Below are 144,179 nucleotides of genomic sequence, written 5' to 3' on the forward strand. Positions count from 1 at the left end.
ACAATGAATTATCGTAAGCTTGATCATTGGTGACTCCATCTGAAGCTACTATTACAGATGTGATTTGTTTTTTGGAGCAAGACCACAGAGTGCCAAGAACCAAGAATGTTATTCATGTAACAGGTTCTACTTTCTTTATTCTAAAAGGCAGTGCATCAAAAGACATTTGCTTTCACCTGGCAAGTTTAGTAGTACATCTTTACCATGTTTTGGGGGCTATGTTTGGTCTCTGACACTGCAATGTAAGTTATTCTGCCAAGAACTTGAACGCCTATCGTTTTGAGAGGTGACAGCATGCTGGCAGCCCTCACAGCCGTCACTCGCTCTCCGCGCCTCCTCAGCCTCAGCGCCCACTCTGGCTGCGCTTGAGGAGCCCTTCAGCCCACCACTGCACTGTGGGAGCCCCTCCCTCGGCTGCCGAGGCCGGAGCAGGCTACCTCAGCTTGCCGGGAGGTTTGGAGGGAGAGGCGCGGGGTTGGGAACCGGGGGCTGCGCGCGGTGTTTGAGGGCCAGCGTGAGTGTGGGCGTGGGCTTGGCGGGTCCCACACTCGGAGTCGGCCCAGGGCAGTGAGGGGCTTAGCACCCGGGCCAGCAGCTGCAGATGGTGCACCGAGTCCCCCAGCAGTGCCGGCCCACCGGCACTGCGCTCGATTTCTCACCAGGCCTCCCAGGGGCTTAGGAGTGCGGGTGCACAGCGCAGGACTGGCAGGCAGCTCCATCTGCGGCTCCAGTGCAGAATCCACTGGGTGAAGCCAGCTGGGATCCTGAGTCTAGTGGGGACTTGGAGAACCTTTATGTCTAGCTAAGGGATTGTAAATACACCAATCAGCACTCTGTGTCTAGCTCGGGGTTTATGAATGCACCAATCAGCACTCTGTATCTAGCTCAAGGTTTGTGAATGCACCAGTCAGTGCTCTGTGTCTAGCTAATCTAGTGGGGACTTGGAGAACTTTTGTGTCTAGCTCAGGGATTGTAAACGCACCAGTCAGCACCCTGTCAAAATGGGCCAATCAGCTCTCTGTAAAACAGACCAATCAGCTCTCTGTAACACAGACCAATCAGCTCTCTGTAACATGGACCAATCAGCAGGATGTGGATGGGGCCCGATAAGGGAATAAAAGCAGGCTGCCCGAAGCAGCAGTGGCAACCCGTTTGGGTCTCCTTCCACACTGTGGAAGGTTTGTTCTTCGCGATAAATCTTGCTGCTGCTCACTCTTTGGGTCTGCCCTGCATTTATGACGTGTAACACTCACTGGGAAGGTCTGCAGCTTTACTTCTGAAGCCAGCAAGACCAGAAACCCACTGGGAGGATTGAGCAACTTTGGATGGGAGGAACGAACAACTGCAGATGTGCCGCCGTCAGAGCTGTAGCACCGCGAACGTCTGCGGCTTCGCTCCTGAAGCCAGCGAGATCACGAACCGACCAGAAGGCAAAATCTCTGAACACGTCCGAACATTAGAAGGAACAGACTCCGGACACGCCTTTTTTTTTTTTTTTTTTTGAGACAGTGTCTTTCTCTGTCGCCCAGGCTGAAGTGTAGTGCAATGTCGGCTCACTGCAAGCTCTGCCTCTCGGGTTCATGCCATTCTCCTGCCTCAGCCTCCAGAGCAGCTGGGACTACAGGCGCCCGCTGCCACGCCCGGCTGAATTTTTTTGTGTTTTTAGTGGAGACGGGGTCTCACGGTGTTAGCCAGGATGGTCTCGATCTCCTGATGTGCCCGCCTGGGCCTCCCAAAGTGCGGGGATTACAGGCGTGAAACACCGTGCCCAGCCACTCTTTAAGAACTGTAGCAGTCACCGCGAGGGTCCGCGGACGTCATTGAGACTGAGAACCCGCCAATTCCGGACACAATTTCATAGTACATCAGTATGGTCCAATACAGGTAGGTGGTGTCCTGATTATAACACTGTACAAGCAGGAAATTGATGGTGTCCCACATGCCTTGTGCAAAGGTCAACCTTAAATAAATTTTAGGAGTCTGTCTTAGTGAAATTTCTATGAATCAAATGGAATGTGGTATATGACGTAACTATATCTTTAAAATTGAAGAAAAGAACAAGTGAAGAAACGTTATATTTGTTAGGTCTTTTAGGTTCTGGAGGCAACGTATACCAGCTATAGGATTCTTTAGTATACAGTTTACCAAGTAATGTGTAAGGGCTGTAAGGCTGACAGATTTGACTTGATCCCAGAAACAGCAGTCCAGGTAGTTCTGGTTGCAACAAATGGAACTCTGCCTTTTGCTCCTTGTGATAAGAGTAGCCTCTGGCGCTTATAGAGTTTGTGGCAGATAGACTTAATCTTTCAAGTAATATGTCCTGAGTACTCAGCCCTTTTAATGACTGAACACCTATTCGTGTGGGAAAAAAAAGTGAATATATCACCTAAATGGCCATTATGAATTGGGTTTTACCTGATTTTTTTCCAGTCACATAGTTGGGTATACCTACCAGAATCCATCATAAGGAGCAGTAACTTGCCATCTTTGAAATATAAAACGTTATTGAATGAGAATTCCTCCTCCCTACTTATTATGTTTATGTCACACCGTCCACAAACTTACCAAATGCTTTATTTTCTGACACACTGTTCCACAAAATTCTATTTCTGATCAGGAATATAATTTTATTGCAAGAGACTAGGGCAATTACTTAACACTCATGAGACATTAGTTTTATTGGATATGTTATTGCTCATATATGTAATAAACAAACTACATAAAACAAATAATACACCAACATAGGCATGGAACCAGCCAGGAGAAAATATGTCACGAAACACTGTCCTGGGTGACACTGTTCATCTAGTCTCACATAGGAGATAACAGTGCTGTTTCTCTTATTCAATAAACAAAAGACTTGGCTTAGTAGTGGTATCTTGTACTATTATGTCTCAAGACACCAGATTAATGCTACATTATTTGGGCAATTTTTTTTTTTTTTTTTTTTTTTTTGAGGTGGAGTGTAGTTCTGTTGCCCAGGCTGGAGTGCAGTGACGCGATCTCAGCTCACTGCAAGCTCTGCCTCATGGGTTCACGCCATTCTCCTGCCTCAGGCTCCTGAGTAGCTGGGACTACAGGCACCCACCATCACGCCCGGCCAATTTTTTGTGTGTTTTTTTTTTAGTAGAGACAGGGTTTCACCATGTTAGCCAGGATGGTCTCGATTTCCTGACCTCGTGATACGCCCGCCTCTGCCTCCCAAAGTGCTGGGATTATAGACATGAGCCACCGCGCCTGGCAATGTGTTTATTTTCACTAGAGATTTGCAGTTTCATGATATATATATTTTTCAACTTTTATTTTAGATACAGGGAGTACATGTGCAGGTTTGTTACATGCATACATTGTACCAAGGTACTGAGCATAGTACCCAATAGGTGGTTTTTCGACCTGCACCATCCTCCGTTCCTCCACCCTCTAGTAGTTCACAGTGCCTATGGTTCCCATGTTTATACTCAGGTGTGCTCAATTTTTAGCTCCCACTTATAAGTGAGAACATACTGTATTTGGATTTCTGTTCCTGCATTAATCCATTAGGATTATGGCCTCCAGATCCAGCCATGTTGCTGCAAAGAATATAATTTTATTCTTTTTTATGGCTGTGTAGCATTTCATGGTGTATATGTACCACGTTTTCTTTATCCAAGCCACAATTGATGGGCACCCAAGTTGATTCCATGTTGCAGATAGCATGGCAGTGAATATGAGTGCATGTGTCTTTTTGGCATAATCTATTTTCTATTTTCCTTTGGGTATATACCCAGCAAATTATATCCATGACCATATCAAAGTGAATTAATATGGAAAGTAGAATAAAATTAAGGTTTAGATTTAGAGACTCCTAGTTTATCAATTTACGTTATGTCTTATTTTAAAGAAAGTTTTCTAACTCATCTAATCCTAGGTTTTCTTAACTTCCCAAAAGTGAAATTAAAACAAACTTCATAACCTGCCTTCAAAATATACTACAATGCTATAATCACAATAACATAGTACTAGCATGGAAACAGATGTATTGACCAATGGAACAGAATAAAGATCCCAGAAATAAATCCACATATTTCCCATCAATGGATTTCAAATACAGATGCCAAGGACACACAATAAGGAAAGAACAGTCCCTTTATTAAACAGTGTTGCGAAAATTGGATATCCGCATGTAGAAGAACAAAATTAAAATCTTATCTTGTGCCACATAGAGAAGTCAACTCAAAATAGATTAAAGACTTAAACATGAGTCTTCAAACTTTAAGACTACTAAAAGAAAACATAGGAAAAAAGCTTCATAACATTGGTCTGGGCAATGATGTTTTAAATATGAATTCAAACACACAGTCAGCAACAGCAAAGATAGACAAATGGAAATACTTCAAACTAAAATGCTTCTGTAAAGAAAAAAAGAAAACCCAACATTCAAAAAGGAGAGAGATAATCAAAGGAATAGGAAAAAATATTTGCAAACCACACATCTTATAAGAGATCAATATCCAAAAAATACATAAATAACTCAAATAGTACCTAAAAAAGAAATAACTGATTTAAAATTGGGCAAAGGATCACAATAGACAATTCTCAAAGGAGGTCATTCACAGTATTTTTTAAAAAAGCTCAACATCACTAATCATCAAGAAAATGCAAATTAAAATTACAATGAAATATCACCTCACAGCTGTTAGAAAGGCTGTTATCAAAAGATGAAAAACAACAAGTACTGGTGAGAATATGAAGAAAAGGGAATGCTTTCACAGTGTTGATAAGAACGTAAATTAGTATAGCCATTATGGAAAAAAGTATGGAGTTTCCTCAAAAAGTTAAAAATAGAATGACTCTATGATCCAGCAATCCCACTACTGGGTATACATCCAAAGGAAATGAAATCAGGATGGTGAAGATAAATGTGCACTCCCATGTTTATTGCAGCATTTTCACTATTTACAGCAGGCAAGCTGTGAAAATGTTTATCAATGGATGAGTGATTTTTTAAACGTAGTGTATATACACAATGGAATTTTACTGTCTTAAAAAAGAATGTAATCTTGTCATTTACAACAACGTAAATGAACCTGGAGAACATTATGTTAAGTGAAACCAGTCAAGCACAGTAAGACAAACACTGTATGATCTTACTTATATGTGGAGACCAAAACAGTTGAACTCATAAAAACGGAAAGTAAAATAGTGGTTATCAGAGGCTGGGGTAGGGCTGGGGAAATTGTTGGTCAAAGGATACAAAATTTCAACTGGACAGGAAAAACAAGGTAAAGAGATCTATTGTACAACATGGTGGTTGTAGTTAATAACAAGGTAAAGTATAATTGAAAACCACTAAAAGATTACATTTTCAGTGTTCTTACCACAAAAAAATGATAGATATGTAAGGTAATGCACATGTTAATTCCATTTATCCATTCCACAGTGAAAACATATTTCAAAGTATCATGTTGTACATGGCAAATACATACAACTTTTCCTTGCCAATTTAAAAAATAAACTAAATAAAAATTAAAACAAAGTATATATATATATATGTATATATGCATAGACATATAATGTTTGCTAACATTGCTTGGAACACAGCAGACATTTTAAAATTGGTACCTAATGTTATGTAACATTTCCTGCATTTTACTTAGGGCAACACCTTGAAACACACTCATTAAATGTTGGGCTGCAAGAAAACTATGCCTTCTGAAATACTTCCTGCTTAATGTTAAAAAACTGCACTCTAATAATTTTAGAACATGTCTATAATTGAGAGTAAAAACACAAAAATGCAGAAAACGACTATTTGAATAGTATATAAAATTTGTTGACCTTCTATCTTGTGCCAAGTACATTTAATATGTTTTTAAATTAATCTTTCCACTACTCAGTGAGATGTCACTGCCTCTTCATATCAAAATCTCAAAACTGTAGAAGAACCCTTATTTTAACAGAAGTGTCTTCTCATCTTAGTCACCAGAATTCCTGAGTCACATTTTGATTGAAAAAACTCATGTAAAATAGATGCCCTCATCCCATCTGAAAGCATGAACAAACTTCCTGCCCTACCTCCGTTTACTGTCATCCTCCAAAGGTTATCTTCTTTCAGTACAGTTTGAAACAAAGTGTTGTTCTCTTTTTCTGGATCATTACAAGTCCTAGGTTTTTGCTTTTCTTTTAGTTTGTTTTTCAACTATATGATCCCAGCACCACCATACACACCTGTTTTTGTTTGTTGTTTCCTGAAAGTAACTGCATAGAATTCCCAGGCTGTCAATTTTCTTTGCCAGCCCCCATAGTGCCATAATACCACTAAAATAGGGATTTGGGGGAAAATATGTTTTACTGAAGATTTAAGGTACTGGAAAATGTATTATAACTAGAGTTATGATGCTAACTCCAGCTTTTATGAAAACCCCCAAATTTCAGCAGTTTTACATAACAAGTCACAGTTGTCTACACAGTTTTGAGGTGGTGAGTCTTCCGAGTGGCTCTCTACCTATAAGTAATTCTGCAAGCCAGGCTCGATTTACATGGCTGCTTTTTCTTTCCCTGTTGCCCACCACTTCCCATCATCATATACCACATCATTCAGGGAATCCTCTGAATTCATTGCCCCAAAAGCAAAGCAAACATAGAAAATGATATGAAACATGTTACAGCCAAGGTAAGAATAAGTGTATTTCACTTCCATCCACCCGGGAAATGTTTAGCTATAAATTTTGAAATGACTTATTTTAAAATGGTTTGCAAACTTTATATGTATACATGCACATACACATCACACACATTCTGGAATCAGTGACCTATCCCATATTAATTCTAAGGAAGGCTGGAAAAAGTAGTTTTCATGTGTGCCCAGGAAGGAAAAAGTAAGATTGTTAAACATCTAGCTAGTTTGTGTTACTGAGAGTAATCATGGACAATACATGAAACGAGAACATTGAATATTACATAACACTCTTCTATGTGTTATGTCTCTCTAGGCAATATGGAGCTTCACTAGCTAAGTTCTGCATGAGCCCTGGTCCCCCATCAGGTTTCCAGCACCTGGGTTTTTTTATTTCTCTTCACACTTTCTTCAACACTAGTAGCCACTTCCAAAACTTATGTAACTACATTTTGCAAAGTAATTTAACTCTTATTTTTTCTTAAACTTCTCCCATCTATACACTGTTTACAACCATGCCTTGGTAAATTAAAAAGAAACATTGTTTTTCTTAGGCAAAGGAAATATTCTAAGAGGAAATTTTCTGTCCTGCAAAGCCAACCAGCTCAACATGTAGATAGCTTTAAAATAGAGAAGTTTTCTCCTTGTCATAGAATCTTTCAAAAGCTCTATACCTTTTTTTTCATAAAGCCAAAGCTGTTTGCAGCACCAAGAGGTGGCCTACCAAATGAGAGATATTGATGGAAAGAAACACTCATCATAGTTGTTGTGCCTGTTATTCAGAGGTGCTGTGTGAATTACATGAGATAATATATGCAAGTGCTATGACACAAAACAGGTGCTCAATAGATCTTTTTTCCTCTTCTTTTATCCCTTTCCTTCTCCTCTAACTTAGAACCTTTCCTCTTGGTTCTGACTGTCCCAACATGAACTTGACATTTTCAACCCAGCATTTATTATCTTCCCTGGGACATAAGGCCTGGAGATACGGGTCTGAAGTTCTGAAAACACTGAAAATAGTGGGGAAAAAATAGAATATTGTTTTCCCAAATCAGCTTTATTTTAAGGAAAGGTTACTATTTAAAAAAAAAATCTATTCTGTATTATTACTCTCTAAACACAATTATTTCTTTGACTTATTTTAGTGGTGTTGTTTCTAGAGTGGTAACAGGCACTAGAAATATACTCCCAATGTGGCTCATTAGGTAATGAAATTACTTCCTTAGATTATATATAATATACAATGCTTCAGACAGGTGAGCAGCCTAATTGCTTTTCATATCTGCTCTATACTGGTCCAGAAACAAAGGGCTGAATCTGTAATTTAATATTTTTCTTCTATTAATTATATTTTTAAAATAACTACTCCAAATACAGAACTCAGTTTTCTTTTCTCCAGTGTGGCCCCAGAAATTTATATACTAGTAACTGGAAACAATCACAAACACCTTCTTTCTTATCTATCCCACAATTGTTTAATAAATGTTTGTGAGAAGATAAAATACTGCTAAATTACACTAAACAGAACATTGGTACAGACATGAGAAAGGCTGATATATAAGTTTACAAAACTTTGCTTATAACTAGTTTTGATAGCAATTCTCCCAAATCTCTCTGAAGGGTAGATCAAGTTGTACATATTAGTTCTAGGATGTCTCCATGTGATACACAATCTTGCTCTTTCCTTAGGTTCACAAAATCCCTACCTTTTCATTGAGAGACAATCTCTCACTCGACTCAAAGACTAAACAAGCACATGTTAAGCTTGCCTGCCCAACATCAAATTTCTAGAGACAAAAAAAATTCAAAAATACATGATTGCCCTAGAAAAAAAGAAAGAGAAAAGTCTGAGTCTCATAAACTGTGCAGAATTCTTCAAACATAGAAAACAGACAAAATTCGTTTGAAGAAGGAATCTATATCTAAGATATATGCCAAAGTGTATTTCTGTCATTACGGGCTCATGGAGAAAAACAACTGAAAAGGAGGGAAGGGAGGCAGTGTTATTATCCTAAAAGGTTATTTCTTTGATTAACCTGAAGAGGCAGCCAGGAAATGTTTCCTCTGTATGCTGCTAAGTTGTATCAGGCAATAGCCACTGAGGCATATGCCTACAGGCAAAAGCACAAAGTTCAAGAATTTGGTGTAGAGAAACAGGGCAATGCCCCAGACAGTGGACGATACTCAGGTAGAATGTGATGCCCATAAGCAGAAGATTTGCTTCTAAAGCACTGTGCCCACTGCCTTCCCTGCCTTTCTACTGCTCCTCTAGTAAAGAGCAAACAAAAGTTGCAGAACCTCCGGCCAAGTCTTTAATCACAAGTAGGCTGGGCAAAGGATCCTAAAGGCAACCTAACAGATATCTCATGTAGGAAAATAAGTACATTTGATAGCCAACACTGCAGAACAACTTGACCAAAAGGACTAACACGAAGAATCAAAATTAATAGAGCAAGCAGAAAAGATGATAATTTTTCTAATTACAGCTCTTAGGTAAATTAATGCCATTACGTAATGTTCTAGTTATAGAGGAAAAACCCCAGATTAGGATTTGAAAAAGTCAGTAGGTACAATCAATTGTATGGCAAATTTAAAAAAATACTCAATTAATTAAAATGGGAAAAAGCCAAAAATAATTTAGGGCATGTCAAGTGCATATACACACATATGTAATTTAATATAAAATGGTTAGCAAGAATAAAAGTTAAGCACCTTTTTATCACAGCATATTAAAACAGGTGCCATTCTCTTGGGGGCAAAAAGTTTCTCAAATTTAACCTGTTTTAGTCTTTTCAAATTACAGATGGATGTCTAAGGCCAAGAGAGAGGCAGTGTTTAGAGTAAGAGCCCTCTGCAGACCATCATAAGGATGCACCAAAAGGGAGCCCTCACATTAAGATTCAGATCACCTCTCTGCAAAACACAACTTTCCCTTCACTCTTTTGTCTACTTTTGTATTGACCAAAGCCTATTCCAGTGGGAGCCTAAGATCCCTTCTTTATCCTGGTAAGACCCTTTTCCAACTCAGCACTCATACTTCCTTTAACGCTGACTTATGTCCTTTTGAACCAATGCCATCATGCCCTTCTTCCTTGTTCATAGCAGTCCAATAAAAAGTCCCAAATCCCAGATCACCCCTCATTTCCAAACCCCTAATTCTACTTTTTTGTACAACTCTCCTCTCATCTAAAAATTCTTCACTATATCAATCTAAATTGCCAATATGCTCCTCTTTTCTCCTCCATCTTTTCTTTTTCTTCCTGAATTAACTTCTTGAATTTCTTTGTCTGCCTCTGATGGTACTGCTTCTCCTGAAGCCATTTCAAGATAGGACTTTTCCAAAGTCCTCATCATACTGGATTTGGAGGTACAGTGACTGTTGTTCATTATGGCACTTAGAATATTGCCCTTCTCTTTTCCTTCTGCTTTGACATTCAAATAATCAGATTACACCTCCCATCACAGTTCCTTGAATTGCAGTCATTTACCAATTAAGTTACTTCCCCTTATTCCTTGAAGATTTTAGCCCCAGGATAATAATTTTTAGCACATATTTTCTTTAGTAGCTCAACACTATTTCTGTCATTTTTCATAATGTCAATATCTACACTCATGTTCCTGTCAACATGTTGGCATCTTGGGGTTCTAACTTTCTCTCTTTCAATTATCTTTTCCTCCATTCTATCTTATCCATTCCTTTCTGTGATCCTACTTTGATTTTATCATTACCACAACTTTATTCCCTTTCTAATTAGAAAATGCCTAGCTCTCCTACTGCCATTTCCTATGTTTCTAGCTATTTTCTACAAATACCCCAATTTGAACAATCTCTCAACCCACTTCCATTAATCTGACTAAATTATGCTTGGTCCCTCACTCTCCATGTCTTCTTTTCCTGTCTTACCCAACTTAAATCAGATGGTAAACCGTTTTTGTTTCTTTCATATACCCTTCAGTCCACTGGCCCTTGTCTTTTTGTCATAGTCTTTTAGCAAAACAACAATCTTGGTTAAAGCTATCTTTCTTCCTGCTCTATGATGAATGTGGCTAGAGGAAAACTCACTCCTAGTGATTCATCTCGTTTTAAATGTAGTAGCTTCTTAGTTCTCGCAACAGTTTCAATCTATTAGCCAAGTCCATTTTCGTTTGGACTCTTAGCTAGACTCCTACCATCTTAGACAATTCTTTTATTCTTTCTCTTCGCTCTTCAAATTTCTAATGTCTTCTCTCTTAAGTTCATTCTCAGCCAGTGATTGTATTGAATAGTGCATCATGCTCCTCTGAGACACCTTCTGTTTCTTTTTGTTTGTTTGTTTGTTTGCTTGTTGCTTGGCCCTTGGTTTCAGCGTGCTTTCACTTCAGGTGGCCAGCACCTAGGGCTTTTGTTCAGAGAGCTGTCTCCGATTAATGGAGAGTTTTGCATCAGACGTACTAGGGATTTGTCATTAGGGAAAACAAAGAACCACTGATGCATGTTGTTGTTCAGCTAACTTTCCTTTAGTCAGGGTTACTCTTCAGCATAATTTATACTCCCAAGTTCCCTTACGAAATCAAGTCTCTGGCTGGGCACGGTGGCTCACGCCTATAATCCCAGCACTTTGGGAGGCCGAGGCAGGAGGATCACGAGGTCAGGAGATCCAGACCATCCTGGCTAACACGGTGAAACCCCGTCTCTACTAAAAATACAAAAAATTAGCTGGGTGTGGTGATGGGCGCCTGTAGTGCCAGCTACTCCAGAGGCTGAGGCAGGAAAATGGCGTGAACTCGGGAGGCGGAGCTTGCAGTGAGCCGAGATCATGCCACTGCACTCCAGCCTGGGCAACAGAGCAAGTCTCAAAATTAAATAATAATAATAATAATAATGAATTTTATCTTAACCTATTTTCCTTTTCAGCTACAATCCCATTTTTCTTATTCTTTGTGCTATGAATGTCCTTGAAAGTATTGTCTCTACTTGCCACTTTCAATTCCTCTTCTCATGAACCATTCCAGTCAGGTTTTTCTTTTTTTTTTACATCACTACCAAGAAAATGCTCTTACTAAAGTTACCAAAGACCTAAAGTAATAGATTCTAAATCCAATGACTATTTCTCAGTCCTTATCTTACTTGACCTATGAGCATCCTTTGATTCAAGTGATCACTCTCCTCCCTTAAACAAATTTCTCCACTGAGCTTCCAGGGCACCTCACTCACCTGTTTTCCATTAACCTTACAGTTGGTACTTGCTGTCCATCTCTCCAGCTTCTATATTTTAAGTTTATTTTGGCCATGCTCTTTGAATCTCATCTTAAATACATATACTCACGCCTTGGATAATTTCAACTTATCTTCTGGTTTTAAAATCCATTTACATCCTGATGAATTCTAAATTTAAGTTTCTATTATACTTCTTTTTACTTCAAACCCATTTATTCAAGTCTTTACTTATTACATGTACTTAGATGTATATAATTATCCAAAATGTAACATATCCAACACTGAGCCTCTAATATTCCTTTTTAATTTTTTCTTTTCCCACGATAGTTCATATCTCAGCCAATGGCAACTTTACCTTTCCAGTCATGTAGGCAAAAATATTTGAATCATTTTTGACTCACCTTTCTTTTGCCTCTCAAAACCATCAGGAAATTCTCTAGCTTCTCTTCAAAATTCAGAATTAGACCACCTTTCACTTTACAACAAGCTAACAATCTTTCTCATGTGGGTTCTTGAAATAACTGTCTCTATTGTCTTTCTTCTGCCTTGTTTTCCATTTCCTCTCAAAATTGCAGCCACTGTGATCATATTAAAATATAAGCCAGCTCATGTTATATCTTTGCTCAAAACCATCCAATGTCTTCCCACATCACTCAAAGGAAAATCAGAATATATATATATAGTGGCCTTAAAGTACCTACAAGATCTGGCCTCTTCCATTACTTCTGAGATCTCATCTTGTACTGCCTCCGTCAAGTACTTTTCTTAACCATAGGGAACATCTTTCAGTTTATCAAACAAGTCAGACACTAAATCCTTCCCTCCCCTCCCCTCCCCTCCCCTCCCCTCCCTTCCCCTCCCTCCCTCCCTCCCTTCTTGTTTCTTGCATCTCCTCTTATCCTAAATCAGATTAGTTCTTTATAAAAGAACTTTGTCATCTAGGACTTCACTGGCTTCCTTGCCTAAAATTTCATTTCTCCTTCCTACATTGTTTTTATTTCTTAGCACATATCAGTATCTAAAATTCCACATATTTTGCTTTTCTGTCTTGTTTATTATCTATCTATTTCATAGATTTTAAGGATGATGAAGTCAGAGATATCTGTCAGTTGTTTCCACTTATGTATTCCCAGTACCTGGCACAAGATCAGAGCATAATAAATACTAGTTGAATGACTAAACACATGTTAGAAATCATTAACTCTGAGAAGTGGAACACTACAAACTAACATATCAAAACAAAGAAACTTCATTTATATCTTACTGGTGATTTTTTTTCTGAAAAGTAAAAGATGCTCAAGTCACACAAATTATAAGAGCTGAAGTTTGGGCAATTCACCTAATATTCTCTATTAAATTTTTAATATCATAAGCTATTTAGATTCTAGTATTCCCTTATAACAATCTATTTCTTTGTGATATACGATTATTTATTTTTTCCAAAATTATGAGTATTTGCTCCATGTCAAAATGCACTTCATTGTGATTATCTCTGTTATGGCGATTGTAATCATTGATCTTTCATGTTACTGTGGTGATTGTTTTGGGGAGCCAACAACTGTATCCATGTAAGATATCAAACTTAACCAATAAATGTGTGTATATTCTCAGTGTACCACCAAAGAGCCATTTCCCTATCTGTCTCCCTCTCCTGGGGCCTCTCTATTCTAGACACAGTATTGGAATTAGGCCAATTAATAACCCTTCAATGGCCTATAGGCATTCAAATGAAAGGAAGAGTCACATATCTCTCACTTTAAATCAAAAGCTAGAAATGATTAAGCTCAGTAAGGAAGGCATGTAGAAAGCTAAGAGAGGCCAAAGCGTAGCCCTTGTGTGCCAAACAGCCACGTTGTGAATATGAGGAAAAAGTTCTTGAAGGAAATTAAATGTGCTATTCCAGTGAATACATGCATGATAAGAAAGTGGAACAGCCTTATTGCTGATTGGAGAGAGTTTTAGTGGTCTGGCTAGAAGATCAAACCAGCCACAATATTCCCTTAATAATTGGGAATAATCCTTTCAAAAAACCAGCTCCTGGATTCATTAATTTTTTGAAGGGGTTTTTTTTTTGTCTCTATTTCCTTCAGTTATGCTCTGATTTTAGTTATTTCTTGCCTTCTGCTAGCTTTTGAATGTGTTTGCTCTTGCTTTTCTAGTTCTTTTAATTGTGATGTTAGGGTGTCAATTCTGGATCTTTCCTGCTTTCTCTTGTGGGCATTTAGTGCTATAAATTTCCCTCTGCACACTGCTTTGAATGTGTCCCAGAGATTCTGGTATGTTGTGTCTTTGTTCTCATTGGTTTCAAAGAACATCTTTATTTCTGCCTTCATTTCGTTATGTACCCAGTAGTCATTCAGGAGCAGGTTGTTCAGTTTCCATGTAGTTGAGCAGTTTTGAGTGAGTTTCTTAATCCTGAGTTCTAGTATGATTGCATTGTGGTCTGAGAGAAAGTTTGTTATAATTTCCGTTCTTTCACATTTGCTGAGGACAGCTTTACTTCCAACTATGTGGTCAATTTTGGAATAGGTGTGGTGTGGTGCTGAAAAAAATGTATATTCTGTTGATTTGGGGTGGAGAGTTCTGTAGATTGATAGACCGCTAGCAAGAATAATAAAGAAAAAAAGAGAGAAGAATCAAACAAATGCAATAAAAAATGATAAAGCAGATATCATCACTGATCCCACAGAAATACAAACTACCATCAGAGAATACTACAAACACCTCTACGCAAATAAACTAGAAAATCTAGAAGAAATGGATAAATTCCTTGACACATACATTCTACCAAGACTAAACCAGGAAGAAGCTGAATCTCTGAATAGACCAATAACAGGATCTGAAATTGTGGCAATAATCAACAGCTTATCAACCAAAAAGAGTCCAGGACCGGATGGATTCACAGCCAAATTCTACCAGAGGTACAAGGAGGAACTGGTACCATTCTGTCTGAAACTATTCCAATCAATAGAAAAAAAGGGAGTCCTCCCTAACTCATTTTATGAGGCCAGCATCATCCTGATACCAAAGCCTGGCAGAGACACAACCAAAAAAGAGAATTTTAGACCAATATCCTTGATGAACATTGATGCAAAAATCCTCAATAAAATACTGGCAAACTGAATCCAGCAGCACATCAAAAAGCTTATCCACCATGATCAAGTGGGCTTCATCCCTGGGATGCAAGGCTGGTTCAATATATGCAAATCAATAAATGTAATCCAGCATATAAACAGAACCAAAGACAAAAACCACATGATTATCTCAGTAGATGCAGAAAAGGCCTTTGACTAAATTCAACAACCCTTCATGCTAAAAACTCTCAATAAATTAGGTATTGATGGGATGTATCTCAAAATAATAAGAGCTATCTATGACAAACCCACAGCCAATATCATACTGAATGGGCAAAAACTGGAAGCATTCCCTTTGAAAACTGGCACAAGACAGGGATGACCTTTCTCACCACTCCTATTCAACATAATGTTGGAAGTTCCGGCCAGGGCAATTAGGCAGGAGAAGGAAATAAAGGGTATTCAATTAGGAAAAGAGGAAGTCAAATTGTCCCTGTTTGCAGATGACATGATTGTGTATCTAGAAAACCCCACTGTCTCAGCCCAAAATCTCCTTAAGCTGATAAACAACTTCAGCAAAGTCTCAGGATACAAAATCAATGTACAAAATTCACAAGCATTCTTATACACCAATAACAGACAAACAGAGAGCCAAATCATGAGTGAACTCCCATTCACAATTGCTTCAAAGAGAATAAAATACTTAGGAATCCAACTTACAAGGGATGTGAAGGACCTCTTCAAGGAGAACTACAAACCACTGCTCAAATGAAATAAAAGAGGATACAAACAAATGGAAGAACATTCCATGTTCATGGGTAGGAAGAATCAATATCATGAAAACGGCCATACTGCCCAAGGTAATTTATAGATTCAATGCCATCCCCATCAAGCTACTAATGACTTTCTTCACAGAATTGGAAAAAAAACTACTTTAAAGTTCATATGGAACCAAAAAAGAGCCCGCATGGCCAAGTCAATCCTAAGCCAAAAGAACAAAGCTGGAGGCATCACGCTACCTGACTTCAAACTATACTACAAGGCTACAGTAACCAAAACAGCATGGTACTGGTACCAAAACAGAGCTATAGATCAATGGAACAGAACAGAGTCCTCAGAAATAATGCCGCATATCTACAACTGTCTGATCTTTGATAAACCTGAGAAAAACAAGCAATGGGGAAAGGATTCCCTATTTAATAATTGGTGCTGGGAAAAGTGGCTAGCCATATGTAGACAGCTGAAACTGGATCCCTTCCTTACACCTTATACAAAAATTAATTCAAGATGGATTAAAGACTTAAACGTTAGACCTAAAACCATAAAAACCCTAGAAGAATACCTAGGCATTACCATTCAGGACATAGGCATGGGCAAGGACTTCATGTCTAAAACACCAAAAGCAATGGCAACAAAAGCCAAAATTGACAAATGGGATCTAATTAAACTAAAGAGCTTCTGCACAGCAAAAAAAACTACCATCAGAGTGAACAGGCACCTACAAAATGGGAGAAAATTTTCACAACCTACTCATCTGACAAAGGGCTAATATCCAGAATCTACAATGAACTCAAACAAATTTACAAGAAAAAAACAAACAATCCCATCAAAAAGTGGGCAAAGGATATGAACAGACACTTCTCAAAAGAAGACATTTATGCAGCCAAAAGACACATGAAAAAATGCTCATCATCACTGGCCATCAGAGAAATGGAAGTGAAAACCACAATGAGATACCATCTCACACCAGTTACAATGGCAATCATTTAAAAGTCAGGAAACAACAGGTGCTGGAGAGGATGTGGAGAAATAGGAACACTTTTACACTGTTGGTGGGACTGTAAAGTAGTTCAACCATTGTGGAAGTCAGTGTGGCAATTCCTCAGGGATCTAGAACTAGAAATACCATTTGACCCAGCCATCCCATTACTGAGTATATACCCAAAGGACTATAAATCATGCTGCTATAAAGACACATGCACATGTATGTTTATCGCGGCACTATTCACAATAGCAAAGACTTGGAACCAACCCAAATGTCCAACAATGATAGACTGGATTAAGAAAATGTGGCACATATACACCATGGAATACTATGCAGCCATAAAAATGATGAGTTCATGTCCTTTGTAGGGACATGGATGAAATTGGAAATCATCATTCTCAGTAAACTATCGCAAGGACAAAAAACCAAACACCGCATGTTCTCACTCATAGATGGGAATTGAACAATGAGAACACATGGACACAGGAAGGGGAACATCACACTCTGGGGACTGTTGTGGGGTGGGGGGAGGGGGGAGGGATAGCATTAGGAGATATACCTAATGCTAAATGACAAGTTAATGGGTGCAGCACACCAGCATGGCACATGTATACATATGTAACTAACCTGCACATTGTGCACATGTACCCTAAAACTTAAAGTATAATAATAAAAAAAACAGTATGCAATTTCACAATGGAAAAATTTTCTATTCAATACTTACCCATTCAAAGGAAGAGGGGATGTAGAGGGAAGGAAAGAGTAAAGAAATACTGTGTGGAGAAAAGTAGGAAAGTATATTAAAATGAAGCAAATCAGGGGTGCATAAAAAGAGAATGGTGTAAGTAGAAACAGCCTGTAAACTGGGGAAAGCAGATATTTATGCCTAAATCTGCTTTCCATAGAATATGTGCTCCTGGAGGAATGGCAGCATGTCACCTTCTGCTTTGATTTTATGTAGCCTCTGCTCTGCTGTGTTTAGTGTGGTCACTGAAAAATTATATTAACTCACCAACTAAGTAACCCAGCAGCATAAGTAGAGGTCTTCTTGCTGCAATGCTTTAAGGTATGAATTAAAATGTAAACTGGTAAATTATCAATAAAGCTGACATAAAACTTTTTGTTCCCAAAGATAGAAAGCAAAAAGAGCATGGCCTTGGGGTAATACACTATGCCTAAAGGCTAACTAAGTCTCCAGCCACATATTATATTAGAGTGTTATTACATTTTGTCTATTAGGGGCATAGTACCCTTGAGATTTTACAGGGTTTTGAACATAAATCCTTTGGAAGCTCTAATTTTAGTTGATGCAGAAGTATATACCATGGCTCTAATGCTCATGAATGGGACAATATACCAAATCATTTCTTGAGATGCCTAATGTGAGTGTCAAATTACCAGCCTCCGCCAAGCAAAAGGGAATGCTAATTAAAGGGGTAGGACATGTTCCAGTTGTTCTAATCAAAGAGAGCTTAATCCTTCCACAAGCTGGCTGGCTTTGTTGGAGGAAATTCTGAACAACCTTGTTACTTTTGATAACTGTAAGCCACTGACTCATGGCCCCTTGACAGCTAGCTGAGCATGTAATAACATTTCTCTGTATTTTGGGACTGGCTTAGCTGGCTTTATAATAGATTATTGTGGATGTTAAAGTGAAATGTTAGTCTTTCTTTAAAGCTCTGTATTCCCCAGTAATTAAGGTTATAAAAAGGGCACAGAGCACAATACTGTTTCAAGGTCGCCAAAAACAGATATAACAGCCTTCCGTTTGTGTAAATAAGGTATTAACCATAGGTTTATTCTGCAATTGTGTCATGAAAAATAGGTTTTTCAAGAGCAGTTTGATAGAAAAGCATTTTGAGGTGTATTAAAAATGCGGTCTTTTTCCTTTTAGTTCAAAAAAATTAATGGCTAAGAGGAAAAATCAAGTGACATTACAGAAAAGCAGTAAAATCGATTAAAAAAAGAAGAAGTTGAATGTTATCAGGTAAGAGAAAAACCAGACACAAGTGCACAACTTCATCCAAAAGCATTTGAGGTCATTGGGTATAATAAGAATCTTGGAGAAATCACAACCTTTGGCATGAAAATGTCTACAGAGACCACACAAACAAGGATTTCACTTTTACTTTCAAGGTGGTGACAGTTATTGGCTGTTTGTGTTTCCGATTCATTGTAAATGGAAAAAAGCCAAAGAAAAAGTTCACCGAAGAGAGCCATTTAACTACTTGTTTCAGATAAAGAAATTAATATAATTTCATTCAACTCTAGTTTTGATATTCACTCACCATTTGAATGAGATCCTCATATTAGTCATTACAATAGGGAGAAATGTTTCATCCTGTGTTTCATAAGAAATACTCCTTTGTGATGTTCATTTGCTATATAACTTAAAATTTAAAAAAAGAAGAAAGCTCTTCTATTTAAGTATTGCAAAGGTAAAACAACTTCCTATAGAGCAGAAGAGTCACACTAATGGTGTAGACTTCTATTCAGAATGATCCTAGCGTTGGGAAAGAATAATTTACAGTGTCAGGAAGGCAATCATATTTTCATTCTACCAGATAAGATCAGGGCAGGTACTCCCCAAGGAGCGAGGCTCTTTGCTTCATTTTTGAACTGATGAAAGAGAAGATGTGCAATGCTTTATAGTGCAGACAAAAATGTCATACCAGTAATTGCTATGCAGGTGCTTAAGTACATGCCAAGTAAAACCATAAATTATATTTCTCATGCATTAGGCATTAATTGTGTCGGTAGTTAAAAGAACAATTACCACATAATATGTACCTTTTTAAAAGATGGAAATAATCAAGAAAATCATTCAGATAACCTTTTGTAAAGAATTAAGACTTCTTTTCCTTTCAAGGTATTTTACATCTCTTGTCCTATCTATCTTCTAAGCAGAAATCTTCATTTTAGTAAAATTCCTTTTATCAGGATGCCATATAGAATATACTGAAGGTGTCTAAAATTTGTCAAATACAACTATAATTAATAATGTAATGAATTTATTTAAAGTTACATGATAGAAAAAAATGAAGCTTGCATAATGTTCAGGAAGTCAAAGCCATCCTAGAATTCACCAGCCCCTTCTCTCTAACCACATAAGTTTACTCAGTTTGAACTTTGTAATAAGACAGATAAATGTCTCACACCCCAAAACCCAGTAACCTTATTTGGCCTGCTCCTTCTGTCTGCACTTTTCTTGACATAAATTCCACCTCACATTGGCTTCTGGTGAGCCCATTAACCCAATCTTGGCCAATCAGAGCTCTGCTCTGGTATTGTTCAAACAAAAGTTGGAGAAAATAAGTGTCATTTTCCTATACAGCCTTAAGGCAATAAAGATACAAGCACTGCACTGACCTTGGCTGTGGATCAAGTATCAGTGAGTGATTAACACATAGAGGGAAACTAAGGAAAGAGCAAGAGAAGGAAATATGCTATTCAAGTTTCTGAGTCCAGTTATCCTAAGGCTATCTGTACGATTGACCTTTCTGAGATTCAGTTAAGTAAGCTTATTTCCAACCCGCTCTGGTCTGTGATGCTTCAGGTTTCTGTTTACGTATAAACAAAGGAATTGTGGAACATACATCTGCATTCCCACTTGACTTTGTTATTTGTTAGCCTATTATGTATTAATTGCTTAAGATGTATACTGCTTGCATTTGAGTATAACTCAACCAGTTCCTAAGTAAACAACCTTGGTCTCTGGTCTAAGTCTCTCTGTGATTTAAATCTCTTACACATAATTACGTACTAACCATACTTTCCTCATGTGAACATTATGAAGATTAAATTAGTTAAAATATGTAAAGGAGTTAGACAAGTGCCTGGCACAAGATAATAAAAACCATTAAAACAATAATATTAGGTTTTATTAAGATTATAGAGCTGGCCACTTAAATTGATCATTACCTTTAATCATAACAAAAATGTGTATCAGGTTGCTATTATTCTTCCCATTTTACAGATAAACAGAATAAAGAAGTGGCAGCCTCAGCATTGAATCTCAAGTTTGTTTGAATCTGATTTTTATGTTTTTCCTTTGTATCAGGATACCTTTGGCAATATTAATATGAAACTTATCCCATAACATTATAGTCTATAATATAAGATTCTGCCTTCTCTTCTAGATCATAAATTCTGTAATGGTGGTAACTATACTGAGTTCACTTTGCTAACAGTGCTCAGCAGTGTACATGTTCTCCCTCTCCAACTCTTCCCCTTCCTCCCTTTACCATGTGAAATACACATGTTCAAGGGCTGTGTGATCTGTCTGAAATTATTTGGTATGACGCTCTTGGCTACCCATATTTTCCCCACTTCCACAGAATATTGTCATCCAAGGAAGAGCCTTATTTGCTTCCTTTGTCTGTGGCCTGATAATTGCTTTCTACTTATATCTGGTAGGTTCTCTTTCCTGCTGATAACCTTGTATCTGTTCTCACTGTTCTGGGTTTTGGAGGGAGTTTCCAAAATAACTCAGCTTTCTATCTATGGTCCTACTCTCTCCAATAGTCATTGCTTATGACATGTTCCCACAATCACATTGCCTTTTATTCTAAATTCCCAGCATAGGCCTGGTATGGAGCTCTACTCTAGATCTGCTAACCTTGATTATTAATGATTAGTAATTTCCACTTTTGATCCAAATTCTTTCTTGCTAGCACCAAGATAAATGTTCCTACTCCAAAGAGCAGCATCTCTCTCCAGCACATAGCACTTACACATTTCCAGAAGGCCATGCTATCACCACAAGGCCATGCTATCACCACAAAGCCATGAAGTTATAGTATGTACATATAAAGCCAGAAGTGATGAGAGCAAAGGTGGCTAGGTAATATAATGTCACCATGAGTCTCAACGGCCGTGGTAAAGCCTAGCAAGTTGCCAGTGACAAGTTAGGCCAGCTGAGGTCAGTGAAGTTCATGGCTCAGTAAAGAATGGTTTATATTGTAGGAGATTCTTTCTTACTTTTAGTTATATAAAGAAATGTCTTCATTACCAGATCAAACTTCCTTGTATTTGTAATATATTTTTAGTTAGCATGAGTGCCATATCCAAACATCTGTTATCTATTACCCTGAAAATACTAAATTTATTTTAATAATTTCATAAGATTTATTTGTTTAAATGTATTACTTATATTTAAACAACTAAAGTATCTCTGTGTAGTCAATAACAGGTTATATAAAAATGTCCTGAGACTGTTAAAAATGACCTAATTCATATTAACTTATTAACTTTGGCAATCTTTGTTTAATAATTAAACTAATAGACTTTTTCAGTGTAACACAGTAGCTATCATTACAAATATTTCTGAATACTGCAAAAGTGGTAGGTTAGAGAGCTATGCAAATGGAAATTATGTGCCCCTTTTCTCAATACATAATAGAGTGAAGATATAAATAAAACCTAGATTAGTTAGCTTTCTATGGGGATTACCCAATAAACAGTGAGACATATGGATTACTACTTACAGGCCACCAGTGGGGAGTGTAAATTGGTGTAGCCACATTGGAACACTATTTGGTGTTACTATTACACTTCTATATCCTGTGACCCACCAATTACACTTCTAGCTATACCCAACAAAGAAGAAATGAACAATTTTGCCAAAGACAGGTAAAATAATATTAGTAGCACTGTAATAGTCACAAACTAGGGGAAAAAACTCAACGGTTTATTAGAGTAAATTTTTCTTTTAAATGTGGTATAGTATACTAGAAAATATTATAAAGTAATGAATGCACAAATGAATACAACATGTAAAAACGGGAATGAGTGCCTTAGTTCATTTGAGCTGCTGTACCAAAATACCATAGCTTATAAACAACATAAATTTATTTCTCACAGTTCTGGAGCCTGGGAAGTCCAAGGTCAAGTTGCCAAGAGATTTGATATGTAATGAACGTCCACATTCCAGTTTTTGCTGTGGCTTCACATAGTGGAAGGAGTGAGCAAGCTCCCTTGGGTCTGCTTTTTAAGAACACTAATTCTGTCCATAAGTGAAACTCTCATAACCTAATCACTTTTCAAAGGCCCCACCTCCTAATACCATCATTGTGGAGTTAGGATTTCAACATATAAACTTTGGGGAACACAAACTATCAGATTATAGCAAAGAGCTTCACTTACATAGTATTGCAGAAAACAAATCAGACTCAAAATCATATACCATATTTTAAACAACATAGACTGGATTTGTCTGAAGTGTATACAAATAGAAGCCAAGATAATGATTATGCTTTGGTGGGGTATAGCAATTGGAAGTTATTACAAAGGGGTCTTCCTGGATACTGATAATGGTTACTTGGGTATATTTACCTTCTGAAAATGCATTGAGCTCTGCAAGGATAATATGTGCACCTTTCAGATTGTATGTTATCCTGCAACAGTTTACCGAAACCAGAAAAAGGAGTCGTACAGTAGAGTATTAAAAATGGCAACTTCTGCAAGTGTTCAGAGAAGGGATCACCCAATTCTAGAGCAGCTTAAAAATGGCTTATAAGAGACATAAAGATTAACTGGAATCTTGAAAGTATAGGTGTAATCCAGCATTACTCATCTTGTTATGAGTACCTGTTACGATAAAGTTCAACTGAAAATAAGAGACAGAAAATGAACAAATGAATCAGTGTAGCTGAAACAAGATGAAATGCATTTCTCTCTCACTGAAAAACAAATTTGGAGATATGTTCAGGTGAGGTACGGCAGATCCAAAGCATTCATCAGAAACCCAGCCTCCTATCTTTCCACTGCATCATGATACCATATGTACAGCTATATATTTGAGATCTTTATGGTTCAATATGACTGCTGAAGATGCAGATATCAGAGCCAAGGTGTTGACTGGTAGAAGCAAACAACATAAAAGGACAAACAATGGATTTTGGAGTTGAATCCATTCCCCTGAAACTATTATCTGATAGTTGCCACACTACATTTCGACCGCATTTCTGTCTCATTTGTCACATGATCACGCTTATCCTATAAAGAAGTTGAAAAATGCGGTCTTCCATTCTGAGAGGTAAAGTGCCGAGTTAAAATGAAAGTCTATTATTAAGACAGGAAAAAGGATTTTATTATAGGTAGATAAAGTTTTCTGTCACAGTGAAGAACAATAAACTGGTTATTCCTAAGGGACTACTTTTGTGAAACACTGGCTTGAAAGGATAGGACTGATTTTGAAGCAGAATACAAGTGATTTCTCTGTAACCACAGAGGATAGTAAAATGTGGCATATGTCTTTGTACAACACATGTTTAAGTGGCCATATTTTCAAGTTTTATTTTATTTATTTTTATTTATTTATCCTTGTCCAGAAAAGAATGGCAAAATATAGAACAAAAGACATTTCCTTGCATAGTTGCAAAGCTAAACATGAAAGTAGCTTTTGCAAATTTTTTGAAATACATCAGAATCCAAAGTTGCCTCTATGTAAGCAGGGACACCTATTAGTGATAGGTTTCTTTGATTTTAGAAATTCTTGCTATAACTTTCCAGCAAAGATACTGATTATGGCAATTTCCCCCATATTCTTTCCCTAAAATTAAATGTGCTTAGAGATCATAACTATAAATGATTCTGAGATAACACTTACACTAACAAACTCAAGAGGTATTTCAAAGGACTCTTTTGAATTTTTTCAACAAAAGGGTTTCAACTTAGAGGAATAACCTCTGAGATGATTAAAGGCTGTCTCCTACTAGATTTTACATTCCTTGAAGGCAAGAACAATTCATTTTTAAGTGTCTCCCGAATCTAGTACAGTGTCCAGTAATTAATAGATTTTCGAAGTTGATGATGGGATAAATGAGTTGGATTGTGGCAGTGAAAACTAGCTGTACACACACACAAAAAAATGTGTCCTATTCCTTGTATAATGTGAAACTAATGATGGAACATTGCTGTTCAGGACTTTTTGAATCCAGGTGCGGTTAGGTGACCACTTGTCACCAATTGAATGGAGCAGGAATAATGAGTAAGTCTCTGGGCTAGAGCATTTAAAAAGCAAGCTTATTGTGCTCTCTCCTTCTGCAAGTTGAAAATAGATATTCTGAGATCCTGCAGATGGTAAAACCATAATACGAAGCTGATCTAGATTGTATCACCAAATGGCATAAAGCTACTTCCAAATTTGAACAGCCGTATTAGACTTTTGGCTGAGCAAGAAATAACATTCTGTTGGATTAAGCCATTGGTATTTGGTGGTCCATTTGTTTAAAAGGCAACATAAATACAACAGAGACAAAGATGACTTCCTAGAAATAAAATATACAGCTTCATTTTTTGTTGAGTTACTGTGAATCTGAATTGAGAGAGGTGAATGAATGCTAGTCTAATTGTACTGAAAGCTTTTATATGTACCGGCACCTGTACTTGTATAAGTCATTTGGGATTTTTTTCTTAATATAGATAGGCATATATGTAAATATCATTATTCTGTTATTTTCAGCAATAACAATGAAAGAAATTAAGGCTCCATTATTAGACACGAATTATTTCCCCTATTTTGAGGTCTCAAAAATGTGAATGTCTCTTTTTTTTTTTTAATACAGTGTGTTATTCCCTGAAAGAATACTTCTTCTAACTCAGAGTTTCTTGACCTCAGATTTATTGACCTTTTGGCCTGAATAGTTCTCTGTTGTAGGAAACTATATTCATTTTGTAGGATGGTAAGCAGCATTCCTGACTTCCACTCTGTAGATGCCCATAATATCTTGTGACCACCAAAAATGTTTTCAGACATGAGATATTGACAAATACTCTCTGAGAGTTTCAGAATGCCTCCTGGTTGAGAATCACTGTGAGGTGAACCTTCAGATGCCATTCAGTTACTTTTACTAAATCCTAAAATGTAGATATAGATCACCAGAAAAAAAAAAAAAGAAAAATCAGCAGGTTTTCTCTACAGCATGTCTCAGTTATTCAAGTGGAGTAACCTCATGCTAAAACATGTTTGATGCTTTGTAATTTAAAAACTATAAAATAGAAAGTCAGTAATAGTGAGTCAATTTATTCTAATTTTGGGGTTGCTGATAAAATATCTGTAAGTTGTATCAATGTGTGGTACACAGTATGCTTTCAAAAAACCTGTTGAAAAATGTCTAACCCTCTCCTGAGTTAATAATTCCACCAAATGACATGTTTGCTATTTATTCATTTATTCAAGAAATACTAAGTTACTAACGACAGGATCTATGCTGACTGCTGGAGTCACAAGAAGAGGAAAGTTAATAATTATGATGGTGTCTTGAAGCAATTTCCAGAAAGACTCGATTGCTCCATCAAGGCCCAACAAGGCATATTGTGCAACCTATAGCCACAAATATAAGTTTTTAAAGATAAAGGTTTACAACCGAATTGGCTTAAAAGTCTACATAAAAATTATTCAGTAAGAAAAAAGCTTTGATTTATGTGTATTATAGTTTTGATGTGTCATTCAGTATGTAAACATGAGTAATAAATGAAATTTCTCAAATACACACATTTGCAAGATGATCGTATAGTTATCACAATGTACATAATAGGGACATAAGTTATAATATTTTTATAGAAGTAAATATTTTATATTTATTTCTGAAATAAGATTTGTATTTTAAGAATATTTTATCAATACATTTATGAATGCTTTGCGTATTCTTTTTATTCTTTAAGCTAAAATGATTACTAATAGATTACATGTTCTAATATTTCAAAACAGTAAAATCAAAAAGAAGACTTAGATGAATATAAACATGCTTGAAATTTTTTGTCTCCTAAGATCTTATGAAAGCTTTTGAAAGCTTGATCTTAATCCTTTACTTTGCTTCATTTTAAACTAGACTACAAAGCCAAATTCCAAGTCAGAGTTTAATCATCATTACTCAATGCCTTTTCTGATGAGAACTTGTATTTCTTTTACATCAACGCATTTGCTAACACATATTACTCCGTACATTGTGTTTAACACTAACTAAAGAGTTTATTTTCTGTTTGTGAATGTAGTCATTGGATATTCTGACTGGTCTAGGCTGTTAATATCTCTACAATCTCTAGAGAGGTGGAACTGGCCAAGGAGTTCATTCAAATTGTTCCTCTCCACCTTTAGTGTTCTTCATAAGACATAGTTTCAAGATAGTCAGTCACAATAAAGGAGAAGCATCAAATTAGCACACTGAAAGCCTGCCTAGGTTGCAGCTTAGGACGCATTCTACGTGTGCTACAGCAGTGCTTGGCATTAGTAGGCTCCAATTCACATTTGCTAAGTGAAGAAGGAATAACTGAATACAAAATGGTACACTAATTCAATCTTTCTATCTGGATTCAGTCAATGTGGAGTCTGTGGACTCTATTAGTAACTTGCCTAGCTGTGCATGTTTTAATATAGATAAACAATTTGATAGCTTCCTAACCTGCCTTGCTATTGAATGATGACTGGAGAACGTAGGACTGCCACTGCTTTTGGAAATACTGCTAGTGGCAAAAAATAAGTATACAAGTTAGAGACGTAGTTCTTAATTGTTAGTAGAAACAGAGCTTTCCCTTCAGAGCAACATATTTCAAAACAGATTTTGAAACATTTACCTGAAACATGAGCAAATAGATTTCTCAACCTCTGGGGCATTTTCAGTCTTTATATTTTTAGCCAGTTGTCTATCATTTAGAATAATAACACCAGTTTCAACCATCCTACAACTACAATATTTATTCTGGGACTTTTAGAGTTGCAAACATTCCTTTAGCTGCTGGGAGTTTTATTGATAGATAACCTCTGGTGTTTCAGGACTTGGAAGCTTAATATCCCTGCACTTGAGAGCTTGGTACAACTCTGCCTCCTCCTACTACGAATAAAATCATCAATTAGCTGATTATCCTAACACCTTAGCTAATACCCTTATCTGAAAACAACTTCTGCTAACACTGGCATGATACAAGGGACAGTACCTTGCTCATGGCTTCTCCCTGCCAAGTTCTGATCCTTCAGTTCTTCTGCTTCCAGACCAAGCAAAAATGATGGGGGGAAGAAAAGATGCAAGATCTTCTTACTCTATGGTTTATGTAAGCCTGATCTAACTTTACGGTATTTCCCTTCTAATCAGGATCAGATTATAGCATTAAGAATGTGCAAAATATCCACAGGCTTTCAAAAGGCAGCTTCTTCTTTCCTCCTTTTGCTAAGGGGTGTGGGAAGGGAAATTTCAGTAAGTTCATCTCTTCCTTAGAGAAGATAGTTTCAATGTTAATTTGATTATTTTTCTATTTCAGTGTGATTCTGCTCCAAAAATCTTTTCAAGTCTGTTTCTGAAACACACATATGTATGTATATATCTATGTACAGTCAAATATTGAACAGTTAATAGTAAAGATTTCTCCGCTTTTCTTCAGGCACCTTCTAACCCACAACTTCTGTTTCTTAGAAGTGCCTAAGGCATTGGAATGACATCAAACAGCCAGTAACTTGGCATTTACTATATTAATACTAATCTAGGGGAAATAAGAAACTATTAGAGTATATATTCAGAACCTTCAAGCTTTCACTTGATCATAGCAAAATGTTAACATGTAAACACTTTAAAGAAACAATGTATTTTTTTCTTGGGTAATTTAGCATTCATTTTGAAGGAAAAATTAGTATCCTTAATATATTTGCAATAGCTAAAGTTCAGGTCAACTTTATCTAGCATGTGAAGGTCAGTTATTTGATAAATAGTGACCACTTCATCCTTGGGAAACCCTGCTTTTGATAAATAATCTCCAGGTAATAATTGTTACTTCTACTGCTTTATAAAGACTGCTTGAGTGTGGGGTCAAACTAACCTTTCATTAAATCAAAGCAGTGAACCAGATGCTTAGAATAAGGATGATAATTAATCCATAGCCTTGTAGAGAACAAAGGCTCATTTGAAGAAGGAATTTATATGCTAGAATCATTTCTTTTGTTCTTGTTTTGTTTAGTATCTCTTGGTAATTGAATTCATAAGAGATTTGAGAAACATATTAGATAACATGTATTATGTGACAGCATATCAGCATTTCAGAAAACCCTCGTGTATGTACCTAGAGGATCGATTTACCTTTTATCCAATTTTATATTATGATTAAGTGTCAAAATCAAAATGTTATCAAATGATAAACAACAAATTCTACCTTGGTTTCATGGATTTGGTTTCTACAAATTGTATTAGTCTGTTTTCATGTTGCTAATAAAGACACACCCAAGACTAGGTAATTTATAAAGAAAAAGAAGTGTAATGGACTCATGATTCCACATGGCTGGGGAGGCCTCAAAATCATGGAGGAGGGTGAAAGACACATCTTACATCACAGCAGGCAAGAGAGAGAATGAGAAGCAAGTGAAACAAGTCTCCCTTTATAATACCATCAGATCTCCTGAGACTTATTCACTACCCAGAGAGCAATATGAGGAAACTGCCCTCATGATTCAATTAGCTCCCACAGGTCCCTCCCACAACATGTGGGAATAATGGGAGCTATAATTCAAGATGAGATTCGGGTAGGGACACAGCCAGACCGCATCGTTTCATCCCTAGCCCCTCCCAAATCTCATGTCCTCACATTTCAAAACCATGCATGACTTCCCAACATTCCCCCAAAGTCTTAACTCATTTCAGCATTAACTCAAATGTCCACAGTCCAATGTTTCATCTGAAACAAGGCAAGTCCCTCCCCGCTGTGAGCCTGTAAAATCAAAAGCAAGTTAATTACTTCCTGGATACAAGGGGGGTACGGGTATTGAGTAAATACAACCATTCCAAATGGGGGCAATCGGCCAAAACAAGGGGGCTACAGGCCCCATACAAGTCTGAAATCCAGTGGGGCAGCCCAATCTTAAGGCTCAAAAATGCTTTCCTTTCACTCCATGGGTCACATCCAGGCCTCACTGATGCAAGAGGTGGGTTCCCATGGTCTTGGGCAGCACCACTCCTTTGACTTTGCAGGATACAGTCTCCTTCCTGGCTGCTTTCACTGGCTGGCATTGAGTGTCTGCAGCTCTTCCAGGTGCATGGTGCAAGCTGTTAGTGGATCTACCATTCTGGGGTCTGGAGGACAGTGGGCCTCTTCTCACAGCTCCACTAGGCAGTACCTCAGTAGGGACTCTGTGTGCAGGCTCTGACCCCTCATTTCACTTCTGCACCGTCCTAGCAGGGGTTCTCCATGAGGGCCCCGCCCCTGCAGCAAATGTTTGCCTGGGCGTCCAGGCACGTCCATACAGCCTCTGAAATCTAGCAGGAGGTTTCCAAACCCCAGTTCTTGACTTCTGTGCACTCACAGGCTTAACACCCTGTGGAAGTTACAAAGGCTTGGGGCTTGCACCCTCTGAAGCCATGGCCCGAGCTCTACATCGGCCCCTTTCAGCCATGGCTGGAGTAGCTGGGACACAGGGCACCAAGTCCCTAGGCTGCACACAATATGGGGACCCTGGGCCCAGCATACGAAACCATTTTTTCCTCCTAGGTCTTCAGGCCAGGGATGGAAGGGGCTGACATGAAAATCTCTGACATACCCTGGAGACATTTTCCCCATTGCCTTGGGGATTAATATTCAGCTCCTAATTACTTATGCAAATGTCTGCAGTCGGCTTGAATTTTTCCTCAGAAAATGGGATTTTCTTTTTGATAGCATTTTTAGGCTGCAAATTTTCTGAATGTTTATGCTCTGCTTACCTTATAAAACTGAATGCCTTTAACAGCACCCAAGTCACCTTTTAAATGCTTTGCTGCTTAGAAATATATTCCACCAGATACTCTAAATTATCTCTCTCAAGTTCAAAGTTCCACAAATCTCTGTGGCAGCAGCAAAATGTCTCCAGTCTATTTGCTAAAACATAGCAAGAGTCACCTTTTCTCTAGTTCCCAATAAGTTCCTCATCTCCATCTGAGACCACCTCAGCCTGGACTTTATTTGTCCATATCACTATTGGCATTTTGGGCAAAGCCATTCAACAAGTCTCTAGGAAGTTCCAAACTTTCCCACATGTTCCTGTTTTCTTCTGAGCCCTCCATACTCTTGCAACTCCTGCCTATCACCCAGCTTCAAAGTTGCTTCCACATTTTTGGGTATTATTACAGCAGCACCCCAGTCTCAGTAACAATTTACTGTATTAGTCTGTTTTCATGCTGCTAATAAAGACATACCTGAGACTGGGTAATTTATAAAGAAAAAGATGTCTAATGGACTCACATGGCTGGGGACTCAGTTCACGGAGTTTAGTGGACACAGTTTAATGGACTCACATGGCTGGGGAGGCCTCACAATCATGATGGAGGCTGAAAGGCATGTCTCACATTGCAGCAGGGAAGAGCAAGAATGAGAACCAACCAAAAGGGGTTTCCCCATATAAAACCATCTGATCTCGTGAGGTTTACTCACTACCACACAAGCAGTATGGGGGAAACTGCCCCCGTGATTCAGTTACCTCCCACTGGATTCCTCCTACAACTTGGGAATTATGGGAGCTGCAATTCAAGATGAGATCTTGGTGGGGACATAGCCTAACTGTATCACAAATCATCATGAATGGGTTTCTTTCTAGAAATATATTGAAGAAAATAGATTCTAGCAAGTTTGGGTAAATCTGACTAGGCCAAAATGTAAAATTCCATTCCTTCTTGTGTTTATGTTAACAAAACTAGGTTCTAATACTCATCAAATTTTTTGTACAATTTTTTTGTATCAAAAAAGAAAATAAATTTTTGTGATACAGTCTAAATTTTTACAAAGATTTTTATAGTCCTACTTATTTTTTATACTAACTGTGCAAGGGAAGAAAATTAAGCAGAGCATATCTAAACAATCTAAGAAACACACTTCCCCGTATATACCTCAAAATAAAGAAACTCATCTCAAATCATAACTTAAAAATAAGCATTAGAAACTGAAGCAGACTGGCATTGCACACAGCAAGTCTTAACAGAAAAAATAATTTTAATTCGTCCATTCAATAAATATTTGCCACTTGCTTTCCATATGACAGCCACTGTCCTATTTAATATAAATGAGCAGTAAATATTCTATGGTGACAATTTTAAAAAATCAATAAAAATTCCACAAAAAAGTATTTAAAACTTTTACAGAATGGGCAGCCCACATTTGAAATTGAAAAATAATTAGAAAGAAAAGTAGAAGGAAGACAGATAATTGTATAGAAAATGTTTGGCAATTTGAAATACTGCCAGTGGATCAAGTAAAAAGAATTTTATTTTTTTCTATTGGTAATAAGATGGAGAAATATTTATTGAAATAAATTTTATTGTGATGATGAGACAATTATCAAGGTGCTGTGGTTCAAGTGAGGAATATGAGCAAGTAAAGAAAGTAACAGTGTTGAAAACTCTTAAAATACCTTGAAGAGAAGAATGCTGTGGTGGAGGATAGAGGATAGAGAGCCAACAGATTGAGGATCTTTAATGAGATAACTTGGTAACTTAATGCCTATACACTAATGAACAGACCTTAGCAAGGAGGGCAGCAATAAAAGGAGAGAGGAGAAAAAGTGGCATAAAATTGGTAAGTGATATTGCTTCCATTGGAAAAGGAGAGTTAAAGAACAGGGCAGGGCAGACACAAGTAAGTTTATTTATTTGGTGGCAGAAGTTGGGATTCATCTTGTTAAATGACCCCTATTTCAAGGTAAATATGCATTAATTCAACAATTTCTACACTATTGTTGATATTTCTGAATGTTGGAGAAAAGTGGAGAGGGGAATTTAAGGAGAGTTTAAGGCAATTTATAGAGACTTGTGCAAAATATTTAAATAGTTTGTATAAGAAACGGGAGCAAGAAATGAAGACGGAATTTGGAAAAGGTTGCAAGGTTCCGGGTGAAGAAGAATGTCATAAATTAGTATTGGCAAAAATCTACATAATTCTGCAGGTATCTCTAAGTAGCCAGGGGTATGTGTAGAAAAGTTAGGCTTTTGTTGTTGTTGTTGTTGTTGTTGTTATTGTTGTTTTCTTCAAGCAGTGTGGCTAAAGAGCAATAGAAAAAAAGAGAACTGGAAAAAAATAGAATCAGAAAATGATTGAAATGATACACCAAGTTTCAGAGACATGATGAATGAAGAGATTATGGAAAGGGGTACAAAGAACGAAAATGGAGGGTTCAAGGAACAGGAGGACTATCTGCAGTTGAAGAAAATGTATATTGATAATAATTAAGATGAATAAACTGGTTGACAACTGGGGAGAAGAATGCTTCAGTGCAAGTTTTAATTGTTTAAGAGTTGCCAGGTGATGATAGTATCTAGTGTAGGAAAACAGAGAGAAGATAAAAGTCACTAAAGGTGAAAAAAATTATGAACTGAAACCCAATCTAAAAAGAATTTAGATGGTTTCTCAGTATGAGAACTACTCTAAATATAATGGATAACCAGAGAAGTATCAGAACCCATCTGAGAGTAATGACAACCAAGAAAACTACTTTTAGTAAAGAAAATGATGGAATAACACTTCAAAGTGGATAAAAAGAAAAGAGAAAGAAGATATTTTATAGTGGAAAGTGCACAGCATTTAGAACCTGACAGTCCTTCATTCATGTCCCAACTCTACCATTTACTAGATCTGTGGCATTGTCTATCTGAACCTTGGCTTTATCAATAGTAAAATATAGATTCTCTTAATATATATTTATCATGCTATTTCTTTATGCCAGAGAATGGATTAAATAATTATAACCTGTTCTTTGGATGAAATAAATGTATTATAAAACCAGATGTGTAAATATATGAATATTATCTCATAGAAATTCTGTTTCCACAATAATAAAAAATTAAGTATATGTTTCAGTACTTTCATGTGAAGATACCTTAAGGTTATTAAAATACATCAGAATAATTTCATCTTTGTCTAATGTATATCAAATTTTGTTGAGCTTTTTTGAAAATCGCATCATTACTTCCTCTTTGGATGGTAACATGCCCTAAGATTTCTCTTAGTTGCTTTGTTTGCAAGGGCCTTATATGGCTATAGCATGTCTGCCTCCTTGTTATCAAATATAATATAGTATAGTGAGTTCTATTTTATGATTAAAAAATAAATTTTCATTAATAATATACATTCAGTTAATATAAATTTTATCCTAATATAAAATTTATATATATGTTTATATATATAGTTATATATATAGTATATATATACATAGTTTAAAAATTATATAGGAAATTCTTTGCAGAGATTGCTATTTCAGAATAGGTGGGTCTGAGATGAGTGAAAACTACCTTTTTAGGATCTTTGAATTTTAAATTAATTTATCAATTATGTGAGAAGATATGCTGATGCTTAATACTTAGTGAAATTAAACATAATTAAACGGTTTCATCACCTGTTTTCCAAACAATTATTATTGTCATGAAGATGTCTGTAATATCACTAAAGCCTACTGCATGCCGCTGGTACCTTGTGATGAAAAATTGACAAAAATGTTTAGATTTATTTTAGCTGAATATATTGCCTCCTAAAAATAGAAAGAAAAAGAAACAAATTATGTTAAAAAATACTTCTAAGAAAAAACTGTTTCTAACTAAAGCAATTTTTATTAAACCCAATCTATCCATGCTTTTCCAGGTTAATTGGAATTATAAGGATTCCCTTTCAACACTGTAAAAAATCTCTTAATTGTAATTGGTCCTGTGACCTCTTGTCTAGGCTGCCATGGTGTGACAGCTGACCACTTCTGGCTCTAACTAGGCATCAGAGGAACTTTTGGTTGTTTGGTTGGTGATGGCTGAAAATCAGTCTTCACTTCCTTTATTATAGGTAGGCTGAGGAAATTGTATTTGCTTCTTTTTTTCTTGTTGTAATCAATTACTGATTCCTAAGCACATTTTTCCACACTTGTTTAAACATCTATTTTCCTAAATGTGAAGACCACACAGCTATTGTGAGAACAGATTATCACACTTTTAGTATGTTCTCAATTATTCTCACATTTACTTTCTGTATCACCCACTTTAGGGTTTACTAAGAGTTACACAATTCAGAGTGTGGATTAGCATTTCACTTAAAGAGCACTGGCAGTTTAACACTTAGATTCATAATGCTCTTCCATCTCACCAAGAGCCTGTTTTTAAACCTAACATCAATCTACAAACATAACAAGCAGGATTATACAGAAACACACATGCAGAACATTTTCATCATAACAGATGAGTGGCTCTCAGAGCAGACAAGAACCATAGGGTATTCACTGCCATGACTCACTCGTCTCTTCAAAATGCTGTATGCTTTATACATGCAATTTTAAAATCTCACTGCTTCTTAGCACAAGTTAAGATAGAGACTGTTGCTCCCCCTGAATGTATCATGTTCATTTCTACTCTAAGCCCTTGTTTTATGTTTTCTCTCCATATTGTTGGGCCTACATTTTCCTTCACACCTCCTTTATCTATCTTACCTATTTTGAAGGTACTAGTTGAGGTACCACTTCCGCAATGCTTGTTTGATCCTGCCAACCCAGAGTTCACATTATTTCTTAAGTAGTTCTTTCACCAACCGGATTTTTTTTTTTTTTTTTTTTTTTTTTTTGGAGCAGGTACTGTTATCTTACAAGAGGAAAAGAAACGCTGGCTTTGAACTCAGTACTGGTCAAATAATATGTCCTCAGTTTTGAGAAGGGTGTGGATATTACCATTTCTTATTGTCAACACAACAAGCAAGGATGAGATGCATCCACTCAAGCTTTTACTTCTATTTGCCTTCATTTTAGTGCTATCCTGGGGAGTTGCAGTTCTAAGTCTCAGAATGCTAGTTGTTGGGTCTTGCCTTTAGTAGGAAGTTTCTGCACTTAAGGATGATAACTGCTCTGTGAGTAGGCTCATTTTAATTTTCCGTGGCAAAGAATGAGAATTTTTTTTTTCTCTAGACAAACTGGGGCCATATACAACTTTTTTTTTTTTTTTCTGACTATAGATGCAGAGACTTTTGTGTGCCACGATATAAACAATCCCTGGACTGTGACTGGTCCCATAAGTCTTGATCTGTCAGTTCACATCCCTTATCTAGCTTCTTGCTTAGGTAAACTGAAGTCCTCTTTGAAGGAAGCAAGGTAGAATGTGAAGGAAGGAATAAACAGCTCCACTCAATTTTCAGGCCTAAGATCATAACCCGCATCAAAAACTAGAGAAACTCAATGTTAAATGAATGACATTAGATTATCTTACAGTTATTACCAAATGAGTAATTTCCTTCCATATGGTTCTTCATGCACAGGTACCTCCTCAGGAAACTCTGAAAAAGAAGAAGTAGAAATAGTATGAGACAAGAAACAGTCATATTCCAAAGGTAATAACATTCTCACTTTATCACATGTCAAGTTGAAATATGAAAATGAAAAAGTTTAAAAATGTGATTTATTTAGATTTAAAACATTATTCAAGCCACAAAGACAACCATTATGATACAGACCAAACTGTACTTAAATATATTTAAAAAGCTTGATTTAAAAATTTTACCCATGATTTTTCTGCTTTGATTGCCTTTGTTTACCTGATTTTTCCTTCTTTTCCTATTCAATATCAAAATATTAGATGCACATGATAAAAAAATCAAATTGCAAAAGTTTATAATGAAAAAGAATTTCTTATTTTTACCTAGTCTAGTATCCTGGTAAGACATATTAATTATCTAGATTTTTTTTTTATTTTAGAGGTTTATAAGGTCATAGTACTTAAAATATTACTATATCAATAATTCTAGATCTAACTATTGGTGTTCTGTAATGAAAACAATATTCAACTTCTAATACCATTCAATAGTCCTCATTCAACTCACATTTTGATGGGCATCATTAAACTATGATACGATTTATTAATGGCTTTTGCAACAAGACATAAATTCTTAAAACGTGTTTTATTTTTCCATGAAATGTATATACCTCTTTTCTTAAAGAGCCCTGCAGTATGCTAAGATTACTTGTCACTGTCTTAGTCAACAAATATTCATTTAGTATCTGCCATATACCAGACTCTGTTTTAGGTAAAGAGGGTTCAGCAGAGAACAAAACAGAAAAACAGACCAATAAAAATGTCTCTGTCCTCAGGAGGCTTACAATCTGATATATCAGAATTATATATTATAATTACATATACATATACAATTAAAATAATAAAAAAATAAAAGAGAGAGAGAGAAATGCGAACCAAAACCACAATGAGGTAACACCTCACACCAGTTAGAATAGCTATTATTAAAAAGTCAGAAAGTAGCAGATGTTGGTGGGGTTGCAGAGAAAAGGGAAAGCTTATACCCTGCTGATGGGAATGTAAATTAGTGCAGCCACTCTAGAAAGCAGTTTGGAGATTTTTCAAAGAACTTAAAAGAGAGCCACCATTTGACTCAGCAATCTCATTATTCGATATATACACAAAGGAATATAAATTGTTCTACCGTAAGGACACAGGCACATGTATGTTTATTGCAGCACTCTTCACAAAAGCAAAGACATGGAATCTACCTAGGTGCCCACCAATAATGGACTAGATAAAGAAAATGTGGTACATATGCACCATGGAATACCATGCAGCTATAAAAAAATGAGATCATAGCCTTTGCAGCAACCTGGATGGAGCTGGAGGTCATAATCCAAAGTGAATTAATGAAGCAAAGGAAAATTAAATACCATGTGTTCTTACTTATAATTGGGAGCTAAACATTGAGTACACATGAACACAAAAAAGGAAACAATAGACACTGGGGCTTGAATTTGAGGGTGGAGGGTTGGAGGAGGGTGAGGATTAAAAAACAACCTATTGGGTGTTATGCTGATTATCTGGGTAACAAAATTATCAGTACACCAAATCCTCAAACCCTCTTGACATGTAATTTACCCCGTAACAAACATGTACATGTACCCCCTGAACCTAAAAGTTGGAAAGAAAACAAATTGCTATATGAAAGTTTCCTTCATATGAATCTGTTTATTCAGCTGTTTTTGTAGCAGTATCAAATTATTTTATTTGAATATGGATTAAAGAATAATGTGCCTTAACTATACTTTAAATTTATCCACCTCACTGTCATATTCTACATAAAACAGAAAATTTTCCCCCATTCACAGGTGCCCTTAAACCACCTTTCCCAGGATGGACTTACTTTGTTCAGGATTATTGCTCAGATATCATATTTCTGAGTTAGAAGGAGTGTTTTCTGAATCCTTGTATATTTAGAGTCACGTTTTCCTGAACTCCCATATGTTTTCTCTCTATATATCCTCAAGTAACTTCAGAAATAACATATGGAGTATAAGTTATTTGAGTACTTGATTGTTAAAGTTATCTTCATGTTGCTCTTATAATTAATTGACATTTTAATATAGATATTGAAACTCAAATCATCATTTTATCATAACTTACAAGGCTTTGCTTCATTATTTGTAAAATATTTTGTGTTAATAATGAGAAGCTGATTCCAGTCTGACTCTTTTCCGTTGCTGGTGACATTTTTTTGTTCAAGATTTTTAAATTCCCTTTTCAACCAGGGTATTATAAAAGTTCTTGAGGATATGTCTTTGTGTGGGCTTAAAACTTTCTTGGCTCAACATTTGGTGAGGCTTTTCAATCTGTCTAGTTAGGTCTCTGTTTTCAGTTTTAGAAGACACTGTTTTAATTTTCCCTTTTGATCCATTTTGTCTGACCTTTCTTTCTGAAAATCCTTTTGGCGAGAATTGAACCTGCTGGATTGACTTTTTTTTCCCCCATGTTCAGTTTTCTTTCACATTTTTTGTTTGTTTTACTGAGCTCTCCCTGATAACTTAAATTTTATCTTCTGATATTTATTTATAATTTTTATTTATTTGTGATAGCTGATGGCTCTTTTCTCTGCTAGTTTTTTTTTCATATCTTTTAAACATTTTAATTAGCATAATACCTTCTTTCTCTAAGAATGACAATTAGAATAGATTTTTTGTAAATATTCTCTCCATAATTTCCATTGATCCCAAGGCCCACTGCTTTGTTTATTTTGATCTCCCTTTTTAATAAGTGTTAATTTTTTTGTATAAGTCCTTCATTGCAAATTTACATTTCATAAATGAAGAAATAGGACAAGTGAATAGTTTGATGTAAGGGGTATGAGCTCCCTGCTGAGTTAGTGGATCTGTTTCCATGTTACCTTTCCTCTGAAAAAGAAGGCTGAGAGGGGAATCTGGGGATTTAGGTGGAGCTTATGGGCTGAAACCTTCAACTTTAGGGAGCATGAGCACAGGCATTAGGCTGTGAAGGCAGGACTGTCTGAAGGTAAGCACTTCTGTGCCTACCTGGGTCAACACCTGACCTTGGAACCTTTATTGTCCAAAATCAGGGCACTCATTTTCTTTAGAGAAATCTTTCTTCATTCTTAACTCAGAAGAAAACCAGGCTGTCAGTCATTTTTTGAGTGTGAGGATCATCACATTTTCAGAGGGAAGTACTGAAAGGAGATGAATAAAGGCTAGGGGTGTCTATGGACAGAAATTCCTGTTCCTCACCATTCTCAGTCTAGTCCTGGGTACCTATCCAACCCCAGCTCTGAGGTCAGGTCTTCCTAGAGCACCCATCTTCACTGCAGACCCCTCATGCACTTACCCTAGGCTGCAGCTTCTGCTTCTCTGTCATAGGCATTGATACCTTGAATAGGGGTAAAGTCCAGTTCTGAGATCTATTAAAATCACCTCAAGCATTCATGATCTTTTCTACTCCTTGTTTATGCTAATAGCTTTTTTCCTTTTTATAAATGTATAATGTCACATCAATGGCAGCTTAGTAAGAAGAATGTATTATACAAGTATATATGCTAAGTCTGCTATCTTGAACTGGAAACTTTGACCGTTTTGCTATTTCTAGAATCTTTGGAGTGGTGAAAATAATTGTTAAACTTCACATTATTCTCTTACCTTTTATAATTGAGCAACTTGGTATACATATATATGTATGTAACACTATACTATATACAAAAGTTATGTATATATACATGCAGACTTATATATATAACTAATCCATGCCATTATAGTTATTTATATATGTAACATGCCCAAAAGATACCAGATACTAATTCATTAAATTTACATATGTATAATTGGAACATAGAGGTGGCATTACATTTATTTCACCATTCACACTTTAACTGAAATAGTCTCATACCTTTTTGTGTTAATCATGTTTGTTTTTTATGGTAATCTAGTATTATGTTAGAGATCCTATGTTAAATTCCTGTAAACAATTTTAAATTAGCTCGTGCTAATTTAATGAGCTAGCTGTTCATTAAACTTTTGACTTGGTTATAGTGGTAGTGTTATTCTATAAGGGAAACAAAGAAGTGGTACATATTGACAAAAAGCAATCATTGTTTACAGATACTGTTTGAAAAGCATAATTCAGAAATGACTGATTATTTTTCTTTTCTATTTTCCTAATTCATTTAGGGGAAAAAATATATATTTTCCTATTTATCTTTCTATAAAAAACTATTTTGTATAAATTTTAGCCCATATAACAAAACTTAATTGAAAGATCATTATAATTATCAGGCCAGGCACTGTGGATCACACCTGTAATCCCAGCACTTTGGGAGGCTGAAGCGGGCAGATTACCTGAAGTCAGGAGTTGGAGATCAGCCTGGCCAACATGGTGAAACCCTGTCTCTACTAAAAATACAAAAATTAGCTGGGCTTGATGGCGGGTACCTGCAATCCTAATTCCAGCTACTCGGGAGGCTGCGGCAAAAGAAGAATTGCTTGAAACCGGGAGGCAGAAGTTGCAGTGTCCCGAGATCGCATCACTGCACACCAGCCTGGGCCACAGAGCATATATATAGTTATTTTATGTGCAAATTTTCAAATAAAGACATTTATACTATGATACCGTATATAAGTTCCAGAAAAGCCTCTTGTTTTATAGAATTGTGCCTAAAAAATTACAGAATTAGGAAAAATTTGTTTAGAAGGCAGACAGATCTAAATATATGCAAACATTAAAGAGTATTATCAAAAAATACAAGTTAATAAAATACTAACAAGTTTTAAACTTTGAATTTAACTTCAATTAAATAATTGCGAATGTAAATAAAATCCTTAAAAAACTATAAAGAAGTCATATCCAGAATAGATAAATATCTCCTACAAGTTAAAAATTAAAGGCAAGCAACTCAAGAAAAATAGATAAAATACTTGAACAAATATTTCATGAAAGGGGATACTAAAATGTACAATACACATATGAAATTATACCCAATTTTATTTGATTAACAAAGGTAAATTGAAACCAAAATGAAATACAACTGATGTGGTTACCATAGCCTTGTAGTATCATTTGAAGTCAGGTAGTATGATGCCTCCAGCTTTGATCTTTCTGCTTAGGATTGTCTTAGCTATGTGGGCTCTTGTTTGGTTCCATATGAACTTTAAGGTACTTTTTTCTAATTCTGTGAAGAATGTCAGTGGTAGTTTGATGGGAATAGCATTGAATCTAAAAGTTACTTTGGGCAGTATGGCCATTTTCATGACATTGATTCTTCCTATCCATGAGGATGGAATGTTTTTCCATTTGTTTGTGTCCTCTTACTTTCTTGAACAGTGGTTTGTAGTTCTCCTTGAAGAGGTCCTTCACATCCCTTGTTAGCTGTATTCTTAGGTATTTTACTCTCTTTGTAGCAATTGTGAATGGGAGTTTACTCATGATTTGGCTCTCTGTTTGCCTATTGTTGGTGTAAAAGAATGCTTGTGATTTTTGCGCATTGATTTTGTATCCTGAGACTTTTCTAAAGTTGCTTATCAGTTTAAGGAGTTTGGGGGCTGAAATAATGGGGTTTTCTAAATATAAAATCATGTAGTCTGCAAACGGAGACAATTTGACTTCCTCTCTTTCTATCTGAATACACTTTATTTCTTTCTCTTGCCTGATTACCTTGGCCAGAACTTCCAATACTATGTTGAATAGGTGTGGTGAGAGAGGACATCCTTGTCGTGTACCAGTTTTCAAAGGGAATGCTTCCAACTTTTGCCCATTCAATATAATGTTGGCTGTGGGTTTGTCATAAATGGCTGTTATTACTTTGAAATATGTTCCATCAATACCTAGATTATTGAGAGTTTTTAACATGAAGAGATGTTGAATTTTATAAAAGGCCTTTTCTGCATCTATTGAGATAATCATCACATCCCTTGTTAGCTGTATTTCTAGCTATTTTATTCTCTTTGTAGCAATTTTGAATGGGAGTTCATTCATAATTTGACTCTCTGGTTGTCTATTGTTGGTGTAAAGGAATACTTGTGATTTTTGCACATTGATTTTGTATGCTGGGGCTTTGCTGAAGTTTCTTATCAGCTTTCGGAGTTTTTGGACTGAGACAATGGGGTTTTCTAAATATAGGATCACACCGGTTCTGTTTGCCATTTTCTACTACAATTGAGCATATATGCATTTAATGACCATGCAATTCCATTCCTAGTTATGTTTTCAAGATAAACAATAACTAGTGCTCAAGTAGGAAGTCTTGACAGCACCATTTGTCGTACATAGTTCATCTGAACTTTACCTGGTAATTGCGGTGACCATCTTTGTTAGCTAATTGACTTTATCCATGGGAGGAACAAACTTCTTATGTCTTTATGATAGATAGTTTTGCAACTTAGAGCGAGGTGCCCAGCTCACCAAAGTTAGGCTCCCACCCTTCCACAGAAACAGGGAGATAGGGTTGCTATCTCCCTTGATCTTTACATTTCAAAGGGATGGCTCCCAGATCCTTGAGAAAGAAATTCCTGGGTAATAAAGCTGACAAAAGGCCTACCTACTTTTCAAAAGAATATATAGATATTACAAAAGGAGGAGAAAATAGTTACAGGTTTTCTAAAGAAAATGTTCTAAGGGAAAAAAATGTGGGGATAAGTCTCTTCCCTTATTTTCAATAGGAAAAATTAAACCTCTCATTTTAAAATTTTAATTGTCTTTATAACATTTACATAGAAATTCTGTTTGTATGTTAAACCTTAATACAAAGCTTTATAAATGATAAAAATACAATGAGTGTTAAAAAACTTTGAGTCTGCTAAATTATAAAGTTTGAGGGCCAAATGATGGCTGAGAGCAACTCGCAATAAGCACTTCTAAAACACAGCACTTCAATGAATTAAGTAGCTAAAAATAAGGTTTACAAATATGTTCTCACATTTCATAGGTTGCCTTCTATGTTGTTGATTGTTTCCTTTGTCTTGTAGAAGGTTTTTAATTTTATGTAGTTCTACTTCTTTATCTTTGGTTTTGTTGCCTGTGCTTTTGATGTCATATCCAAAAAAATCATTGCCAAGAACAATTTCAAGGAGTTTTTGCTATTCTTTATTTTAAGAGTTTAATGGTTTAAGATATTACATTTAAACTTTGAATCTATTATGAGTTAATTTTTTTAAGATACTGTAAGACAAGGGCTTAATTTCATTCTTTTGCATGTGGATATCTAGTTTTTCCAGCACTATTTGTTGAATAGACATTCCTTTCCCGATTGTGTATCCCCCAACACCCTTGTCAAAGATTAGTTGACCTTATACGAGTGGGTTTATTTCTGGACTCTCTATTCTGTTTCATTGATCTATGTTTCTGTTTTTATGACACTACTATACTGTTTTGACTACATTTGCTTTCTAATATAATTTGAAATCCAACAGTGTGATGCCTCCAGCTTTATTTTTCCAAAATTTCTTTTACTATTTAGTTACTTTGTTGTTGTGGTTCCATAATGTTTAGTATATTTTTCTATTTCTATGAAAAATGTCGTTAGAATTTTCATATGGATTGCATTGAATCAATAGATTATGCAGTATGGGAATCTTAACAATACTAATTCTTTCAATTCATGTACATGGGATATCTTTCCATATATTTGTGCCTTCTTCATCAGTTTTCAATGTACAGATCTTTTACCTCCTTGGTTAAATTCATTAAGTATTATATTCTTTTTCATGGTATTGTAAATAGGATTGTTTTCTTAATTTCTTTTTCAGATAGTTTGCTGTTAGTGTATGGAAACACAACTGATTTTTGTATGTTAATTTTGTATTATGAAACTTTACCAATTTTTTTTATTACTTCTAACCGTTTTTTGAGTGGGATCTTTAGGGTTTCTACACATACAGTCATGTCTTCATCAAACAGAGGCAACTTAAATTCTCCTTTTCATTTTTTATACTTGCCTACTTGCTCTGGCTAGGTCTTCTAGTACCATACTGAATAGAAATGATGAGAGTTGGCACCCTTGACTTATTTCTGATGTCAGAAGAAAAATTTTCAGTCTTTCACTATTGATTATGATGTTAGCGGTGGGCTTGATAGCGGTGAACTTTATTAGTGAAGCGGCTGCTTGTCTGGAGAATATACCCTGGGGTTCCTCCTTGCACGCCAGGAAAATTTAGGACACAGACACACACAAGGAGTTTAGGAGCAGAGGTTTAATAGGCAGAAGAGAAGAGGAAGAGAAACAGCTCTCTCCATAGAGAAAGGGGTCTACAAGTGGAAAAGGATTGACTGGCAGCAAATGTGCCAGATTTTATCGTCCGGTTTGAGCAGGCGGCATCTGATTTAGGTAAGGCTCACAGATTGGTATGACTTTTACATAGTGCAAGGGGAAGGCTGGTCGCTCCATCCTAATCTTATTATGCAAATGCGCTTTCCAGGTGATGGAAGCCATCTTGTCTGCTCCTTACTGCACACATGGCTGACAAAGAGAAGGGAAGATGGAGCCTCCATCTTCAACATGATTGGCGCAGCTGCTGGTATCTATGTCTGCAGCTCAATTTTGTAGGCTGCTGTTCGTTAGAAAGGAAGATAATTTGGGGCTGCTTTTCATTAAAATGAAAAGCCTTAACGAAGACTCCCATACCCTTACTATTGGCCTAATTGATTTCTTCTTAACTTCTATATCATTAGTTCGTTGTACCTTCCTTCTATACCTAATCTATGGAGATTTTTAATATCCAAAGTATATATGAAATGTACACAACTTTATAACAAGTAAGCACATAACCTAATTTAAAAATAGACAAATCCTGAATAGGAATTTTTCCAAAGAAGACACACACATGCCCAACAGTCATAAAAAATAGTGCTAATCATCACTAATAATCAGAACAATGCAAATCAAAAACACAATGAGATATTACCTCACAGCTGTTAGGATGGCTATTATTAATAAGACAAGTGAATACAAGTGTTGGCGAGGATGTAAAGAAAAGGGAACCCTTGTACAATGCTGATGGGGATGTAAATTGTTTCAGATATTATGGAAATCAGAATAGAGGCTCCTCAAATAATTAAAAATAGAACTACCATATTATTTATCACTCCTACTTTTGGGTATGGAGTCAAAGGAAATAAAATCAATACCTCAAGGAGATATCTGCATTCTCATGTTTATTGCAGCATTATTCATAATAGTCAAGATATACAAATAATCTAAGTGTCCACTGATGGATGAATGGATAAAGAAAAAATGGTACATATATATGAAGGAATATTATTTAACCATAATAAAAGAAGTAAATCTTGTCATTTGCCACAACATAGATGAACCCGGAGGATGTTAGGCTCCATGAAATAAGCAAGACACCGAAGGAGAAATAACCGCATGATCTCACTTGAAATGTGAGGAATCTTGAAAAGTCAACTCATAAAAGCTGAGGGGAGAAGAATGGTTGTTAGGGCTCAGGAGGGAGGGGAAAGGGGATATATTGGTCAAAGAATAGGAATTTTCAGTTGTAAGATAAACAAGTTCTGGGGATCTGATGTATAGCATGGGTGGTGATGGTTGTGTTCATTAATCTAATTGTGATAATCATTACACAATGTTTACCTATATCAAATATTTATATTGTACATCACGAATATATTCAATTTTTATTTGTTAATTAAATATTTCAAAATAATAAAAAAGAAGTACTGAAGGTGACTGGAGAATCACCTTAGTACAAAAGAAGAAGCTTGGCTGAATGGAGTTCAGTATTCCTCCAATCTTTTTTTTTTTTTTGAGATAGAGTCTTGCTTTGTCGCTCTGGCTGGAGTGCAGTGGCACAATCTCAGCTCACTACAACCTCTGCCTCCCAGGTTTAAGCGATCCTTCTGCCTCAGCCTCCCGAGTAGCTGGGACTACAGGAGAGTGCCACCACGTCTGGCTAATTTGTGTATTTTTAGTAGAGATGGGGTTTCTTCATATTGGCCAGGCTGGTCTCGAACTCCTTACCTTGTGATCTGCCTGCCTCGGCTTCCCAAAGTGCTGGGATTACAGGCGTGAGCCACAGCACTCAGCCCTCCAATCTTGCTATGCTCAACTATGCTAGTGTTCTTTACATTGAGCTGCTAGTATTTGCTTGACCAAAACCAACCAACCAAATACACAAACAAATACATAAAACCATCATTAACTTTGTGACAAAAATTATATGGGAATCACAACCAAAAATAGTACTGTTTTATACCCAGAGCATTCCCCTATTTACCAGTCTCGTGAGAGTTAGTTTGTGTCACAGATTTCATGTTGAAGCAGAAGAGGTTGTATTGTTCACAGTGACAAATTCACCATGAAGCTAATGAATTATTTTCAGGGACCATGGCTTGAGGAGACACTTTCCAAGGCCATGCTAGGAACTTCAGCTATGTAATTTCAGGAAACACAAGTTTTCATAAAAGTACAAAATTAAGATGTTCTTCTTTTTTTTATCTAAAGAGATTCCACAAATTGTATACTCTTGAGGCAACTCACAAACTAGATCCATTGTCAGATTGCCCCATTACTTTATTTTATTCAATAAGTAAAGGAACAGCCCAAGTTATATGGAAAATGAGAGGTGAATAAGGAAGCATAGTTTTTTCCTGTTTTAATCTCTTTATTAAAATAAAGCCTTAATCAAAAGACAGTGTAATTTTCATAAAACACTGACTAAAATGTTAGCCGTAAGTGTTTTCTCAAGGTTTATTCCAGAGTGCATGAAAGTCAAGAAAAAAAGAAAAGAAATGGTTTAAAGTGCTGATTAGAAATGAGAAGCCCTGTAAATGAAAATGGAAGGTTTAATGATTTTTGCCTTAGTTGTTAAACCCCTTATAATGCATATCATTAGAAAACGATTTAAATATCTGGTGAAGACTCACAAGGGGGCAAATTCCAAAGGTGGTTTTGGACCCTTATTAAAAATGCAGTGAAATCATAACTCCACATTACAATAGCAATTAACTATGGTTAAAGGTGCCCTGAAGAGATGCAATTACTTTTAAATTAATTCTGCAATTTAAGATATGTATTTACTGTATTTATTTATCAGCTAATTGATAAGTTGCCAGTCGAATGAATATGAAAGTCACCAGTATGTAACATAGTGAACATTTTTTATTTATTTGAGGATATTTTATTGCTGGCTCTTGCAAATAATACTTATGATGACCATCTTCCTCATTACATGAAAATGTAATAGTCTTAGAAACTAGATGAGAATAAGGTGGTTACTAGAGGGCATGTTCATTTATTATTTACATTTATAATAGTTCATCAGAGCAATAATAATTCTCGTTGAAACAAAATAATTATTTTCACATTTTTTAAATAAATTGACTATAGTTATTTTATAATATTCTGGAAAGGCAGGAAATAGAAATTTATAGCAAATACTAAACACAGTTATATTTCTAAGTGGCTTTTCCCCAAACTCTATTAACAGATTAGAAACATTTCATGATTGTTTAATGGAGGGTGGATTTCTATTAATCAAATCCTATTTTATACCAATTCCCATCATTAAAAGAGAAACCTATTTTGTCGAAAGGAAGAAATGCCGCTGGAAAGTTTAAATGACAAAATTAAGGGTAGAAAAATTTAAATATGTATTAGAGACAAAATGATAATTATACAGACATTTAAAAATCTTAATAATAAAACCATTTACAAAATGATTCTCAGGGGAAGTGTATGCTACAAGATTTGAACTATTTACAGCAGGATTATTTATTTTCACTGATTTGAAAATTGTAGAGCATGTAATCCTTAACACTTTATCAACTTGGTTAAGTTTTCCACTAGCCTCAAATTGTCTTATTACTTATTACTCTGTACCTTGAGTGATAATATTGCTCTTTTTTTCCTTCTCCTCTGTCACTTGACCTTACTGACCTTTTTTGAAACATCTTCACCTAGTAATATCTATAAATTCTGTCACAGTATTATCGAAGAGACACTCTTAAAGTAGAATACAAAAACATTTCAATTATTTGACAATGGAGAAAAAGTTGATGGTTCATGTTTAGCTGAATCCCATAAAAGAACAGTGTGGTCTGTAAGAGATGACAGTAATAAGTCTCAAAAGGCTTGAAAAAAACCTATAAAAAAACTATAATTTTTCAATTTAAAGGAATAATTACTTAAGATGAACATCTAATTTAATTCTCAAATTGTTTAAATATATAATTTTTAAGTAAATTTTAAGTTATGTTGGCAGATAAAATCAAAGGAGTTATGAGTTACAAATCTCAGTCTCTATCACTTTCAAACATTCTAAGACCTGCAATACATTATTTTAGAAATTACTTTAACATATATTTCTAAGGGGACACAACAGAGGGAGGGGGTTTAGGGCATAAAACAGGATTATTTAGTGAAAGTCTACTTAATAAATGGTGAGAACCACCAAGAAAACCAATGTCAATTCTAACACTGGGATATAAATGAAAGGATATTACAAACAAAATCTGAACAGGTTATTTGTGGAACTAAAATGTTGTTAGATTGATATGAAAGTTTACAGGGCCAAGAGGAGTCAAGACCCATTATAGAAGAACAAGGTGAGAAGAATTGTTTTATCAGATTTCAAGATATAGTACACAACTATTTCGTTAAAATCCTGTAATACTGGCTATATAAAGAAGTAAATCAATGATACAGAATGAGGAGAAATTAGAAACAGGTTTACAGGCATGAACGCTAGATTCACAATAAAGTTATCTTTACAGCACAAAGGGAAATGAATGGACTAATAAAAGAGAATAACTTCATGACATCTGTGTAGTGAGAGAAGTTCTAAAATGACAAAAAGGAGAAAACATAAAGAAAACGATTGATAATTATGAATGCATCAAATCTAAGAACTTCTGCTCATGAAAAAAAGCATTAAAAAATGTAATGGTAGCAATAAGGCGGCTGAAATGTCACTCACAACAACTGGCAAGGGGCTCATATCCAAACTACATACAGTATCCCTAAAAAGAAATCATTGACAAACACACAACCAATAGTTTAAAAAACAATTCAACTCCTTTCACTCAATATTATTCTTCAATATTCATGTCGTTGCTTGCAATTGGTGTTTTTTTAAAATTTTGATTATTTGAATAAATAATAACATAATTATTCATTCTATGGGTGATAGGTATTTGAATAGTTTTTCCATTTGGGGTAATCCAAAACAATTCTATGAGTATGCTTGAATCATATATTTTGGTCTATATAAGCACATGTTTCTGGAAGGTATATAGCTAGAAAGGAATTGCCAGGTCATAGTGTACAGAGATATTTTACCTGACCAACACTGAAGATAAATCATTCTGACACTTGTTAAAATAGTAAGACTATTCAAGATGATTGCCACTTGCTACTCTTACCTGATATATTTTTTCCTAAGGGCAGACAAAGAACTTAGACATCAAGGCAATGAGAGGGGGAGCTTGGTCAGATATCAAGGATGATCAGATATCAAAGTTGGTCAGATAGCAACAGTGGCAGGATTCTCGCTAAACTGATTTGCAAGACTCTTGGTAAAGGTAGGCCAAGGTTGAGGCGTGGTCAAAGAGAACTAGTAGGAGCCTGACCAAATTTTGGTCAAGGACTGTGTAAACAGATAATGTCAACTTTTCCAAACGTGAATATGTATCAATTAACACTATTCTATAGCAGTGTGTGGAAACTTATTTTGCTCAACAAACTTGCCAACAGTCAAGCTTGTCAGTATTGTGCTTGTGGGTATCTAATGTTATTTTACTGTGATTCTCTTTTACTTTTTTGTTTTCTTTTTGTTGATGAATAATGAGAGAGGATACATTTTCATGTTTATGGGCCTTTTGGATTTCCGTTTTTAGAATATGTGGATTTGAGTTGTTTTCTAACCTATTAGTTGTATGTTTGTCAATGATTTATTTTTAAGGATTCTGTATGTAGTTTCGATATGAGCCCCTTGTCAGTTGTTGTGAATGACATTTCAGCTACCCTGCTGCTAACTTGAGCATCTGTGAATTTTGGTATCTGAGGGGGTACTTCCCCACAGATATGGAGGGGCAACTCTATTACTCATTAAATTTACTAACTCTGGAAAAATATTTTACTAATTTGTCTTAGATGTTTATTTTCTACAGTGAATCTCATAGTGTATTTTTTACATCATCATGCAAACTAATTGCTACAACGCAAACATAAGCTATGAAATTGAGTTATTTTATCTGTGTTATATTTGAAATTTCGCCATTGAATGCTTTATTTTAGTGGTAGTTTAGGTTGTTATATTCATCATGTAAAAAAATGTTTAATGTTTTAAAATGTTTATCTCATTTCTCAAAAAAAAAACTTTGAATGGACAAATTGATATTTTTACTCTTATTACCCTACATCCTCCAAAACTGGTATGGGTTTGAGTGTCCTTTGAAGTTGGCCTTTAGTACTATCTTTTATAGTTTGTCCCAGAAGGTGGAGGAATATCTTGAAAATGGGGAACATGCAGATTTTTTAAAAAATTACATGAAGTTCAACACAACAGTTAAAATAATTCTAAAGCAACATGGTTTTTTAAAAAATGTATTATTGGAAGGATGAACAATACATAATCAAATATAGACTACTGATATTTTACTTGCTTTTAATATAGATAATATAAATAATTTCACAAAAATTTAAAACAACCTATAAGAATAATCCTAGTTTAAATGTTTCAAAAATTCACCCAGTACACACCAAATTAATGCTTTTATTAATTTATTATTAGAATAGAACTAATGTATTTAGTAACATTTATATTCAGATTCCAAACATCCGGTAAATCATTCAAATTCCAGGTGTATATCTCACATCTATCACTAGATTCTTAGTGTCATACTGTCAAATTCCGAAAGGCAGTCCTTGAATTAAATACTCCAGTTCAAACTTTAACATAGGAATGAAAGTTGATCTAACTTGACAGTTCTCTAGAAATAATCATTCTGACATGTCAAAGATGGTACATGCCTGGATCTCTACATTATTCAAAAATGATGGAATCTAGGGAAAGGAAAAGAAATGACAGAAAGTCCTACACCCAAGAATTAAATACTTTAAAAGGGGAAAATGGTATAATTTATATGGAGTTAGGTTGGGCATGGGGGATGAGACTATAACAGTATATTTCATTATATCTTTTCAACCTTGTTCTCAACTTTTTCCCACATTCATTGAACTTTCAAACTTGGAAGACTATTGAAAAAGATGGATAAGGCAAACTTTTGGCATTTAACAACAGTAGTCAATGATATTTTTCGAGGTGAAGTTTTGGTATATAATAAATAACAAGTGTACAAAAATACTAGAAAAAGTTAATCATCTTGTATCTAACATTTGAAATCAATTGCTCCCTTTTCATAATCTTACCTTTGTAATTTGGCTCAAGATCTTTTCAGCAGCTGCTCATAGTGCTCTAGTTGACTATCTGTCTTGTTTATTTATGTCAGTGATTAAAACTACTGAATATTTCCCCCATTTCTACCCATTCTATAACAGCAATGACTAAATTCAATTTGATAATACAAAATAGTAGCCTAAAGGTTTTTATTCATCCAAAATATAATTAATGATTTTTTATACTATGTCATCCAAATGAAGACCTAATCTCTGCAAGAATCATTTCTAGAGTTGATGTGGTAGTTCGGATACCTTTGCCTAACACAGCCTTAGATCTCCACAGTGAGGCCACCACAGTGGCACTACAGTCAGCCTATGAATAACAAACTAGCTGAGCTGAGTCAGCTGGGTCATCTATTGCTCCCTGCTCACAGAGGAAAGCTGGAAGTGATAGATAGCTCCATTAACTCTGTCTGACTAATGCACACTTGGGGAACACCAAATTGGGAACTTTTTTTTTTAATCATTCTGAGACAAACTGCAGGGATGCAATTTGTTTATTCTCCACTCAATAAGGAAAATTGTTGGGAAAATGAATAATAGCTGTAGAAAGCAGTGAAAATAATATTTTACATCATAAAATAATATTTGTCTTTTAATTAACACATTTCAGTCCAGACTGTCAAAATATTTTTTCAGCATTATTTACAAATATCTGAGAAAACTTTGACATTCAGCCTATCAATACAAACATTAAACATTTTTAGCTTAAACAGAATAGCAATTCTCATGAAATGAATATGTACATAGCTGGCATATTATAAGTCCCATTATACAATGGGGCAATATTTATGAGATTATTTTGTAGACCAGGACTTAAGTACAATTTTACTATAGAGTCACAATTGTGTTTTTTTAATATGCTTTATGAAACATTCAAAGGAATTATTTCTTTTTAAATTCAACAAGAGAAAATAAAATGTGAGGGCTAGGTAAACTAATTCCTTAAGTTCTTTACAACAATTTTTTTTAGGAATTGTTAGTTAATAAATAGGCTCAGGAGAAAAGCACAGGCAATGATGCTTCCCTACCCTTGGCCAGTATGAAAAAGAGTTTTTTACAAGAGCCTGATAGAAGAAATTGATAAGCTTCTAATGCTGTGATTCCTTCTTTTTTTCACATTAGCAGCCCTATGTAAATTGTATGAAGCACTTCAGAAGTTAACAATGGTAATGGAGAAGAAAACAAAGTACAAGGCAATTGTAGAAATGGAGGGAAAATGGAGTCATTTCAAATTCACTGTTTTTCTGTTAGATATCATTGTAACTAGAATAAACAATTCGTTTTTTTAAATGTTTAAAATAGCTGTATCTTCAGGAGGAGTTCAATATTTTCTTTGTAGATTTGAGTACCTGTTAAGGTAGTCAGAATTCAAAGATTAATACTTTCATCATCTATGACCTTAAGGGAGGAAGAAAAAATATGTAAATTAAAAATTGCAAAATAACATGTGTCCATTCAACCTCTATTATTGAATACCCACCATAGCTCAAGTACTATGATTGGCCCTTTCACATAATGAAGATAAAAGGTAGATACAAGCCTTCATGGAATTTAGGTATAAATTAAATGATCACACGGAAACATATAACATGTCAAAAATGATAAGAAACCATGAAGAAAAGAGACATACTGCTAAGGAAGATTTAGTAATCTGGGTCAAAAAAGGCTTTCCTGAGAACAAAACAATTGAGTTGATATGCTTGAGGTGAGTGAGAACTTATTGAATGAAAAATGTAAGAAGCATGCTCCAGGCAAAAGAAACACCATGTAGTAGGAGGAGACATGGCACATGTGATGAACAGAGGCCAGTGTGACTGGAGCTCTGAGGAACTGGGGGAGAGTAGTCCAAGCAAGGCCAGAGAGATCAGAATAAAACAGCTCAAACAAGGCAGAGCTGTTTTACAAATAGTAACCTTTACAAATAGTAACACTATTGTAACCAATACAATAGTGGTACTTTACAAAGTAAAGTACCACTTTACAAATAGTAACCTTTCTTTTGGATCATAAAAAGCAGGAAAATTTTAAGCAGGGGCTAACATGTTTAGATTAGGAGGTTCTTAGAACTATCATTGTGTCTGAAGTGTAGAGATAAGATTAAAGGACAGGCAAGACTGATGAGGAGTCTGGAAATAGTTTATGAAAAAATGATGGTATTAAATAGATTAAAACGGCTGGGCGCAGTGGCTCACACCTGTAATCCCAGCACTTTGGGAGGCCGAGGCAGGCGGATCCCGAGGTCAGGAGATTGAGACCATCCTGGCCTATATGGTGAAACCCTGTCTCTACCAAAAATACAAAAATTAGCCGGGCATGGTAGCGCGAACTTGTAATCCCAGCTACTTCGGAGGCTGCGGCAGGAGAATCGCTTGAAACTGGAGGCGGAGGTTGCAGTGAGCCGACATCGCGCCACTGCACTCCAGCCTGGGCAACAGAGGAAGACTGTGTCTCACACAAAAAAAAAAAAAAAAAAAAAAAAAGATTAAAACGCAGGATGACAGGATGTCAGTGAGAGGAAGGGAAGTGAATGAAATCAAGAGATATTTGTTATGTAAAAACAACATGATTTGGTGATAGATTAGAATAGGAAGGCACTGAGAGAGGGAGAAATCAGTTAACATTCACATTTCTGACTTGTGAAGCTGGATGGACAATGGTCCTGTTCACTGAGATACAAATAACTGGAATAAATAACTGGAACAAATAACTTGTCACTTCCCAAACAGGGGAAGTGACAACGAAAAGGGAGATTGTTAGGTCCTTTCTGGACTTGTAGAATTTGTGGTACCTTTGAAGCATACAAGTGGAAAAATGTCAGAGACGTTCAAACCCAGAGGGACTCCATTGTGATGAGGGCTAGGAAAATGAGGCTGAGGCTTGCTGGGCTGCATTCCCAGAAAATGAGGCATTCCTATCCTCTAGATGTTCACGGTTAAGGGAACAAATTAATAATGTTTACTAAAACAGACCCAGACTTGGGAGTGTCCAGATATCCCAACATCTGGAGAACAAAGGCATTCCTAATTTTGCTTTAAAGATAATAATATCAATTCTTGCTAAATACAGTAATTAAGAAAATTAATCCTTTATTACAAACCCTTGTAGCAGAGCACATCTCCCCAAGATCTATTTTTATCATATATATATATATATGTATACACGCAAGCATTGTACCTAGGGTGGATGTGTTCCTCCTCTTATTTTCAGGAATGCCCTACTCTGTCTATGGAGTATCTGTCCTTTGACTACTTTACTTTCTTAATAAACTTGCTTTTACTTTCTTAATAAACTTGCTTTTACTTTGCACTGCGAACTCTGCCTGAATTCTCTCTTGCAGGAGATCCAAGAACCCTCTCTTGGGGTCTGGATCGGGATCTTTTTCTGGTAACAGAAATGTCAAGAAGGTGATTGGACGTGTTATCTTATAGATTAAGTATAAAGCAACTTGATAAATAGCACAGAGAGCATGGAAGAAATTACAAGTGGAAGAATACAGATTGAGAAGACATTCTAGGAAGAAACTTTTGGTATTACCAGTATTTAAAGACTGCATACAGAAGTACAAACCTCAAAATGAGGATATCAATCAAAAATTCGTTTCCAAAAAATGACATTAACAGAATAGGAGGGTGTGGACTCATAGTTGTAGAATCTCGTCGCTCCATGCAGGATCTTTCTATAAAGTAGAGTAATGTTAAAGAATAATGCTCATTAGTGGCCAAATAATATAAGCGCAAAGTATATACATTGGGTATATGATTGTGTTGACTAGCACAAATTTGTCTGTAATATAGCATATTGAAATGATGATCAGAATCTTCAAGTCAGAGGCAAATTTGAATTCCCAAAGTGGAAAAATAATGAAGCAATAGTATAGAGTTCATGAGAGGGATGAGGGAATGAATTTGAGATGCAGGTACAGATTGATGTTATAAAAGTCAAAGGACAGGGCTTCAGTTTTACAAAAGGCAGGGAAAAGAGGATGGAGATGGTTGTAGATAGGTTGTTTTAATTGTTAGCAGGAAATTTAGAGCACTCTTATCTGACATCTAATTCCTCTGAAATACTTGTCAGATCAGCTTCTGGGAAGCTGAGTGTGACTTAGAGAAGCCATTGATTTCCCAAGATGTTCCAATCCTTCCAATAGATACATGAGCATGAGGCTGATGTCCGTACTGACATTTGCTAGAGAGTTGCTGCAATTTTTAATGTTTTATCCACTCTTATCTACGATAGGAGTTTTTGGATATTCATGTTTTGTGGGGAACTGGGAGATTCATAGGTTTAAATTAGATAAATAATATGTTACACTGCAGAGCACGAAAGAGTATGTTTGGAAGATAAATGTAATAAATACAGTACTGAAAAGAGTTTGAGCAAAGGGCTGTGGAAGCATAGTACAGGGGACAGTTAACATGGCTAAAAATTAGTGAAAGCTTCATGGAAACAATTTGTCAACTGGGTCTAGAAGGATGAAAAGTGATGATCTCATGGTGTTAAGGAAAGGGGTCCTGATCCAGACCCCAAGAGAGGGTTCTTGGGTCTCATGCAAGAAAGAATTCAGGGTGAGTTCATAAAGTGAAAGCAACTTTATTAAGAAAGAAGAATAAAAGAATGGCTACTCCATTAGAGCAGCCCCAAGGGCTGCTGCTTGCCCATTTTTATGGTTATTTCTTGATGATATGCTAAACAAGGGGTGAATTATTCATGCCTCCCCTTTTTCGATCATATAAGATAACTTCCTGATGTTGCCATGGCATTTGTAAACTGTCATGGTGCTGATGGGAGTGTATCAGTGAGGATGACCGGGGTCACTCTCGTGGCCATCTTGGTTTTGCTGGGTTTTGATGGGCTTTTTTACAGCAACCTATTTTATCAGCAAGGTCTTTATGACCTGTATCTTGTGCTGACCTCCTATCTCATCTTGTGACTAAGAATGCCTTAACATCTGGGAATGCAGCCCAGTAGGTTTCAGGCTCAATTTACCTAGCTCCTAGTCAAGATGGAGTTACTATGCTTCAAACGCCTCTGGCAATGGGGAATGGAGAATGACATTCTCAGCAAAAGAAGCACCATTAAAAGAAGAAGGCACAAAAGTACATTTAAGAATTAAGTGTAGCTGGATTCAGCGATGGGTCATGATCATCCTGTCCTGCTTTCATCTAAGGCATGCAGCCAGTCTGTGGCTCTGATTAGATGCCCTGACAGTAGACACTCTTCTCCTCACGATGAAATACCGGCATATTTAGCTTAGAGAATCAGTGAGAGAAATGTAGTTACCATACTTTTCTTTCTGGTTGGATAAACTTTACTCTCATTCCAAAAGAGAAATCGTCAGTTATTCTTATAGAAAAGTTAATAAGCTAAAGATGTTTTTTCATGGTTGTTCATAAAAATCAACACAGAACAATAATAAGATAGATGTATTATTTCACATCACTTTTTGTTATTCTCACTTGTGGTATTAGGCATATCATAAGTGATGACTTCTGAAGAGTTAAAAAATTTAATCTATTTTGGCACTGTAGTTAATGACATTAGAAAATTGATATTGATTACCAAAGTGAATACTACTAATAATAAGCTAATATTCTCATATTTAATTGTCAGTGAAAGGATTAATGGGCACAGTCTAATTCACTCTTTTGCTACTAAGCTTAATGTTATTATGTCAATTTTTATTACTATGCTTATTTGTCTTAGAACTTTTAGTATGACAACAATGTGTTTATTGGTATCTTCTACAGCATATAGTTTGTGCTGATTTGAATAAATGATTTCAAATAACATAATTCAATGCTCTCATTATTCATAGCATAAGTGTTTTGTTGTATTCTATATTTACAGATATGTATCATGTTGACAATGTGTGTTCAAACATTGAATTGCATAATGATACGAAATCTGACATGGCATTAGCACTCTAACAAATTTTTGCTTCAAGACTAATAAAGAAATAAGGTTCACTATATTAACAGCTATAATATCATTTAAATTACCCAAACTATATAACGCCTAGCTATTTCAGAGATTATTTTTACCATCTTAATTTTCAAAGGAACTTGATTCTGTTACTCTTTTGTTTGTTTAAAATATTAATGTTATTTATATTTTTAAATATATAAATTCTTAAATATTTAAATTTTTATATGGTGCATATTATTACCTAAACTGTTAAAAATATTACTACCATAATGTAGTAGTAATGTAGTAGTAATCTGTAAGTGCCTATTACTACTAAGCTGTTACAAAAATATATTTTTAACATGGTTTTTGTCTCTCTTTATTCAATATTCAGTGTTCAGTAACTAAAGGACAGCTTGTCTCAAAATAGATACTTCGGGAACATTTATGGTTAAACGTGTAATTTGTTAATGATTTTTATTTATCTTAAGACAGATTTCATAATATTTGTTTTTTTATGTTCTTTCTCCCAGCACTACACTTTAGACAAGTTGTTTTCCATATATTTTCATTAGGGCCAAAAAAAAAGAAGAAAACCAACCCTTAATTTTTGAACAATATGAAAATATTGTCATTATATAGTTTATCTGGAGCATTTGTCTATACATATGGGGCTCCATAGTTAAAATTGGATTAAGTCATAAGAACATTTACTGTTTGCTTAATTTCCAAAGTTGGTGGCTAAGTTATTTATTCTGTAACTTAAAGAAACCATTGATTTCCCAAGATGTTCCCATCCTTCCAATAGATACGTGAGCATGTGGGTGATGTCCTTATTGACATTTGCTAAAGAGTTGCTGCAACTTTAGCATTTTATCCACTCTTACCTCTCTAAGCAAGAGTAGCAGTTGCAAACTAATTTTTTAAAGACTTTTTCCTTTGTGTACTTTTGCTGTTTTATCAGAAAATAAAAAATTTCCAAGGTGCCTAGGAAGTCTTCCTCACCCTCACATCCCATTGGCTAGACTCGAGTCACATAGTGCGATTGTAATTTTGTGTCAACCTGACTAAATCAGTATTTGGCTACAATCTACGGAGAGCCTGAATAGAACAAAAAGCAGAAGAAGAAAGAATTTGCTTCTTTTTTTTTTCACCCAGCTGCATAAGCTGGGACCATCACCTTCTGCCCTCAGATTGGAACTTATAATAATAAGTTCCTCAGATTGGAACTTAAAATAATAAGCTTTCCTGCTTCTCAAGATCTCTGACTTAGACTGAATCATTTCAGTGGCTTTCATGAGTCTTCAGCTTGCAGATGGTGAATCATGAGACTTCTAGGCTTGTGTAATCAGTTAATTTATCTCCCTCTCTTTCTCTCTTCCCCCTCTCCATTTCCTCTTTCTTTCAACTCTTATCAGGTTAGAGAACCAATTCCAGAAACCCCAGAACCTATTCAGAGAATTCAAATTTAAAATTCTGTTTCTGTGTAATGGCCCCCTCATCCCATCCCAAGGCAATTGCAATACAAGACAATTCCGATTTTCCTCATGACATGCCCCTACCACCACTCTTTGCTTCTAGACCTATTATTAGACATAAAGTCCCAGCAGGCCCTTAAAGGTGAAGTACAAAGTATGACCCATGTAGAGGTATGCTATGCACCAAATAAATTTTTTGAGTTTTATAATTTATTACTGACAAATGTGGGGAGCATGTGTGTAAATGGATACTAAGGGTGTGGGAAAATGGTAGAAGGAAAATAAAGTTAGGTAAGGCTTAACTTATTGATATGCATTCAATGAGCAGAGATTTTTCATTTAATATTGCATATCTAAAAGTTAGAAATGACTCTCACAATCTACTTCTTTGGTTGGCCAAATATAGATCAGAAGGTAGCCCACAGTGAGAAAATTGGAAATTCTGGAAATGCTTTGGTTCAATATAGAGAAAGGGATTCAAAGGCTTAGAGAAATTCAAATGTTAGAGTGCTTTGTCATTTAACTCATGTTCACACACACCTGGTGAGCCCTAGCACATTTGAAGAGTTCTGTGGTCACTGTAGATTTCTGTAGGTCTAATCTCACAATGGGATCTGCAGTCACTGAATTAGAAAACCTAAATGCAATGGGAATAATTTAATCATAGGTGGGAGGGGCCAAATGGTGGCATTCAACTTCCAAAAACAAGATGGGTGTGGCTACTATAATAGCACAGTCAAAGCAGCTTCAGAATAATCTGACTCATGCAGACCTATGTTATTGCTAAATTGATCATGGTGCTCCTACAAGTGAAATAGCCTACTAGAGCCTACTACATTTCACTTGATCTGTATAAGCAGAAAACTTTTAGGTCAAGTGAATAAAAATCTAGCCTGAATCTAAAAAACTGAGTAATGGTCCCTCAATCAATTTCCAGACATGAGCCGATGTTTAGAGGAATTTTCAGACCTCAACTCCTTGAATAAGGGGAAAGTTGGGTTCTCCTGAAGAAGGACCCTGATACATGACAGAAAATTTATACTGATATTCTTTCTCTCAGATTTTCTCATAGGAGCCTGTGGCTTTTTATGAGGGTAACTTTGCACTGGGGAGAAGAAAATAATCAGAACTTTTAGGGATTATTGAACATCAGCTCCAAACTTACACTAGTTTCTGCAGATCCAAAACATCATTGTGACCAACTAGTGAGCATATGGGCTTATGGAGTTCAAGTAATCAATTCAGTTTTAGCTGAGGTTCATCTTACAGCAGGCCCAGTGTATTTATGGGTCCATTCTGTAGTTATTTTCTCATTTCTGGGATGCATAATTGGAATAGATATATTCAGCAGCTGGAAAAATTCCCACATTGCCTCCTGGACCTGTGCAGTAAGGGCTATTATGGTGGAAAAGGCCAAAAGGAAGCCACTAGAACTACCTCTAACTAGGAAAATAGTAAATCAAAGAAATATCATTCCTGGAAAGATGCTGAGTTTAATGCCACCATCAAGGACTTGAAGGATGCAGGAGTGACGATTCCTACATCTCCATCCAAACTAGCGTATTTGGCCTGTGCAAAAGACAGATGGAATTTGAAGAATGATGGTGGATTATCATAAGCTTAATCAGGTGGTGATTCCAATTGCAGCTGCTGTACCAGATGTGGTTTCTTTTCTGGAGCAAATTAACACATCCTTTCATTCCTGGTATTCAGCTATTGACCTGGAACATGTTTTTTTCTTCATTCCTTTTCATAAGGCCCACCAAAAGCAGTTTGCTTTTAACTAGAAAGAAATTCATCTCTGCTGTCCTACCTCACAGGTATATCAACCCTTAAGCCCTATGCCATAATGTAGTTCATAGGGATCTTAGTCACCTTTTACTTCCACATTATACCACAGTGGTCCATAGCATTAATAACACTATGTTGATCAGTCCTAGTGAGCAAAAAGTAGCAACTATTCTACGCTTATTAGTAAGATATTTGAATACCAGAGGGTGGGAATTAAATCTGACTAGAATTCAGGCACCTTCTGTCTCAGTGAGATTTCCAAGGTTCCAGTGCTGTGGGGTGAGATGATATATCCCTTTCAAAGTGAATGATAGACAGTTACATCTGGCTCCTCTTGCAACCAAAAAGAGGAAAAAGTGCAATGGCTAGTTGTCCTCTTTGGAATTTGGAGGCAACATACTCCTCATTTAGGTGTGTCATTACATCCAATTTACTGAGTCTTCCCCAAAGTTGCTAGTTTTGAGCTGGGACCCAGAAGAAGAGAAGGCTCTGCAATGAGGCCAGTCTGCTGTGAAAGCCACTGTGTCACTTAAGCCATAAGATCCAACAAATCCAATGGTGGTTGAAGTGTCAGTGGCAGATATGGATGCTGTTTGGAGCCTTTGACAAGCTTTTATTGGTGAATCACAACAGCGGCTCTTAGTATTTTGTAGCAAAATCCTGATAAAGGATAACTAATTTTCTTGAGAAACAACTCTTGACCTGCTACTGGGATTTAGTGGAAACAACACTTAACCATGGGCTACTGAGTGAGTTACCATACAACCTGAGCTGCCCATCATGAGCTGGATCTTATCTGATCCATCAAGCCATAAAGTTGGGCATGCACAGCAGAACTCTGTTGTCAAATGGAAGTGGTATATATGTTGGGCCTGAGATAGCACTAAAGGCACATGTAATTTGTGTTAAATGTAAAAGGAAATCCTCCCCTGTGGGCAGAACTTTGGGCAGTGCACCTGGTTGTTCACTTTGCCTGGAAGAAGAAATGGACAGACATGTGATTGTAAACCACTTCATGGGCTATGGCCAGTGGTTTGGATAGATATTCAGGGAATTGGAAGGTACATAATTGGAAAATTAGTACCAAGGAAAAGTGAAGAAGAAACATGTGGATAGCCCTTTCTGAATGGGCAAAAAATGTGAAGATGCATGTGTCCCATGTCAAGTTCCCACCAACAGATGATCTCAACGAAGAGGATTTTAATAATTAAGTGATAATTAAGGATGAGCCATTTTGTGGGCACCAGTCAGCCCTTTTCCCTAGCAACCCTTGTCATTACCCAATGAGCACAAGAACAAATCAGCCATGGTGCCAGTGATGAAAGTTATAAGTGGGCTTAGCGACATGGACTTCCACTCACTAAGGCTGACCTGGTTACAGCCACACCAAGTGCCTAATCTGCCAGCAGCAGGGACCAACTCTGAGTCTCTTGCGTGGAACTGTTCACTTGACAGATCAACCAGCTACCTGGTGGCACGTTGGTTACACTAAACCACTTCCATCATGGACGGGGCAGTATTTTGTTCTTACTGGAATCGACACTTTGAATATGGATTTGCCTTTCCTGCACACAATGCTTCTGCCAAAACCACCATCCGTGGGTTTAAAGAATACGTTTTTTTGTGTCATTGCGTTCCACACAATATTGTCATAAAGGAACTCATTTTACAGCAAAAAAAGGAAGAGTGACAGTGGGTAGAATGTTCAGTTAATAATTCTTTTTATTTCACAAAAATATATCATTATTATCCTGTCCAAGGCCTCTCTTTTAATTAATTAATTAATTCATTCATTCATTCGTTCATTCATTCCATGCTCTTTTCATTTCACTTTCCCATTCTCCTTGTCAAATCATTGGCTGTCATTCCAATGTGTCTGATATTTATCTTTTATTTGTATGTATTCTAGTAAAATACACTCTGAGTAAATTTTTTTTAAAGTTTATTCAATGACAAAAGTGTTTTTTTAAAACAACATTATATTTTATAGAATTTGTTCATATTTTATCTTTACATATAGTGAGATGTTTCCGTTGTTTTTTTATTTTTTATTTTTTGCTCAATAACAGTATAATGCATCCAGCACATTTTGATTATTCTTTGCTACAGTGACATGTAGATAGCCTCCAACTCACTTCTATATTAAACTATACTGCAATGAACATATTTTAAAATGTCCTTATGGATCTGTCTAAAAATTTCTCTAGATTATTTATAACCAGAAGCAGAAATCTATGACTGTTAGGTAATGGGGTATTTCAGTTATCAGACAGTTTGGTTTAGATGTATTATTAGAAATGTACCTTAATTTCTGTTCAAATCTTGCCCAAAACTTGGCAATCTGATGGATATAAAGAAATTTATTATTGTATTTTAATTTTCATTTTCTAGTTAATAATGATTTTGAGCATATTCTCACAATATTTTTCTTAGTCTTTTGTGTTTCCCCTTCTGTGATGACTTTTGCCAATTTTCTTAATATTTCTGTCTCTTTTGCTATCACAATTGTAGCAGGATTTTTGAGTACATTCTAGATATTGCTATGTTGTCAGTTTTCAAAATTACAAGTATCTTTATCATCTCTCTCTTATCTTTATTCATGGTGTTGTTTCTAGATATCAACTTTATTGAAATATAAATTGGATACAATACACCCATTTTAAGTATAGAGTTTGATAAGTTTTGAAAATATACTCACCTTTTATAAATGTGCTCGAATTATAACAAGAATCAAGACTCCATTAAATACTTTTTAACAAATTCTGAATTTTAATGTAATACAGTCTAATACTTTGCCCCACTTTTGTGTTTGGAAATATTAAAAAAATTCTTACATTTTGGTCAACCATAAATATCTTCTTAAATTAACTTCTGTTAATAATTTCACCTCTCACATTTCAGGTTATTTTTATAAGCAGATTAAAAGTTTTTTTTATTTTGTGGCTCACAATAAAAATAAAATTTTTGATGTGATTTATGTTTGCAAAAGCATAATAATTACTGAAAAGGTGGTCCCAAAATAAGAAAAAAACAAACAAATGAAAGTAAAACTCTTCCCTAAACCCTAGCTCCAACATTGTTTTTTAAAAATCTTCTTTTGTTTTAATGAATACTTAGTAATTATTCATATTTGTGGGATACAGTATGATGTTTTTATATATATATACATTCTATATTAACCAAATCAAGTTTTAATCAACCTTAAGCTTACCTTTTATATGGTGTTAGGTTGTAGTCCGTTTTTCATTTTTTGTGCATACACAAGCCAGGTTTTCTCATCATCAACAAAAGTCTATTTTTCATTTGATTGTGTTTCTTCCTATATATGTAGATTTCTGCATATATGTGGTTCAGATTTTAAGCTCTTCAGATTCTGTTCAATTCATCTGTATGCCAATATTTGCACAACTTGTAATTATATTTTTATTTACCTGGCTTTGTAATATGTCTTAATATTTGGTAAATAAAATTATTTTTCAAAATATATTTAGCTGTTAATTATAGAATGAGTTATTGACTTCCTAAAAAATGTACGGACAATTTTGATTGGAATTGATTAAATTTTATGTATTATATTAGAAAGAATTGTCAGCTTTATATTATAAGTCGGACTATTTGAAAGCTAGGGATATCTACTTATTCAAAACTTCTGTTATGCTTAAATTTTAAAATTATTTTTCTCTTTGTTCTAGTATATACTTCAATTCCTAGAAATATCAGTGGCTGTTGTTTGTTTTATTTTAATTTACTTTATTTCTGTTTTTGCGATTGCACATTATGTCATTTAAAAATTATATTTTCTATTTAGTTATTGATTGTGTAGAAGCATTTTATTGATTTTTAAAATTGATTTTGGATTCAAAAACTTCACTCAGTCTTTTTATATGGTTTGATACTTTTTCTGTCGGCTGGGTTGATTTTTTCATGTAGGTGAACCTGATGTTTGCAAATAATAACAATTTTATCTTTTTTTAAGTTATCCTTATTTGTTTCCTTTATTTTATAAGACTAGTCACACTTTCAGCGATGTGAGTTAAAATCAATCACTACAATGTTTGATTACTCTATTTTTCCCTGCCATTTCATAAGTTGTTGTTTTATTTGTTGTGAGACTATTTCGTACCTATATGTGCGTGGTGGCCCCTCCTTGTTTTATATGACATTCTTTCCTCTGGTCCATTCTTCTGAATACTATTTTATCATTTTTTCATCTCAACTTTTACTTTGTTAGTTTCTGACTAAGATAGTTTTCTATTCAGCCTTTTCATCCCTTTTTTAACAACTTTTCTTTATATTTTATTTCTTTTTGACTGGATTTCATTTTATACTTTATTTTCTCTCATCATAAAAATGCTCTAGTACAATTCTTTTTCAAGTTTTGTTAACCATTTTATGACCTGTATCTCAGACAGTGCTTACATAACACATGTTGATAATAAATGTTTTTAATGCCTAATGAACTAAATAAATGCTGAAATAAAATATTTTATTTAACATTTATGTGCATTCAAAAATAATAATTATACCCTACCAGGCCTAGGTACTGCATAATCCCTTTTCTGCTCACCGCAAATAACCATATACTCACATATCAGTGAACAGAACCATTTACAGAAACATCACATGGTCTGTTTTAAGGTAAGCTATAGGTAGGAAGAAGATGAAATCAGGGTCACGCCTTTGGGGGTATACTATTAAATAGGGACAACTATTTATTTCAGAATTATGGAATGGTGTGGTAAAATAAGGGTAAATTAAAATTAATTTTTATAGTTAAATCACAGGGTACCCATGGATATATTTCAAAATGCTGTTTCCTGGGTCTCTTATTAATTAACTTTGTTCAGTTGTCCTCTCTCTGAGTGTGTGTCTCTCTCTCCCAGAATTATTTTATGCTTTTCTGAAGTCCTATGTTTCTACAAGCCAAAACCAATCTAATAATTATTTTTCAGATATCAAGAAGTAAGGAACTGCTTAGTTGGACTATCCACAGACGTAAAATTAGAGTGTTTTTCATGTTTCTGTCGAAATATTAATTTTAGAAGATATATGAGTGCAAATAAATGTTTACTTTTTCAATTCTTTCCTTCTGAGACATCTGATTCTCCATAGGAAACTTTCCTTTGCCTTTTAAAATGCCTAATATTCTCCAATATTATGCAAAAAAGTTTAATCTCTTACAACCACTATTTCCTTGCCATAATTTGTGTTTATTTCCCATTTCCCAATAATCCCTTTCTTTATTAGTATTTCTGCCACTAGCTATTCCTACTGCCTCCCACAAAGCATCCAACTCTCTACCTTGCAGTTCTTGTCATTACTACTTGCGATTTCTACCAGATCTGAGGCCTCAGTTATTTTTTTATTCAATAAGTTTGTTCACTCCTTCATCCAACATTTACTACACACTGACCATGTTTGAATTTCTGAGCATGTGATATGTAATGCATTTTTCTTACTAAATGCTATACTTTTTAAATATATGAACTTCCCAGTTTACCCTTTTTTCGTGTTTGTACTCTTGTAATATAATTGTCTAATGCTACACTTGCTTTTACTGGAGACCTTATCTATTTTTAATTTTGATTTACCTAAAAGGAAGAAACCCTTAATTGATCTATGAATTTTAATTCCCTTTATGGCATTTTTAAAATATCAGCAAAATATGCACAGCTTGCTTTGTCCTCAGCAACACATACATATGCCATTATTATTTAAGTTTATTTTATTTTCCACTTAACAGGTGAAAAATAATTTTTATAACAATTTGTCAAGTGTGAGAATTAGCTTCTGATAACAAAGTGAGTTTAGGTCAAAGCTGGATAATGCTTTCATTCTTAAAGTATAAAATTTGATCCATGAAAAACTAAGTTTACTTTTAATTGGAATATTTCCAAGATAGAATATTTTACATGATAGCATTAAACATACATTGCCATTTTACACACTGTTACAAGTGATTACATAAAATATGTAAGTTACACAAGATTTGTTTGAGTTTAAAGCTTAACAGGATTAAACCAATAGCTCGTACACTTTGCAACTGTTCAACATCAGCCAATAATGTTCATAAATACAATACATACAAACAGATGCATACACACATACCTTTATGGGTTTAAAATAGCATTTTTAAAACACATTCAGTGCTTTGCTGTCTGTTAGGCTTACATTTAAATCTAACGGTATCATAAAATAAATAATTTGGTCTTTTACATGAATAACACACTCTACTAATCAGAACTTCAAATTCAAAAAGAGTACTGCACATGATTCAGGATTTCACTTTAAATTACTTTGTAATGAAACTTTTTGGGAAAATATTTCCAACAATTAAAATTCAGTAAATCTTTCATTTTTTGATTTATTTTGTTGTGGGATAGAGACATGCGATGGAGAGGGAAGGGATAGCAGCGAACAAGATAATAATAAGGAGTCAATCGACACAACTCTCTGTATCGCAGTAGAATCTTATTATAATGCCCTTATCAGAGGTAGAAATATCATTTTTACAATTTTTTTGTATTTTATAATTACACAGTGAACTTTAGTAGTATAAGACATAATTCTTTGTAATTTTACAGAATTGCAAGATAAAGAGTACAGCAATTTATACAGATAAAATGATAAATGACTCGTGTCATTAATCTGAAGTAAATATATTCATATTTCTTTTTTTCCCTGAATAATCACTCTTGCCATTACTTGTCTTATTAGTAGGAAGTATGGTATTTTCCTCTTCATGGTTGTCCCTACCCTATTGTTAAAACAAACAAACAAGAAAACTTGATTGGGTTATTAAATCTAAAAAGCCCATTCTGCTTTCACACACCAGAAAGAGGGACATTTGTTGTATGACAAATCCATTTTCACTGTTTTATTTTCCTATTGCATAGGATTGCTGATAAAGCAGCATATCCTTATGAATCCTTTGTGTACTATGGGTATGGCACAGACAGCCCATTCTCCAGAGCAGAACTATTGGAAAACTTTCTTAGTCTAAAAAATCGACTTCTCTGTTTCTTACTTACATGCTCAATCACTTTTCCCTAAAGCTCAAATACCATCCAGATGGCAGTGGCTAGGATACTTTCACTCAAGTTTCAGGATTAAACATTTTGCTGTAAATAGTTCTTTGCAAAAATTACTTTAAGTATTTTTAAAACTAAGTCACCAACCGAGACTTGTTCTCTCTTCAATAAAATTTTATTTCACTGGACTTCTGTTTTGCTGTCACTAAATCTTCTGTAGGGTCACTATAGACCCAAATATTTCTCTAACTTTGAATCTGAAGAAGTTTGGTGATTCTATCCTGTGTTTGCCATAAGATCCTGAGCTCTATATGGAAAAAAAATCACCATTTTGCAAAATTTTTCGTTCTGAAGGGACAGCAGCATATGTGAGGATATTAAATGCCTCAAAAACCTGCCAGGATTTTACTTGCATATATAAAAGAATCATTTTATTACTATTACATAGTCTTAAGAAAAGTTATAACTAATGTTAAGAAGGAGGAGAAAAAGACAAGAATAATGACAATAATAACAATAGTCTTGGTTCACCAGCTACTATATTTTAATAACTTAGGTAAAATACAATACAGGTAGAATATATGCAGGATTTTCATAAACACAGATGAAATTAGACTGCAATGGTTTCCATAATACAACTTGATCTATTAGCTAACAAAAACTCTTATCTGAAACATCTGAGAAGGTCGGGGAGCCAGAAGGAAAATGCACAGTGGACACATCATGACAATTGCCATAGCATTCTTGAACCTTCTCTAGTTGGTCTTGAAGTCAACAGTTTTGCCATTCATAGATCCTTTAAACCTATTTTACGGATCTTGAAGCACACAGAACATGGCATGTGAAATCTGTATGAGAAAATTAAATAAGAAAAATTTTGAAAATCTCTGGGTAGATGCTTTATTCTAATTTCAGGGCTATAAAATTCAGTTGTGCAGTTTGTGTCCTGCCCAAATATGCTAGGTAGAACCCATGTAGGGGCTTCAAGCCAGCCCATGCTCCGTCTTTCAAGGCTCTACATAAGTTTGCATTTAGCCTGGAAGTACAAATGTCCTTGACTAATTTGTCTTCCCATAGAGGGAACCATTTCTTCCAAGTAGTATACCTGGGGAAAAGAGTTTTTTGTTTGTTTGTTTGTTTTGTTTTTTAATAATTTGTGCAAGAGCACTTATGCTAATACATATCTGCTGGATGTCTTTTGTGATGATAATAATAATCTCATTAATTTTTGCTAATTATTTACTTATGACTTTAAAAATGTACCCTTCTTTCAAATAATCTAAGCAATAATGTTTGAAGTGTGAAATATTTTCCATATGTCACTTAGTAAATGAGAATGAAAAAATGCAAATACATCAAATAAAGTGCTATTTAGAATCTTAGCCATATCAATGCAAGGTCAAATTGAAATGGATAACTCAGGTACCCGTCCAGTTAACTTAGAGACTTCTTGTATTAAATTACTCATTGACAGAGAAAAAAGTAAACCATTACTGAGAGTTTATTCATTCCTCCATCCTCCGGCTTCTACTTGCCTGTTTGGACAATACTTATACTTCTTCCATTTGGGCAACACATTCACTCTTGCTGCCAAAAAGACAGAATATCTGAAATCTGTTTTTAAGCAGTGTCAGTTTTTCAAAGTAATAGGCTCAACAAGAAGAAAAGAAACATCTGCTATCTGCAGGCTTCTTTTTTTTTCTTTCCTCCCAGCATCAATCTAGCAAGTCTTTGGCAAGCAGCTTCTTGCACTCTAAGTCACAGAAATGTCAAAGGAGAGTGGAAATGAGAGCGGATACCTCTGTTGAAATGTCACATTGAAAGTAAATAAAATCAGTTGAAAAAAGGCCATCTGAAAACAAGGAAACTTAGCGGTCAGGAGATGAATTTCATTGTGCTCACACAGTTGAAGTAGCCACATACAGGAAATACACTTTTTTTCCTAAATTATGCTTTCTAGTTTTTGATTGTTTGAAATAATAAAGGATAATAGAAATAAATATAATTTTAAAATTCAAATTTCTTGAAAGTAATTAAGATTACTTTCTACTGAGTATAAATCAGCATTTTAAGTGAAAATATTTATTATATGGAAAAACCATCAAGTACGTCTATTTGTAAAATTGCCTTCATAAATAAAATTATAGATATCAGAGGATTTCACCTTGCAATAAGGTGTGAAACCTCTAAATGCAGAATATCTGGGTTTAATTTTTAGCTCCTGCACTTAGTTGTGTGATAGCGGACAAGTTACTTATCAATCCAGTGGCCAACTGGCTGATTTGTAAATATTGATAACAATAGCACCTAACTACATTTTTGTTAGTATTAAAAACATGCAATGCACTTAGAATTGTGTGTAGCATACAATAGATATTCAGTATGCTTGCTTATTATCATTATTAATCAAAGTATTCCTAATGATTTAACACTATCCCTTCTGTCATAAACCTACACATAAAGAAACAATTTTTTCTTTCAATTTTCAGTTACTATGTTGACCAAAAATGTTGACTCGTAAGGAAACAATGGTATTGAATTCATGCGTTCCTTAGAGAGTTATCAGTAAGCCAGCTGAAAATAGAGAAGACCTAGAAGAATCTTCTAATAGAGAAAATTGGTGGTTAAGACTATTTTTCAATCCTCCCAAAATTAATAGCAAAATTACGATCATTACAATTGAAAAATAAATAATCAGACAATTATCAGATATGGTTGCTTTGTTGAACTAATGCTATTTATCTAGCATATCTAGATATAGCTTTATCTATATAAAGCTCTTCCACATCTCCAAAGGGAACCCATGTTTACTTAGTTCTTTTTCAGACTTGTCTACAGTTATTGTCCCTGTCTAACTCCTTTAATTTCCCATACATAATAATGCAAATTTTTGCATATCTAGGTGAAAGTCAAGAAATAGAATCACCTCAGATGATTTTGTTTGGAGGATTAGAGGCTAATTTACACGGTACTTTTATTAAAAAGTGCACTCTGTTTTTGTTTTTTATTTACTTATCAACATGTTGTATTTTACATCTTCTGTGTCCCTGGTTCTTTTGTCATAATTGTGAAAGATGGTGTTGGTATATGTTATATAAAGATGGGGATGTGAAGTTTTTCCTTTCCTTAGTTATGACTCTGGTCTCCTCCATCTTCAATATTCACGTGGATGCAAATGGATCCAATACTTGGTTAGCCAATACTCATTTTTCAGTAAAATGATCTTTTTCCCCTAATACTTAAGTTTTTCCTTATACCTAATTTCCTTGAAGTAAGTTTTTTGTATTTTGTTCAAATAAAATTTCTAGGGAAGTTGATTAGGGTGGCGTTCCTGAACATGCTGGATGTCAGCCTAGAGACAATGCTATATTCAAATTTTCAGATCTAATAATCCATGTTTTTTATGGATAAAAATGTCTTCCAGAATTAATTTCCTGCCAGATAAATTTTGTTGAAATATCTTAAAGTGCATTATAGTTAGCCAGATAAGTCAAAATAGAGGTATCCATATGCTTTACACACTGGGGTATTTACCCCAATATCTCTCTGGCACTTGGTAGAAGGTAACATGGTAACTAGCTTCTGCCAGTTTCTGTTGAGCTTTGGAACCAGAAAATTTCAGCTAGGCATCATGTGTACTTACAACCATTCTCCATGCAGCATGGCAAGAGAGAACTATCACAGGGATATTTCTTAAATGGTAAAACAATTTTGAGACTATCCAATATCAACATTTTAAAATATATCCTCAGGTTATATTTCTGAGCCACCATGTTTGGTAATTTATCTTAAACAACTGTTGGCATTTTCCAAATAGCATTAGAACAACAAACATTAAGACAAATTGCCATTAGTCACATTATAATTTTCAATTCTGAAAGGTTTTTTAATCAAAATGTTTTAGTCTATTTCTCTTTGTCTCTTGCTCTTATCTATGTACACAGTTTATTTCCTTTGCATAAAGGACTGGCCGGTAATAAAAGAATGCCCCAACAAGGCAACTTCTGTTATTGCTTTGATTGAGTGCTCCAGAGAACTTCCATTTGCTGAGTATATAATATCAGATTTGGGAAGCCATTTGCCGTAAGAGCACTTTCTTTATTGTGTGAGAATTTTGTTTTTATACTTTCATAAGTCTTTAAACATTTAGTTAATGTATATAGATGTTTATAAATTAAATTTTTGTAGTTCATGTAATATCCATAATAAGAGGACTTTGGGAGACTTAAAGTCTGATTTTCAGTGTGATTATTTTTACCTCCAATATACTTTATACAGAATGAAATACTGTTACAAATGATGGATCCAGAAAATCTTATCTGGCAACTTGCTGTTATTTTCAGTAAGCCTGATGATGAAGAAGAAAGGAAAGAAGAAAAGGTAAAACTCAAGATGTGCTATAGAGAAATGTCTTTAGATAAGCAACTCTGGCTAGATTACTTTTTATTAATATTCTGCTTTTTCTGTTTGACACTGAGACCATTTAACTCATTCATTCTATGTTCTTCCTCTTTGATCTATTAATACAAATTTATGTCCTGAAGCATAATTAAAATTAAAATAGTAATTGAAATTAGTTTTTACCATGGTATCTGACATACAATCATAATGTTCTTCTAATAACATTTCATATGAAAACACTGTTATATTCTAGACATACACAAAAACCAAAACTTAAGCAGCTTTAAAAACTTCTTATGATAAAATATTTAAATACACAAATATATAATCTAATAAATAATGATTTATCTATTTCCAGTTTGAACAATAAACTCATATTCAATTTTGTTGTGACTATCCTTTACCCATTATACTCCAAGAGGTTATCTTCGAAGAGATAATGACTGAAAAATTTCAAGAACTGATAAAAGACACCAACCTACATATTCAAGAAGGATAAGTATCCAAAGAATGGTAAATCAAAATAAATCCCCATCCAGAAACAACTTTAAAAAAACACACACACAATAAATGAAAACTTCAAGATGAGATGCTACAAATACATATTTATCAGTACTTTAAAAAATTACATTCAAATGCTGCATAGCTGCAAAATTTATAGAAATTACATAGTTACATTGATTATCATCTAAGAATTTAACAATACCTACAAAAATGGTAGAACAGAGATTTAGTTGAATGCATAGAGAATCTGTCTAAGAAAATTAACAAGGTGTATAGGTCCTATAGAACACTGAATCTAATACAAAATACATACTGTTTTGAAATATATATAGAATATTCACTTACTGTAAAATATACCTCAACAAATTTCAAGGGCTCAGAAGGACATTACAATCTGTATTACAGAGAGTATAAATAGATTACTAAAAATAAAATGGTGACCAGGAAAGTATAAGCTACAAAATTAAGAAAAAAGATTCCAAATATTTTTGAGTCAAAGTCACAGTGCTACTAGAAATTGGAAAATATTTATAAACTTAATTAAAAATATTTCAAAACTTATCAGTTAAGGTTATATTACTTAAAGAGAAATAGGCCAAATCAAGGGTCAGTAAACTGGCTTGTTGCTCAAAGCCAGCCTATTGATGTTTTTGCACAGCTATTGGGATAAGAATTCTTTGAACACTTGTTAAGGGTTTAAAAGTAGGGTTTAAAAAATGTAAAGATATTCGACAGAGTCCATATATGTCCTCCATAAGTTAAGATATTCACTATCAGCCAATTTACAAAAAAAAAGTTTACTTATTTCTATATACATGCTTATATTAGAAAAGAAAAATAATGAACTGAAGAGAGCATATTTCCTAGGAAATTAATAAAGGACCAGTAAAACTAACCTAAAAGAAATTAGAGGAAAACAGTCAAGATAAGAATAGAGAGTAATAAAATAGAAATCAAACATATGGTTACTATCAACAAAGCCAAAGCTGTTTCTTTGAAAGTCTAATAAAACTGACAAGCTTCTGGTGAGACTGATCGAGAAAAAAGGAGAGTAGGCACACATAAACAATGTTAGGAATGAAATAGGAGATATAACTACAGATTCTCCAGACCTCGAAATGTTATTAAGAAGCTACAATGAGCAAAAGGGATATGAACAGATGCCTCAGAATGTTAAAAGTTAATAATATTATGAAAAAATTATGCCAGCATCTAAAAACACTCATGATACTGAATGCAAAAATTCTAAATAAAATACAAGCAAATAAAATTGAGCAACGTATTTGAAAAATAATACATCATAACCTAGTTGACTTTATTCCAAAAAGCAGATTGCTTGTGATGTTTGTGATAGTGACAGGAGGCTCAGAAATTCTAGGCAGACAGGGGTGGGTCCCTGACAAAATCCCACCTTCAAGCCGTAAAGCCTGAAACCCGTGGCCCAAAGTGAGAACCTCTATCCCTGTTTTCCTGCTCCAATGTTGCCTTTTCCTAAACTACCAATGGCCTGCTCTGCCCCACATCCTATGCCTATAAAAACCCCAGACTCAGCTGGTAGACATGACTATGGCTGGACGTTGGCAAGAAGTGGCTCGACTTTAGAGAGCTTAACAGTGTAACTTTGTAGAAAAATCCTGATGGAGACGACTGGACTTCAGGGGAAGGTTACCTACCTGCCTCATCTGTTTTTCAGCTCCCTTTCCCACTGAAAGCCACTTTTATCAGCAATAAAATCCCCCTCATTTACCATCCTTCAATTTGTTTGTGCAATCTCATTTTTCCTAGATGTCAGACAAGAGCTTGGGAGCCACAGTGGGGAAACAAAAGGCTGTCACACTGGCCCTTTGCCCTCGCTAGTGGAGGGCAGCCACCTTACGCTAAAAGGCAAAGGGCCCACTGAGCTATTCACACTTAAGCCGTTTGCAGATGGCAGAGCTAAAAGAGCCCTGTAACAGGCCCTCTTGGGCTTCAGGAATGAGAGGCACCCCCGCCTGGATGCTGCCAGTGGTCCTGCGTGGAGCTTGTTCCTGCCGGTGCCGATGCAGCAGGCCTGTTCCAGCCTTGTGTACTCCACTTTCCACCTCATTCGTGCTCTCCCTCCCGCAAGGAGTTGAGAGCAGTGGGCTGAGTAAACGAGGTACCACTGTTGCGAGTCCCGCGAAGGGGTCAGGGAAATACCCTGCTTCAGTTGGATAAACAGAAAGTCACAGAATGGAATTTACCACAGCAAATAAAAGAAGAAATACATTATTGTATCAGTGCATGACTAAATATCTAGCAGAATTCCATTTATTTTTATTGTTTTTAAAAGTATTTTTATCAAACTAAAATTAGAAGGGAAATTTCTTATCCTGAAAAAAAATCAGATGAAAGTTATATATAAAAAAAAAAGTGAAACTGTATTGGATATCATATATTGATGTTAATCTTATTTAACATCAAAAAACCCAAAGAAGCCTACCATTAGTACTCATAACTTCTATTCAACACGGTTCTGGCATGCCTCACCAGTGAAATAAGAGAAAAAGGAAATAAAAACACCTTCAGATTCTTCTATAGAAAAGAAAGGGGTAAGCATTAGAAATAAATAAAAGTCATTATTCACAAATAATATGGCAATGCACATGGAAAAGCCAAAGGATTTTTATATATAATTGTTAGAATTAGAAATAAAAAATAATATTAATAACATGTCCCTATTTGGGTAAGAAAAATCGATACTAAAATGAAATATAGCATATTAGAGCAAGAAATGTTAGCTTTGATAACAAACCACTATACAAAGCTCACTGGCTACAGAATGAATAGGACCTAGAATTTGCTTGTTATTGTAGTAAAAAATAATTTAATTGTACATTAAAATAAGTAAAAGAGTATAATTGCATTGTTTGTAACACACAGGATGAATGCTTGAGGTGAGGGATACTCCATTTACCCTGATGTGATTATTATGCATTGCATATCTGTATCAAAATATCTCACATTAACACATAAATATATACATCTACTACATACCCACAAAATATAAAAAGTAAAAAGAAATCTCACTGGCTAAACAAACAATAATAATTTATTTTCAGTCAGGACAATAGTTCAGTCAGGTGTTCCATGAGTAGTCTTGTAAGTTATATTAATGGATCCTGCCTCTTTTTGCATCATGCAGCATCATCTTCAAGGACTTCCTCAGAATTCTCCGCTCAACTTTTATATCCATTTAGCCAAAGAATATAGAGAAAACCCAGAGATTGCTGTAATTGTTTAAGAATAAGCATGGAAGTGACATATATGACATTAAGGGGGCCTTGAAATTTTAATATTCCTATGTTCCCACAAAAATGAAAAGGTTTCCTGATTATCTATCTGGTTATCCTACAATAATTGTTTGTATGTGTGTGTGAAAGGTGTCAATAATTTTTTTCTTTTTTCCGTATATAGAACTCACCAGCCACCTTCTTAAGGAAACAAATAAACAAACAAAAACAAAAAGTTTCAAATCCTACTGAAAGCAATGCATTCATTTCAGGGGCCAGGCTTTCCAGTTGATGTGGTTTCTTGTCTTTCAAGTATAGTCATGGTTCTTTGTGGAACAGAAATCTGTAAAATAAAAGTAAATTGTCCCCATTCCCTCTGCCCCGCCCCCATACTTCCAAAATAGTGATGAAATAGGTACCAGGTAATGACAGTAATTTTTCCCCTTCTGTGGAAGGGCGAATAATAAATCCTCAAGGTTGCCTATGTCCAGTTGGGCACAGTGGCTCATGCCTGCAATCCCAGCATTTTGGGGGGCCCGGGGGGGCAGATCATCTGAGGTCAGGAGTTCAAGACCAGCATGGCCAACATAGTGAAACTTCGTCTCTACTAAAAATACAAAAAATTAGCTAGGCATGATGGCGGGGGCCTGTAATCCCAGCTACTTGGGAAGCTGAGGCAGGAAGATCACTTGAACCCAGGAGGTGGAGGTTGCAGTGAGCCAAGATGGTGCCACTATACTCCAGCCTGTATGACAGAGTGAGACTCCATCTCAAAAATAAAAAAAGAAAAAAAAAGTTGCCTATGTCCTAATTTCTAGAATACATAGTACAAAAAACCTTTAAATTATGAATGAACTAATGATATTGAGAAAGGAGGACTCCATATAATCACAAGAATTCTTGTAAAAGGGACACAGAAGGTTCAGAAAAAGAGGGAAGATTATGTGAGAATGGAAGTCTAGAAAGAAAGGAAGATACTATGCTTCTGGTTTCGAAGATGGAAGAAGGTGCCACAAGCCAAGGAATGTAGGCAACACTTAGAAGTTGCAAAATGCAAGGAAAACAAATTCTCTCTAGTCTTTGGAAGGAAGGAATGTGGCCCTGTGGAACCACTTTAGACTTCCAACTTCCAGAACTGTACGATAATAAATTTGTGTTCTTTTGTAATTTCTTACAGTGGCTATAAGAAACTAATACAGATTTCTGGTAACTGGAATGGGGGGCTACTTAACAAATAATTAAAAATGCAGAAGTGGCTTTCATATTGGGTACTGCATAGAGGCTAGAAGCATTTGTTTTTCTTTCTTTTCTTTTTCTTTTTTTTCTTTTTTTGAGATGGAGTCTCGCTTTGTTGCCCAGGCTGGAGTGCAGTAGCGTGATCTTGGCTCACTGAAAACTCCGCCTCCCAGGTTCACGCCATTCTCCTGCCTCAGCTTCCTGAGTAGCTGGGACTCCAGGCACCCGCCACCATGCCCGGCTAATTTTTGTATTTTTAGTAGAGACGGGGTTCCACCACATTGGCCAGGATGGTCTCGATCTCTTGACCTCATGATCCGCCCACCTCAGCCTCCCAAAGTGCTGGGATTACAGGCGTGAGCCACCACGCCTGGCCAGAGGTTAGAAGCATTTTAAATGGTATACCTTGAACAGACTGTTATTAGAAAATGAATATTAAATACTCTGCTGGAGATAGCTGAGAAGGAAGTGAGGAACACAGTAGAGGAAAGCAAGATTGTTTTTTAGAAAACCTAAATAATCAGAACCAGAATTTTGGTAGTTAATATGAAATCCTCCTGTTGAGGGTGAGTACAAAGAGAATTATGTGGAGAAAACCTGTTAGAGAAAACCTAAATCATCAATAAAAGTGGTGCTGGTGAAGCCTCAGAAGCAATGGAAAAACATGTTGCTGGGAACTGGAGGAAAAAGGATCCTCATTGTATTGTGGCCAGTCTTTGCTGAATTATGTCCTGCATTTATGTGGAAAACAAAACTTGCAAGCAATGAACTTGGATACAGAGCTTAGATCTTCTACAAATTTTAAAGATGTGTTCTGATTTCTCCTTGCTGTTTACAATTAAATGAAAGAAAGAGAGAAAAAAGAATTGATAAATTGAGGGAAGAATGACTAAAAGAAAACTGGAACTTGATAATTAGGGGAATTTTCAACCTATCCAGATTGAAGAAAATTTAAAATAAGAATATTCACTGTTTGAAAAGCATGCTTTAGAGAGATAACCAAGTATGTTACTGGACAATCTTTTTCTAGTGCTTCAGAAGGAATAAAAGGTCATAGCATTGAGTCACAAAGAAGGGTCTTTGAAGTGATTAGGCACATGATTCACTGATCTCATCAGTCACCTCGGCAGAAACCAAGAAAGAGAAGAAATTATCTTGAAAAGTCCTTTGGAAGAGCCCTCCTGTCTAATGGAGTGAGTCTCTGTGACTTACACAGGAGACCCATGAGATTCTTTGGAATGTTACAAGCATAAACAGGGCAGTTTGGACTGAAAAGGACAGAGGGAGAGCACACTGGAAGAAGGCTGTTGGAACCTGAAAATTCAATAGTCATGTAACTGGCTAATAAAACTATTAAGTCACAAACTGGTGCTAGCTATGTTCATGAAAAAGGAAGAATGTCTCAGAGAAGGGAGTCTTGGGCTAGCATTGTGAAAAAAAAATATATAGAATATACTATTCATAGAAGCACACAAAGATAGCAAAATCTATAAATAAAATCAGGTGAATGATTAACAAAATTTAGGGTAGTTACTAATTGTAAGGAACAGGAAAAAGGCCTTGGTGGTGGTACCTGAATATGCATTTTGTTATTGTTCTTTAGCCTTTCCAAACATATTTTGTACTCACTCACACACCCTTGCACATAATTGGGAAAGCAAAAGGAATGAATGAATATATATATATATATACGAATTTATTAATGTAAAAAGAGATATAGTGTTACCTTAAAGAAAACAAACTGGGAAAATGCTTAGTCAACCTAAAAGGGAAAGAAAAAAAGAAAAAGAAAACTGGGACGGGAAAAAGCAAAAATACCACAAATGTAAATAAAATGGGGTTAAAAAAGTAAACATGTAAAGAGGATTAAAAAGATAGAATAATCAGGAATATTTTGTTTATCTTTGTCTCAATAAATTGATAACCTGCATTATATTAATGATTTTTCTGTAAAACTACAAATAAACAAAGTCGACCTTGGAAATATGAACATGTCATTTACTGCATAAGGGACTGGAAATATTTTCAAAGAATTACTCCCAGTCATTCTACAAATAAGACAACAATGAGAATTTTTCAGGTGAATTCTATAAAGATTTAAGTAATAGAAAATTATTGACACTATTCTAGAGCACAGATTGGAAAAGGAAACCTCTTAATTTTATTTTACAAAAGTATATTCTCTATGATAGTGCTCATGCATGCATAAATGCACACATATTCACAACCTATTGACCAAATTCCTTTATGAATATCAATCCAAAATAATTCAAATAAAATATTAAAAATTTAGAATCTTGGAACATTTTGAAGACTAATACACCATGACTAAGGAAGAGTATCTAGAAAGGTTCAATATTATGAACTCTATTAACACAATTCACCATATAAGTAGGTCAATTGTCATAGAATCTACACAGATTTAGAAACAGTACTTAATTTTGCCCAATATTATGCTGAACACCCTTCAAGTGTTTTCACAAATTTTTTTCAAATAAATAGTTCCCTAACATAATTTTAAAACCAAAGCACACCATATTTAATGATAAAACAGTTCTATTAAATCAGGAATGAGAAAAGTAAAAGAAAATATAATTGGGAACTATAAGGCAACATTGATATTTGAAGACTGTGTACACTTAAAACCCGAGAGAATAACTAAAAGCTATAAAAAATCTACTCAGTAATAGGACTAATTACAGAATTACTATTAGATTATGTATGTATATAAAGAAAAACACACACACAAAAAAGAGATAACAACCAATATATTCTTGCAATTGAATATGTTGGGAGAGGCTTACCTAGAAATTGTAGTAATTATAAATCTTAAAAATTTCATTTCTAGAAATGAAACCTACAGATAACTCACAGAAATATGCTAGGCACAATTAGAAGACTATTTCTTGCAGCACTATTTTGAAGAGCAAACAATGGGAATCAATTTTTATTGATAAAAGACTTAGGAAGATCATTACAGTCCCAATCATATATGAGAATAGTATTCAACTGATTAAAAACTCTATCAAAATATACTGGTTTAGAATAATCTTAAAATAAATTCTTAACTTAAAAAAGCAAATAGTATGTGTAATATGCACTATTTATGCAGAACAAAATCTCTGTTTCCATGAGTCTAGAACATTTCTTGAACTATACATACATATAAAAACTGTTAATTGTGCTCCTTTGGAATGAAGATTAATGTCGTATGGCAATGGGATAAGACTTAGAGTTATATGTATATTGTTTTGAATTGTTTAAGTTTCATCATGTTTGTCACTTTTCAACTCAAAAGTCATACTCATATATAGGGATAGAAGAATAGATGATGGATGGATGATTAGATAGATATATAGATAGATAGAACAAAATAAGTATAAGCTTTTTAGAAGACTACCTATGGAAACATCTCATTTAACAACCATCTTATTTGTCTCCTATTTTTTTCTATTTATTTTCTGGAAGAAACTAATTAGTTTTTTGTTTCTTATTTATCCAGACTTTCCTACTTACTACCTCCATGTACACATCACTCCTAGTAAATTATCGATAGTTCCTTGTACACTCAGCTTTCTCTTTCTTAAGTAGTCACCTAATTTGTTTCCAAGGGTACATTTAGACTAATGTTAAACTTTATTTTATCTTACAGAACTCTGATTATCTGCACTGTAATCACAGAACAAAATTTTATTTGGCCTATACATTACAATCTCATGATCATTCCATCTATAACCATTGTTTACATAAAGTCCTAATTATTAGCCAATATATGAAGATTAGTAAGAATTTGAATGGTAAATTGACTTGGTCATTTAACAAATATTTATTGGCAACTTACCATATATGCATGGCATTCTGCTGAGATAAGGAAATAAAAGAATGAGAAAAATTCCTACTCTCTAGGCTCATATTGAAGGAGGTAAATAAACACATACACAAACAATCTTAATGCAATGCATGCTACAAAGACATGCACAGAGTATTAAGGGGCTCGCAAAAGAAAAGCCTAACTGCATAAAAAGTAGTCATGGAAGCTTTTCAGAGACGTAACAGGCTGCAAGTGCACTAAAGAATCCTTTTGAATTTGCCTAATGTACAGAGAGAATAAACTAGCTAAACAATTAAGTGTTAGTGAATGACAAGTTCAGCAAATAGCATTTAGCCCAGCATGCCTGAAAGAAGAGCATATGGCATGGGTGGAAAAGTGATAAATCTTTAAGGTGAAGGGCCTTGTTAGATGTACTTTAGTGTTCATTGTGCTACAAGCAGGGAAAACTGTAAGTGAAATAAAAGTTTGGAGGACGGGGGAAGAGTCATGACATAATCATATTATTGTTTTGAAAATATTCTGGCAGCAACATGGAAAACAATATAAAAAATGGACTGAAGCAAGGACAAGTCTGGAGTTGGGAGATACATTTTCCTGATATTGAGACAATTCTTTATAAAGGCTGGAAGGTAGAGTTACATATAAGAAGATGAAAGGTTGTAATACATAAGAATGTGGAGGCTTTGGGCCCGGCGCAGTGGCTCATGCCTGCAATCCCAGCACTTTGGGAGGTGAAGCAGGCGGGTCACTTGAGGCCAGGAGTTTGAGTTACCAATACGGCAAAACCCTGTCTCTATTAAAAAAAAAATTTAAAAAAATTAGCTGAGTGTGGTGGCCCACGTTTGTAGTCCCAGCGACTCAGGAGGCTGAGGCAGGAGAATATCTCCTGAACACGGGAGGCGGAGGTTGCAGTCAGCTGAGATCGCACCACTGCCCTCCAGCCTGAACGACAGAGTGAGGCTGTGGCTCAGAAAAAAAAAAAAAAAAAAAAAAGTAGAGGCTTTTAAGATCAACTAGTTCTGCCATTTAATCAATTTTAAATTATCCATACGCTGTCTCCAACAAGTGTTTATACAGCCTGTGTGAAAAGACCAGGAAAGCCAGAGGATTAACTCAGTACTTGCCTTGGTAACCTATTACGTTTTTTATATTTTGGACAATTCTCAATGTTACTAAATGTCATTGTAGCCAAAGTAAGCATATTCATCTATTGCACCTTTTTAAAAAAATTTTTAATGATTAACAGCCCTATTTTTCCCTTTCCAACCTCAACCCTCAAAACCACCCAGAGAGTGTGTTTTTATCCTCCTTGGACATCAGTTTCAACTTGCAAGGCTTTGGAATCAGTTTTCGCTTGTACAGTATATATGAATAATTAAGCTACACAGAGCAGACATATTGATTAGGGTGGACCTGAATGTTATAATGAATTCTGACTTACTTGATTGAGTAGAATTTTGTGCTTTCTTATGAACTGTGTTAAATAAAATTAATGATTGAGTATAAGCCTCCTTTATATAACTCAAGACTTGTATTACATAAACACTTTTAAAACAAAAGAATAATATCATGTAGTTGAGAAAATCCAGGTAATAAAGACTAAAATAAACTAAGGCCAATCAAAAAACAACAACAACATAATTTTAAGTTTAGAAATATGTGTCCAACATAAAGTGTAAATCCAACTATATAAACTCAAATGCAGTACTTTGAGTTTCAAACCACATGGTTTTAATCATAATGCCATATTTACTGAGTCGATAGAAGGTAAGAATCAGTATTAACAGAATTCCATAACTTATTAATTTCTTATTAATTTTAAATTTTAAATTTTAAACTTGTTTTTCCATTATAGTCACATAAATAACATTGTGAAAAGCACCATTTGAGATATAAAAATATATTTGTATAATAACTTCTATTGACAAGAGGATAATAAAAACCATGTTTTGAAAAAATGAATACTTGTCTCTGGAACCAAAACATAAGTTGGTAACTTTGTAATGCTGCAGGTGTTAAATGTATATATGCAGTATGTGTATATGCATAGAGATATACGCACACATATGTACCCACATATATGCATAGTGATTAGCATTGTGTTAAATATGTGATCTTCAATGTACTAAACGTAGAATCAGTTTTGCAGTACATTATCAACTCCTAGCTTTCAAGGCATCATCTATCCCCAGTAATTTTGCCTATTCTACTGATATGATTCCCCAGAGTAATTTTTCACCATATATATGCATTTCATTATTGATATCCACTTGTATTGATACCTGTAAATAATTCTTCAGAATAAATTTTTCTAATTTAATCCCTATACTCCTCCCATGGGACAGGAGTCTTACAAATACAGAAATTAAAGTTTCCAAGAGTTTAAAGTGTCCAACATAAAATGTAAATACAACTACATAAACTAAAATCCAGTACTTTGAGTTTCAAACCCAGGGTTTTAATCATAATGCCATATTTACTGAGTCGATAGGAGGTAAGAACAGTATTAACAGAATTCCATAACTATTTTATTTGTTATGCTTTTGTTTTCCAGGCATGGTCTCATTTTCATTGGGCTTGGGGAAGTAGAACCCATAGCCATCAATCTCAATGCCACTTTCCCAGTACTCTTGGAAATGTTACTTTTTTTTTTTTTTTTTTTTTTTTTTTTGAGATGGAGTCTCCCTCTGTCGCCCAGGCTGGAGTGCAGTGGCGCGATCTCAGCTCACTGCAAGCTCCACCTCCCAAGTTCATGCCATTCTCCTGCCTCAGCCTCCCGAGTAGCTGGGACTACAGGTGCCTGCCACCAAGCCCGGCTAATTTTTTTGTGTTTTTAGTAGAGACGGGGTTTCACCGTGTTAGCCAGGATGGTCTCGATCTCCTGACCTCATGATCCACCCGCCTCGGCCTCCCGAAGTGCTGGGATTACAGGCGTGAGCCACCGCGCCTGGCCAGAAATGTTACTTTTAATTATAATGATAATATCAAATTTCATTGGCAATAGCTGTAAAGATTACCACATTAAATCTGTTTCTGATAAACCGGTTTACTGGTAACATAAAAATATTACCCAATATATCATTGATTATTATCAATATATATAAATTTCCATTATCAAAATGTATTTCATGGAAAATCTTTTATTTAGGGTAGATTTTAATTCTGGAAAAAAGTAATTATGTAACAAGGGCATGTATTACTATTCATTTAGTTATGAAAAAACGCCAAATTTAGTTTTACTTGAGAAAATACATTTGTCTATAAAACTCTGCATATTTTTGTTCTTTTTAAAACCTCATTGTCTTATTTATAGCCATGATATCTTTTACAAGTGGATTTTAAGTCATGTAGAATAGATCTCTGTGTAAAAGTATGTAGAATAGATTATGATCTATGTAAATAATATGTATATGAACATTTAAAAAGTAAGAAAATCTGGATCTGAGAAACTGAGATATGTAAATTTTAAAATAATGTTCAAAATGTAATTTTATATTTCTATACAATTTTAAAATATTCATATAAGCTTTTAATAATAGGTATCATATGGTCTTGAAAAATATGTCTTGTAGTAGTATACACAGTGAACAAGAAACTATGCTATTCAGGAAAACTAAAATTGTTTTAGAATGTCATTTAAGGACAAAGTTTAATACAAAGTAACTTCATTCTTATGGGTATAATTAAAAGCCTATCAAAAAAAGACCAAAAAAACAGTAGCTGAGAAATAAAAAGTGGTTAAAACCACGTAAACGGCAAATTTCTATATAACTTGCTTGGCATCCAATTTTTGTTAAATATTTAATGTTTCTAGAATGAATGCCTGCTTTTACATCTGTCTTCTTGCTTTTCTCTATAGGAAAAGTGAAGCAGATGGGGACAGTGAGACAATATAAAGATAATTCTTCTTCCTGAATGTGAATTCACTAAATAGTTAGAATTTTTGCAGCAGCAGTCATACACCATAGACAGAATGATAGTCCTATAATCTCACTATACATACAGAACAGCTGTTTTATATATTGCATACTTTATTCCTTTTTTTATACATACATTACACACTGAAAACATACAAGACAATGTGCGTATATGTCTGTGTATATATGTATGTATATTCATATGTATTTGTATATATTTCTGTTTCCAGATTTTTCAATTAATATTTTGCCACAAGTACTTTCCACAATGTTTTATTATATCAATATTCATAACGAATTGAACTATAAATTGTTAAACACTCATTTTTTTCATTTTTTTTTTGCTTTTTAAATGTAAGATAAATAGTAATCTTTGTATCATACCTAAAGACATTGTTAATGTAAATAGCTAATATTTGATTAATTGAGGCCGTGAAAGTAATCAACATTTTAAGAGTCTTGACTCTTTTGGAAATTTGGCATGTGTATATATATATATATGTGTGTGTGTGTGTGTATGTATATCTATGTGTGTATATATATGTGTGTGTGTGTGTGTGTATATATATATATATAAAGAACAGTAGGAAAACCAATGAATCTCAGAAACAAGTGCAGTTTTGAAGATTTTATTTTGGATTGTAAGACTAATTGGTTGGTTGAAAATACATAGCATTCATACAGATCACTTTAATATTTGTTAGTACATGAGTAAATGAACAAAGCATTAAAAGCTCAAAGACACAATGGATCCCAAAATTGAACACAAGCAATTATTGAAGTAAACAATGCATGCTAGATGGGGGTTTCTATTTCTATGATAGAATCCAATTTCCTTGGATATAACTTACTGCTGATTTTAAGACTCTTCAGGTGATATTAGAAGATAAAATATAACCCATTTAAAATAAAATGTTAGCTTGGGTATTCAAACAGCATTGTAAAACTACATAGCAATAAAGAAAGGTGATGGTTTCATCACATTTGCAATAATAAATTTATTTGGGCACAATTATAAGACATTGGGAAAATCCCTGTCCTTGTTCATTCTGCATATCCAAGTAAAAACACAAATCTGGCTTACTTGAATATCTGTAATTTATATAGATATTAATTCTAAAAATATTAACAACTGTCCAACAGGCTAAGATACTCCACATTTTCATAAAAAATTCGTATGCCATTATACTACTATTTCAAAATCACTAAAAATGTACATTTTTTTACAGACACTTTAAAGTAAAAAAATTGTTCTAGAAATAAAGACTTCTACTTAAGAAGTGGGGCTCTTATTCTAAAGTTCCCGTGTAAGCTCACTCCCTGGCAACCTACTAAGCACCAAATTCCTATTAATAATTTACTCAGACTCCTAAAATATTATATTCTTTAATTACAAATTAATGTCTGATAGAACTCAGTCCTTCGTCCACTTGTGCCGCTATTTGTAACAGTATTTCAGAACATAAACTTTCCTGGGAAATCTGCATCATAAAATTTTGGATCTTCAAAATTCATAGTAGACTTCTCAGGTAAGGGCAAGACTAAGGCATGTCACATACACACACACACACACACACACACACACACACACACACACATCCCCTTACACTTAGAAGGAAAAAAAATTCTAAACATACTATATAAGGAACTTCACAATAACATCAGGCGATGCCTTGATTTAACTGATCAAATAACGTTTGTCCTCAATATATAAGTACATTAAAAATGAAAATTTTGTAGTTATAAGTTATTATTCTCTCTAAAATTCTGGCCAGTTTTTCTTATATTTCTCACCAAGAGAGAAAAACTTGGCAGCTACTTGTAGTTGGCTGTGGTTTGCTAACCAAAAACCTTTGCTGATGCATACTTGCATTTAATTGTAATTATGCATAAGGCACCTCCACATAACCAAGCAAAGGGAGGAAGATGTTAGGAAGATATTACTACCTGTGGCTTCCTGACTCAGGGATCAGTTAAGAACATGCTTTATTTTGGTGTGGAGAAGATTCAACTCATCCTTCATCCTAAAAATGACCCATATTATCAAAGGATGCAAAGAGGTCTATCCATATGGGGGTATAAATTATGCTTAGCATTTTAGGGGCCATATGAACACTATGCTAGTGTTTTCTTAAGAAATCTTTTATGGGATTCGAATTACCCAAGCTTCAAATCCACTGATTTACTTTTCAACATGGGTGAATTCTTTCCAGAAATGTCAAATTGCATCATTATAAATCCAACAAATATTATTAATTTCCCATTATGTCGGGGCACTTTATGTGAACAAAAAGATTAATAAACAATCACCCCTTCCCTAAAGGAGCTCAGTGTAGAAGTGGATGATAGAAACTACACCATAATTACTAAAACAGTAGTGTTTTGTATCTGTTAACTATTTCAACAGATAAGAAACAAACCTGGCCACTTAATGGCTATGATCAAGAAAGCATTTATTTTGATCCAGAATTAATTACTTGATCTATTTTTGATAAAAATTCACAGAACACAGTAACATTTTGGTGTTTCCTACCCCATCCAATACCTTTCCTTTAGAAATGTCTCCATATAAATGGTACGCTAGGAAATATACTTTATTCTCTAGTCGTACTCTGAAGTACGACTTCAGAGTACGACTTCATTCATGGTTCCTATGACTACTCTAGGGTTCAAGTTCTCTTATCTGAAAATGAGAATGCAAATCATTTCACAGATAAAAAGTGTGGCATCAATGCTACTTTTAAAAATCTCATGATTCATTAAAACACTTCATACTCACTGTACCCCAAACCTCTATTAGGTGCTTAAGTGCCTCCAAAGCTTTATCAGCTAGTACTCACATACCACTTACAGGAAACATTTGCACTGTGAAGGGTACATGTTCATGTAGTAAATGCCAAATGTACAAAGCTTTAAATAATTACAACGTGCACACTTAAAACAGATCCCCATTCTCAGGCTGAGTTAAGTACTGCCAATTTTGAATGTGCACTTAACATCTGTACACATATTTTATCTGCAAAACTGACACAATTTCTAAATCACTTTTCACTGAGAGGTAACTAAAATAGAAAATACATAATAAAAAAGAAAGCAATGGCATGTAGCATATGTAATAACTATTAATTTAAATATAGGAGATAATACTATATGTCATGAATATTAATGGTTGTATATCTGATTGATTGTTTCAGTTAATATGTTGAGTTCGTTAACGAAGGAAGTAAAAACAGCAGTACAGAACCTCTGCTGGAAGTCAATACAAAACTTAAGCTGAGGTCATATCCAGTACCTAAGAAAAGAATGATTAAACTTCATCAACACTTTAAAATGCCATCTCAAGACCAGTTTGAACTTTTCATGAATTAATGCATGCATACTACTAATTCCCCTCTAGAGCTCTTCCAGATCTGATGATTTTACTTTTAAGCTAAAATAGGAGAACTAAAATAGGAGAACTACTTAAATGATGAATCAATATGTTTCTATAGTCATAAAAGTAGTTTCAGTGCTCTTTCCAAGTATCGGCATCTATTAAGAAAGTATAGTACATTGAAATTGTTTTTTTCTCTTTGTATATAAAGAAGAGATTCAGTGAATCTTATCCTTTTGCCATTATATGAAAGACAGTTCACATATAATTAATGTGGACCCAACAAACTACTTATGTCTGAAGAATATTGTTCATATGGGAAAAAAGAGATTTGGAATAGTTATACAAGTAACTGAGAAACCAATATGCAGTTTTTTAGGAAAAAATCTTGAAGTCAATATGCAAAGCTTTTTTTAAAAAAATCTTGATTTCATTAATTTTTGAGACTGAATTTTCCAATGCACATGTATGTACTATGAAGATGATATTTTAGCATATGGGCTATATAATACTTTCATACCAATCATTCTGGTCCACAATAAAATACTTTATTTCTACAAGATCCAAACTATCTATTTGGGTGCACAATTGGGTTTATGTGACACAAATCATTGCAATGATCATCTACATTTTCTATACTCTCACTATCATTTTATATAAATAACAAAAATATAATTTTATAACATTCAAGACTGAATTAAGAAATTATTTGCAAAATATAAAATTTTGAGAAAAAAGAAAAACTGAACAATTGCTACATAGTACTTAAATATGTGTTATCCTCCTTTTCAGTTTAAATTCCCTTAAAGAAACAATGCTATATAGTCAGCCATGTAGGTCTTTAGGTGTCTAGCTGATTTAGAGGTTTTAATAGTCAAGTAAGTTAACATTACAGAGCAAGTGCCTATGACAGAAGGGAAAAGTTCTGTAAGATGTTAGATAATCTCACAACATAAAACTTTAGTTTTTAAAAATCATTATTGGTATTGCATATGATTCTTCTAATGCAAATGATCATGGAGTTGTTTTTACTCATTTGGTATCATTTATGCTTTGTTCTTCAGGTGTATTATGGAAACAACACAAGTATTTAGGTTTCCACTCTGTGCTAGGAACTTTCAACCTTTTTCTCCATCTACACTGTTTTCAGGAATTACAATTACATACTTCCATCTGTAACATTCTTCATTTACATAACTTATTCTCAACAAGAGTGAATGTGGGTTGCTGTATGATTTAATATCTTCCACACCTATTTCTCTGGCCTCTCCTGTTTAAAAATAAAACTCAATTAATGTTTGTTGAAGCTCACAGGTTTTAAATCTTTGTGCTATAAATTATGTTCCTATGACCAATATGGTGCATCACACCAGAGCATGTTAAAAGTGTAGAATATAGGACCTTACTCAAATCTGCTTAATCATTTGGGTTAAGTGGTATTACCTGGTCCCATCAACTATGACTGGTATTTCAGAGTTCTATCGGGCAATGTATGCCAGAGTGTTCCCAAGGAAATATCTTTGGCTATCTAGTTCACAGGATTTATGCATGTGGTGACCATATTCAAAATTTTGTGGAACCCTCTCGAATGCAACAAATGACTACAATATGTGAGAGAATACCATTAATGGCATGAAAGAATGGTTTACATTTGTACCAATGCTGAGAAGAGTAAGCTAATTCTATCAGGGCCAGTAGATTCTGTTGGGAATATTGTGAAAACGTTGACAAAAAAGGCATTGAACAAATCACCTTGCCATAGATGAATATTTTCCAAAAGCAGTAATTGCTTAATTATGCTAGTAAAAATATGTATTAAAAAAAGATTTGTGAAAGTCTCAGCTGCTTGAAATATTTGATTTTTTGTCCTTAGTTGATTATTAAATTCAACAAATATGATTGTGCCAAAATTAATCAGTTTGAGAAGCACAGTAAAAAAGTGCCAAATATTAGATGAATTCCTCATCTCTTTATATTTAATGTTCACTCTTCTCTTAGAGTAAAATAAGTCCTAGATTCTTATTAATTAAATGAGTATTGATTAATTATACAACATTGTTCTCTGAAGTCAGTATATAAGGAGAGATGATTGTGTTTATTGTGCTGACAACAAAAAGGGAGACAACACAGTGTATTTCACACGCCAAGAGTCTTCATGCAGGAATCAAAATTACCTCTCCAACTCCCTTATCTTTTCTCATCACTTCTCCATATGGCACTTATCATTGTTTAGTACACCAGACTCTTTCGTGTCTTCTTGCTTTTGCCCAAACTGAATCCTTAGCCAAGAACATCCTCCTCTTCCCTTTTTCATTCACATCTCCCAGCTTGAGATTCTCATCATCATTTTTTAAGACATGAATCACATAAAAGTTTATCTATGTCTCTTTTCTCAAGAATCAAGGTCAATGTATTCTGTGTTGCTATATAGAGAAGTTGGTATATATTGGTATTATAGCATTGATCTTATTATATTGTAATGCAATGTTATGTGCTTGCTTCTCACACTAGCCCAGGCATTTTTCCAGGATAGAGACAGTAGACCATTCATTCTGGAGCTCCACTTGCACTCAGCTAAATCCACAGCATGCTCACAACAATGCTTTTTGAATGAAGGAATAAATTTTTCATTGATTGGACGTTAAGATAAATTCATACATGTAAAGTCATCCTTTTTTTATTGATGCACCACAGCATCAACAAAAACACGCATTTATTGAGGGCTTATCTAGTGTTAGGCACTGGACTAATGGCTTTACATTCATTATTTATCTCGTTAATGCTCACAACAATTCTCTGAGGTAGGTACGATTATTACCCCCATTTTAAGATAAGGAAACTGAACAGGAGAGATCACACATTTGCAAATGGGAGTGTCAAGATAAAATCTCAGATCATCTGACTCAAGCGCTTGCCCTCTGAACACACAAAAAAACAGCCTCTTACATGATTGATACGAGGGCTAATAAAATGTTTTAGCTAGTGGCATAAGTAACAAAATATCTAAAAATAATCTCCTATTAACTGCAAAAATAAATGACTCCCCATTTGAAAGTTTTCACTGCTTTCATCCCTCCCACCCTGCACTATATTTATTAATGCATTATGCTTGCTTGATATAAAGAGAATCCATTATTTGCTATGGTATTATTCTATTTATATATAACTAGCTCACCACAATATAGTCCTAATTTATCAACCGTCCTACACTTAAATTTTTTTATGATGAATGTATTTTACTTTGCTTTTAAAATCATTTCCATTTGTTTTGTAAGATCATGGAATATAAAATTGGTTGAATTTTTAAACTTATTCCTTGAATAAAAGCAGTGGCTATTGTTTATATTTTAAAATAATGCTTTGATTATCATCCTAATCCTTCATTTAAAATTTACAAAGACAGCACTGATTTTTTGCAAACACCCAATAAAGATACCGCATCCTAAAATTAACTTTCGTTTTTGTGAATGCATATGAAATTCAGTTATATCAATATTATGCCTTTGGTGTTTCTAAATTAATAAGAGAAAGGTAAATTGAGATAAAATTTAAAATTCAATCATCCATAGAAATCACAACAGTGTTAACCTATGGGGCATAGAGATTGACCTTAATGAAAAATGAGGAAACTTTTTAGGGTGAAGAACAGGCTTTACACTTTGATTTGTTTGTTGATCATCCAAAAACATATGTTTCATTCTCATTTGTCCTTCATTAGATTGTATTTTATTTCCCTATCTCCTTGAACTGGATTTTTTTGTACAATATGTTTTTAACATTAGATTATTACTAACTCTATGTCATGTAGTCTGAATTGGTTTATATTATTAGAGCCAAATTTGAATGTATCTTAATTAATTAAGTTTCTTAAAAGAGTATAAAAGAATACTAAATACAAAACTTCCATCCATATTACAAAAGGTATAAGCTAGGGCTTTTATGTGAGCAATAATAAATTATTTTCTTGGGATGTTAAAATTATTTCCCTATTTCAAGATTACGTAAAGAGACAACAATATTTTTGTTGCTTCAGATAAGACTCAAAGTTGCCATGATATGAATATAACCATTTATAATACTAACATCTTTGCAAGACAGTATGACCTGGACTATTCAAGTTTGAAAAAGAAGTGAAAAACCTTATGCTCTCCTCCTCCCTAGTGTGGGAAATCTGACTTCTCCCTTCAGGTATTACAGAATGCATTTATTGATTCGTTGGCACTTTCATGGACATAAGCAGACAACCACAGTATGCCAGATGCTGCACTAAGTCCTGCAGCCATCCAGACAAATCCCACATTACCCAGTCCACAAGGAATTCAACAACTAGTGGGAAAATAATAACAATAATAATAATTCTACAACAACTTCTACAAAAATTAAAAAGTAAAAAACTAAGACCATTTTACTTACTGGGGATTTTTCAAACATTGGCCCTTTAAATAATACGAAGCCACATTTACAATATTATTTTTGTCTAAATTTATAAGAACAATATTCCTACTCAATAGAAACACTATTCCTATTCAATGAAGGTATAGTTTTGTGAGGAGATAGCTACAAGCAACTGAATTTGTTATAATTTGATTAATTCTGTAATGCTGTATATGCCTTTTGACTTTTATACTTAAAGACTAATTTTAATGCAACATTTACTGTAAAATAAAATTACCACCCAAACTGTATTTCAACTACCTTTAACGTGCATTGACTTTTTGACACGCTGTTTTCCAAATATTTGAAAACATTTCACAGAAAGACTTCAGTTTTACCTTGTTTTTTGAATAATCAATTCTCTCCTATTACATATGACTTGAACATATTTATTTAAAAGTATACTGAGGAAAGTAGAATATTAACCTGTAGTTCAGAATGTGACATGTCTGTTCTCATGCTAATACCATGTCTGGTTATTTTTGAGTGTTTTCAGACTGTTGAAATGGAATCTGTTCATTCTGGCTTGAATTCTGGTACATTCAGTAGATGCCAAGCAGCAGTGTACTAGTCGGAATGCATGCAGGTGGCTCTATCAAATAATATTTTTCTAAAATTTTCAGTGAACAGAAATAGAAGAGAAATATATTTCCTCTTGAATTTGCTTATCTTGAATATCAGATGATAGTCTTATAATTTATCCAAACAGTTACATAATTGCTAGACATTTTGTTTTGTTTTGATATAATTTGATTTGGGGACTATACCTTGTTCTTCTGTTTCTTTTAATTGCCTTTAAGATTTATTTATTAGCTTAGTCTGATACATTTCTGGACCAAATATTGTTTATTAGTTTGGAAAAGATCTAAATTCAGTGTTGTTTTAAATCAAATAGCTCAGGTTTCTCAAATTCCAAATAAATGAAACTCTGAAGGAGGTATGGAAATGCATGAAGGAAATTGATAACATTCTGTAGGGGATTCTCTAATGCACTGCTCCTTTGGGACCAAAGGACACATTCCTCCTGCTGGTGGAAATGTTGCTGGCAGATGGCTGAGCTGGCAGTCTTCTTCAAATTCTCTTGCTTGACTAACATCATGCTCCTCAAAGTCAGGCTACTTCCCAGGACAGCCTACATTCAATAACTAATTCTTGTGCTCATATAGCCATCTACCCTCCTTGTTGTCACTTAATACAACTCTAAGGGTTCATCCCAGCTTCAGAGCTATGTGCAGGACATCTGAGGTCTTCACTGTGACAGAATTACTGCTTAACTTCACCCTCGGTCCAATTCTGCTTCTGCCTTTCCATTCTTCCAGTGTTAATCTCTAGAGTGCATACTAAAATTTCTCTTTTTCAGAGCTTGCTTACAGGGAAACACTATCTGAGACAAGCTCTTTCCAGCAAACTCTAAGAGAGGATCAATTGGCTTTAATGTTACCTAGAAAAACCTAAGTTAGTCTGTGACCTAACGTATTAATGAAGAAACAAGCTCCATTCTCTGCCAATAATGTAATATAATCTAAAGTCCGCTTAAGCACGTGAAGAAAGTTGGTTTTTCTCATTCCTTAGATATTCTAATTAATCAAACAATGCAAGAGGGATTTACTTAGAAGGCTATGCAAAAAATGGCAATATAGGAAAAAAAAGTGACAACTGTTCAAGAGAACCATAATATTTTAGAGCAGATTAGTAGGATTAGAGTGCCTACAGTAAAATCACTGCACATGCACACAATGATCTTTTTTTACCTTGGGCAAAGCTACCAAGTAGTCAATGCTTTTTTTTTTTTTTCTCTCTCCTCCTCTTTAAAAATATGGTTTTTTTTTTCTTATGTGTCTCTTCCATGGTTAGTTAATAAAAAGGAGAAGGAAAGTTAGAGATGAAGTAGAATTCAAAAACACAAAACACACAAATTTGAAGAGGATGGTAGTTTTAAGTTATATTATTCAGTTCCTTTATGTTAAAAATGAAAGGTTTCATATCTTGAATAGCTAAGTTTTAGAAATGGTACGAGAGCTGGGCGCAGTGGCTCAAACCTGTAATCCCAGCACTTTGGGAGTCCGCAGTGGGCAGATCACTTGAGACCAAGAGTTTGAGACCAGCCTGGACAACAAGGCGAAACCCTGTCTCTACAGAAAATATAAAAATTAGCCCAGTGTGGGTGTGGTGGCACATGCCTGTAATCCCTGCTATTCGGGAAACTAAGGCATGAGGATGGTTTGAACCCGGGAGGCAGAGGTTGCAGTGAGCCGAGATATTACCACTGCACTTCAGCCTGGATGACAGAGCTAGATTCTATCTCATTAAAAAAAAAAAAAAAAAAAAAGAGAGAGAGAGAGAGAAAGACATGGTACTAGAACTAGAAGTTGGTATTAAAAAAAAACAACAAAAAACTGTGTTACTTTATTGCCAAAGTTTTGGACACTAAACTTGCATATTTTTACAAACTGCCCTCAATTTTTTTTTTTTTTTTTTAGGCAGAATCTGTGTTGCGCAGACTGGAGTACAGTGGCTTGATCTTGGCTCACTTCAACCTCTGCCTTCTGGGTTCAAACAATTCTAGTGCCTCAGCCTCCCAAGTAGCTAGGATTACAGGCATGCCCCACCACACCCGGCTATGCCCCCAATTATAAGATCCTGCAGTATGGGGGGGTAGATACCCATATGAAAATATTTTTGTGGCAGTTTGAAACGTTCTATAAGGAAGTAGGTATAAATGTGCCTTTTATAGTAGTAGGTAAAACCTATAATAAAAAAAATCGTACATGAGTGTACCTGCTATATTTCATTAACATGCTATCACTTTTAATTATTTCCAAGTTTGGGTTTTAGTTTTGACTATGGGGAACATATACTGACAATTAAACTTCTTGAATCACATAACTAATAATAGAACACTCCACCATAGAAAAATATATGCACTATTACTTTATTACACATTTTAGGTGTCAGTTTTATTAATGAAAACAAATATTATTAATAATTTAGAAATGTTACTAATAAAGAATCATTTTATAATTGCAACAAGGCATAGCACACCATGAGGTAAAGTTGATTAATATCTTTCCATGCAGATGGGAGGCAACAAAGAAGTGCATTAATCAAAACTACAGCATTGCTTGTCATGTTCTATTGCTTAAGTATTCCACAGATCGCTCTACCCATTAAATTCTCAATAAATCTAAATAACGTGTTGTATTAAATTAATTCACTTCTTAGGGAACCAGTTCTATAGACATTAATTGTATATGTGTGGACTGAAAATGTATTTGCCTCAGAGTTGTTTGACCATTTACAACTCAGGCCATATTTATATTGCCTGCTGTTGGCCTGTTACAAATCACGCAATACACACTATTTAGAATATAGCCATACTCTATGAGAATAGATTGCACAAATCATTTAAGCCTCAGAATGGAAGACACAGTTCTCATCTTACCAGTGACTATTTTTGTGCATTTGGAATGCATCAACTAGGCTAGGCTGAACTACATAGCCTAGTATTCCTTTCTCTGTCTGTTTCCAATTAGAATGGGCTACAAGAGATTCTTGTGTGATATTTAGAAGGTGGAAGTGAGGCAACAGCCATGTCATAGCTCCAACACATTTATGGGTTGGCTCATCTCCTTGGTGAGGGTTAGCACGTGGCTTGCAAATGCTCAATCTGCCCATGTCTGCTTTCATCTTCTCATTTTCCAGGGCCAGTTCTGTGTTTAGCTCCATGACAAGGGCACCAACTTCTTCCACAGGGCACCCAGGTCAGTAAGCTTAGAGGCAATGAGAACTGCCTACTTCTGCTCATGTGTTCCAGCTTGTCCTTGCTCTATCTCAGTTTATATTCTTCTTTCTTCCAACTGACTGTTTTAAACTCCAGCATCAGATGGGGAGACAACAACCTTACAGAGACTGCCTAAGCAGATCAGACAAGTGCTTAATGTCAAATCCCTATAACAATCCCTGTTTCTCTTTCTTTCTCTCTCTCTCACTCTCTCTCTCTCTCTCTCTATATATATATATATATGGAGCTTCACTGATAAAAGCTATCCTAAAGTTAAGCAAAAGGGTTTAGACTAGGGAAAGAAGGCAAAAATACAAAACAAAAACAAAAGAAAAAGCTAAAACTTTTACTGGTTTCTTCATCCTGAAGCTAATCAAAGAAATGTCCCACATCTACAGATAATCCTGAGGGATAGTCATTATCATGTATAACTGAATAGATATTTACTTTTCTAAAGCAGAAAGTTTCAAACATTATTTTATTGCAAATCTGTATCAGTAAATTTACGGATAGACTATAGTATATGCTTATTTATTTTATGCATTATTCACATGCAATCATATCTATCTCTATATTAACATTTTACAGATGTTTTTAAATTTTTAGATACAAGTAACTAGATACTAAAAGACCAGAATTTTCTCTGTATGCCAGATTTCATCTTGTGCACCCAATACTACTTGTATGCCAATTATTTAGGATGGGGCAACTTTTAATTTTACAGACTAGTTCATAAACTGGTATGCCTGTTCTTCACTAAATCCCAGTAGATTTCTCACCTACTCATTGAAACAATCAAAAGCATCCTTGATGTCTATCTTTCCCCTAGGTTAGCAGTACTGCACCTAGATGAGATGCTAACACTGACATAGAGATCCACATAAGAACAGCTAAGGTGTGGCAATCTGATCACATTTGCTTGTAATTATATTCCCAGCTATAGGTATACTCAGTTGGTGGGGTTGTTCCCATTGATAAAATGTATGTTCTCCTTCATTTACAGAGTCCTCGATGAACTAGACATTTCATGGTATAACGGCACTAACATAATGCACAAATTCAAAACGAGTTGAAAAAAGAATTGGGTGCAGGGAACACACAATGTTAATTGTAAAAATTGTAAAATATAGTAAGAGTCTCAGTAAAACGAGGAAAACTTTTATTTTCCAACTCATTGTTATAGCATTATGCGGAACAAACTTCATTTCCCGTGTTGCAAGTAAGTTAATTCTTTTCATCAATTAACCCTTGCTTGAGGGTACCCTGGTGAAGCAAAACTGCAAATGACTTTTGTAGCAACCCACATTCAAATCCAAAAGCATGATATGGTCAAATTTTGTGTTAAAAATACACACAAAATTTACAACTATGTTTATAAATTTTATATAGTTATGTTTACAAAATTAACCAGTGTTTTATTGTATAACAAGAACAAAATCTAAATAACAATTACAATTGCCTTCCAAAGCACAGGAACAACATATATAATTATTTTGCATAAATAATCAATTTAAAAACCCACTGAACTCTGCATTTTCAGGCTCAAAAGATAATTATAATTTATAAAGTAGTTCCTTATTATGCAATTCATTTAACTGTTCTTGTAAATATTTCTGTTGCAAATGAAATTTTATTGGTTTATGGAGGAGAAAAAAAATAATGGCAAAGTTTTCTAAACTTTTGGCTTAAAGTCATTTCCAAGACATATTTCCACTGTCAGGGTTTATCACCAATTTTCATAATTGATGTTTCATCTATAATACCACAGCTTTTTTCATACAATATAGATAATTAGCTAGCCCTCACTTCCAGCTGATTATTTCTGTCCTCGGAGGAACCTCATGGTATAATAGACAAAATGTCAAGAGTAATTAGGAATAATGATGGTGGCAACTATGCTATCAAATGACATGCATCCAGGACTGATTATTTTATGCCTTGCCTTTGAAGAAGCTATTTAATGCTTTAAAAATACCTATGCTTTAATTTTTCATGATGCAAAAATAGCAAGATTCTGAAAAATAAAAACAATGCCTCTATATTTATATATATCATGCTCACTAAGCCTGGGTTAACTTATTCATTTTCATATTTAATGAGGTAAAATCAATCCAGCCACAAATACCCTGCAGACTTAGCAGATTACAATATTCTTGCATAAGAATAATTTTGATGTCTTCCATGTGATCTTTTAAAAGCTAATGTTACTATTTATCACACTGTATAAAGTCAATAAAAATAATGGTTTTCTTTAGCTTTGTCTGGGATTTGATACATTTGTCTTTATGATACTAATATATGTGTTTTACTTTTTAGGTAACCTAACTTTTCCAGGACATTTCCCAATAGTGGTTCCACAAGGTGATTTAGCTGAGGAGAGAAAAGCAATGTGTACTTTCATGTTATTTTCAGTCTAATTCACCTAGTGTTATTTCCGCCAAATTATATAGAAACCATTTATGTTAATACTGTCATACACTGTGGATCATGAAGAAATTACCATTTACATTTAAGACTGATAATTATCAAAATATAAATGCATTTCATAATATCATGTGTATCAAATCTCATAGTATCTAGCATAATACTTTTATTTGCACTTCCCTACAGTTTTGAAAGTGTTAATATTGTTACATTACTATTACAGTAACCTCTTTGGTCCACTTAATGTCTAAGGAAATGCAAGAATTTTGTCTAATATTATAAGTAAAAACCATGTGCTTCAGAGGATAAATGATTTATCTAAGGTCATACAGTTAGTACATATAAATACTATTAAAAATGAAAGCCAGTCTTTTTAGAATTTCTATTATATTAATCCAAATCCTACTCCAACTCCTCTAATATCATATTATTTGTAGAAGAAAGTCAGATTGATAAACTTTTCAAATATTCTCATTAGTTCAAATTGTAAAAGATAGCTCCTGAAATATAACTATTTAATTTCACAAAATAAACACCTAAATTTTACATAATATAATGAAACATGAAATTGACAATCCCAGTTTTAGAAGAATCCGGTTATACAGTACAAAGACAATAGAAGCTTAGAGAAAGCCTGTTTAATTCTTTTGTACAACCTTCACTCCCAAAGTCCTGTGCATATCACCTTACCTGTCAATCAAAGTCAAGTAGTGTTGAATTTATGAAGTCAATATCCACTTTCGCATCCGGAAAGAGTAGAAATGCAACAGCACATAATGTATCAGAAGGTTGTCTTTTACTGGTCTCTTAGATTCCTGAAAGATTTGTCATGAAAAAGAAAAGGACACAAGAAATTTTAATGAAAGGGGCTGCTGCTCTGTGATGCTTACTCCTGGGACCATACTGTCTAGAAAACAATAAGGAGAGCTGCTTCTATAAATGTGTAACATCTCTGAAGATAAAGTAATTCACTGCCACCATCTAAATCCATGCTAATCATATAAAAAGGGAGTAAGGCTGAGAGGAAGAGAATCTAATGCCTCATTTAATGAGAAACCTTATTCTTCTCAATCAGTCCATTTCACGCACACTATAAGAGGGAGGCTGGTACTGGATTAAGCCTGATGCCACAAAACAGGTTGACAAGATTACTGAGATCCTGAGGACTCAGAAACATGCACAGGAGTAGGAGACTAATACAGATCCCTTTCTTCTCTGTTGCCTGGAAAAGAAATTCACATTACCATAAATGCCACATGTACCCAAGTTGCTTATGCTTAGGATCTAGTTAGAAGGAAGTTTTGAGACTGAAACCTTTACCTATCTTTAGTATGAGTGCTTTTTTCATTTTGATGACTCAAAAAAGAATACATTTGAAAGTTACTGTAATGATACTATAGATGTCACAGTTACCTTCGGCAGATTTTGCTAATGGTTAATAGTTCTAAAATAGAAAAAACTCATATTAATAAATTAGAAGAACTCAAGGTACATGTTTTTCAGATCTTTATAACATTTTAAGATAATTTTTATATATTTTAAATAATTATTTTACTGATTAATATTTCTGATTTTATGTTAGCTTGATGCTATATAGTTGGAAAGTTAATAATTTACAGACTGCTTTGTAGTCTAATGGCTGTACTTGACTTTTGCTACTGCTTGACGGCTAGCAACTTGGATGTTTCTGACTTAAATTAAGAGAAAAGAAAGAGTCAGGTACCTACTCTTGTTCGGTTACTTTTCTGAGGGGTTCTTTTAACGGAATTCCATGAAGCCGTAATGCCGTTTAACAAGAATATTGATTGTGAAATAGAGCCTTGTTCCATTATCTTCTTAGAGGAAGCCCAGATAGAGGTGTTTTAAAAAGTTGAGTAGCATTACTTCTTTGCTCAATATAAGCGTACTGTTAACTCTCTGGAGTACATGAAAGGAAAGTTTTCAGAGGGATTTGCTACCTAAGCAAATGTTTTCATTTCCACCCTCCACCCACAATTTAAAATAAATGAAGAAATGCCACGGCATCTAATATCCTCTGACTGTGAATGTATATATTTTAATTTAGAGAAACTCTCTAAACCTCTAGATTTTACTTACTAGTTTGGTAACAACTATGAACAATGAACACTATTGCCTGCTATCTCGAGACCTAGGAATTGACAGGTAGTGGTTCTAGAGGTAGCCAGCAATGTCAATTATCTGGCCCCAGTGTCCAGTGAAACTAGCAGACTAAAGCTCAGCAAGTTGTGCCATTGCATTCTGAGTGTGCTTAGCAAAACTCAGAGCATCTACTTATCCAGTGGATATTATCTTTTGTTATTCGTCATCGTTGCAGTTGGTTATTCCCAAATTCCAAACATATTATTAGAATTCAGCAACCCTACCATTTTATATTATAATGAAGCATATAGTAAAAGCTATTTATTTTAATAGTCTGTCAACAGAAAATTTCATTGAACAATTCGAATAATGTGAAGTTCCTAGAAAACATTGGTGTATGGGGAAAACGACTTCTGATATCCAAGCAAATATAAACTAGAACTAATTCAAATGTTTTGAATTCATGACCTGAGGGTTTCTATATTGCAGACTATATTAGAACTTAACCACATATAAACAGAAAAAAATGTGGCAGTGAGGTGATTTCTGATAGCAGGTAGATCAGAGACCTGAATTTACGCTACTTACTCACTACTAAATACTAACTACATTTCTTAGGTTGCTGAAAAGCTTGAAAGACCCAGGTAATTTCTAATTAGTCAAAGAACTCATTGTCAGTATTTTTGCTGACTCCTAGTAGGAATTATAGAAGTGAAAGTGATGGTCCTTTTATCCTGGCTTGATGACTTATCCACTGATAATATACAAGCCAATAAAAAAAATTCATAAAGAGAATGCTTTTTGAATTTTCACCCTGAGAACTACATTGCAACAATTATAAAAATGATTCAAGGCAATTTGTGACAATTTTTATGTTACTAAGAGAACACTTTGATGAGAAATTTGTTAAGCACATTCAAATATGTTTTATTAATTCCTCCCAATTTTTGAACATTTTAATATTTTGTTTTTCTAATTGGTTCCTTTCAGACATAATTTAATATTAGTTCACTGTTTCCCATTTTAAAGACTTTTCATCAGCTTCAAAATGCCATGTCCTGAGATGACTCCTATATGTCATGGGCTTCCAGTTTCAGAAAAAAAAAAAACAAAAAACAAAAAACGCTTTATATCTTGGATCTTCCTGGAGTTTTCTTAGGTCATTTTACAAACCAAATTCTTCTTTTTTGCAAGAGTATCTCAAGAGAATCTTTCTAAAGCCTGTCTTTTGTGTCACTAATACTCTATCAAATTAGTTTTTTGTTCTTCATACAGTTTCTGAATTACGTGATTTTTAAATATGTATCTACCTATCATCAATTAAAATTATTTCATCTTGCAAAATTATGATAATGTCAGAATTCTAAACAGCTGCTTCATTTCTTAACTTTCCCTTATTGATTCATTCTACAGAGTATCCATACTTACACTGGAATGTGCTTTAGGATCTTTCATACTTGGTAGAGATTAAACAGGGGATGGAGCAGACTTGGTCATGAGAAAAATGTCATTGAGAAAACCATGAGCAGTGTGTATGTCAGAATAAGTGGAGTAAAGAGACTGGAGAAAATAATCACCTTAAGTCATTGATTTTTCCCAGAATCATATCCAATCCCATGACTTTCTAGGGAGTCAAATTATTCAGAAGGTTGTAAATTACATAGACCTCATTGTTCCGACAATTCACATAATGAGAACATAATTTTGAAATAACACGTTTAACAGATAATTCAAAATACCTTGTTGTATTTTCCTATTGCCATATAAACAAAAATGGAATTACTAAATTGATGTTTCCTGAAATTACACAAGCTTTCTTCCCCATGATTATAAGGGGTCCTATGCTTTCACTGGATCTAGGAGGCCACTTAGCACGGATTACACTCCTAAGAAAAGAGCAAAACAATATGTGCTAAAGTTATGTTTTTGTAAGCAGAGTAGTTACAGGTAATTACACAATTCAAGCAGAGTAGATTCAAAGTTATACAGTTGGTAGAATAGCATAATGCTGTAGCAGAGTGTTGCCAAGAATCTGGAATTTTATTTCTAGCATTAGTTCTTATTCTAACTACGTGTGTGAACTAGTGACATTGAACTAGTCACATTGCCACTTGTTCTAAGTTTTCTCGTCCATAAAATGAGGCACACAGCCTCAATTTTGTCAATTTTTTTCTTCTTCTAATATCTATGTTTACCTCAGTTTTTACTTCATTTTGCTTAGGATGGTAGCCTTCAAATTTCTGACCTTTTAATCATATTTGAAAGTGTTTACAGATTGACAAAATGTTAAGCGTTTCACCACATCTACTTTTCTTTGAAATATACTTTAAACAATTTCTAAGTATATGTATATAAAAATGTTAGAAAATAATTTAAATGCCCATTTAAATTCATTCATTTAAAGGCAGTATTCCCCTGATAAAATACAGGTTAGTGACTAAACATGAACTGTCTTTTAAGTGAATGAAAGGAGAAAGCAGTTTTTAAACAAGGGTAATCTATACATTTTGTGTTTCTGTTGTGAGAAGTAAATGCTTATCCTAATCCATTTAAGCAAACAGTATTAATGATTAATGAAATTCTTGATCCTGTAACTAGACCTACAAATTCTTGAATAATTAATAAGGTACTCAACACTGTACAGAATATGCATCTGCTATGAAATTTGGTATGTGTGTGTAAGTTATTAATATTGAAAATCTTATACAAAAACAGGAGGGAAAGACTGGGGTCAAAGCAGTATCTATTAAAATATACAAGTTTTTTTTATTTCTTGTTTTTACAAAAAAGGTAATTATGATCAAATAGAAAGACAATGACAAATATTTTCTCTATTATGACTTCTCTATGACAAAGGTGAATATCTATTGAGGAAACACTAAATTGTAGGTATTGTTGTGGATTTTAAGAATACTATGAAGTCAAAGAAATATAAGATGAAATAAATATCATAATTGCTCACATTACTTAGTGTCTGTGAAATTGAAAGAAAATTATTTCAATGTGCCATTTTTTTCTAGGCATTACTTATATGTTCAGTGGAGGCATATACACTTTTTGAGAAACAAAATAGGAAAATAAGTTTTTCCAAAAGTCATTACCATGCCATTTTAAATGCATAAAAGTTAATTCCTTTCTTAAAATTTTATCTGACATTCTGATTTTTCAGGTATAACTTTTAAAAAAAAATTTATGGTAGCCAAGGAGTCATAGAGACTTAGACTTGAAAGGAATTTTTAAAAGCACTTAGCTCAATTTCTTTATTTTAAAAAATAGAGAAATATTTTAAAAAAAAATTTTTTGTATCTATTTAGGGTGTCGTAGTGCAGGTTTCTTACATGTATGTATTGTATAGTGGTGAAGTTTGGGCCTTTAGTGTAACCATCACCCGGGTAGTGAACATTGTACCCAATAGGTAGTTTTTAAAACTTTCACCCCCTCTAGCCCTCCCACTTTTCATGGTCTCCAGTGTCAATTATTCCACTCTGGATGTCCATGTGTACCCATTGGTCAGCTCTCACTTATAAGAGGGAACATGGGGTATTCGACTTTCAGTTACTGAGTTATTTCACTGAGGATCACATTTTTAAAATAAAGAAAATCAAGTTCAGATGGGTTAAAATACTTAATAATTCCCTCTAAGTCTGTGGCATTCCATGCCAGATGTCTTAGGTGAAGGCTTAGTTTTAAAGTTATTCATATGTTGGAGCAGCTCCCTAGTCTAAGATAGTTTCCAGGACAGTCTAGAAATTGCCATTGTTTGTCACCTTGGAAATGTATCATAGTCCTTCTATGGTGGAAAAGTGGATGGCACGTAAATATTTAGGATACCATTGATATCAACTATAAACTATTTTCATATCATTATCAATATAAAAATGAGTAAAATATTAGTAATAGTGACATGAACTACTTTTAAACTAACAATAAAATCATCTGCCATTTTGATAATATTGTCAGTATAGTTCAGCTGGCTTATATGTATTTAAAATTACACTTTCATAAGACTTTACCTGCTTAAGCTAACAATATGAAGCACTAGCACACACATTTATGCTTTATATATAGTTATACATAAATCTGTACAGTCACGATACTGTAAATGTTTCACTACTCTGGGAATCAGAGACCCTTGAAGTAACATTGCAGGACATTAATAGTGTCCTAATTTCTAAATAAGGAAACTTTTGACAGCTCAAATGTTTCACGCTTGTCAATGAAAATAGAATTCTGAGGATCTTATGATTTCATTTTAAAATATTTTTGAACATGAATTATGGGTCAGTTGGGAATATACTGTTAAATAAGGAAAGCACAGTCTCTATCCTCTAAACATGAAAAGAATAAAGTAAATGATTACAATATAATATTTCTTAATAAGGACTCTAGTATGTCATAATAGAAAATGATTCAAGTACAAATTAAATTACTTTATATGGAATTGTGATTTTAAATACATTTTGTGAGGTTTTCTGTGTTTTTTTTTTTGTTTTGTTTTGTTTTTGTGTGTGAGATAGGGTACCGCTCTGTCACCTAGGCTGGAGTGCGGTGTCGCGATCTCTCCTCAGTGCAGCCTCCGCCTCCTGATTCAAGTGATTCTCCTGCCTCAGCCTCCCGAGTAGCTGGGATTACAGGCACACACCACCACACGCAGCTAATGTTTTTGTATTTCTAGTAGAGACGGGGTTTCGCCATGTTGACCTGGCTTGTCTCGAACTCCAGACGTCAGACAGTCCGCCTGCCTCGACCTCCCAAAGTGTTGAGATTACAGGCATGAGCCATTGCGCCTGGCCCATTTTTAATGTACAGTTTCATGAGTTTTGACAAATATAAACATCCATGGGACCACCATCCCAAGCACTGTATTTCTATCACCCAAACAGTTTTCTCATGTACTTCCCAATCTTCCCCAAAAACTTCTACCAGGCAACCACGGTTCTGATTTAAATCACAATCAACATATTTTGTCTGTTATAAAACTTTATATTATAGAATCATACTTATATCCTTTAGTTGTAATACCAAAACCCAGGAGTTTAAATTTTTGAATTAAAACACATAAGAGTACAGGTAAAAATATCAAGCTGGGTCTTACATTGACGGATTCTATGATAAACAATACTAGTAAATTGGTCACTGGGTCTTGGAATAGTATTCATTACTCTACACCAACTTTTTTTTTTCTCTTGTATGCTGCATTTTTATACTGTATTTTAAGACTGCATTTATGAATTTTACATACATAATATTCTCAGAGTTAAGATCATTCACTTTAATGCGTCACCTTCTAATCAGAAATGTTTTTTTTAAATAACTGTTCTGTTTCTATCTTAAGAATTTTATAGATTTTGTAAATAACTAGGTTTCTCTTCTCATGTTCACTGATTAATGTCAAAATTCTGGCCCAGTCACGACAAACATATAGGATTTATGGTATCTGTTTTAATGATAGCCTCATTTCTAGCTTCATTGTATATCTTTAACTTTTTAATTTTCTTTAGTTATTTTTTTAAAGTTATCCAGTTCTATATCACATATGTCAATATGAGCGAAATTCAATAAACTAATTAAATCATTTAAGGTAAAGATTTAAATAATTTTTCAAATTCGTGTAAACTTCTAATCATTTAATAATTAGTTTAGAGGAGTACCCACAATTATCTTTGCCTCAAAATTTATTTTTTAATGTCTTTTAATATATGTATCTTGGCTTAGAACAATCTCCTTTAGAACACTGAGCTGACAGATGAGTATTGGAAATAAAGTGGATTTGAAGGATGCTGGATACATATGACCCTTTGTTGTTAGTGTTTATGTGCATTGTACTGCTAGAATCAAAGTCCAAATTCTACCAGCTGTTACAGCAACTCAGTCTTAGCCCATTACTTTAATTAATCTAACCTTATTCTCAATGCTTCCATCTTCCTGTAAATAGAAAGTCAAAGGAGAAGATACAGAACCAGTGAACTTTCTGAGATTAATTACGAGGAAAAACTATCCTAAACATTTCTTACATAATAAAACTCTTTGATCTATAACAATACCATGTGCATCCTCAAACAAACATTTGAAATGAAAACTTGAAGCCATTAAAAATCTACTCATAATAGAAATTATTACTAAGCTTAGCCAGCTGTCTTTTCATTCATAATAAATCGATAATTTACATCACACACATATGGCTTTTTAGTTATACAAATATTGAAATATTAAAGTTGCAACTTCTCTGTTGAGAATAGAGATACTGGTAAGTTTTTCACCATAAGGAAAAAACAAATGCCAATATTCAAAATATAAATATTTTATACATGTCGCTTAATCACCTTAAAGACAAGAGGAAAGTGGCTGCGACAGTTGCATTAAGTACCACTTCAGAATGAACATTTTGCTTCATAATGTGAATACAAATGCACATGTTTAAATGAAACACGTAAAAGACCAGAAAAACTAAGTTGACAATGTGCATTATTGCATTTGTGAGGATTATGCTTTTGGCCTTAATTTTTAAATTTCTAAACACAGAAATTTAAAACACCTGAATTAAATTAGACTTGTGTTTAAAGATAAAAACAAGACTATTTTATATTTCCCGAAGATTGTTTTTGACCCTTTAAGTAGGAAATGATTTTCTAAGCCTAAGTAAAATAAATCAAAGAAGTACTCTCTTATGCAAGTTTTTTAACTTCAGAGTTATGACTTCTAAACTGCCATGCCCACCAAGGGCAGCTTCCAGGGAATTAAAATAAGGATAGGCTTGTGGCATGGCAAATATTTGACAAGGATGTCTTTCCATGCCTAGTCAACTCTATGAAATACTGGAAGGCGTCTCGCAGGCTTTCTGGACATTTTATTCCACTTGGTAGCTAAACTCAAAATTTTAATGTCAGATAGATATTGAAATCTGATTGTGCTATCAGTTTTACTAGCTCACTTAAGGCAAATCACTTCTTTTTGCTCTAATTTATTATGTTGGAAATGGGAATCTCTATATTGATACTTATGAAATTGTGTTCTGTAGAGCTCTTAAATAAAAATCACCTGAATATTGTTAAAAATGCAGATTCCCAAGTTCCACCACATTAGCTGTAGAATCCAAAGAGATTCTTTTTCATAAACTTTCCATGCAATATATATGCAACAAACATTGAGAGCGACTAAACTGGGCTGATAATGTCAGATGTTAGAACAAGAGAAATAGAGTCTAATAAGAATACTAGACCGCTTATTCCTTACAGGAATAAAGAGGTGAATTCTCCCTTCTGGAACCTCACATTGTCATGCGCAGGAGATAAAAGAGAGCTCAGGAGCTCCAGTGCTTCTGGAGGGACTTCTGTCTTTTTAGTCTCTATTCCCATCTCAAGGATCACCAGAAAAAAAAAAAAAAAAAAAGATTTGTGTATGCAGAAACAAGAATCCCATCTCTCTCACTCCCCAAAGGCACAGCCTCACCTACATGCCTGTCAATACTAACCTCATATGGTCTCTACTCTTGTTATATCAGTCAAAAGAGTTCCAGAACTTCCAGATCATATCACACCCCTAGGACTCTTTAATTCCATCAGTTCTATGATTAACGAGGCATCACCTCTACTCATTCTCACTATCTAATTTATTTTTCTTTAGAATAGTTATCAGTATCTGAAAAACAATATGTATTTTACTTCTTTATTTTTATCCTTATTTCCTCCATCAGAATTTATGCTCCAAGACAGGAGGAATAGTTTGTCAATAAGTACTTTATAAGTAAATAAACTAATTAAATGTTCATATGTAACATTACCACTTATTTATCTATTCAGTTACAATAAATGTATGACAAATTCTATAACCCATTTGACTGTGAAGGTAACTTCTGTTCCTCAAGAATGGAGGGAGTACATTTTAGCTTTATAGAAGAAGAGGGAATTAATGTTTTTGTATTCCCCTCACATTGGAATGCCCTACTTCACCACCTCACATGCTCATTTTGTCAATCTGATAATTTCTCAGCCTTCAATTACCTCCTTTTCTGTGAAGTGGCCATGGTCTTTTTAGACCTCTTTGATAAAATTTTCTCAGCCATTCTTAATAAAAATCTTATAATTAAAATTATAAATAAGAATAACTCAATATAATGATCTAACAATAGTGTTAATGTTTTATCATTATTTTAAAATCAGAAGCCTGTCACTGAAGTCCATTTATTGTTTTTTAAAACCCTCACATTTGTCCTTACCTTACTTCTTTTTTTTTTTCTTTTTAGTATTTTTTTGAGATGAGGTCTTACTCTGTCACTCAGGCTGGAGTGCAGTGGCATGATCTCGGTTCGCTGCAACCTCTGCCTCCTGCATTCAAGCTACTGTCATGTCTTAGCCTCCCAAGTAGCTAGGATTACATGCTCCTAAACACCACGCCCAGCTATATCTTTACATCTTCATTCCAACAATCAGTACCATTTCATTACCTTGTTATAGCTAGACAGCAATGTTGTAAATAATTTTTAATTTGTGACCCATCAAGTAAGTCCATCTTCAGTCCTGGTTTATTTATTGTCAGAATGTTCTTTCAGAAATAAATATCTAATTATATCACAAGGCTTCTTAAAATTCTTCTATGTTTTCATATCACCCATTGGATAAAATCCTTAATTATTTCCATTGACATAGAAGATCTCCATTACCTTGCCTTTAAATATTACTGCAAATGATTGCTGACATCTTTCCTAACCTTACCTTCTCCTTCACAAGACAAAACTATATGTACATTCCCAAATATATCATAGAGAAGTTTTTTGTTTCTTTTTTTGTTTTTATGCCTTGACACATGTTCTTCCCTCATTTTGAGAAGCTCTTCCACCCACTTAAGGACTTGGCAAAGGACTACTCAACTCTAACTCAATTAGATTTTCTGTATGAAAATGTCTCTGATTTTCTAATTTTATTGTTCATTATCTCCTTGCGTCCCCACTATACACTTTGCATGATCTTATCACTGGTATTCTTTACACTGTTTTGAAATTATTTCTTTGTGTAAGGCAAGTCATTTATGATTTATCTACTTTTAACTTGAAAAGAAAAGCTGGAACAGTCTTAGTTCCCATGATGTGACTCCCCACAGCCCAAACCACTGAAAGTTGGATCAAAGATTAGCACTAAATAGATGATTGCCTGATCAATAGACTGGCAAAAAATAAAATAAAATAAAATAAAATAAAAACAGATAAACTTGGTGATTATATTTTATCTTTCAGAAATTTGAATTGGAAAATGTGGAGAGAATAAGGCAGTTTTAGCAGAGAACAAAGCTGCAAAGACCCAGGGAAGGAAACCCTGATGTAGTTTATGACAAGAAAGGAAGAGACAGGTTCATAAACAATCATGGCATGCCAAATCTGTAAGGAAGCAAAATTTATGAGTAGACAGGATCTATATGACAAATAAAATATCTAGACACAGCATAAAGACAAAGTAAAATTATAGCAAAAGGGGAAAACGACAGAAATTTGGAAAGAACATGAGTCACACTATAGTAGAGCATGTAATCATTAATGATTCGGTCCAACCTCCTACAGCTATGGCTTTCAGTACTGTTTTCGATTGTTAAAGAACTTAGGTTTCTGAATTTTCCTTTTGGTCTCTTCTAAAATGGTTTCTATCTGCTTATTACCTTATTGTGCAATTTCTTTCCTTAGGTGCACAGTTACTCTTAAAATAAATTCTTCATTACTAGAAGTAACTTGAGTGATTCTGATCCTTTTAACCACAAAAGCCTAACTAGAAAATCTTTTTCCACCATAGTGTGAATTTCACACAGGCTAGGAAACTCACATCTTTTCTCACCATATCTCTGATACATAGTAAGTACTTTTATTTCCTCCATTTCTTGATGCTATTATCATGTTCCAGTCTGTCCTAAAAATCATACTGCTTACTCTATAAGTTCTCAATTCGATGCAATCGGCAGAATTATATTTTAAAATCTCTCACAGTAATTACCATGATGGAGTGGGGATAGGGTAGCTGGCTGAGCTAAATTCTATCTGGAAAGGTTCAGAAGAGCAAACTGCTCAATCCACATAATGAACTAAGTATTCAGGGTGCATTTTATCTACAGCAGTCACAATGGGGAACACCAGAGACAGTATAAGCAGCTGGTCATTGGGCCCAGAGAGCAATAAAAACCTAGAACACCTGTTGTGTTTATGAAATGACACAATCCTTACCATGCCCTTTGCAAAACCTTCCCATTATTCCAAAGTGCCCCCTTCAAGCCCTTAGCTGGTCCTATTCTGGATTACAATTTGTTCAAAGGACAATCATTTTTGGATCCAAAGCCATAACCAACTCTATACAATTCAATATTCCTCATCACTTCTCAGATCTGGATGCTTCTCATTTTTGACTGTCACAGTACAAAAAGTCTCATTTGATGAGAGTGCCTATTTATCAACCAAAGATCTTCTCTCAGTACTTTAAGTGGTTCTCTATACCCCTCTCCACCCTAGAGTAAAGCTACATTTAGTAAGATTTTTATACTTTATGAGTTATAAAGGTATCTTTAAAGTACCTTTGCTTGAGATCCTGATAGAGCTGGGGGAGAGAGAAATACAAAATTAATTTCCTGGCAGAGTGTGCTAAAGCTGTAATGAAGAATGGAATCAATGGATGATGACTGCATTAAAGACAAGTGGCCTGAGACCATGGTCTTATAACATTTTTAAACACGTAAAAAGAATGTGTGAAATAGGACTATTAACAATGATAAAACCAAATTATTTGGTGATCGCAGCAGAAACAATGAAGGCACTTTAATATTCTCAGGTGTAGGACCCACCGTCATTAAGCTGAGCACTCAAGTAGTCTGGCTTCACTTTTCCTTCTTTTATATCAGGAAGAAGGCCCCTACGTACTCTTGCTAGGTACGCATTTAACATATCAAGAAAATCTTCATGCATTTGGTCCTACATCCACCTATACCATTTTTTCTGGAGTAATAATTTTAGATGTTTTAAAATGTTTATTTAGAATAGTTACTAGTAATACATTTTAAATGTATAGCATTTTATTAAAGAGTGAAAAAGATATATAATAAACATAGTTCTGAATTCGAAATGTCTTAATTACTAGCTCTTCTCATTCTAAGATTTTTTTTTTTTTTTTTTTTTTTTTTTTGAGATCAAGTCTCGCTTTGTTGCCCAGGCTGGAGTGCAGTGGCGCGATCTCGGCTCACTGCAAGCTCTGCCTCCCGGGTTCATGCCATTCTCCTACCTCAGCCTCCTGAGTAGCTGGGACTACAGGCTCCCCCACTATGCCTGGATAATTTTTTGTATTTTTAGTAGAGACGGGGTTTCACCGTGTTAGCCAGGATGGTCTCGATCTCCTGACCTCATGATCCACCCGCCTCAGCCTCCCCAAGTGCTGGGATTACAGGTGTGAGCCACCGCGCCTGGCCCTAGAGAAGAAGCTTTCTATTTAGAATAACTTGAAGGTCCTGGATAGAGTATATTCTTTGTATAGTATTTCTCTAATTCTAGGTAAAGAAAGAATAACCCAGTGTTATTTCTAATTTATAAGGAAATTTGGTCACTGCTTTACCTTCAAAGCCTAGCAAATTGCATGTAACATATTAGGTATTTAAAAAAAACACACAAAATATTTGTTTAGTGAATGAGTGAATAATCATAAAACACGTTTGAAGCTAAAGAGAAATTAAAAGTCTAGAATCTAGATACCCTTCCCTGTGTTACGGATTATGAAACTGTGTCCTAGAATGTATTCTTCTCAAAATCATCAGCCTAATGAATAATAGTAGGATTAAAACCAGAAGCAAAGTTGTCAAGGACAGTATTAATTTCATGATACCAGGTGCTCTCACTGTTTCTAACCAAATTTCTCTAGTAACTACTATTTGATTAGATAACAAAACTACCTTTTTTGCAGGTCAAATGCAGTCAAATATTAGCAATTTCATTTGGTCTAACATAAGTATCTATATAGACAGATACCTAGGTAGATAGATCTAAATATGTAGATAATATATAGCGATATGCTAGATTATATATATATTAAATATCTAATATATATCTAATATATCTAGCATATCTATATATCTAATATAGAGAGATATACTAGATATCTTATATATATAGTATATATAGATATTTATATATACTAGATATCATATCTAATATATATAGTATATCTATGTATTAAATATCTAATATATGTACCTATATAGGTAGATAGACCTATTACATAGATATAGTAGATATCTAACATATACATAGCTGTAATAGATATCCATATATATCTAACATATCTATTTATTGCATACATACCTAATATATATCAAATAAATATATAGTTATATATTAGATATCTACTATTTCTACAAAAATAGGTCTATCCACCTACACATATATATTAGATATCTAATATATATATATTATCTACATATATTTATGTATGTGCAGATATACATGTGTACATAAATTTGCCTCTATGTAGCTATGTATATCTATACATGTATATGCACACACACATATATCTTAGAAGTATTTTTTCCATACGAATTATGAAATTTAGAGAACAAAGGGAAAACATATTCCTTTCTTTGCACTTTCTTTTCGATTTATTCTAATTCATTAAAAATGTATTAACTGAGTGTTAGGTCATATGAGAAAGACTAAGTTGTATGCTTTATATTTAGCATCTGCCTGTAAGAATTTTCTTCTCCTTTAAGTGACACCATTGTTACTTCTCTCCAAATCCTTCTTCTTTCTTAAGAAATTAGATCTTTCCTTGAAAATTTTATCCTATTATAGTACTTACATATCAAATTTGTTCTTTAAAAATATAAATTTAAAATGTTAATCTGTACTATTTTCATATAAAGTAGTTTTTAAAACACTTTACCATTCCTAAGGGAAAGATCTTAGTTTAGTAGACAAAAACATTAACAAATTAATTTTATTTATTAGCTAGTATTTTTAGGCATTCTGTCACTATAAAGATGGCAAATTGAAATATCTATGTATTGCAAAGTTTCTCATTTGCTAGGAGAAATGGAGAAGGAGGGCCTTAAAATTAATATGAAATCTCCCTAATTTTTATGCTACTTAAAACTACTTGGAAAATCTACCTTGCACCCTGTCTCCTCACAGTTTGGGATGGGTCGGTCTTATTATGCTTAAGGAGAACTTTCACACATGACTGTGACATGCATTTCAAAAGCCCCAAAATATATAGTTTTTGGGAAACATAAACTTTATTAGGAAACTTAATAGAGGGATTAGAAAATATTGACAAAAAAGGAAGTTGTTGAAAATTTCCAAAGAATCTTCAAGATAAATGAGCACATGTATGAATTATGTAAATAAGGTGAGGTCTAGAATAAAGAAAAATGTATGATTTGCAGTATATTTTTTTCTTTAAACTTTAATCTATGACTTTGAGAAGAATGGAAAAGTTGAATCAAGTGTATATGCAAGCCTTCCTGAACAAAGAGACTCCAAATGCCATAATATTAAGTAACAGCAGAAATGGCATAGCTGTTATACAAACATAGTTTTTGTCTTATTATCTAAGCTTGCATATGTCAATGCTAGAAGCTAAAAAATTCCAGATTAGTAACCTATAATGTGGAATATATTCACTTGTAAGTGGTAATTCCTTCAGGGCAACAACCTGCATTATTTGTAGGTTAATTTTCTATAATCACCATATTACCTCATAGAAGTGTTACAAAGTATGACTAATTAATGATTATAAAGCATTTTAAAAATTCATTGTGTTATATTAATGCTAAGTAACAATGATAACAACAATGCCAAATGTGTAGTACACCAATGGCCCCTTACAAATAAAAAATCATATTAAATAAACATTTAATTTCTCATTGCTGGAAACATTATTTGTTGTAAATTAGCACAGTTTTATATTTATAGTTTAGAGATCTAAAAAAAGACAATATTCAACTAATGATTGTATTTCAATCGCAGAAATCAGGTACTAGAAAATATCTCTCAAATTAGAGGATAAGAAAAGGTTTAAACACCTAAATGTGATTTTTTTTATATTCAAAGCTCAAAATATTTCCAATAGAAGAAAATTACACACTTGATTACATACATCTACTTGTACAACCATGCATTTGCTTAATTCAAATGATATCTACATTAGTGATAATATCAGAATCAAATTTGCTACATTTTCAGTGTTCTGAGACCCCCCTAAAATTGTCTATAATTACTATCTAACATGTTATAAGACCTGATTATGAAATCATGTCATCTGTTAATTATTAAATTATGGTCAAGCACATGGATTACATTTATATTCTCTGAATAATAAGCAGAACATATATAGTAATTTTTCAAAACTTTCATTATCACTGGCAGAAAAATATACTCCCTATTATGCCAGGACATGGGAAGTTTGCTATGCATTCTTCTTTGTAGCACTCTACATGTTCTTATTTGGGTATGCATACATCTAGTATTCAGCCTATGTATTTCAGGAACAAACCAACCAGCAAAGAGAAGCGGAGAGCTGGATGCTGGGAGTAAGAGCAGTTTGGTAGAAAGGTTCTGTTCTGTTAAACCAACCAACATTTTCCATTGCCCTAGCCATAATCATCAATTCCACTGTGGGAGAATACAGTGCTGTACTTTGTATAGCTAGGTCTGAAGTGCTTTTTTCTCACCTACAAGGAGATGAAGACACTCACTGTTAGCCATAATCACTTTTAACCATGAGGGAGGTCAACCTAAAGACAAACAAAAAGGACAAAAGTGAAGAAACAGTAAAGAAACAGAGAAGAATCCTTGATAAAACCAGGTCTCAAGCCTTTCTTACCTCTAAACTACTCAGATACATGACCTGATATATCTCCTCTATTTGAGATGAATTTCATCTCAGATATATTTTATCCAGTTTGATTACTAACTCTCAAGTATATTTTAAAAATTATCACTTGTCACATTAACTGGATATTTATAACAGCATTTCTTCTCAGTGGTGTAAATTGAAGATTATATACGAAAGTCATTCACACACATACATTTCAAATACCATGTATGTTTTCATTGTAAAAAATTTATATTTTTATTTTTTAAGTTATTTCTATGATGAAGTTTTCTCCAGTTCAGAGATTCTTTTCTTCTCCTGCTTTTTTCATGAATTTTTTTTCAAGCGTTATTTTTTTTTAGTCTATGCTACTTCTCTGCAATATGACTGACTAAAATGTTTTAGGAGATAGGTCAAAAACTCAGAGCCTTGTAAACTTTTCCATTTCTCTCTAGGTCACTGAATGTCTTCCTTACCACTGAAGTATACACAACTTGGAAAACAATAGAATTTTTGTGTAGACAGGTGGAAACAAATATTAAATACATTGATAGATTTGATAGATGTTTGAGAATACATATTATATGTCTATGCCAATATGGCTATATTATCATTATATCATTTTACTATGTCCCTTGTGAAGATGATACCCTGATACCTACCATTCTTTAAACTCCATATGAAATACCGTACTCCTTAAGTGTGGGTTGCTTGATGCCTTATTTGCAAAGAGTAAAATTGGGAAGGGAAAATATAGACAATAATTTCACAGTGGAGCGACCCAGAATAGACTGCCTTAGCTAGGTGATCATGATTAGCATCAACACTGATTAAGTCATTGATTCATGTATTATTGCTATGATCTAATGAGAATGGAACTTACCACTGCAGTCTTCCAAACAAAACTCCATAACTCTAGTCCAATCATGAGAGACACATTACACAAATCCCAATTAAAGGTTGCTACAAAATATCTGACCAGTATTCCTCAAAACTGTCAGTGTCATTAAAAAAAAAAAAGGGATATATGAAGTTCTTACAGTCGAAAGGAACCTAAAGAAACATAACAACTAAATGCAATATAGTATTCTAAAGAGGATCGCGGAACAGGGGAAAAAACACATTAGGTAAAACTAAAAAAATCTAAAAAAAAAAGAGTATGGGCTTTAGTTAGTAATAATGTATCAATACTGATTCATTAACTATGACAATATTAGTACAAATATACTAATGTATGTTGTAAATAATATAGGAAACTGAGTATGAGGTATATGGGAACTCTGTTCTATAGTCCCACTTTCTGGGAAACCAAAAGTATTTTAAAATAAAAAGCTTTTAGTTTATAGTCTAAAGAATAAAGTATATATAAGATTCTTGAGCTGGCCTAGCTTAGCAAATTATTTTCCTTTGACCCATGACACTAAGTCCCAAACTAAAAACAGGTGAAGTGACACCCTGGAGCATTTTCTACACCCATGACATTGAACTCTTGAGCGTCTACATATAGGTAGGGAAACAAAACACACAAAAAGGAAAGAAAAACAAGGAAAAAGAAGCCTTGCTCTCTGGCTTTTTTAACTATCAACTTGTTGGCTTGTCACAAGCAGGAGAGCTGTTGTGCAAGTGTGAAGAACCCAGGAAGAAGCAAAGGCCAAGAGAACACTTGCCCCAGTCCATTTCTGTTTCCTTGCTCCAGTCCCCACATTTCCTTTCCTTTGTTTTTTGCTTCTAAGCACCCCAGAATCATTGGTGTCCCTCTATATTACAACTTCTTCCCCTAAATACTGAAATACTCACACAGCATCTATTGCGTGTTACTTAATCAACAAATACATTTGAAATAGCATAGATATTGTTAATACAAGTTATAATATATTTTAAAGAGCTAGTAGAGTGTGGTCATAATTTTAGGACATGGTTAGTTACATATGACATGATCTTTAACAATAGGTCTTATTTATAACTTTAAGGGAAATTATAGTGAGAGAAATATGAGACATATTCTCTTGTTTGTAACTTCATTGCCATCAAATGTTGACTTCTATACTAATGCATATGTAGGAGGTATGTATCTTGTGACAAGGTTTTACTACAACATGTCTTTTGTTACATTATTTAGTGTAAACTTGTCTCTAGTTAATAATTTTTTCCCATGTAAATGCACACTCATCTTCATGTTGCCCTTTCATCCAGTCTCATTATCATTTTTACATTGCTAAGACTTCAAATATAAAGTTACAGGTGGATAGCTATCTGTTGCCATGTAGTGAATCACCACAAACTTAAAGACTTCATACAACATATATTTGTTATCTCATATTTCTGTGGTCAGGAGTCCAGGTATGACTTACCTGACTGGTTAGGGTCTCAAAAGGCTATAATCAAGGTGTTTGACAGGCTGTGTTTTCATCTGATGGCTTGACTGAGGATGATTCCATATACAAATTTCCTCAGAGTGTTGGTAGAATTTATTTCCTTGTGGCCATTCAGCTGAGGGCCTGCCTTTTTGCTGGCTGTTGGTAAGAGGTCATCCTCAATTCTGAGCAGCTGTCTATAATTTTTAGAGGCAATGTCACAAGTGATTGAAGTAGAAAACTATCCTTTCACTGACTCTAGTTACTAGCAATGATGTATCTGATAGAAATTTCTAGCTGAAGAGCAAGAAAAAGCAGATGTTAAGAAAGTATCATCTATTAAATACTCTGACAGTTAAAAATATTTTCAGTTTTTACATTCTTTTGTGTTAGTCCACAAGACAGCTGAAAAAAAGGAAGGTGGAAAACACATACATGTAACCCAAAGGATGTTAGCAATTAGAGAACTTTGCTTCTGTGTCACAGATGGCAGACAAATGTGACATCAATACAAATTTTTGACATATTTTAGTTATGTAAATACCTATTTTTTAAAAAAACAGGACAGAGATTACTATTTAATAATTTTGATTCCTGTATGCCAAATTATGATTTAAGGTCTAAGTTGACCACACAGGTCAATCTTTTTCACTCCCATTTTTCACTGCTGAAATGAACAGTGTAGAACTGAAAATGACAGAGGCAAAAAGAACTGTGTTTATGAGCTTACAATTTTTGAGGAGAGTGCTTTTAAGAGACTTCAGAATGAAGTCACTGAGCAATATTACAACCATATTTTGAAAACCCTTAAAATGAACTGTTTGCAATGCTCTCATAAATGCTCTCTTCTGAGCTCAACCATTTCTGTTTTCTTTCTGCCCATGTGCTTGAATGTTGCCCTAGAGGCTAAGGACTATCAGTCATAAGCACTAGAGTCAGACTGTGGCCAGAGTTGATACCAATGTACAAATCTATCTTTCTCCATTTGAACAGCCTGCTAAGTTCTGCATGCAGCCTCTGGCTTTGAATGGTTTTTTAACTCTTCTGTAATGTATACTCTGAAAATATAAGGGGTATATTATTTTTTATCTCTCTACCCACTGGCCTTTTTTCCCTTCTATTCTCTCATTTGAATGTCCAGTTTAGATCTAATGAATCTGATGATTACCTCAAATTCCCTAACGTGAGTGTCTCCAACAATATCATGGTTCCAAGACATCTTTGTCTTCTTCTTCAATTACACAAATGACGTATTACGAAATAGAGCAAGAGAGCAAACAATAGCAATTTAATTTTAGAATAAAAGTCTTGTCCAGGTTTCTCTACAGCCTGTGTTTAATCAATAACTTTAAAATAAAATAGGAGTAATAGGAGAATAAAGGCATATGATAAAGCACAAATTTCGGGTACAGAATAAAGTTCTCTCAAAGCCTTTGGCTCGGAAAAAAAAAAAAGATAAGAATAATATCAATGATGTTGCTGACATTTTCTCTACTTTCCCTCACTGTCCACTGTTGTCTCTTCACCCTTCTAGTCTGTCTTAACTATTTCGGAGGATGAAACCTAGCTGTTATACAAAAGCACATCCAGCAGACTTGGTTTTTAACCGAAAACTAAAATTGGGCAATTTTGCTACTTATGTCCACCCAAGTGTTACAAGTGTTAAATGATGTATCAGTGAAATAACCATTTGTAAACTCCCCCTTCTGTAAATGAACATTTAGAAATGCCGTGTCAAAGGCAGTTCAGTTCTACTGTTTAAAAGAGCGTATCCTGTTCATAAATATAGATGCCTATTCTTACTCTTATCAGAATGGACCATTACCACTGAATTGGAGCTACAGCCACACTCATAAAATAAAACTAGTGATAGTTTCTCTACTAAGAAACCAACTACATAGTATAAATTCATACACATTATATGGTTCTGGTGTCTGCCATCTGCAGCACATAAGCAAATTCCCCTAATTACTGACATCTCTCTACGAAGGCCCATGTTCTGTATGTGTGTTTTCCACTTCCCTTTTCAGCAGCTCCCTTTTGGACCAAAAGCACCACTTCTGCCAGGTGAGCTTAACAGATGTCTTCTTCTGATCTTGCCAGTAAAAGGTCTGTTGCTTTGTTTTTAGTTGGGATTATTTCTTGTTAGATTGTACAATGATTGTGCTTTTCAAACTGAGCCACCAGCTTGTAGCCCATGTTTCAGCATACGATCTTTATCAGAATTAGAAATTATAGTCTCAGAACACCTATGGCACACCCATAAGAGGTACATAAAGCATGCCAAAAAAACCCCCATGAAAACAGTGATGAATGAAGAACATGATGGGGCCAGATACCAAGAAATGAGAGCAAGCAGTACTCACACCTAGTGCGTGTGCAAGAGGTAACACCTAGGGATAACTCCCAGGTCAAGGCTAACAGGCATGAGGAAGAAAGCAAGGTATGTAAACTTGGAAGATGACAAAACATTTTCATAGAATATGTTTATTTCCTGCAATTTTTCTTTGAAAATTCCAGGTTCTGCCCCTGTATGTTAGCCTTTTTTTAAAAAACAAACAAACAAACAAAAAAAATCCTAGTATCTGAGGCCACTGTTTCTGTCAATGAAGACTATGTTCCACTATGTACTTCCTCAAATTAACCCAATTCTTTGATGTCTACCTATATTTTTACTGGCATCTCCTTCCTGTAATAAGCATTGATTTCCTTCATTTCTACATTACCATCGTGCTTATGATCTTTATCTTACAAAGCTAAACTTTACTCAGTCATTCCACAAATATTTACAAAGCTTACAGCATGTCCCAGTTGTCCTTGACATATGTTAGCTTTTTTCTTCTACTTAGATATAAACACTTCAAGAATAGGTATTTTGCGAGATAAACGTGTTTTCATCTCTCCTGTATTCTTTAGTATAGTATAGGTCACAGAGTTGAAATTTAGTATGCACTTTTTAAGAAAAAGATATGGTGGTATTACATGTAGAAAAACAGATGTAAGTATTACAATTAAAACCAAATATGTACTAAGCATATTTGCTTTATGTATTGAAAGTCGGTATGTAAAATCAGCAACAAATTTGCTGGTGAAATTGCAAATTAGGTCATGAACTGGGGCTATAATGTTTGGTATGCTAAAAAGGGAGCAGATTTAAAAATCTGTCAGAGTAGAATGGTCAGGATCATAACTGTTTGGAAACAAGAAGTGAAATTAAGATAAGCTTTTATAGCATGGCTTCTAGGCTTAGGGATGGATGACTGAACAAATGGTAGTATCATGAATCAAAAGAATGGTTTTTGTTGTTGTTTTTTGTTTGTTTGTTTTTGGTTATCCTCTATCCCCCACACTAGGCTTACTTTCGGCTTCTGTACCTAAGTCTGATTTCCTGCCAATTTTACTATCCAAGATGGATAAACTTTTTAGTTCACAAATTTTTTTTGACAAATAACAAAACAGAAACCAAATGAGCACAAAGATGGATAAGACCCAGCTGTTAATTTAGTTAGGCAGATAGTATACAAGCTGGGGAAACTGACATCTGAAGTGAGTGTTAAAGAACACACAGGATTGGACTGAACAGTGGATATTCTAAATTCCCGGATTTCAGCCTTGGATTGCTTTTCCATACCTGTTTATGTTTGTTTGTTTTTTGACAGAATCTCACTCTGTCACCCAGGCTGGAGTGCAGTAGCGCTATCTCAGTTCACTGCAACCTCTGCCTCCTGGGTTCAAGCGATTCTCCTGCCTCAGCCCCATGAGTAGCTGGGATTACAGGTATGCACCACCACCCCCGGCTAGTTTTTGTATTTTTAGTAGCAACGGAGTTTCACCATGTTGACCGGGATAGTCTTTAACTCCTGACCTCAGGTGATCTGCCCACCTTGGCCTCCCAAAGTGTTAATATTACAGGGGCGAGCCACCACTCCTGATGCTTTTCCATCCTTCTGTAAGCAACTGGACCATGCTCAGCTATGTCTTAGGGTGTAGTGTGCTTTATATATAATAATAAATGTAAGGAATACTAAATTTAGAAAAAAAAATCAACTCAAGGTATCAAACTTTCAAATGTCAAGAAGATAACACCATGATTTGGGTTTGAGTTTTGGTTTCATTTCTCCCTTTTACACTGTGTGTAGATAAAATCATAATAATGACACATAACTTTTACTTTTTCTTTTTCTTTTTCTTTTTTTTTTTTTTTTGAGACAGCATCTTGCTGTGTCGCCCATGCTGGAATGCAGTGGAGCCATCTCTGCTCACTGCAACCTCTGCTCCTTGGGTTCAAGCAATTCTGCTTCAGTCTCTGGAGTAGCTGGGATTAGAGGTATGCATCACCATGCACGACTAATTTTTTGTATTTTAGTAGAGACAGGGTTTCACTGTGTTGCCCAGGCTGGTTCCGAACTCCTAAGCTCAGGCAATCCAACCACCTCGTCCTCCCAAAGTGCTAGGATTACAGGCGTGAGCCACTGCGCCCATCAAACTTTTACTTTTGCAAAGTCCCTTTAGAAAATGTGCCATCAACACAGGTCAAAACAGTTTGATAAAGATTACTTAGTGTTTTAAAAAATACAGCATACTACTAGCTTTCATGCGCGTCCCTGTGAAGAGACCACAAAACAGGCTTTGTGTGAGCAATAAAGCTGTTTATTTCACCTGGGTGCAGGTAGACTGAGTCTGAAAAGAGAGTCAGCAAAGGGAGATAGGGGTGGGGCCGTTTTATAGGATTTGGGAAGGTAATGGAAAATTACAGTCAAAGGGGGTTGTTCTCTGGTGGGCAGGGGTGGGGGGTCACAAGGTGCTCAGTGGGGGAGCTTCTGAGCCAGGAGAAGGAAATTCGCAGGGTTAATCACTCAGTTAAGGTGGGGCAGGAACAAATCACAATGGTGGAATGTCATCAGTTAAGGCGGGGCGGGGCAGGGCATATTCACTTCTTTTGTGATTCTTCAGTTACTTCAGGCCATCTGGGCATATACGTACAAGTCACAGGGGATGCGATGGCTTGGCTTGGGCTCAGAGGCCTGACATTCCTGCCTTCTTATATTAATAAGAAAAATAAAACAAAATGATGTTGAAGTGTAGGGGCGGCGAAAATTTTTGGGGGGTGATATGGAGAGAGAATGGGCGATATTTCTCAGGGCTGCTTCAAGCGGGATTAGGGGTGGCGTGGGAACCTAGAGTGGGAGAGATTAAGCTGAAGGGAGGTCTTGTGGTAAGGGGTGATATTGTGGGGATGTTAGAAGAAACATTTGTCGTATAGAATGATTGGTGATGGCCTGGATATGGTTTTGGATGAATTGAGAAACTAAATGGAATAACAGAAGGAGAAAAACAGGTATAAAAGGTCTAAGAATTGGGACGACTCAGGATATCTGATTAGAGAGTGCCTAAGGAGATTCAGCATAGTCCTGCCAGCAAAGATTATTTATTTACCTCTAGAGTTAAGAGTGGCAGTTTGGGGATAGCACCAGGAGATATCAGCTGTGATGGCTTGGAAAAACAGTGTAAACCGGCAGTGTAAACAAGAGCAGGGCATCTATGAGTAGTTGAGAATGGTGAATAGGAGTATGACTAGACAGAAGATAGTAGGGATGACAAGTTTTTTGCAGGCACAGTCTAAGTTGGTCTGGTGTCTGGAATGAGACTGGGGCCTACTAAAAAGGAGCGTCTATACAGGAGCTCAAATGGGCTGTACCCTGTAGCATTCCGAGGACAGGCCTGAATTCTGAGAAGGGAAAGTGGTAGAAGTATTGTCCAGTCCTTTTTAAATTGGTGGCTGAGCTTGGTGAGGTGTGTTTTTAAAAGACCTTTAGTCAATTCTACTTTTCTTGAAGATAGAGGACCATAAGGGATATAAAGGTTTCACTGAATACTAAGCCTGAAAAACTGCTTGGCTGATTTGACTAATAAAGGCTCATCTGTTAACAGACTGTATTGAGGTGGGAAGGCTAAACTGAGGAATTATGTCTGACAGAAGGGAAGAAATGACTGTGGTGGCCTTCTCAGACCCTGTAGGAAAGGACTCTACCTATCCAGTGAAAGTATCTACCTAGACTAAGAGGTATTTTAGTTATCTGACTCAGGGCATGTTGAGTAAAGCTAATTTGCCAGTCCTGGGTGGGGCAAATCCTCGAGCTTGATGTGTAGGGAAGGGAGGGGGGCCCTGAATAATCCTTGAGGAGTAGTAAAATAGCAGATGGAACACTGAGAAGTTATTTCCTTGAGGATAGATTTCCACGATGGAAAGGAAATGAGAGGTTCTAAGAGGTAGGCTAGTGGCTTGTACTATAGCATAACCTGCCTTTGCTGGTGTGTGGCGATTAGACCTGGTGGAACTGCCATCAATAAATCAAGCATGATCAGGGTGAGGAACAGGAAAGAAGGAAATTTGGAGAAATGGGGTGAACGTCAGGTGAATCAGAGAGATACAGTCATGGGGGTCAGGTGTGGTATCAGGAATAATGTGGGAGGCCAGATTGAAGTCTGGGCCAGGAACAATGGTAATTGTGGGAGACTCAACAAAGAGTGAGTATAGCTGAAGGAGCCGGGAAGCAGAAAGTATATGCGTCAGGTATGAGGAAGAAAATAGATTTTGGAAGTTATGAGAACTGTAGAGAGTGAGTTGAGCATAGTTTCTGATTTTGAGGGCCTCTAAAGTATTAATGCAGTGGCAGCCGCTGCACGCAGACATGAGGGCTAGGCTAAAACAGTAAGGTCAAGTTGTTTGGACAGAAAGGCTACAGGGTGTGGTCCTGGCTCTTGTGTAAGAATTCTGACCACGCTAACCATGCCTAGGAAGGACAGGAGTTGTTGTTTTGTAGAAGGTGCTGGGGTTTGAGAGATCAGTCGGACACAATTGGCAGGGAGAGCACGTGTGTTTTTATGAGAGTTATGCCGAGATAGGTAACAGATGAGGAAGAAATTTGGGCTTGATTGAAGTAATGGGGTCTGTCTGTGAAGCTTTGCAGCAGTACAGCCTAGGTAATTTGCTGAGATTGTTGGGTGTCAGGGTCAGTCCAAGTGAAAGCGAAGAGAGGCTGGGATTAAGGGTGCAAAGGAATAGTAAAGAAAGCATGTTTGAGATCTAGAACAGAATAATGGGCTGTAGAGGCAGGTATTGAGGATAGGAGAGTATATGGGTTTGACACCACCGGGTGGATAGGCAAAACAATTTGGTTGATAAGGCGCAGATCCTGAACTAACTTGTAAGGCTTGTCTGGTTTTAGGACAGGTAAAACGGGGGAATTGTAAGGAGAGTTTATAGGCTTTAAAAGGCCATGCTGTAGCAGGCAAGTGATAACAGGCTTTAATCTTTTTAAAGCATGCTGCGGGATGGGATATTGGCGTTGAGTGGGGTAAGGGTGATTAGGTTTTTAATGAGATGGTAAGGGGTGCATGATCAGTCGCCAAGGAGGGAGTAGAGGTATCTTATACTTGTGGGTTAAGGTGGGGGGATACAAGAGGAGGACGCAAAGGAGGCTTTGGATTGGGAAGAAGGGTGACAATGAGATATAGCTGTAGTGTAGGAATAGTCAGGGAAGCAGATAATTTAGTTAAAGTGTCTCAGCCTAATAAGGGAACTGGGCAGGTGGGGATAACTAAAAAGGAGTGCTTAAAAGAGTATTGTCTAAGTTAGCACCAGAGTTGGGGAGTTTTAAGAGGTTTAGAAGCCTGGCCGTCAATACCCACAACAGTTATGGAGGCAAGGGAAACAGGCCCTTGAAAAGAAGGTAATGTGGAGTGGGTAGCCTCCGTATTGATTAAGAAGGGGACGGGCTTACCTTCCACTGTGAGAGTTACCTGAAGCTCGGCGTCCGTGATGGTCTAGGGGGCTTCCGAGGTGATCGGGCAGTGTTAGTCTTCAGCTGCTAAGCCAAGAAGATCTGGGAAGGAGTCAGTCAGAGAGCCTTGGGCCAGAGTTCCGGGGGCTCTGGGAGTGGCTGCCAGGTGAGTTGAACAGTCCGATTTTCAATGGGGTCCCACACAGATGGGACACGGCTTAGGAGGAATCCCGGGCTGCGGGCATTCCTTGGCCCAGTGGCCAGATGTCCGGCACGTGTAGCAAGCTCCTGTGGGAGGAGGTTCTGGAGGAATGCCTGGCCGCTGCGGTTCAGGCGTTTGGAAGTTCTTGTGTGCTGGAGATGTGGCTGGGGTTTGTCTCACAGTGGAGGCAAGGAATTGCAACTTTTTTCTATTATTGTACACCTTGAAAGCGAGGTTAATTAAATCCTATTGTGGGGTTTGAGGGCCGGAATTTAATTTTTGGAGTTTTATTTAATGTCGGGAGCAGATTGGGTAATAAAATGTATATTGATAATAAGATGGCCTTTTGACCTTTTATGATCTAGGGCTGTAAATCGTCTCAGGGTTGCTGCCGAACAAGTCATGAACTGAACTGGATTTTTATATTTGATGAAAAAGAGCCTAAACGCTATCTGATTTGGGATAAAGAAAAAGGAGCATTAACCTTGACTATGCCTTTAGCTCCAGCCACCTTTTTAAGAGTAAATTGCTGGGCAGGAGTGGGAGGGCTAGTCACGGAACGAAACTGTAAGCCATACCAGGTGTGAGGAGGGGAGGTGATAAAAAGATTATAGGGTGGAGGAGCAGAGGCTGAGGAAGAATTGGGACCTAGCTCGGCCTGGCGAGGAGCAGCCTGGGGAGGAAGAGAGAGATCAGATGGGTCTGTAGAAAAGGAAGATTAGAAAGACTCAGCAACGCTTGGGGTTGGTACTGAGGGGACAGGCAGGAGGGAAAGAAGGAAGATTTGGGACGAGTTGCACTGGGCACAGAGACTAGGAAGGGACTGATGTGTAAAAGAATGCCTGGACGTCAGGCACCTCAGACCATTTGCCTATTTTACGACAAGAATTATTTAGATCTTGCAGGATGGAAAAATTCAAAGTGCCATTTTCTGGCTATTTGGAACTACTGTCGAGTTGGTATTGGGGTCAAGCGGCATTGCAGAAGAAAATAAGGCATTTACGTTTTAGGTCAGGTGTGAGTTGAAGAGGTTTTAAGTTTTTGAGAACACAGGCCAAGGGAGAAGAAGGAGGAATGGAAGGTGGAAGCTTACCTATAGTGAAGGAGGCAAGCCCAGAGAAAAGAGTAGAGACACGGAGAAGGGGTGGGAGGTTCTTGCACTCCAGAAAAGCAGAGAAGGGGTTGCGGCACGGAAATAAGGGATTGGGGCACAGAGGTAAGAGGTCAGGGTGCGGAAATAACAGATTGGGGTGCAGAAATAAGAGGTTGGGGTGCAGAAATAAGTGATTGGGGGGTTCCTGCCCCCTAGGAAAGCGGGACTTGCCGCTAAAGGTGAAGGAGAAGGGGTTGAGGGGTACTTGCCCCTGCCCCAGGAAAGCAGAGAGGGGGTAGAGACAAGGAGAGAAGGAGTTTGGGTACTTGCCCCTTCCCCAGAAAAGCGGGACTTGCCGCTAAGGGTGAAGGACCAAGGCAGGCGTCCCTGCGTGGTCTGACACCTTTGAAACGTGGGTGAATTATCGGAGAGGCGTCCCTGCAATGATTAAACACCAAGGGAAGGCTGCCTTCCCAGTCCGTGACTGGCACCGGAGTTTTGGGTCCATGGATAAAACGTGTCTCCTTTGTCTCTACCAGAAAATGAAAGGAATTAAAATTAAGAGAAGGGAGAGATTGAAGTGTGGCACCAAGATTGAAAGGAGAAAGAGGTTGAGGGATAGTGAGGAGGGAGGTTGGAGAAGAGAGTAAAAAGAGGCTGCTTACCGGATTTGAAATTGGTGAGATGTTTCTTGGGCTGGTCCGTCTGAGGACCTGAGGTCATAGGTGGATCTTTCTCACAGAGCGAAAAGGAGGAGGATGGGGGATTGATCTCCCAAGAGAGGTCCCCCCCATCCGAGTCACGGCACCAAATTTCATGCGCGTCAGTGTGAAGAGACCACCAAACAGGCTTTGTGTGAGCAATAAAGCTGTTTATTTCACCTGGGTGCAGGTGGGCTGAGTCCGAAAAGAATCAGCAAAGGGAGATAGGGGTGGGGCTGTTTTATAGGATTTGGGAAGGTAATGGAAAATTACAGTCAAAGGGGGTTGTTCTCTGGTGGGCAGGGGTGGGGGGTCACAAGGTGCTCAGTGGGGGAGCTTCTGAGCCAGGAGAAGGAAATTCGCAGGGTTAATCCCTCAGTTAAGGTGGGGCAGGAACAAATCACAATGGTGGAATGTCATCAGTTAAGGCGGGGCAGGGCATATTCACTTCTTTTGTGATTCTTCAGTTACTTCAGGCCATCTGGGCGTATACGTGCAAGTCACAGGGGATACAATGGCTTGGCTTGGGCTCAGAGGCCTGACACTAGCCAAGTGCAGTGTTTTAGGTTTTTTAAAAGTATTTTATTATTTGCATACCATCACAGTGACATTCCAATAGCTAAACAGCTCAGTTTTTTATATGACAGTTTCTCTCAAAATGGTGAATTTACATGGTTGATGTTGAAATTGATATACACACAAAAAAGATCTCTATCTTACTGACATATTGCATTATATCTTTTAAGAATTTTGTTTAAACTAAGGTATAAGGCAAAAAAAAGTTATAAAATCTAAATCTTAGCGTCTTACCTAATTTTTATTTAACATTCTTTCCTTGTGAAATGATGGCAGGGACGTGACTATGTTTAAACTTGAGCTACAATACCTGAAATTCTTCGAATTGTGATAGAAGTCTTAAGATAGAAGAGAAGGATAATCATGTTGCCTTTCCTGTTTCCACAGAGTGCAGAACTCCTTCTATTATGAGTCTTAAAGGGAGTTGTAACAGCCTAATTGTTGTGCCTGAGTGTTAAATTGCATAACAACTAAAGGTAAGTTGAGCGATAATTGGGAAAATTGAAATGTAAATAATCAAAGATGTCACTCTAGGTAACCCTTCTTGGAAAACTCTCAAAAGACTGAAGTATATAGAAAAATGTCTTAAGTATGTCATTTCCTTTTCTTTACATTTTCTCTCTGATGTACTTTTTAGTGTCCTAGCAATAAGACTTCCCAAATGAGTTTGTGAGACCAAATAAAACTCTACATGGGTGTTAGGAAGAAAGCAGGATATTAGCACTCTCTATTTCATATTCCCACCTGCTTCCTTGCTTGTTATCTTTCATGCGTGTCCGTGTGAAGAGACCACCAAACAGGCTTTGTGTGAGCAACATGGCTGTTTATTTCACCTGGGTGCAGGCAGGCTGAGTCCCAAAAGAGAGTCAGTGGAGGGAGATAGGGGTGGGGCCGTTTTATAGGATTTGGGAAGGTAATGGAAAATTACAGTCAAAGGGGGTTGTTCTCTGGTGGGCAGGGGTGGGGGTCACAAGGTGCTCAGTGGGGGAGCTTCTGAGCCAGGAGAAGGAAATTCACAGGGTTAATCACTCAGTTAAGTTGGGGCAGGAACAAATCACAATGGTGGAATGTCATCAGTTAAGGCGGGGCAGGTCCTTTTCCCTTCTTTTGTGATTCTTCAGTTACTTCAGGCCATCTGGGCATATACGTACAAGTCACAGGGGATGCGATGGCTTGGCTTGGGCTCAGAGGCCTGACATTATCTAACATTGTATGAATGCCTTGCCAGCTAAGAAGGTATGGGCAAAGCTGTACCCCAAGGGCCATTGATCCTACTTAGAACAACATGAAAATGTCTCTCTAACCTACTACTGTAAGAATGGCTTATCTGGTAACAATGCCTGCTCAGGCACCACTTGTGCAACTAGAATCAATACCACTGTCAGACTCAATTGTGATAAGTTGTTTCCTAAGCACCCTCACTGTGTTCATGTGGTTGGTTGTGTCTACTTGAGTTCATATGTTTCTATTTCAACAACACTTGAGTGGTGTTCTTTCATTGGATCTTTGAAAATTAGCTGTTTAAGTGAGACTAACCAAACCATTTACTAGAAAGTTAAACAATGTATTCTACATGTTGGTAATTTCAATATATACAGCAATCCTTATTTTTACTTAACCATTATTTCCAATAGGACTCCAAATCTTGTGTGGTTAGAGTCAATATTTCAATACTAACACTGGTTATCTGTTTTGTGTCATTCTATTCTCTTGTTCTCACCGGTTACCTTCTAATGAAATAAAAAGAACTTCAGAAGTGGACTGCCTGCAGGGCTTTATTTGACACCTTCTGCATTCACTAAATCCAAAGTATATTGTCTACCAACCAAGAATGTTTTCCCTCCAACTGAGGCAAGCACTGATGTTAATGTTCCTCTGTGAATTTTTCCTTTAATGACTAGTAAATCCCTCTTCCCCACTTTTTGAGTTTACATGTTCCTATTCTGTTGTTCTATGCATTGAAGCTACAATCTAATGATCTCTTTTATTCTTCTAAGCTTGCTAAGCAACCAGGTGACTTACACTCTCTTGTCTGATGTCCAATAGTCCCTCTCATCTCTCCTGATCCCAGAGTGTCAATGATCCTTCTGCTTTCTGCTCTGAGTACATCATGAATAGACACTTGTCCTGCTGTCATCATTTTGAGTGTGAATTAGAATAATAACTATAATTTTTTAGTGTGTCCTATATACCAGATACTCGTATAAGTACTTGGCACATATTATCTAATGTAATGCTTAAAATTTTTTTTAAAAATGTATAAAAGAGGCACTAATATTAGCCTCCTGGAAGGTAAGAAAACAAGATCAGAGAAAATGTTTATATTAAGTGAAGTTACAGAGTTAATAAATGACTCAAGGCTATCTGACATTAGAACCTATGCTCTTGTCCATTAATTTCAACTGTGTGAGAAATAGATTTTAGACAAAGTGAGACTTAGAGAATATATTCCTTTCTCTGACTATATTCCAATCTCTTTCAAAACTTGCCAACCGATTCCATATCTGAAGAAATAAAGTCGTCTTAAGCAGTGAAATGTGGCCCTCATACAAATTATTAATATGGCGGGAGGTGAAGATTGTCTTTTAACATTTTTATCTCTTTGTTAGCTTCCCATCAATCAAGTTATAATGCATTTATAGTTTTTTTTCCAACCAGATAAACCAATATAAGTGCTTTCTTCATAATTGAGGTTGTAAAAGATCCATACCCAACATCCTTTCAAAGTTTGGACTGCTTAACAGAGACAAAAATTGACATAGTAGGAAGTTAAGGTACCAGCTTTCCTACTGATCAGAGTTACTGTAGAATCTGATTTAGGTGTGTAAATTAGTCTGAGGCACACATTCATTCTTAGGCAACCCTCTCTGTGATGGCATGCCTCAAAGCAGTGGTTTGAATTAGGGACAACCTTCAACCCTGAGGGACACTTGGCAACATCTTGAAATATTTCGATGGTCTTAAGTGAGAAAGTGCTATTGGCATCTGGTAGATTCAAGCCAGGGATGATGCCAAAGATTCCACAAAACACAGAACAGGCCATACAACAGAGAATTATCTGGTCCAAAATGTCAATGGTGCCATGGTTGACAAAACCTGAGATAAGCTTAGGGAAGGATCCAGCACAGAGCAGAATGTATTCTCTCTGTAAAGAAGCCAATCCCAAAGAGAAAGAAGTTGAGTAATGCTGCGTACATTTACTCACTTTCTCTTTCCAAATTTCTTAGTTTGATAATTCACTCGACTTGCCCTGGTAAGGAATGAGGGAGGAAGCAAAAAAGACCAAGCTTGTGTTACATTAATTACTGTCCCTCAACAGAAAAACGTGAGGTGAGGGGTAAGAAAGTCCCCCCATTCTCATATCTATATCCAATACATGTAGTTTGTTTCCATTTTTCTAAATGGATTTTCATGGTGTAGGACAATGATAATTTGAGGGTAGGTTGACTTTGCATTATAAATTTGTTAAATTCATGTCCAGAAGCATAAAAACCTTTTTATTAAAATTTACATCTATTACACAGGAAGGAAGTGACCAATTACAATGGGTTGTTTTATCTATGCTATCTTTTAAAACTCTACTTGAACGCTCACATTCACTTTTCTTAAAGAAAAATGGAAGCAAAACTAATATAGTTGGCAAGAGAGTTATTTGCTTTATTGATTAAACAATTCAAATGGGGTTTGACTAGTTACTACAATGTCCCAGACATACTTCATTAACCCTACTGTTAAAATTAGAAAGGGGAGAAAGGCAGAAAAGGACAGATAGGTAGAGCCATTTGAATCACCACAAAAAGTAAGTTCAAGTTGCTGGAGCAAAACTAAAGATGGATTTAAAAAAATTCACCTAACTTTAACTATTCTTTTTTCTATTTTTGACTTTTATTTCCACTTTCATATTGTGAAAGAGGTCAGCATTCCCTTTCTTACCTTCCCTCTTTGAGCCTGAGGTAGAGGTAATACCCAGGAGGTTTTAGTCTGCAGTCAGGTGCCAGGCAGGTTTCCAGTCTCTATTGTTGTGATGTCTATATCAAATAATCTAAGACATTAGCAAGGACTATTAAACATCCAAGTGGAAACTGGCCGTTCTGACACCATTAGGCCTTCCACACAGAAACACAGTCTATTCTTAAACAAGAATAACAACATACTCCTCATTTGAAAGCCATAACAAAAAGGCCAACTCTCGAAGAAGAGGAAATGTTTAATAATATCCTAATAGTGTATCTTATTTTTTGAATATACACCATGAACCAGACATCACATAGAGACAATTGCATTATTTGCAATATCTCATTATATCTTTACATTATATCTGTAAAGATGGTTCTATAACTGTCTCCATTTTACAGATGAAGAAACTTGTCTAATGTCAGACAGTGTTGTTTAGTAGACAAGAAGCCAGACACAATTTTGGCTGACTCCAGATCGTATCATCTTAAATCACTATGTGATGGCTGGGCATGGTGGCTCACTCCTGTAATCCCAGCACTTTGGCAGGCCAAGGAGGGTGGATCACCTGAGGTCAGGAGTTCGAGAACAGCCTGGCAAACATGGTGAAATCCCATTTCTACTTAAAATACAAAAATTAGCGGGGTGTGGTGGTGCATGCCTGTAATCCCAGCTATTCGGGAGGCTGGGGCAGGAAAATCACTTGAACCTAGGAGGTGGAGGTTACAGTGAGCCGAGATTGTGCCACTGCACTCCAGCCTGGACAACAGAGTGAGACTCCGTCTCAAAAAAAAAAAAAAAAAAATCACTATGGGATAATGACTTCTGATTAAAGAACAATCATAGTAATTGATATTTCTGGAATTTAATAGATGCTAAATGTAAGATAACTATTAATATCATGGCAGTATTTTAATATTTCAAAAATCTTCTTTGCTTATCTCATAAGCCTTAACTACATCTAAATATTTTTCTTCAAATACTTTTCTAACTATTTACAAATTATCTTTTATGAAAGACATGAATAACTTTCAGAATACTTCTTGAATAACAAAAAAATGAAATAGTCACTGATTAGGGAATAGGAAATAGAAGGAGAAATAGATTTTTAGAGAAAGATTAGTTCAGTTTAGAAATGTTGATTTTGAGGTACATTTTGCAAAAATTTTTTTTGAGAATTTGGGGGACTCTCTCTTCCTATCAAGACAGACTTTTTTCAAAAGTGAACCTCATTATATAAAGTTTTAGAGGAGTCATTCCTTCTTTCCTTCTAGCAAAAGAGCAGACACATGAATGAGGTGTCACTAGCCAGAGTACAACATCTCTCTGGCCACAGCGATTTGTTTGAGGATAGCATGTGATGCAGCAAGGTCGGTATAAGCTCTCCTTGTAATTTTTGTTGGTACTATTTGAAAACAGTGAATGATTTGAGAATGAATGACAATGTAGGTCTCTACTGGCTGAAAATTATCTTTGCCACCATCTTGTGAAAGCCTGTCACTGACATTTTCACAAAGCAAAGATTATTTTAGGAGAGAAAGACTGACTCATCACTTGAATGCCTGCACCAAGATATGCACCAAAGTAGATTTTCAATTATGAGAGCAAGTAAACTTCCTTTTTAAAAATGTTAATTTGAATTGTATACCTGTAATTTGCAATTATAAAAGATAAGATGTTGGCAGAGCACAAAAGTGGCACTTTTCCCATCTCCCACTTTCCCAGACTCTACTGAAGAGGGAGTTGTACCCGCATTGCCTGTATACTGCAGTACAAATTTTCAACTATTGCTCTGCTGCCACTTCCCACTGAAACTTTAGCTCTCTCGCTTCCTACTTAGTTATCACCTCTTAATTGAAGTCTTGCCATATCATTTTGCATCTTTTCCAAATGATCAATACAATTCCTCCACTTTCCTTGATGTTAATGACTTCAACACCTGGCTCACTTGTTTCTTATCTTCATGCTTAATAATTTATAGCTTCTTTAATAACAGCATCAATGATTCATTGACTAATCCATTCACCATTATCACTCAATTTCATCCTTCCTAATAAACTGACTTTCAACGTTGCATCACTTCACCTCTCCATTAAAATCACCACATTCATCTTGATCATTCCATTGCATAGTTCAAAAACAAAAACATAAAGAGGACTTTCACTTTTATAATGACTTCTGAAAATAATGTACTTCATGTGTTTCTTTCAATTCTTACCATGAATTTCTTGTTAACAACTCTCTTCATATGGTATTTGACTTCTTCAACTTCAAATTTCTTATTCAAATGTTTCAATAGTATTATTACAAAAACCATACTATCCCTCTTGAATTTTATGATATCATTCATGTACTCATTCCTATATTCTTGTTGTAGCTGCACTGTCCTAGGAAATGGAACAAAATCCATCCTATTGACTTCACAAGCTTTTTTCCTCACCCCTGGCATCCCATATCTCTTTAAATTTTGGTGGGTTTGCCTCCAAATTCATTCATTTTATTATCATCATGTGCATTATTTCCACCCTAGACTGGCTACTTCATTTCTTGTTGGGGCTCCTCGTCTCTTTCTTATTTATTTATTTAGGCTTTACTATATTCTGTTCCACACACTTCAGTCACTTTTAAAATAAAATATTATGATATCTCCTGTTTAAACCTATCAATTGCTTTTCAATGTTAGGAAGGAAGGAAGGAAGGAAGCAAGCAAGGAAGGAAGGGAGGGAGGGAGGGAGAAGGGAAGAGAAGGGAAGGGGAGGTGACGGGAAGGGAGGGGGAGGGAGGGGAGGGAAGGGGAGGGGAAGGGAGGGTAAGGGGAGGGGAGGGGAGAGGAGGGGAAGGAAGAGAGTCTAAACTTTACCTTGGTCCAGGAAGGAAGGAAGGAAACAAGGAGGGAAGGAAAGAAGGAAGGAAGGAAGGGAGAAAGGCAAATCTTTACCTTGGCCCAGAAGAGGCCCAATGGTTTGACCCCTGCCTGACCATCTCTTCCCTATGATGTCATACCACACACTACTTTGCTCTTTAAGATTCAGCCAAGCTATACTTTTCATTCTTTGATTATGTCATGCTTCTCAACCACTGGTCTTTGCATATTTTTGTTCTTCTATTTAGAATGCCCTCCTCTCTGCATACTTTCACCTAGCTAACACCAGATAAGCATTTACATTTTTCTTAAACTTATATTCTTGGCGAGAACTCACCTAATGTCCCAGTTTAGGTCAGATGCTTTCTTAATTGGACCTCTAGGGTTATATTGCTTCTTTCTCTTTGCTTATCTCAGTTTGTAATATTGCAAACACTGGATCAGTGATCATTTAATATCTATTTCTCCCACTTGATGGAAGCCCTTGAAAACATAATTGCTAAATGGATCAATAAATAAATGAAAAATTATTGAGAAAATTCTATGTTCCAGATACTATGCTACATATTAGATGCAAAAATACTACATGAAAGTCATGGACACATAAACACATCATACGAGTGTGAACATATCATAAAAACATAGTTCAGGGTCAGCCCAGCAATGAAAAGTATCCAAAAGAGCACCTCCTAATACAATCTGGGATGAATTTAATGAGGACAAGACTGCAGATGGGGATATCACTTAGGAAGTGGAAGTGGAAAGGATTTGCAGTCCCCAGTAGTTATATATTTCCACTGTTCTCTTCCTGGGGTGAAATGCTTTAATGAGAAAAGACAAAAAGGCAATTCAGTGATGCTCCACAATCAATCATTGTTGAATTTATTCCATAGATTTTCATTGACTGCCTACTACGTGTCAGACATTGTGCAAACATGGGAACGTACAAATAATGAATCTGCCTTTGTATTTCAATATTTCCCATCCAGTTTGGCAGAGAGGCTTTTATGATACAATACAGTATAATATTTAAGAGACAGTGCCGGATAATATGGGAGTAGCATGGAGGGCCCGCTAAGCAGCCTGATGAATCTGGAAAAGTTTTCCTCATTAGTGAAACCTTACATGAATCTGAAAATATCAATAAGATTAAGCAAGCTGGAGAAAAGCAATCCAGTCAGAAGAATAATAAAAATAAATAAATTTCACTAACTAAAACTCATATTGTTTGGTTTTATGATGTAGGACAATTTAAGAACTATTTAAAGATGAGTCTGTAAATGTGGGCAGCAGCAAATCACACTCTTAGGAGCCACCAAAGAAGTTTGGATTTTGCCAGGAAAGCATAGAAAGGATTTTAATTTGAAAAGTAACATAAGATTCATTTTCAGGAAACATAATATTGGAAATGCTGAAGAGAGTGTATTGGAAGACCAAGAGAATCAGGAGTGGGTTAATTGCATTAATCATGAAGAATTCCACTCAGCTATTTTCCATTTGGGAAGCCCTTTACACTTGTTCCCATAGTACCCTGTGCTCATTGTAAAGTGCTGACACTCATCTGCTTATAACTCAGTAGTATATAGCATAAATCTGGGTCTGTAGTAGACTCAATGAATACTCTCAGAATCAGTGAATAAATTGCATAATTATGTCAATGAGTCTGTGAAAGAGCTGTGAAGATTCCTAACAGTGACTATATGGTTTATATATTTACCTTCACATTAAGCAAAAATCACACCAACATTATTTACTTTATCTATAAGAATGATCAATATTCTTCTGGGCAAAAATGCTTAATATCATCATAGTGTATTCTCCAGGAGCCAAACCAACTATTTGCAGAAGATACAAACTCTGTAAAGAAATGTTGCTGAGTCATTCTTCTTTTTCTGGATTAATTGTACATTTAATCAAATATCAGACTTGCTATTTCATGCAATGAGACAAGCAAATGTTAGGTGAATGCAATTTATTTGGTAACAAATGATTAAAACAATATGTTAAACTATTCACAGAGATCAAGGATTTCTCGGTGGGGTGTGCTTGTTTAAGAAAAAAGTAATAAATATATCTTTATGTAATGTCATTTTCAAAGGTATATGTAATATAAAATCAGTTTATACTACCTATATTTTTGTTTTTAAAGACATTTGTTTTTTATTACTATAGTTTAATAAAATTCTTTCTGCTAATTTATTCAACCAACCATGGTTAACTTAAATAGCACATAAAATTTTAGACAGATGTTACATTATAAATATCCAGAGTATAAATATCAAAATTATGCTTGCAAGTATAGAAAAGATTTATTTTTATTTTAAGTAATTATCACATTTTTGGAATGTATTACAGATAATTCTCAACTATCAGAGAGCAGGAATATGGATTATCCAAACTATGAATAATCTAGAAGGCATTTGTGTCCAATTTGGGGATATATTTTTTGGCAACAAAACCACATTATTGCCTGTTACTTAGGCAAAAACTCAAATTAGGTTACATTTCCTGTGCAATAGGAAATGGTTCACCAGTTGAGCTGTAAAGTTAGTTGGTGAGAAATACATGGGCTTTGGGAGGAAGAAAAAGCCAATCCAGTGGTAATAAATATGCTACAGTACCTTTATTGCCTCATTTTATTAGGAGCCTTCTTATTTCTTTGATTTGGACCAGATTTCCTTTTCATAGACACTAAGAATACTTTACTTTCTTTTCTTTAGTTTTGTCTGAACTAAGAATATTTAAAGAGATCAAGGGTACCAGTTAGCTGACTGCATCATACATTTTGCAGGATTAAATAGCAACTTTACATTTTTTTTTTGTGGAAAAACTAAATGTATGCCTCTAACAAGAAAAGTTCAGTTATAAATAAATAGTAAATTATGCTCAACATACGCTGACAATAATAACTATCTTTAAGTGAAGTCAAATTAATTCATTCTTGTTTGCTTATTCATATAAAAACTAGTATATGAGTGCTATTTTTGAAGGATTCTATTGAAAGCTGAAGATACAGCAATTGTTAGAGTATCTATCCCTATAGATCTTACATTCTACAGGTAAGATTCTTTGTTTAAATGAAATAAAGTATCAAATAAAATAACCTTGGGAAAATAGTATTAGATATTATAAATATTTTATAACTTGATTATTTCTACTTTGGTATCAATTATTCTTTATTTTGTTTTAGAGCATGATATGTATTCACTTGTTATTACTAGAACAGAAGAAGATGGAGTTGTGGGTGAGGATGGGCATCAGATGTAGACAAGGAGGCTATCTCTAGTGAAAAAGCTGAGGATTTCATTTTAGGGTTCAGAGAAAGGAGAATCGCCGTGTCACTTCTAATTAGCTTTGAAAAATAGTTGCTTCCAATGGATGGGGAACAATAGTAGAGAACAGGAATGGTTTTCAGGATATTTATTCAAAGTGTGGCACTGGAGACTCCATAGGGAGAATGGATCTAAAAGGCTAATGGGCAGCAGTAGCCATTTTTGTCAGCTTATACAAATGTTGAAGAATTCACTTAGTAAACTCAATAATATAAAGGGAGGTGCTCACCAAACAAAATGGAATTTGTCTAAATTCAGGAGGTTAATACAATTTGTAGGTACATGGGATAGGGCTCTAGACTTGAATGAAACTGGAAACAATAAGAACAAGGAGAACCATAAAAAAGGCAACCTAGATTATCTGTCTTACACTGTAGACTGGCTCATCAGTGAGAGTGGTTTGCCTCGGGAAGCATGAGTTTCTAAGGTGGTTGTCATTGAGATGAAGAAGTGGTCTCCACTGGACTGGAGTGACATGGGAGTGGAGGTGAGAATTTGAGAGTAGTTCTAGGTTATTAATAAGTATACCACCATTTCCTTAGGGTATCAGCAAACCAAAACTCAAACTTTTGATGGAGGAAATTTTTGGCGTTTCATCCTTCATAAAAATACCAAAGCAGTCATTCTGAGACGTAATATGCAATGTCAGACATTATGCAATGTCAGAATATTTCTGGGTTAGTAACAATAAGATTTTTAAACTTATACATGAGGAAGGTACCCTAATGTTTTGTAAGTTTTGTGTGCTTCTAACAATATCATACTAGCCCTAGCTGTGTCTAAGTGTGTATTTTGAGAATGACAGGATGGCTATTGTACAAAATGTGCCTTTACTGTTATCTAACCTGAACCTATAAATGTAATGGACAGTGGAAATTTGGTTGATTTATTATTTTTATTGTTTATAAGATCACATCTGTCATCCAGGCAATTGAGACATGTGAAAGTGACAGTGACAGTTGCCAGCATGTTGGAGGTGATCAATAATCAATAACAAACTTCATTTCCTCCCCCTTTTCTTCTTTTTAACTTCCTTTATTACCTTTTTCCCTACTTTTTTTCTAATATTGCTAACACTGTAAGTCAACTCCTTAAACATTATAAGTCAACCTTTAACGCAGAAAACAGAAAGCTCTCTGCTTATGTCAAGCAGAAATGAATTTAACGTAGTGAGTTAGAAGCTTACTGATTCCTTAGTAGTCGTGGAGGTGCCACAGTGAGCAGGCCATCATTCTAATAATGGTCAAAAGTAATACCAGCTATCTTCTATCCAGAATACAAGAAGATAGTGTTGCTACTACAGCCACCAAGATTGGCCAAAAGTGCTTGTCATTGCCCAGAAAGGTGGGAACTAGATGTTAGATTTCTGAGTCTGATGATCAATGCTTTCTTACGTCTCATCATCTTACTAGAAGAGGACACAGCAGCAGGAGAGAGCTTCAGCTTCATCTCTGCCTTCTAAGCCTTATATGTTTGCAACTAATTTGGAAACTCTACTTGTATCCAGACCCTGTTTCTAAGAGGGTTGGGAAAGGTGGTTTTCAGCTTAATATCACTAAATTTAATGAAGGTGGATTGCAGGCTGGGAGAGCCAAATTGAATATCAATGACAAGCTGATGTACTTATTTATGTTACTCCCGTTGCTTATTCCTATTCTTTCATATTATTCCTGGCTTTTAGTCAATGTATATCCCTAACCATGCAAAATCTCATTTCTGTCCTGTTGTGTAAGTAAACTAGCAAAATTTATATTTTCACAAAGTTGTTAGCTAGCATATGAACTGTATTATTAACTTCTGGAACACTTTTCTACAACTTATAGAAGAAATACTCTATAAGGTTAAAATCATACTTTATGTACATAAACAAGTACTTATGAATTATAGACCTAGAGATCACTATTAAACAAGTGTTATTTCTATAATGAAATTCATAATTGCAATCAAATTGTGCAATGATTGAATAATTAGTATGATCTAAGGTAGACTATAAAGATAAATGTCCTTAAATTTCATACATGCTCCTAAATTGATTTTTAAATCCACTTTTATCTATTAATTAAGAGGTAAGACATCTATCACTCAGGAAAATCTTTCTTATATACATAATATCGTGGACCTTGAGTTTCTGTTGTCTTACTTTTAAAGAAACTAGCAAAATATTGTTTAAAATAAATGATAAAACATCAGCAAGCAGGAAACATTTGTATTATAAAAACAATATAGTTCATTCTTCTAGTCACTTTTACTATAATTTTCTTTCCCCTGTATATGGCCTGACTCTATATAACTACATGCAGTCTGATATCATCCAATCTTAAAGTGTTAAAGTTGACTTCAAAAAAATAAATAAGATTATGTCCATCTTAATTATAATTCTAACACAAATTTCCCTTAATCTTTTAAACTACAAATGCGATTATTTTTCCCATATTATTATTTTGCTAAGTTTGATGACTTTATTGACTATCACAATTCTTTTTCCATTTGCTATCCCTGCCTCTATAATAAAATGGGTTTATAAAACTAGGGTTTAATCAGATAATCTGCTATAATATCTACTTTCTCTTTTGGATGAATATTTTTACTCTGCTTGAAGCATGCTCTGTTATTAGAGTCTGTGAAGCTGTGTTGTCCCTTAGCTCAGAATGATGGACCCAAGAGTCTGATGTTGTATTTACTGCATGAACAACAACTTAATTAAGTGTTGCTGTTGAAACATCACCAGAGCTTTGTTTCTGGTATTACACTCAGGCATGTATCACATTGTTTTGACACATGCACTGGGAGATTTGCTTTGTAGTTAGTCGTGTTTTTGGAATGCTACTGGTAGACACAGAAGAAAAGAATAATTCTATTGGTAGATCAGGGAAAATGCTCTCAGATTAAAAAATAATTATACTTTTTTTGATTATAAAAGACAGGGTCAAGAGCAAAATTTTCTTCTCAGAACACTGTCAGTAAAACTAAAGTTCCTCTCATGACATTTAATGGTTTAAAAGGGTTTTTCCCCCACTTTTGTAAAGATTAACAAAATTAAATATGAAAATACTTATTTTTATATTGCATTTATTTCTCTACGAGTCTTATATATCTAAATCAATTTGATATTTTAATTTTAGGTTGCTATTTATTATGATAAAATTATATTTTAAACAGAATTCCATGTTGTAAACCAGGAAAGGTTTGGAAAAAGAGAATAATACATGAATATATTTTTACACTCCTCTTCAAAAAGGTAAACAAATTTTCACTTCCTGGTATGCTCAGAAAATGCACCTGAGATTAAGAGGAATTAAATACATCAGAGTCGAAACACTAGAATGCTTAACATCATTAGCCTCAGCCTCATATTGGAGATTTGAAGATTCGTACCATTGTATAACAAACATCCAAAAACTTGAAAAAAGAAAGCTACTAACTAAAAAGTAAGGAGAGATTTCTTCAAAGACAGCTTGGTCTGGAATCTCTAGACAAGACAGGCCAGATGATCTGTGAAGGAAAGTGCCCCACAGGGGACTCAGAATATTAAAAATCTATGAGGCTGGGTGCAGTGGCTCATGCCTGCAATCCCAACACTTTGGGAGACTGAAGCAGATGAATTGCTTGAGCCCAGGAGTTTGAGACCAGTTTGAGCAACGTGGGGAAAACCCGTCTCTGCAAAAATATAAAAACTAGCCAAGTGTAGTGACGTGTGCCTGTAATCGCAGCTACTCAGAAGGCTGAGGTGGGAGCTTTGCTTGAGCTTTGGAGGTGGAGCCTGCAGTGAGCCGTGATGATGCCACTACACGCCAGCCTGCATGACAGAGGGAGACCATGTCTCAAAAAAAAAAAAAAAAAAAAAAAGATGAAAAAAGAAAACTAATATTTCTCAAAAGTTTTCTTATGTTTCTTTTATCTCATAATAACCCCTATTCAAGTCCAGTGATAAATGACAGCGACTAAACAAGGTCTGGTTTTCCTCAAAGGTAGGAAAATATTGGACCTCAAGTCAAGGTATTCTGCTTAAGCAACCTTCTTAAGCTCTTGCTAGAAAGAGAGAGAGAAACCCATTTAGAACAATCATATTTAAACTGCCCTTTATGATTAATGATCCATCAAGTCCACTTAATTCAAGTATTAAGTCAGGTCTGTTCTAAAATTTCATATATATTTGAGAAAAGTGTATTTACATTAAGATTATATTATTCAATATGTGATTTTTGTGTAACTGTGTGAGTATGTTGCCATGCATGTTTACATCTTTATATATATATATATGTATTTGTTATTGCATTATAAAACATTTCTATGTTCTAAGCTAGTACTTTATCTCAAAATTCTAAATATCAATACATACTAGGTATTATGAGACAATGTTTCACCAAAGTAGAAGGAACAGGAGAGAGCAGAAACAAAGCTTTTCCAGAATGTGCCAGAAAGTAGTCAAGGATTATACAAAGGTAGAAAATTAAGCATGCTAGTAAGCATGGCTAAAATCAAATAAATCACCTACAATTCCCTCCAAAATGGCTCTGAACTCAGAGAGTTTATTCAAATTGCATTTACAGTTTCAATGGACAGAAAATTCTCATGTTATATAACTATTCCAGAGCAAAGAAAATATGATACCATACTAACAATATTCAAATAGAAATTAGAAACCAGCTCCACTGGATCATCTATTAAGCCATTGATTCTGAGCTCCAAAGCCACCTTTCTATACACTTTTGCATTGTTGGGGCTGGGCATCCAAAGACTGCCTTTCTTTTTTGTTGGCTGCTGCTTGTTAATTTTCAACGATAAAAGATATCAAAAGAAGAAAAATGAAAGGTAGGAGGGGAAATGAGCATGCTTTTTTTACCCTGTTTTTCTTGCTGTCTCTGTCAGCATCATCTCAAAAAGATTTTCGCCCCAGAGTTAATTTAAAATCTAGTGTTTTTATTTGATTTTGTTACAACCTCCCAGAAACAGTTGCAATCTTGCACCTTCAGCAGTACCAAGACCAGGTGGCCAGTGCCTCCTTCTCAGAGTTTCAGCTCTTCAAGGGGCTTTCTCCAAGTTCCTGAGGTACAAACAATACCTCCTCAGAGGTCTAGAACCCAGCTCTGTCGGGCCTCTTCTGCTATATTCTAGGTTCTGGTAACAACCATATCTTGACTTTGCTCCTCCTGTCTGAGCAGAGATAGCAGCTTCTTTAGTTGCTACCTCTGTGTTGTCTCTCTGCTCCTTTTTGGATGTTTTTTTTTCCCCCCTGGCTTGCTCTCTAGTTCTGGAATTACCAATTCCCTATGTAAAATTATCTTTTAAAAAGGATCTGATATGGTTTCTATTTTTCTAGACTAGACCTTGATTGGTCCATTTGTATAAATACAGGTAAAACAACCCTAAAGGAAATGCTACCAAACTAAACTTATAAAAAAGGAAATTTAAAAAAAGCTGGAGTAGGAAGAGGAGCTAAGAAGAATGAGAAAATGAAGAAACTATTACAAAGATAGAGGGTGTGTTTAATGAGGGCTAAGATGGATAAATCAAAATGTATTTATTTATGTAGTTAATCACATTAAAAATATAATGGAAAAATTATCTGATTATTTTAGTAGAATTTGAAAAGCTTTATGTAAAACAAACATCCATTCCCAATAAAAATTCTAGTAAAATAAAAAATCATCATGATTAAACTAATACTTTTTCTTGCTAATAGCCAGCACTATACAAGCA

The 144,179-nt window shown here is 35.2% G+C and overlaps 1 long non-coding RNA gene across 1 annotated transcript; it reads left to right on the top strand.

Annotated features, from left to right (window-relative positions):
• The first annotated feature begins 1,108 nt into the window (after positions 1-1,108).
• On the top strand, positions 1,109-72,329 carry LOC134757011 (uncharacterized). Its single transcript, XR_010130602.1, has 3 exons — positions 1,109-1,884; positions 35,910-35,981; positions 71,821-72,329. It is a non-coding gene; the product is annotated as an uncharacterized lncRNA (long non-coding RNA).
• Positions 72,330-144,179: the final 71,850 nt, after the last annotated feature.

Source organism: Gorilla gorilla, chromosome 14 (genome assembly GCF_029281585.2).
Source record: "Gorilla gorilla gorilla isolate KB3781 chromosome 14, NHGRI_mGorGor1-v2.1_pri, whole genome shotgun sequence".
NCBI classification, from domain to species: domain Eukaryota; kingdom Metazoa; phylum Chordata; class Mammalia; order Primates; family Hominidae; genus Gorilla; species Gorilla gorilla.